The sequence below is a fragment of the Tamandua tetradactyla genome, chromosome 16, assembly GCF_023851605.1.
Source record: "Tamandua tetradactyla isolate mTamTet1 chromosome 16, mTamTet1.pri, whole genome shotgun sequence".
NCBI classification, from domain to species: Eukaryota; Metazoa; Chordata; class Mammalia; order Pilosa; family Myrmecophagidae; genus Tamandua; species Tamandua tetradactyla.
In genome coordinates this window covers 5,432,807-5,546,009 of record NC_135342.1, presented here as the reverse complement: position 1 = coordinate 5,546,009, position 113,203 = coordinate 5,432,807, and the positions used below count along the sequence as shown (strand labels likewise).

Here is a 113,203-nt window from a genome sequence, read left to right as displayed (position 1 = left end):
GTTGAAAGCTCAGAGGCTGGGAATAAACCCCATGAGCTATCAGGCTGCTATGGCCTAGCGCTGAAGGAATCAGGCTGGGAAATTGGAGATAAGTGGAACTTGGGAACGAAAGGAAAAAAGCAACACATGTAACCTTAAAGGAAGCCTCGTCATTCCAAGCTGGGTAACCAGTATCATTAGGACCTATATCTTGCACGGCCCCTGGTTTTGGAAGAAGTTTTAAGTAACTAGAGGCTTCAGGGATTGGGGATAGGGTATGGCCTTCACCTGTAAAACCCCTGCTCAGACATCGAGCAGAGATATGAAGGAAGCTGGGCTGGACAGGACTAAGGTATATCAGAAGAATGGGTAAAGGATGATATCATCCATATTTTAAAACTTCAACTTCTTTGTGAGATCAAAGGGAGAGATGTTTATTTGGTGCAAAGTTTATATTTTGGGTGGTGCATTTCCTAATTTAACTTGTATGGTCAGTTCAATTGAACACCGTAAGTACAGGGAATCTTGACTAGAGCATGAGATTTTGTTGGTTTGTCCCGGTTAGTGTGATGCCCTGATAAATTCCAGAGTGATTTGAACAGTGAATAAAGAAGTACTTGCAGGGTCCCCTTAGGGGAATGGGGAGAAAGGAGGAAATATTCAACTTCCCCATTGGGAGAATTTCTGATATTCTCGCAAGCAGTGGGGACAATCAAATCCATAGGCTGAGCCCTCGATCTTGGGGTTCGCCCCTATGAAACTTATTCCTGCAAAGGATAGGAAAGGCCTACTTATAACTAGGCCTAAGAGTCACCCCCAGAGAACCTTTTTTGTTGCTCAGATGTGGGCTCTCTCTCTCTTTAAGCAAATGCAGCAAGTGAACTCACTGTCCTGTACGTTGGACATAACTCCCAGGCAGGGGTGTAAATCTCTCTGACAACATGGGACAGGAATCCTAGGATGAGCCGGGACCTGGCATCAAGGGATTGAGAAAACCTTCTTGACCAAAAGGAGGAAGAGAGAAATGAGACAAAACAAAGTGTCAGTGGCTGAGAGATTTCAAAAAGTCGAGAGGTTATCCTGGAGGTTATTCTTACACATTATATAGATATCTCTTTTTAGTTCATGGTGTATTATAAGCTTTCAGTGACTGGAAGGAAGTACCTGCAACTGTAGAGCTGTGTTCCAGTAGCGTTGTTTCTTGAAGATGATTGTATAATGATGCAGCTTTTATAATGTGACTGTGTGATTGTAAAAACCTTGCATCTAATGCTCCTTTTATCTAGGATATGGACAGATGAGTGAAAAATATGGATAAAAAATAAATAGTTGGTGGAACAAAGATTAAAATAAATTAGATAGATGGAAATACTGGTCAATGAGAGGGAGGGGTAAGGGGTATGGCATATATGAGTTTTTCTTTCTTTTTTCTGGAGTGATACAAATGCTCTAAAAAATGATCATGGTGTAAATACACAACTATGTGATGATATTGTGAGCCACTGATTGTACATCATGTATGGAATGTTTGTATGTTAAGAACATTTGTATGTTAAGTTTTATCAATAAAAATAAAAATAAAAATAAAAATGAAAACCTGCTGAGAACACAGACATCTAACTGGAAGCACAGACGGGGTCTAGAGGAGGGTTGGATAGTTCTTATTGGGGAGAGGGCTACCTGTGCATTGTATGATGTTGACCAGAATCCCTGGCCCCTCCCCACTGACTACTTGGACTATTCCCCCTCATTGTGACAACTAAAAGTGTCTCAGACATTGTCAAATGACACCGAGTGGCATAATCATCCCTGTTGAGAACAAACAGTCTAAGGAAGATAAGGGATGAGACTAAGTCCTGTTACTTCTCTTTTTCTTCTTCTCTCGGGGTCACTGCCACCCACCTTGTCTATGCCTCATGTCTTTGGTCTTGGTCAGTCTGATGACCCTTCCAATATCTCAATATCTCAAACCCTCTCCAAGCCATGTTTTCCAATATCTCTATCAGCAGTAGAGCTATTTATCTCATCTACAACTCTTAAATTATTTTGTGTATCACCAATAATTCCAAACTTGAGTTGGAAAGAGGTTATTAGTGACGGGGTACAACCAAAATCCAAATCGTTATAATTACTTGCCAAACAAAAGTGCCTTCCCAACCTCCCAGCCAAAGCAGTGTATACCCTCTGCTTGAACACCTCAAGGGGTGCGTGCTCATGAGCTGTGAAATGGCCATGGCTGTTTGAATGTTCTTCTCCTCCTTCCCAGGTGTCTCACCTGTCTCCAGAGAGGACATTGTGACATCCTTCACATGGATCTAGAAAAAGAGTCACAGATGTGGGGAAGTTCCTGGGCACAGAAACTTCCTGCCTCACCCCTGGGCTCCATGAGCCCAGCATGGGGTAGGGAGAAAACTTCTCCTTTACCAGATGCCTGTGGTTTCCTCATCAGCCTTGGTATCTCGGTTGCTTTTTTCTGATGTTTTTGTCTGTAATTCCGTAGCAAACACATTTTTCTGCTGAACATACCTCCCCTTCACCAGAGAACAGCTCCCTCCCCTTAGGAGCTGCTCATTCCCCCTTTAAATTCAAGTCACCTTGGATGCAGCTGGGTTTTGCTTGCATGGTCCCGAGCCAGGGTTGCCAGTGAATGATGCAGAGGTTGCATCAAATGGGGGCAATCAGTCCTTCCCCCCAATTCTTTTAAACTGAAGTTTGGAAAGAGTTTGTCCCTCTCCAGGAGTAGAATTTCTGAACTGTGAAACTCAGCTCTTGAAAGCCATGTTGTCTTCCCAATACAGGAAGCCAGGCCAGAGTCAAATAGAATGAGGCAAACGATAAGAAAGCAAACCAGTGTTGAAGAAGAAAACAAACAAGGCAGAATCTCAGCACTTCATTCTCAGAACTGAAGCCAGGTGGCATCCATGCTTCCCACAGCTTGCTATCCAGCTGTTCCAGAGCTCCACAAGGAAGCTAACTTTGCCCACCAGGGCACAACCGTAGGGAAAGCACCTATTGGGTAGAGGCAGCCATGCTACTGAACTTCCTATAATGCACAGGACAGCCTTCCCAACAGCAAATCATCAGCCCAAAATGTCAATAAAGCCAAGGTTGGGAAATTCCAAATTATTCTTTTCATTTCTCTCTATTGTCCATCCTCAGTTCATCTCATGCTTCTACTGTATCCTTTGATGTCGTCTTTAGATTTCCTCCATGGTGGAGCAGAAGCCAAGGAACCCTGAGCTGAACTGCTGATGGGATCCATCACTCTGAGTGGACCCAGGGTGCCTCCTGAGTATTTCAGTAGTGTTCAGGGAGGCAGAACCCGTACCTTGCCCCAGTGCCTTGGCTCCTAGGTGGTGGAGAGACATAAATGCCAACAAAAACAATTTGACTGAAAAAAGAAAGCCCTCCGATTTTATGGACATCTATTATTCCTGATGACCTTGGGTTCATCAGAAGTCCAGAGTCACTAGAACGTAAGCCCCTTGAGGACAGGGACTTTGTCTTGTTCACTGACACATCTCCTTGCTTACCATGGTGCCTACATATTGGCATATGTTTGAGAAATACTTGTTGATTGAGTTTGAACTTTACATAAGAGAGTCATTTACAAAGATTTTTATTTTTTATTGATATATATTATGTATTCACATACTATGTAATAATCCAAAGTGTACAACCAATGGTTCACAATATTGTTATATAGCTGTGCATTTATCATCACAATTGACTTTTTTCTTCTTTTTTGTGAAAAATAGCCTATAAACAAAAAAGCAGTAACTCTCAAAGTACACCGCAACTATTAATTGTAAACAGATAAAAAGATGTTTGAAGCTCCAAAAATAACAATTATTTCTCAACCCCCTCCCATCTGTTGCAGTGCCCTCCCAACACACCTCCATAACCATCCACATCAACCGAGGGCAAGGGGAAGAGGTAGGGAGAGCCTTAACCTGTTGTGATGTTTTAAGCTGTTTGTACCACCAGAAAAACATGTTCTTAAAGCTAATCCATTCCTGTGAGTATGGACCCATTGTAAGTGGATCTTTCAGTGAGTAGATCTTTACTTAAGTTGAGATGTGGCCCACCTCATTCAGGTGGGACTTCCCTCTTAGTGGAGTTCCTCATAAGAGGACAAAAGACAGAGAGAAGATACAGGAAGAAGCCCCAGAGAAGCTGAGCGAGAAAGACAGAGAAGCTCAGAAAGGACACACAGAAAACAGAAGCCACAGAAACAGGGACGGAGCCCTGAAGCCAGAAGCTGGAAGCAACAAAACCTCAGAGAGGAGGGAGAGACCAGCAGATGTTGGCATGTGCCTGGCCATGTGATAGAGGACCTGAAGAGCACTGATAGCTGACCCTTGGGGAGAAAGCATTGCCTGTTGATGTCTTGATTTGGACATTTTCACAGCCTTAGAACTGTGAACTTGCAAGTTAATAAGCCCCATTGTAAAAGCCAACCCATTTCTGGTATATTGCATCTCTTCAGCTTTAGCAAACCAAAACACCTAAGGAGGCTAAGGGACATTTCTGTGCTGAAACCTCAGTCTTCTGTCCTGAGGAAGTTCTGCCATCGCTGATAGAATGGCCTAGATGCATCCGTGGCATTATGGTTGGCCAGGAGCTACCTCCCTGGAATCCCAGACCAAACCTCAAAAATCTAAAATTGGCAGATATTACATCTGGCAGCCCTATTGACACATATAGATGAAACTAACCTTAACCCAATGTGTTCCCAGGCATTGATGTATGTATTCCAACTCAATTAGCTTGTGACAGTGGTTCCACAGCTAGGACAAGTCTGTTCCCCAGAAGACATTGGTGATGCCCATTGACATTTTTTCTTTCATTGTCATGACTAGAGGTTTGCTACTGACATCTAGAGGGTATAGACTAGGCATGCTGCTAGAAATCCTACAATACAGAGAATAACCATCCATAGCAAAGTACTTTCCATCTAATGTGATAATACTGCCAAGATGGCGAAACCCTAACGTATGAGATAAGGAAGACATAGGTTCATAACGTAGACAACGGCTGTTCTAGTTTGCTAGCTGCCAGAATGCAATATACCAGAAACGGAATGGCTTTTAAAAAGGGGAATTTAATAGGTTGCTAGTTTACAGTTCTAAGGCTGAGAAAATGTCCCAGTTAAAACAAGTCTATAGAAATGTCCAATCAAAGGCATCCAGGGAAAGGTACCCTGGTTCAAGAAGGCCGATGAAGTTCAGGATTTCTCTCTCAAGTGGAAGGGCACATGGCAAACGCAGAGTTTCTCTCTCATCTGGAAAGGCACAGGTGAACACAGCCAGGGTTCCTCTCTCATCTGGAAGGGCACATGGCGAACACAATGTCATCTGCTAGCTTCTTCTCCTGGCTTCCTGTTTCATGAAGCTCCCCGGGAGGCATTTTCCTTCTTCATCTCCAAAGGTCACCAGCTGGTGGACTCCGCTTCTCGTGGCTATGTCGTTCTGCTTTGCATTTTCTGAATCTCCTTCATTCTCCAAAATGGTTCCTCTTTTATAGGACTCCAGAAACTTCTCAAGACCCACCCAAATAGGTGGAGACACACTTCCAGCTAATCCAGTTTAACAACCACTCTTGATTAAATCACATCTCTAGGGAGATGATCTGATTACAGTTTCAAACCTACAGTATTGAATAGGGATTATTCTGCCTTTATGAAATGGGATTTAGATTAAAACATGCCTTTTCTAGGGGACATACATCCTTTCAAAGCAGCACAATGGCCAATAAGGCTCCTTGCCATTATGTCCTTCAGATAAGTGACTGGGCAACTTTGCCAGCATCCTCCTCATTCTTTCATGAGGCGAGAATCAGGCCTTATTATGAATTGAGTTGTACTCCCCAAAACAGACATGTTCAAGTCCTAACCCCAATGCTGTGAATGCAAACTTATTTGTAAGTAGGATCTTTGAAGATGTTAAGATGAGACCAAAATCGGATCAGGGTGGGCCCTAATCTGGCATACCTGGTGTCCTTCTAGAAGAGGACATTTGGACAGAATGATGGACAACTGATGCAGAGATGGAGAGAACAGCCGCGTGCTGGGGGCAGAGAATGAGTTATACCACGGGTTTCCGCCAGCCACCACCTGATCCCAACAGACCTCAAAGGAAGTGCAGCCCTGCCGACACCTTGGTTTTGGACCCCGAGCGTCCACCCCATGAGACGATGAATTGCTGTTGTTTAAGCCGACCAGTCTGGTACTCTATTGCAGCACCCACTGGCCGAATAATACAGGCCTCCCTCTGACCGTTATGATGGCTGAATGCTCACCAGGAAGGGAGCGTCGTGTCTCCTCAAAGGCAGCTAGACTTGTATTTATGGATTTATTTTCTCTCTACAGAGGTTAATATTCAATGTCTGCATTTCGTGGTAAAAATAAGCCCCCTATCTTTGTGCTCCACATGTCTAATCCTTCAGGGCCAACTCACATCATTAACAAGATGAGACAAGTGTGGTCAGCAGCTGAACCCAAAGCTAACCCCTGGGATCTGGAAAAGGGACAAGGGTTACGCAGTCCAGTAGGCTATAAAGAACCAAAACCTGCTCAGAGGCTGTACCTCGAAGGATGCAACAGCTCAGAGAGTGGCTATAAGGACAGAAGGAATGCAGAACCCAAGCCTTCCCCAGCCAAGCTTGTTAAATTGGGACTGGAGACCCCAGGCGAGGCCCCAGGTTCTCAGGGGCCTTTCTGGATAGGCAAGCAAGACATCAGTGTGGGGGCCACCGGGCCAAAAAAAGACATGCAGACTCCAGTAGGATCCCATTTAAATCTCTACCCCACAGTTTCCCAGTCTCTGTCGACATTCTGGGCTGGGTGACCTTTTGCTATAGGTGACCATCCTGGGCCCTGAAGGGCGTTTTGGCAGCATCCTCGGCCTCCCCCCATGAGATGCCAATAGCACCCTGTCCCCCACCCAGATGTGACAACCAAAGCTGTCTCCAGACATGGCCATACAGCTCCCCAGTGGTCAAGAACAGCTCTTCTGTGGGAGTCAGGAACAGAAGGAGCCTGGCAGGGCTGCGGAGTGAGTCCTTACTGAGCAACGGCCATGCTGTATCACACCCCCCCCAATCCACAGAGCGGCTCACAGCATCGCATCCCTGAATCTCATTTGCATGAGTTACAGGATTTGAGTCTACGGAGAACTGTTGCTTCTCAGACTTTCCGAGGCAGGACAGGATGGAAAATCTGATGAGGGGAGGAGGGGAGATGTCCAGGAGAAATTTCAGGAACCTCACTGTGTTAGTTTGTAAGTGCCAGCATGTAATATACCAGAGCTGGAAAGGCTTTTATAAAGGGGAATGTAATAAGTTGCAAGTTTACAGATCTAAGGAAGTGAAAGCATCTAAATTAAGGCACCAACAGGAGGCTACCTTCACTCCAGGAAGGTCGATGGGTCTAGAAGCCCTCTGTGAGCTGGAAAGTCACGTGGCTGGCATCTGTTGGTCCCTTGCTCCTGGGCTCCGTTGCTTTCAGCCTCTGTTCCTACAGGGGTTCCTCACTTTGCTTCTCCAGGGCTGGCTTTCATCCCTCGGCTTCTCTTGGTTCTCTCTAGGTTCTGGATTGCTTAACATCTCATGGCAATGTCTGCTGGGCTCCAAGCATCTCCAAATATCAGTGTCTCTGTGTCAACTCTGCTCTGAAGTTTCTGTCGGCTCTGAGGCTGCTGTTGTTTCTCTGGGCTCTGTCGTTTCTGTAGGTTCTCCAAAGTGGTTCCTCTTTTAAAGAATTCCAGAAAGCTAGTCAAGACCTACCTGGAATAGGTGGAGTCACATCTCCATCTGATCAAGAGTCACACCCACAGTTGGGGAGTGTCACATCTCTGTGAGGGTAATTTAATCCAAAGATGCCAACCTACAGTCTTGAGTCAGGATTAAAAGAAACTGCTGCTCTCACAAGATTGGATTAGGATTAAAACATGGTTTTTCTTTAGGATACATAATACTTTCAAACTGGCACACTCATCATCGTTATCTAATAATTACAGTTGTATCGTATTTACTATATGCCAAGCCCTGGTTGCATTCAGCAGCCATTAAATGCCTGACTGCACCAAGCACTTTATAAATATTAGCTCACTTAATCTTCATCTCCATGTGTGAAGCAGATGCTGTCATTGTGTAGGGATATTAAAAGTGAAAACCTGACACAGTAGACCTCTTATCAGGCTCACACAGCCAGGGCCCTAAGTGCTTTATGCAATTAACTAATTTAATTCTCACATCCACCCTAGGATGTCGGCACTGTTTGTATTCTTGTAGAATTATTATTATTCCTATGTTACAGGCTATAAACGGTAGGGCAAAAATTTGGAGCAGGCAAGCTGGCTCCACACATCTGAACTCTTAACCGTTATACTAAATTGTCTCTTGGAGGATACCAAGATGGGGGGGGGTGTTTGGGGGGAAAAGGAGTGGATTTTATGTGATATAAATTATATCCCAATAAGGACGTTAGGAAAAAAAGATGAGAAACTGGAGGGGCATCTGGAAAGGAGAAGGAATTGAGGAGAATGAGACAACAAACATTGTAAAGAAAGGGTGAGAAAAGAGAATCCCCACTGACAGCATGGAGGAAAAATAATTCCAAGAATAAATGTCTTGATGGATTTGTAAGTTGTTTGCTGTGGGGATGTGATGTAAGCTGACTCCTGAATCTGCTCTTCATCCACCTTTTGGTGGAAGGGGACTTTTTGTGAGAACTCAAGGAGCCGTGCTCAAGCTTGGATGGTGGGTCCATAGCAGGAAGGACACTGGACATGTACAGGGAAAAAGCAAGGAGCCATAGTCAAGTTTTTGTAAAGCATCGTTTTCTGGATAGTGAGCTTGTAGTCCATTTTTTACCGTTTGCTTATTTTATTTATTTTCTAAATCTGCTGACATTTATATGTTAATTCCCTGATTTGAAATGTTTTAAAAACTTAAGCTTTTACCTCTCCCCTACGTGGGACGTGACATCCAGGGGTGAAAGTCTCCCTGGTGGCGTGGGAGAGGACTCCCAGGGATGAATCCAGACCTGGCACCATGGGATCAACAATTCCATCCTGACCAAAAGGGGGAAAGAAATATAATGAATAATGAATTAGTGACAGAAAGAGTTCAAATAGAGTCGAAAGGCTACTCTGGAGGTTGCTCTTACGTAAGCTTCAGGTAGACCTTGCTACCTATCATAACCTGCCAACCCCCAACAAGGACCATTCCAGCCAATCCTAAAGAACACCTAGGGCAATATATGAGATTCCACAAGGGTTCTATGTGCTAGAGTAACTTTCCAGAAACCTACAACCTCCAGATGGGTCCCTAGTCCAGATAAGTCCTGAAACCTAGAGGGCCCAGCCTCTCCAGAACATCAGATAGTTCCATCTCCCTACCCCTATTTGACAGACCCTTCCAACATTAAAATGTTAGAATGGCCATAGCCCAAACACTTCTAAAGAGAGGGATAGAAAGATCAAAGGTGATGGTGGAGTTATAGAGAAAAGATAGGATTTAACAAATGAACATGATTGCTGAATCATTAAATTGATATCTCTTTTAGTCTCCAGTATCTTAGAGCAGCTAGAAGAAGAAAAACCTAAAATTGTGGAATTATAACCCATGCCAAACTCTGAAATATGTTCTACAACTAATTGTGGTGCTGTGCTTTGAAATTTATTGCTTTTTTGTATATATTTCATTTTTCACAATAAAGGGAAAAAAGTCGATTGTGATAATAAAAAAATTATGCCTCTAGCCTCCTATATTTTGGAGCTGCTAGAAGGAAAAATGTGAGAGGATCATATGATAGCCCATGACAAACTCTGGGACCTGTCCTGTAGCTACTTGTTGAACAATGCTTTGAAAACTACTGCTTTTTTCCTTGTTTTGTATATATGTTATAAAAAAAAATTCTTTTAAATTAAGCTTTTAGAAATTTTCATTGAGGTGCTGTGAAGTGAGAAAAACTAATTTAAAAAAAGTGAACTCTTCTAAAATTTATAGTTGGAACTGACAAGAATTTAAGGGCCTAATAAGGACTTGCACATAACCATGCAGCTGGAACACACACACATTTTCTCCGAAACCTCACTGAAAGACAGTAAAACGGAGACGCCAGTAAACATGGTGGTATAGAACTCCAAAACTCCATCCCTCTGCAAAATCAACTTTTTGCCAATAAGCTGGCAGAATCTGTAAGAATCAACTTTTTTAAATCCCTGGATTCTAATTTAAAAAGTACAAAACCCAACGCAATTCTTAATGAGGACAAAAGGTGTTGAATTTTGATCAGAAAGATCTGCGGCTTTTTAAAATCCTAATTTTATTTAACGTTAATTTTTTTCTTAAGCTTTTTATTTTGAAATACTTTCAAACTCACAGACAGTTGCAGAAATAATACAAAACCCATACAGCAAAGTACAACATACCTGTTCCCCCCTCAACCAGACAGAGTCACCAATTTTTAACATTTTGCCATATTTGCCACATCATTCTCTGTATCAATCCATTTATCCACTGATCCCTTCATCTATCTGTCTTTCTATCCACCTATTTTCTATTTTCTAAACATTTTAGGAGTGGGTTATATACACCATGCTCGTTGAACACAAAATGCTTCCATATACATTTCCTAAGAACAAGGATATTCACTTACGTAATCACTTTAAGTACAGTTATCAAGTTTAAGAACTTTAATTTTGATATAAAGCTTACAGTCCATATTCTAATTTCTTCACATGTCCCAATGATGTCCTTTTGAGTCTTTTCTCCTCCATTATTAAATAGTGCAGGACCATGTATTGCATTTAGTTGCTATGTCTCTTTAGTTTCTCTCTTTTTTTAATTATGGAAACATTCATACAATATAAACTTTCCCGTCAACCACTCCCAAACATTCCTGTGATGGTTAATATCACGTATCAACTTGGCTAGGTATTTGGCCAAGCCATCATTGGCTTCATTGTTCCTGTGAGGGTATTTCATAGATGGATTTACATCAATAGTTAATTGTATCTATGGCTGAGTGCATCTACAATTAACAAAGGAGATTTCCCTTAGCAATGAGGGAAATCCTCTCATTCAATCAGATGGAGATCTTAAAACCAGAACTGAGGATTTCAGAAGTCAGAGAAATAAAAATAAAAATAAAAAAAGACTTTTCTGCTCTATTTCATCTAGCCAGCTTCTCCTGGAAATTCAACTTCACCTTCATGGGGTTTCGAGTTTGCAGCCTGTTCTATGGAAGTCAGTCTTGTCAATCTCCACGGTCACGTGAGCCAATTCCTATAATAAATCTCTTAATTGGTTCTGTTTCTCTGAAGGACATTGACTAATACACAACACCATTCAGTGGGATTAATCACACTTACACTGTTGTGATACCCTCACCACCAGCCATTACCAGAACTTTCTCTTCACTCCAAACAGAAACTTACAACCAGGATACATTAACTTTCTGTTCTCTCTCCCCCTTTGCCCCTGGTAACCTGTACTCTACTTTCAGTCTCTATGAGCGTTCATATTACAGTTATTTTATACAGGTGAAATGATGCCATATCTGTCTCTTGGTGTCTGACTTAATTCTCTCAACATAATGTAGTCAAGGTTAAGTCATTAGTGGCATGTATCAAGACTTCTTTCCTTGTATGGCTGGGTAATATCCCACTGTGTCTACATGCCACGTTTTGTCTATGCATCTGGCTGCTACTGGACTTTTGGCTATTGTGAATACTGCTGCTGTGAACACTGGTGTGCACAAAAATCTGTCCAAGTCTCTCTTCATTCATGCTTTGGTGGGAGGGGGCTCTTACCATTGAAAACCAAATCTCCTCTCTTCCTTTAAATAATGAAATCCTCCCCCCATCTTCAGAAAGTTACCAGCCAGAGATCATACCTCCCCCAGACATTTTTTTGCAGCTAACTTTGGCCATCTGGCTAAGTTCTGATCAGTGGGATGACAACAGTAGAGATGTGTTCAAACTCTGAGTCTTGTTCTTAAAAATGACTGTGTGAAAAAAGAAAAGACTGTGTGTATCCTTCTCTCTACCTCTCTCTCTCTCCCTCCCTTCTCTACTGGCTCAGAACCACAAATAGAAGCTATATGTTGATGAAAGCAAAGCTATCCCACCAGGCCTAGACTGTTCAGCTACGTATTGTCATTTGAAAGAAAAATAGATTTACGTCATCTTTAGGGGGGCCATTGTTCGGCCTTCCACGGAGGATAGAAGGGTGGTACCTTCTTATGTGAACTTCACAGGGAGAGCTGGCGGTCAGGCTGTGGACGTCTCCGAAGGCCTCCTCGGTGCCAGCCCTGGAGATGGAAAGATAACCTGGTCCCTTGGGAGGAGCTTGGGGTCTAGTCTCGAGACAGAGAATCACCAGTGCTTCACTCCCACATCCACCGGCGGCAGGAAGATTGCCCTGGACACGCGCCGTCGGGATCTCACACTGTGCTTCTCACTCGGTGCTGAGGACACACCCAGAGAGCCCCTTTCAGAGCCCACCCGCCCCCCTCCCCCCGCCCGGCCCACCTTTTCAGCAAGTCAATGCACCCGGGTGGCTAATTTAACTCCAAAATTAAGTTCTGCTTAAACTAGCATTTGGGTACCATAATCTCACCTACTAAGAGAACTGGGTGTTGAAATAACACCGTTTTATACAGTTTACTGCATTTTAAATGTCCCAATCTTTGTAGAGGGCCTGGTTTAGACACGTCTCTGAGACAAAAGAACAAGTCAATATCTCTCATCCTTTGTCAAATTACACGTGTGTCTGGTGTGTGGGTTACTAAATCAGTATAGTGAGCTGTGATCAGCAGGTTTAATGAAATTAGTAGAAAAGATTAGTCACATCTGTATAGTAGAAATAAATATTGTTCCATGAAACTTGTGTTTAAGTTTATATGTATAAATGAATGAGTGTACAGGGTTGCGGTGCAAATTTTATTTCTTATGCTATGTCCTCATCCACAAAAGGAAAAACATAAACAATTTCAAGCCATTGATTTAAGATTTCTCAAGCTCTTAACATGTGTTAGGAATTGGTTTTCCCATTTCACCCTCTCTAGAACCCAGCATGACAGGTATTTTTAATTCCTCCTTTTAGAGATTAAAATTCAGAGCATCTATATATTGCTCAAGATCACTAGGCTACTTAGTGCCAGAGTTGGAGCTGTCCCCAAAGTAAAATTGTTTAAAGAAATGGAAGCCATCCTTTTCTCCATGAAGTGGGAAGAGGGGAGGGGCGGTTGGAAAACTTCACAGAAATAGAGGAGGGTGTGTGCTACATCCAAAATAGGACATCCTCAAGAAAGAAAGGAACAGGAGCTCTGAGCGGCAAGAGCTGTTCAGGGTTGGAATCCGTGTGTCTGAGGATGAGAGAGGCATCGAGGTTAGCCAAATTGAAAATAGAATATGAATTAATAAATTCAAGAGAAACTGCAGCTCAGCCAAGCCTTGGGGAGGAAGAGAAGCAAAATAAGAAGAGCGAGCAGGCCCCAGTGTGGGATGGTTCACATTCTTGTGACCACAACTGCACATCCAAGGACACAGCGGGAAGCAAGCAGGCCAAGTGGAGGCGACACTGTACTGTACACACGCCGTTCTCTGTTGTCCTGGCAACGGACCCCGCTTCATGAGAACGATGGTTCAAGGAGCACAGGTGCATGCAAACGGAGATCTAATTAGGGACAGGGTTGTACTTGGCCGGATCTCGGTCTAACTTAGGGGAAGGCAGGAGGAGTTCCTTGGCCATCTGGAGTGAAGGAAGAGACCTAAAGGTGAGCGGGGACAGAGCCCTTCACTCCAGGGCCTGTGAGGCCAGTGGAAGTCGCTGTTAAATTACAGAAGCTAGCATTTATTGAGCACTCACCACGGGCCAGTCACTGTTTTAAAGGCATAATGTGTTTTATCTATTCAATCTGAACAACAGTCCCATGAAGTATGTCTATCAATACGTATCAACACACCCATTTCACAGGGAGGGCGACTGAGGCTTTCCTAACACCCCATAGTGAATGAGTGGTAGCGGTGGGATTCGAGCTCGGGTCTTCAGCCACTGGTAGCACCTGGGACTCCACTGGGAGGCGCTGGAGAAATGCACCCGAAGGAAGCTCCAGTGCCCAGTGCCCAGGCGGGAAGCGGAGAGCCAGGTGCTCAGTCTCTGGGGCTCCGGGAATGGTGCAGTCCAACCCCAGGGACCCCAGTTTCATCTCTGTCGCTCTCCGGAAGTCTTCCCAGGCTGCGAAAGGCTCCATCCAGCACCCTGGGGCTCAGGGCCAGACACTGGTGCCCGCAGTGCGGCCCGGCCCAGCCAGTCGAAAGCAAGCAGTGTGCCCAGGGCCAGGAGGACCAGGCCTGCCAGCCCCAGGCGGACCAGGTTCCCCAGGGTGTAGTCCCGGGACCCCGAGCCTGGGGGTGGGCGGGGAGAAGGGTCGTCAGCGCCCAGACCCCAAAGACTCGCCCAGGTCCCCAGCCTCTAACCCCTGGGGAGGAGATGGATACTCCCCAAATTGCAGTGTTGAGTGGGGGCCTCAATGCCTGGGACTGAGAGAGCCAGACCCAGGGTCTGGGGCAGGAGGGGCTGGGGGCCCGGACCCCCGGGTCTGAGTGGGGAGGGGCTGGGGGACCCCCGGGTCTGAGTGGGGAGGGGCTGGGGGCGGGACGGGGGCCCTCACCGTCCAGGCTGATGACCAGAGACTCGCTGCGCGGCGACAGCACGTAGGGGGCGGAGGGCGTGTGGTAGTAGCAGCTGTAGGTGCCCGGGGCGCGGGTGCCGAGCAGCGGGAAGTCCACCCAGGGCCGCTGGGCGTGGCGGTACTGCAGCGGCGTGGCCAGGCCCTCGCGGTACAGCGCGAAGCTCATGCCCGGCAGGCGGCCGGCGCAGCGCAGGTTCACCGTGGCCTCGGGCGCCACCACCGGCCCGGGCAGCGCCACCAGCGACGGCCGCGGCAGCTCGTCTGCGCGGGGGAGGGGGACCCGGGGCCGGGGTCAGGCGCCGCAGCCCGCCCGCCCTCTCCCTCGCCGGGGTCAACCCCGCCCCCCCCCCCCCCCCCCCCCCCCCCGTGTCCTTCTGATGAATTTTCTTGTGCTTCCCTCTTCCCCTCAAGGTTTCTCAGCCTCAGCACTGGTGACATCTTGGGCTGGGTCACTCTTTGCTGCCGGCTGCCCACTGCACCGTGGGGAGTTTGGCAGCGGCCCTGGCCTCCACCTCCCTCAGTTGTGACGATGAAAAACTGTCTCCAGATATTGCTAAATGTCCCCTGGGGTAAAATCCCCGGTCGCTGAGAGCCCCTGTTTACATATGTCTGTGTCGCTGCGTCTCTCTCTCTGTCTCTCTCTCTGTCTCTCTCTCTGTCTCTCTCGCTGTCTCTCTGTCTCTGTCTCTCTGTCTCTCTCTCTGTCTCTCTGTCTCTCTGTCTCTCTGTCTCTCTCTGTCTCTCTCTCTCTCTCTCTCTCTCGGATTCTCTCTCTCCATGGAGCCCTTTTGCTCTGTTATTGTATGCGCCTGCCTCTCCCTATCCTTTTCTTCTCTCCATGTGTTTGTCTCTGTGCCTCTAGCTCTCTGTGTGGGTGTGTCCCTGGGTGTGTGTATACCTCTCTGCCTCTTGTCTCTTCCTGTATCTCTCAGTTCCAACTCTGCAGGTCTCCTCTGAGTCAATCCTCTTTCCCCTGTCTCTATGCCTCTCTTTCTTTTGCTTTGTCCCTGTAATATCCCTGACCTTCTGCTCCCCTCCCATCCCTGTTCCCTCTTCCCTGCCCCCTGCCCCTAACTCACCTGTCACCAGCAGCTGCAGGCTGTCACTAGGCTGGGACCACACATCCAGCCCCCAGCTTTGCCTCTGGTAGCAGCACCGGTAGCTGCCCCCCTGGGCTGGGGTCACCTCTTCCAGGAAGAACTCTGCCACATCCCGGAGAAGCACAGGACCGGACACCCCAGCCTTGAAGAGTACAAACCTCCAGGCGGGTTGGGGGGCCCAGCACTTCAAGGTTACATTGACCCCAGGACTCAGGACTGTTCCTGGCTGAGCCTGCAGCCACGGCTTGTGGTGTGAGGCTGGGTGGATGGGGGGCGTGGAATAGATGGAGCTGCCCTGGGTGTTTGGGTCTCCTGGGAGCCAGGGGTATGGAGGGGAAGTCCGGGAGGGAGGAAAGTCACCTTAAGCAATCACCACCCCTTTTCAGCCTCAGTTCCCCCTCTGTCAAATGGGGGAGGGGCTGGACTATCGTCAGGACTGCTCAAAAGGGGCTGCCAATTGGGAGCACGATACAATCCTAAACCCAGTTAGAAACTCCTGAGCTTTCCTGCACAGTTTATCAGTATTGTGTCAAGGGGTTGGGCCCCAGAGAGCTGTCATTTTAAAGAGCTCCCCAGAATATCTGCAACATATTTAACACATTTCAAGAGCTGCCAAATTTTGCTTTCTTATTTGGAAAAACACCAGTGTTGGATCCCTACCTCACACCATTCCTTAAAGCAATCTCCAAATGAATTAAAGACTCATTTTTAAAAAAATACATAAAAGTATTATATGAAAATACAGAAAAATATTTCTATCTTGGGGTACGGGAGGCCCTCTTAAAATACAAAATGAAAAAATATATACAGGATAAGACTAGCTAATTTGACCACTTCAAGATTCTGGAGTTTTATACACTAAAAGACAAATAAATGAAGCTAAAGAAAAATGACCGCACTGGCAAAAATAATTTACTCTTAAATCACATGGGCAAAGGATTAGAAAAGACTCCCAGAACCAACCTAACAGAAAGTTGGGCAGAGGGTATAAATATGCAGTTCCAGTTCAATGATCAAAAAACATTTGGGAGACAAAAGTTGCTCAATCTTAGTAGTACTCATTAAAATAAAACAACGGTAAGGTATTTTTGCCTATCATGTTGTCAAAAGTCAAAACTATGGTTAATACTCATTTGGGGTGAAGATGTAGTGAGACAGATGCTAAAGAGCACTTGGAAGGAGTCTTTTGAGAAGGAAACTTGTCAGTTTCCATCAAGACACACAAAGGGCATGTGTGTTCAAGAAATTCTACCCCTCCACCTGTGGCAGATTGAAATGGGCCCTGACATAAGGCATATTCTTAAATTCTTAATCTTAAGCCTTCCTGTGCCTGTGGGCCCAGCTGTAAAGAGGACTCTCTGAAGATAAGTTAAGGTGTTTTAATACATAAAGTATTAGAAGATACTACATACATACACAAAAGTATTAGAAGATAAGGTGTGGGCTCATTGGTGAATAGGATCCTCTAAGATCTTATCTTGCGTGGCCCACCTGAATCAGGGTTGCCTTAGTCTGTATTATGGCAGCCTTTGAAGAGAAATCAGAGAAACACAGGAGGAACACAAGGACATGAGAACATGAGAACACTGACTTTGGAGAGGAAGCATGCTCTTAGTGGCCCCTTGAGTTTCGACTTGAAACCTCCCAAACTGTGAGACAATAAATTCCCTTTGTTTTAACCAACCCACAGGGTGATATTAGCACAGCTGCTCTACCAAACTAAGATAACCCCCTAGAGAAATGTACAATCTGTGCACAAGAGAGCTCACAGTTTCACAGAGTGCTCGCAATAGTATTGATTGGGAGATTGTAAAATTGGAAACAACTTCAACGTATGTCAAGAGGGCATGGGACAAATAACCCAGATCCAGCCATACCATGTTGAATACTGGGTTTTAGTATTTGGGTTTAGGTGGCGCTAGCTGTAGTGACATGGAAATATCTATAAGAGAGCTTGTAGAGTGAAAAAAGCAAGCTGCAGAACAGTGTGTGTCATGGAATTTTTGCTTTGGCAAAAAAAAAGGGACATACAGAAGTACATATATACGTACAAATGCCTTCAAATTTTATGCGAGGAGTCAGAAGATTATTTAAGGAAGATGGAGAAGGGGGAAAAGGCTGTTACTTTTCTCTTTATGTCCTTTGGTAAAACTGAATTTTTAAAACCATGAAATACATTAACTTCATCATTAAAAGTGGAGTTAAGATAAATTGATAGGTAAGGTGGTAAAGTTTACCCGGGTGACCTTTATTTAAAGTTGGGGTGTGATGGGAAGAGGTTTTAGAGAAAGGAGAGGTTCCACTCATCCAAATTTCAGAAAACCAGGAAAGAAACCCAGAGCTATCTCAGGGCAGGGACCCTACTTTTATGGGAAGAGGGTTCCAAATAGGGAGAGGTTGGGGAATCTTTATTTCTTGATTCCTGCCCTATGCCAGGTTCTGAGTCAGGGGCTTTATAAAAGAGGTAGAGAGGAGGCAGGGGCGGAGGAGAGGAAAGAGGAAGGAAATCTGGGGTGGGGGTGGGCACAAAAATAATGAGGAAATGAAATGAGGTGTCAGTAGCCTAAAGAAGGCCAGATGGGGGTGTTACTTACCAGGTGGAGTCACGTTTGTGTGATGACACAGAGGCCCTGCAGAAGGGGGGGGGGGGGCTGGTCTTTTGACAGCTCTAGGCTGGTCCCAGCCACACCCCATTGGGAACACAGGAATCTGAGTCCCCAGTCCCTCTTTCCTCTGCGAAACAAGTGTCCACTACCCCTAGACCCTTCTTTCCTCTTAAAGAGGAATCCAGATGGTCATTCTCCACCCATGTAAGAGCCAGCCCCCTCTTGCCCTTGGGTCCCAACTTTTCCAGGAGACCAGTAGTCTGAGTTCATAATTTCCCTTCACTGGGGTTCAGGTATCTGGGCCTCAGCTCCCTCCTCTCTCAGGACACAGAGCTCTGCCCTCAGCCTTTTCTCACACCAACATCTGGGAGCCTATAGTCTCTCTCCACGCCTCCCTCAGGACCCAAGAGTTTCCTTCTCTCTCTCGGACCCCGAGATCCAAGCTCTCTTCCCATCTCCTCTCTGCCCCTCACTCAAGACCAGAAGTTCAGACCCTGCGCTCCTCCTCCCTCAGCTCCAGGAGTGCCCATCCCTAGCCTCAACCCTGCGTCTGATTCCCTCCTTTCCGAGGGACCCAGGAATTTGAGATGGCTGGGTCCCCCTGATTTAGAACCCCCGGCGTCTGGATCCCGTTCTGGTCCCGCTTTCTGGCCTGCAAGTCCAGGCCCCCAGCCGGCGCTGCCTGCCCCCTGCGCCTGCCCTCGGGGGTACTCCAGCAGTCCAGAGCTTTGCCCCCTCCATCAGGGCGTCTGGGTGCCCTGAGCCTGTCCCCCTGCCCCCAGCCTAGCCAGGAACCCGGGGTGGGGGGGTGGGGGCGGCTCACAAAGGCTCAGCAGCAGGAGGAGCAGCACCAGGGCCATGGTGGGCAGATCTGCTCTGGAGCTGGCCCCGGGGCTCGGCGGTGCCCTTTCCCTTTCTGAGACTACCAGAGTCCTGTTTAGGGAAGCTGGCAGGGAGGTGGGAGCCTCCGGGTGACTGTGTCACGGCCCCATGCTGCTGTGGAAAAAGTTGGCAGACGGAGCAGTCATAACCAGCTGTATTTATTAATTAAAAAAAAATTTTTTTTAATTCAACACTTTTTCCGTGGCAGACCCTGTGCTGCTGTGATGCTGCGCAGGAGAGACTAAGCCCCCATCACTGCCCTCAAGCAGTTCTCCGGATGATGGGAACACAGGCCCGGAAGGTGGGCTAAAGAGAGAGAAAGAAAGCGTAGTTAAGCCCTAAAGGAGGTAGAGCAGGTCACCATCTGGGTGACAGCTAGCGCTACCCAGACACGCTGATTTTGAGCTGGGGCCCACGAGAGAAGTACGCCAGTCATTTGTCCCCTCCGGGCCTCCGTTTCTCCACCTGTGACATGGATTGCATAACTGAAAGATGACTGCTGAGTGCCGCCTTAAGTGGGTCGCAGCAGATGGACTGAATGTTACTCTTCTGAACAGAAGACTTTAGTGTGACAGAAAATAAAGCCAAAAGGTCCGACCTCCTAGCAAGCGGCAGCAGGTTGGAAAACGGCGGCCCTCCACCTGTTGGGACGCCCGTTCTGCGCACGCGCGGACACGGCAGCGCCACCGGGCGCAGGGACCACAACTCCCGGAGTGCACCGCGTCGTCGCCTCCGCCTGGACCATATCTACGCCGGTGCGCCTGCGCGAATAGCAGGGCTGCTTCAGCGCAAGGACCACAACTCCCAGAGTGCTCCGCGCCCCTCACCCCTCCCTCCCGGCCCCGCCTGGACCAGCTGTTCTGCACCAGTGCGCATGTGCAGACTCAGGGAGGCCCGCCTCGAGGCACGGACCACAACTCCCAGAGTGCTCCGCGTCTCCGCCGCTGCTGCCAAGACTAAGATGGCCGCGAGTAAGTGGTGGGCAAGCTCGCGGATCTCGGGTAGTTCCGGGAGCTTTGGACAGTGCTTGGGGGAGGGCACGGCAGAGCACTATTAGAGGCTGCGGGGTCCTTACCAGAGGGGATGCACGGGTCACGAGGGGGACCCTGGGTGGGGGTGGCACGGGAGGGCTGGAGGTCACCCGGGACAGCCCCTGTAGGGGTGACCGTCCTCGTCCACCCTTGCAGGAGTCGCCGCCTTTCTCAAGAATGCCTGGGCCAAGGAGCCGGTGCTAGTTGTGTCCTTCACCATCGGGGGCCTCGGTGCGTGAGTGTCCCACGCGCGAACGTGCATCACCTACCAACATCGTTACATCTTGTACCCCAAGGCCCCGTTACCGATTCCATACCCAACATTACAGTTCTGCCTCCAGGGGCTGCAGTTCTCCCGAGAATAGTGCATGATTCTACACCCCATTCCAGTTCCTACCCATGAGGTCCCACAAAGGGGAGGTTCTCGACTCTGTTCTGCATTAAAAATACGTGGGCGCTAAAAAAAAAATTCTGAATCCTCCCTTCATGTCTCCCCAGAACACACGCGTTCTGAATTGAGTTTGCCGCGGTGGAGGTAGGGCTGGGGAATCTGTAGTCTCTGGAAATTACCCAGTGATTTTAATGTGCTGCACTGATTGAGAACCTCCGCTCTAGAACAGGACTGCTCAGCTTGGATGTGCATTGGAATTACTTGGGGGTCTTGTTAAAAATGCAAGCAAGTTCTGAGTCAGTAGGTCTTGGATAAGGCTTGGGAATCTGCATTTGTAACAAATTCTCTGGTATTGCCAATACTGCTGGCTGACAGGTCACAAACTGGGTAAAGTTCTAGAACTGGACTGTCCAGCATAGCAGCCACAAGCCACACTTGAGCATGGAGCACTGGAAACAGGGCTAATACAGTTATGCACCAGATGTGAACTACACACTGGATTGGCAAAGAGAATGTAAAAAAAATCTGAATAATTTTTTATATTGATCTAGGTTAAATTTATTTTTTAGGTTAACTTCACCTGTAACTTTTTTCTTTATTTTTAATGGGTCTACTAGCAAATGTAAATGACCCGTGTGGCTCACATCATGTTTCTGTTGGGCAGCCCTGGCCTAGAACATACCTGCTGTATACCCTACCCCACCCCCAGGACTCCCGGCTCCCCCACTCCCGTTCCTCAGTTTGTAGCAGCTTATGATTTCTGTGGAACCTTACTAAGTTAGATCCCCTCTCATGCTGCCTCACAACCACCCCTATACTCAGAACCACTCATTCCATGACTACCCCCCTTTCCTCCTTCCTTCCTTCTCTCTAGGTTTGATGAAGCTTTGAGTGCTTGGTTCCTGCCCACCCCTAAGAGTTGTAAACCTCTCTACTTAAGTTTCCCAGGGTGCCAAGGGCCCCACAGCAGAGCATCCTTCTAGGGGTGCTGGGCCTCTCTGCTCCCTTCCCCTCCTGTACTTGACCCCCACCCCCACCATCTTTGCCAATATTTGGCTCTGCTGCCTTCCCCCATTTACTCTCCAGGGCGCTCACCCCTGTGTTTTTCCACAGCTTTAATTGTACCCGTACTCAGTCCCTACACTAAGTATGCCAGTATGATCAACCAGGCCACACCCTACAACTACCCAGGTGAGTGGGAGCCAGAGGAGAGATGTTTGGGACAAACCTAGCCTTCTACACTTGGGGAGGGGCAATTAGGGCCAGTCTCTCCTTAGCAGGGAGCAGATTCTACAGTGCCTTTTTTTTTTACATGGGCAGGCACCGGGAATTGAACCTGGGTCCTCGGGCATGGCAAGCAAGCATTCTTACCTGCTGAGCCACCGTGGCCCTCTACAGTGTCTTTTTTTTTTTTTTAATTGAAATAGTATTCAAATACCATAAGATTTATCCACTATTTTTGCTGTCTTTTCACATTTCTTTCCCTCTGATTTCCCATCTCTTTGCTTTCTGGATTTTTGTCTTTAGGGGTCTCCCACCATCTTCTCAGGTCTGTCATCTGATTTCCCATTCTTGGAGATATCCCCTGCTCTGAATCTTTTTTGATTTCTGTTCCAGTCTTGTTTCTCATGTCTCTGGCTTTAGGTCTCACCTTGTTTCTCTCTGCTTCCCTGATTCTGTTGCCTCCCACCCCTCTTCTGTGTCTTCTTTCCTTGGGGCCCCACTTCCTTCTGAATATAAAATGACAGCCTAGTCTTTCTTTCTGGGCCCCTGGAGTTCTGCTGGTCTCAGAGACCCACCCATCTTCCTGTCCTCCAGTGCCCCTTCGAGATGATGGCAACATGCCTGACGTGCCCAGCCATCCCCAGGACCCCCAGGGCCCAAGCTTGGAGTGGCTGAAGAATCTGTAAGCACCTCTGTCAACAGGGAGGAGATGCTCCCACTGAGGCCCCCAATAAAATGTGAAAACCAGCCCCAGGCTTTGGAGTGTGTGTGATTAGAGGTGAGAGTGGCAGACACTGGCCAAGAACACTGTGGGGCTTAGTTTATTGGGAGGGGTTCAGTCAAAGGGGGGACTGGCTAGGGTGGGGTATGGCAGCAGTTTGTCTGGCCCCCGAGAAACCCAACTTGAATCCAGGGCCTCGTCTGTTTCAAAACCAAAGTCTTCCTCGACCTTAATCTGGGAAGATGAGGAACAGGCGTGAGTGGGCCTGGGCACCCAGAGAAAACCCACCAGCTCATCGTTCTTGCTCTCCCAGACCAGACAGTGTTTCCTCTGTGCACCCCAGAGACAATCCTAAAATTTCTCAGGTCCAAATGTTCCTTCACTTCTCCCCTCACCCCTTCTCTTCTGCCTCTCCACCTTCTTCACTCCCAAGCTTTTCCAGTTATTTTTCCTTCCCCCCCACCCTTCCCCAAGTCATCCTCCTCCACCACCATTGCTTCCTTTTCTACCTGCCCCTGCCTGACTTCCTCCACCTCCTCTGCCCTACCTGACCTCCTCTGACCCTTCCTGCTTCCCCTACTTTCTCTAATTCTCCACAGTCCTCAGCCTGGATGCACTACAAGGCTGTGCCCCTCAGCACAGCAGCGAACTCCAGGAGCTCTTGAGTGCACCCCAGCCCCAGGGCCCCACCCCTCTCCTACTTGCACTGGGGCCAGTTCTGGAGTCAGGGCAGCCCCCGCTCGGCGTCCATCCCGAGGTGCTCTCCGCCTCTTCCGTCCACTGGGCCCCTCGCCAGGAACTGGGCTGCTGGGTTCCGGGGGTACGGGGGTCCTTCTGGGTGGGGTCAGCCCCTCCTTCTCAGGAGGCTCATTCTCAGCATTGCCCGGGGTGGGGGCATCTGTTCCCTGGCTGCCCTCGTCCTGCAAGGAGGGGAGGCTGAGGGTAGACGTCCTGGGTGCCCAACTCCTCCGCCCCCAGGAGCCCAGGCCCTCACCTCCAGGACGATGGTGAGCTGGCTGGTCCGGTAGTCATCCCCGTAAGAGTCCAGCACTCTCATGAGGAACCTGCATCAGAGAGAAGCTGCCAATGGAATCACTTTCTCTTGGAGTGGCCAAGAAAAAGGGGCAGGCAACACAACCCAGCTCTGACTCCCTCTGAAGCCGATGTTATCCCCAGCCTGGATGGTTCAGAGTGGCAGAGTCCAACAGGCCCGGTGCTGAGCACTCAACGCATAGGTGGGATCCTGGCGAGAGCATCTACCTTGCTGAGCTTCAGTTTCCTGCTGCCAGTGGGAGATGACAGTCTGCATGGCTGTGCTGCTAGGACAGTGATGGTGACGCCGATCTCTAGAAAGTACTTACTATGGTATCTGGCACTGAGTAAACATTCCAGTGTACGAGTTACTATTTTTATTAATAACTGAAAGGTGAGAGAGAGCTGGGGTCACAACGTTACGGCTGGTGACTTCACCTAATTGAGGCTGCTTTCTCTTTCCCTGCTCAAGTTTCTTTCCTTTTTAAGCTCTAACTGATTGAATGTTTCCCACGTGTCAGGGTCTGGGTGGAGCATTTCACATCCATGATCTCTCACTTGACAAATATTTACTAAGCGCCCCCTGGATATCTGGCATTGTTCCAAGTGCTGGAGATACATCAGGGAACAAAACAAAGATTGCTGGGCTTAGGGAACTCAGGTTCTTGCACAGAAGACTGGCTGCAAACCATAAAACATGATCAGAGAGTAAAAAAGGAGTATGAATTTCTCCTGGACAGCAGATGGTTGGTGAGGCCCAACTGCCTAGGTGAGGGGGTGACGCAAGGAACGGCAGGTGCAGAGGCTCTGAGGTGGGGTGGGCTTGGAGTGTCCCAGGTATGGCAAGGAGGGCAGTGTAAGGGCCCTATGATGTGGGGTCTTGGCTGTAACTGTAAGGACAGCATGTTGTACAAAGACGTTGGTTTTTCCTCGAGTCAAGGGGGAGCCGCCACAGGGCTCTGAGCAGAGGGTGACGTGGTCTGTCCTACATATAAAAGGACCATTCTGGCCACCTCCAAGTTCCTGAGGCAGCAGGTCTGGCAAGCACAGGGCGGAACTCCATGTGGCGTTCAGGAAGATTTGCCCTGGTCCATCTGTATTCGGTTATTATGGAGGTTTGACATGTACAGATACTTTCACACGTTTGGTGTTTTAACTATAAAGGCCACTCATCTTATTCATAAATTCTTGATCCTACTGTAAAATAAAATATCTGAGAATGGTACAAATAAAATTAAAAGGTTCACTTAGACTGTGGGAGAGATGCCTTGGGGGGGGCGATGGAGGGACAGGGAGAGCAGGTAGGAGAGCAGTAGGAGAGCGTGGTGGTGGTCCAGGTAAGAGGTGAGGCACCTCAGCCTAGGCCAGCAGCACTGGAGGTATGAGGATGGGAGGGATTCTGGGTATCTTGGGGGTAAAGGTGACAGTTCCAATGGACTGGATTTGGGCTGGAAAGAAGAAGTTGGAAGAAGTGCTGACCTGGAGAAGCCTGAGGGAGGGGCGGGTTTGGTTCGAAGATCGGGATTCATGGCATTTCAGATGCAATTAGATAGTGAGGAGTGACTGTTCAGTGGGCAGCTGAGAAGGACCATGGAGTTTAAAAGGCAGGTCTGAACTGTAGATGCAGCCTCTAGGTGGCCTTGAAGACGTCATCCAGTAGGACTTCCTGCAAGGATGGAACTTTTCCAGATTTGTGCTGTCCAGTGTGCTAGGTGCTAGCCACCTGTGGTCACTGAGCACTTGAAATGCGAGTGCAAGACCGAGGAACTGAACTTTCAATTTCATTTAATTAGTGAAAAATGCCACCACTGGCTACTGAGCACTTGAAATGCAGCTAGTACATTTAGGATTAAGGAACTGAATTGTTAATTTAATTTAAATAAATCACCACCTGCAGCTAGCAGCCACTGCAGGTAGAGACAGAGAAGGTGGTCCTACAGGCCGAGAAACTTGGAAATGAGGACAAGCAGCAAAACTGGCCAAGAAGGAAAGGCCAGTGAGGCAGGGGAATCCCAGGCGGGTCAGTGATCTGCTTCCATGAAGGGGGTGCTTCCATGAAGGGTTATCCCCTGGGTCAAAGGTGCTAAGCCAGGTAAGCAGAGGGCAGAACTGATGGCGGATGCAGTGTTGTGGCCCTCTGCCATCAGGCCCGTTCTCCCACTTCAGTGAGGACCCCAAATGCTGAGCCCAGCACCCCCCTCCGCCCCCAGGCACAGTGCTGCAAGGTTCTGGGGAGCCTCTGTGTTGAGCTCTGCATGTGTCTGCTCCCCTTTTATCCCTCAGCAACCTCATGATACTGGCCTTATCCTCAGCTGACAGGAAACCGAGGCTCAGAGAGGAGATGTCACTTGCTCAGATCATGCAGCAAGAGTGCTGAGACCAAGCCTGTGACTCTCATGCTTGTGTGCCCTCCCTTCCATTCAGAGGGAGCAATACCCGTCCACCCCATCCAAGTGGTCGGCTGCTTCCTCAAGGCCCACTGCCCCTTGTCCGTGTCGGCCCTCCGCCCGCATTTCCATCCTCCGCTCCTCCTGGCGTATGGGGCCAGGTGACAGAGAAGATGGTGGTGGTGGAGTTTTAGTAGCAGAGGCTCTGGGTCCAGAGACGTTAGAAGGGGTTACCTCCGCTCCTGCTGAAGTCTCCGAGTTATCCTCTGTACTTGATGGAGTCTGTTCAAGACCCGCTCGTTAACCTGCAGGAAGATGGAGAAAAATACCAGTTAACTGGATTCTATTCATCCTCCCATTCATTCATTCAACAGATATTTAATTGAGCACCTTCTATGTACCAGGCTCTGGAGATACCAAAGACCACCCATGGCTTATAGGGCCCTGCCTGATCTGCTCCTTCCCTACCACCTTGTCGTCCCTCCTGATCCTGTCCTCTCGTCCACTCCACTTACACTGACCTTAAGCACACTCCGGCCTCGAGGGCTTTCCATGGGCTCCTCTCTCTGCTTGGACCACTCTTCCCCCAGCTGTCTATTAGCCCACTTGTCCAATCCCTCAAGCTTTAGCTCACATGTTACCTGCTCTGGGAGCCTATCCATAATCCCTGTTAAATTGCAACATCCCTTCCCCTGGTCCCTTATCAGAAGTCACCCCCTCCCCCATCTATCTTCTCAGTTTTATTTTTCCTTACACCACTTCACATCTTCTTACATACTATATATTTCCTTATTTGTCTGTCTCCCCCAGTCAGTATATAAGCTTCAAGAGGACAAGGACTTTTGCCTATATCCCCAAAGCCCTGACCAGAGCTAAGTACACAGTAGATGCTCAATGAGTATTTGTTGAGCAGCAAATGACTTCACATACTAAGTGGCTAAAGGACACCAAACAGGTTGTTATGTTAGAGGTCGGGGCACAAGGTGGCTACTGTGACTTGGGCTGTCAGGGAAGACATGTGGGCCAAGAGCTGAATGATGACAAGGAGGCAAACAAGAGAATTCTAGGCTGAGGGAGGAGCCAACAGCTTTTTGAGGACCCTAGGTCTAGGCTTGGAGGTGGAGAAGGGATGAGGAAGCTGAATGGGGAGTCCAACATCATGGCAAAAAGCAGCCTGTGCTGCACCTGGGTCAGAAAGACCTGGGCTTCGAACCCCAGCTCTGCCAATAACCAGCTGTGTGAGCTTGGGCAAGTTACTCACCTGCTCTGAGCCTCATGTTTCTGTGTTTATAAAATGGGAATAACAACAGAACCTACTTCTGTGGAGGAGGGTTCAGAGTACAGACTCAGGGCACCTGCCTTCAAATCCCCCTCCACTTGCCTTAAACTTAGTCCTTCTGGGCCCCAGTATCCAATTCTTAAGCTCAAAAGACCCAGGGAGTGAGAGCAGTGGGGTTGAGAGAGTTCAGAAAACCCCATACAGAGCAGTCAGGGCCAGCCTGGCACAAAAAAGGTGGTTGCTTTTTAGACACCACGTTTACACTGAGAAATGCCAATGCCAGGGGTGAGAGCTTGCTGGCAGTGGCAGGAAGGCAGTCACCTTAGGAGTCTTGGAAGAACCAGCGGAGAAGAGGATAGAGGAAATGGGCAGTGGGAAGAAGAACCAGCGTTGGGTTGAGGCAGCTCAGCCCAGGAGGAATGGAGTGGAGGCGAAGTCCTGAAAGCCTGGAAGGAGGTTCTGGGCAGTGACGGGGGGTGGAAGAGGCAGCTTGAAGCACCCTGTTGTCCTGTGTCCTGAGCCTCAGCCTGCCCTTCTTGGACCATCATACCAGCCTCGCTCCTGGCCTCTCAGCGCTCAAGATCTCCCCTTCCAGTCTTTCCTCCACAGCAGCCCAAAGCAGCCCTTTTCTTTGAACTTTTATTGGAGCACTACATATATAGAAAATGTGCACAAACCCTAAGTGTACAGCTCAGATTTTCACGAAGTGAGCATGCTGGAGTAACCAGTACCCAGATCAAGAAACTGGTGATTGATCACCAGCAGCTCAGAAGCCTCTCACCAGCCACTACCCAGAAAGATGTCTGCATCCTAATCCCTGGAGCGTGTGAAAATGTTCCCTTACATGAAAAAGGAACTTTGAAGATGCAATTAAGTTAAGGATCTTGAGCTGGGGAGAATCTATTGGACTATCTGGATGGGCCCAGTGTAATCACAGGGTCCTTTTCAGGGAAAAAGGGAGGCAGGACAGGCAGTGTCAGAGTCACGTGATGTGAGACTTGACTGGCCATTCCCGACTTGGAACAGAGAGGAAGGGGCCATGACCCAAGGAATGCGGGCGACCTCTAGAAGCTGGAAAATGCCAGGATGCTGATTTTCCTCTGGAGCCTCCAGAGGGAATACATTCCTGCTGACACTTGATTTTAGCCCAGAAATTTCCACTCTGCATTTCCAGAACTGTAAGATAATATATGTACGATTTTAAGAATAAGTTTGTGGTAATTTGCTACAGCAGCCACAGGATGGCAATACCACTGTAGATTGACTTTGCCTGCTTTTGTACTTCAAATCAGTTAAATCACCCAGTACATCTTCTTTGGTATCAACCCCCTCACTCAACCGTATGTTTGTGAGTTTCCTCCATGTAGTTGTGGGTTACTCCTCATTCCTACACATTAATCCTTCGTGTGGAAGAGCATAACTGGTGGGCGTTGGGAAATTTCTGGTTTGGAGCTTTTATAAATAGTGCCACGATGAACACCCTGGTGACAGTCACCAGGTACGCACACAGATGCTTCTGCGGGGCGGGGGGGGACTGCTAGTCCCACGGCACGCTCAGTTCAGCTTCCACTCAGCTTCCAGGGGGGCTGCCACTGCTTGGGCACTGCCACTGCTCCCAAAGCCCTCAGCCCAGCATTCCCAGCCCTTTACCACCTGGCCTTCTTCAGCATCTCCATCCTCTTCCACCAAGCCAGTCCCAAGCATACCCAGCACTACCCAGTGTCCTGAAAGCACTTTTCCTCTTGACCATCTGACAGACTCCTACATCCTCAGGCTCTGTTCAAATGCCACTTCCTTTTTACTTCTTGAATCTTTCCTCCCCTCTCCATCCCATCAACTCCTACCCCAGCTCAGGCCCCATCCTGTCCTGTTGGGACCCCCCAGTCTCCTGGCCTCCAGCCTCTTCTCTTCCAAAAGTCCCCAACAGCAACTTCAGAGATCTTTCCAACACCCAGACTTGACCTTGTCCCTCCCCTCACTTTAAAACAAAACAAAACAAAACGAATTTCTTGGTACGGTGTTCCTGGCCTTTCAGAGTCTGGGCTCTGCCTGTCTCTCCATCCTCATTCTCACTCAGAAGGCTAACGGAGTGCTTCACACAAGACCATACAAGTGTGCGGCAGGGGAGGAAAAGGGTACAAGGAAGACTCAGGGGGCAGAATGGACAGGATGTAAGGAATGATTAGATGCCAGGGGTTTGGGAGATTTGAAGAGCTGAGACTGTGTCCTGTGATCAGTGAAGAGCTTGAGAGGCACTCCAGAGACACCAAAGGGATGATGTGGTTGGTCAGGGAAGCTCCAGGAGACAGTGCTCCCGGTGCCTCGTTGAAGCCTGACATCATGGGTGTGGAATGAAAAGATAAACGAAAGGTTCATTCAGCCAGACAAGAAAAGCTGGGCATGTGGATAGGTGGAGCTGGGAGGCCAGAGGGTCCCCAAACGGGGAATCCACACTCACCTACCTGCTCGATCTCCCGGCAGCGCCGACCCAGAGCCTGGTACTTCCTGCGATTTAGTTCCCGCTGGCGCCGCCGCCGGCCCCGGGCTGCCTCTTCCTCTTCATCCCTTTCCCGGAGCCCCGAGCCGCCCAAACCACCGGACACAAATTCTACTTCTGTCTCTAGCTCGCTCTCCAGGATGTGGCCGCCGAACAGCGGGGGCAGCGCCAACTCGGAGCCTGGAGGCGCAGAGAACTCTTCAAAGCCCACGGCTGCCATAGTCCTGTAGGGCCAAGAGGGTTCAAGGACCAGAACTCTGGGACCTCAGCCCCTTCCCCTTCCAGGGGTCCCGGCCCCCAGCTCCTCCTCCCCCAGACACGGGGGTCCAGGCCCCCAGCTCCTCCTCCTTCAGACCAGGAGTCCAGGCCCCAGCCCCTCCTTCCCTAGACTCACAATAAGTTGGATTTCCGACCTCCTCCTCCCAGGATCCAGAAATCCAGACCTCTAGACCCTTCCTGCCCAAGGACCCCGGAGGGTTCAAGCCCCAACCCCTTCCACGAAACCAGTATCCCAGCACTCCAATCTCCTCCCCTCTCAGATCTAGCATCTAGACCCCTAGCTTTCTCCCCCAGGACGCTCGCGCATAGACCCCACCCAGTCCCTAATATGCCTCTACAAGGGTTCTGAAGGGCAGCAGTTGCCATGAACTACAATCCCCGTCGGCCTCAGGCTAAAAGCGCAGATGGGAGCACATGACGCAGCCGCAATGTCTCTCGGGATTCGCAGATTTCACGAAGATTCAGCTACTTACCCTTCTCTCTGCTCCAGCTCCATGTCTCGCGCTCCGGGCGCCCCAGGCTTCAAAACTTCCCTCCTTTCAAGCCCCTAGATTAAGGCTCGACTACCTGTCCATCGCTTCAGAGCCAAGAAATCCGCGACTTAAGCCCGATGCCTTCTAGGAGCTGAAGTTTCCTCTTTGCGGCTCCCTCCACTCCTCAGCGCGCCTCCACCCGGAGTCTCGGCTTCAAGGCCTTGCTTTCCTGTCTAGCGTCCCCGCCAAGCTGAGCTGCCTTCGTCTTTCACTCCTGTCTCGACGCCCGGTCGTCCGGCCTCAGCTATCCTCCGCTTGCCAGGCCTGGTCCAGGGCGGGCCGTGTGAGGACTCAGCTCACTCTCGGTTTTCCTGCTCCAGCCCTTCTGCTCCCAGCAGCGGGTGCTAATAAAGTTGTTGTTCCAAGAGCGCCTGGGACGTCGCGGGACGCTGACCAATCAGTGCGCAGCTTTGCTGCCAGGCTCGACGCGCGTAAGAGACGTCATCAGTGAGCGTCGGCCACTCTTGGCCAGCTACTTTCTTGGGAACCATCGTGCGGAGAGGGAAACGGTGAGTATACCGGCGAGAGGGGCGAGCGGAGGCCGCGTTCCTGGGTGTGGGCGAGAGAGGCGGGCGTTTGTACAGAGGTCGGCCCTCCTACCTGAAGGCCTTAAGGTGTGCTTCTACAATGGTAAACCTTGGGGATGGGGCAGGAGGAAAAAGTGTTCCTTGTCCTCCTGGAGCCTTGGTCAGTGCCTGGGGAGGCAGGTGCATCAGGTAAGCACTGAAATAATCACACACGTGTGAAGGGAGTGCGGGACGTGTTTCGCCAAGCAACATAATCTAGCCTGGGGTGGGGTGCGAAGTCAGGAAAGTGGGATGTGAGATGAGACCCGAAGGCCGAAGCGGTGTTAGACCAGTAAAGAGTGAGGGGAAGAGCTATTTTAGGTAGAGGGGACCGCTTGTGCGAAGACTCGAAGGTGGGAAGAAGTTGGTAAGCTAAAGACTTGTGAGCAAGGATAGTGTGGGTAAGGGCGGGGGCGTGGTGGGAGGTGTGGCTGGAGGACCTGAGGAGAAAATTGGGTATCCGGAGGTCTGAAACCGACAGCTGGCCTGTAATAACTTGTTTGGTTTGGTCTGTACTGTTTGTTTTTTCTAATTCCATTTAAATAATTAAATACTTTCAAATGAGGAGAGTTCACATAAAAATCTTAATTTCCTGTTCCTGAAAAATGTTTGAAAATCTGTCAGCATGCAGCCCACGTTCCCATTGGGAAGGACTGTCTGAAATTGAGGAGTGGGGCACCTTGACGGTGGGCATAAGTTCTCTGGTTCTGCTGTCTCCGCTCCTCACTGTCCCCCAGTCCCTGGCCTGTTTCTCTTGTTTGTGTTCCTGGCTGTCCTCTGTGGCACTGGAGTTTGCAACCTCTTTTAAAATACTTTAGATGATGGTGGTCTGGAAGGGGGGGATATGAGGAAACGTATTTGTTTTATGGAAAGAGGAAAGGAACAGGAAAAGGAAGAGGGGGAGCAGTAAATGGATTTTGAATAGCAGTGTTTCCCGACCTTTTCTGCTTCATGGAACATGCAGAAAATACTATTATTTGTATAGCACATGGGTTAGATTGATGAGACTGCTTATTTCAAGAGGTGATTGGCATGGAGGCTGTGGACATATTGCGCTGCCCTGATGGCTGAGTTCAGAATCGTAGGATATCCCTAACCCATTTGAGCACAACAGTTGGGGGCCCTGTTACAGAAAAAGTGAGTGTGTGAGGAGAGTGTCTTACCCAGGGGAGGATTTTTTTTTAACTTTTTATTTTGAAATAATTTCAAATTTATAGGACACTTACAGAAATAATACAAACCCTATACAGACCCTATCCCAACATACCTTTATCTCCCCAGGTACCCAGATTCACCAATTTTAACATTTTGCCACATTCGCTGTATCATTCTATCTGTCAATCCATTGATTTAGCTATCTATTTGTCTATCAATGAATTTTTTCAACACTCCAGTATGCATTGTATATATCATGCTCCTTGAATACTTATGCTGTCATGCACATTTCTTCAGAACAAGAATATTCAGTTAGGTAATGCACTTTAAGTGCAGTTATCACATTCAAGAACTTTAATATTGATATAAAGCTTACAGTCTATATTTCAGTTTCTTCCTATGTCTCCAAAATGCCTTTTTAGGCCTTTTCTCATCCATTATTAGATCCTGTCCAGGATCATGTATTGCATTTAATTGTCATTGCCTCTTTAACTGCTCTTTTTTTTTTTTAATTGTGCAAACACATATTCAACATAAACATTCCCATCTCAACCACTCCCGTACAGTTCAGTGGGCTTTCTCATATTTACATTGTTGTGGTACCTTCACACACACTTTCCATTACTAAAGCTTTCCCACCCCCCAACAGAACCCCTATACTCATTATGCATTAACAATATGCATTAACAATCCCCCCTGCTCCCCTGCCCCTGTAACCTATGTTCTAATTTCTATCTCTATGAACTTGCATATTCTCCCATATGTTTTTTTTTTTTTTTTGTAGTTACCTTGGGGCTTAAATTTAACATACTAACTCCATAATGCCCTGGTTTGCTTGGAAACGAACTTGCCTTCAGTGGTATACACAAACTGTGTTCCTACAGCCTCTGTCCCCTCACCTATATGTAGTTCTTGTACAAATTTCACATTCATACATCATGAATTCAAAACCACTGATTTGTCATTACATTTTATTCATTTGCCTTTTAGAGCCTGTAAGAATTTTTTTTAAAAAGTAGAGTTTCACGCCAAAAATACAGTAGTACTGGCATTGATATTTGCCCATGTCCTTATCTTCACCCGAGATCCTTATTTCTTCATGCAGCTTTGATCTATTGTCTAGTACCCTTTCCTTTCCACATACAGAACCCTCTCTTAGCATGTCCTGTGGGGCCAGTTTAGTGGTGATAGGACTCCCTTGGCTTTTGTTTATCTGGGAATATTTTAATCTCTCCCGTATTTTTGAAAGACAGTTTTGCCAGGTATAAAATTCCTGACTGACATGTTTTTGCTTTTAGAAGTTTAAACGTGTCATTCCAATGCTGCCTTGTGTCAATGGTTTCTAATGAGAAATCAGCGCTTAATCTTGAGGCTCCCATATACGTGACACATTTCTTCTCTCTTACAGCTTTTAAAATTCTGTCTTTATCTTTGGCGTTTGCAGTTTGATTATATTATGTTACAATGTGGCTCTTTTGGGGGTTTATCCTGCGTGGAGTTTGTTGAACATCTGGGATGTGTATATCATATCTTTGGAATTTAGGAAGTTTTCTACTATTTGAATATTCTCTCTGTGCTTTCTTTCATGTCTTTCTGTGACTCTTACAATGGGCATATTGGTGTGTTAGATGGTGTTCCACAGGTTCCTCGGGTTCTCTTCATTTTCCTTAATTCTTTCATCTTTCTGCTTCTCAGACTAGATGATTTTAGTTGTCTTATCTTCAAGTTCACTGATTCTTTCTTCTGCCAGCTCCCATCTGTTGTGGAATTCTTTTAGGGGAATTTTAAATTTCTGTTACTGTGATCTTCAGTTCTGTTTGGTTCCTTGTGTAATTTCCATCTCTCTATTGATACTCTCTTTGTGGTCATCTGTCATTTTCCTGATTAATTCCTTTAGTTCTTTGTCCATGTTTTCCTTTAGATCTTTGAGCATCTTTAGGACCACTTTATCTTTGTTGGGAATGTCTCTGGTTTCGTTCTCCACACTGATGGCCTCTAATGCTTCAATTTTCTCCTTTGCCTGGGCCATCACTTCCTATTTCTTTGAATGTTTTGTAATCTTTTGTTGAAACATGGTTGTTTTGACATTTTAATATGTTATCACTGGAGTTTAGATTCTGGAGTATCTGTTCCTTAAGCGTGCATCCAACTAGTGTTGTGACAGAGCTTTCCTTGAATGCCAGGAGCTAAAAAAAAAAGAAGGAAGAATAAAGAAAATATCTTTCCTAGTCTTTGAAGATCAATCTCATCTCCTTCAGAGCTTATCCATCCAGTAAGTTTAAGAAAAGCTTCAGGTCAAAGCATAGGGGCTGCCAGGGCATGTGAGCCTTGTCTTGGGCGTGCATGTGTGGCCCTAGGAATTCCCGTCTTGGGAAATTGGGGGTTCTGATTGCCCTCTCTTCCCTAGGAAGCAGTTTCCTTGTGGTCACAGGTACTGCACTGTATGCCTTATAGCCAACAGTCACTGCCCCAGGAAGCCGCTTGACTGCTCTCCTACAGTGATCTGTAGTAGAGCTCTGTAGGCTGCCTTCTATTCACAGGGCAGCTTCTGGGACAGCAAGTCCCACAGGCCACCGCCAGACAGATTGGGTCAGACACACATGCTCCTGGTATGTGCACGAGGGCTGCTTTGCTCCAGCCAGAACCTGGACTAGGGATCCGCACTGGGAGTACAGGCCAGACTCTATTCATGCTGGGCCGGGGAGGGGTGGGAAGGGGTCAGTCAGTTCACCACAAGACTCGACTGCTTTTAATTTGCCTTTTTCTTGATTCATCCCTCGCCCTGTTACTGCAGTCCTTTAACTTTTCTGGAGCTTTGAGAAAGCTGTTTCTGCAGGTTATTGGTGGTTGTTCAAAGCTTTTGTATGGGGACAGAGCCTTGAAGCATCTCTCTGTACCATCTTGATTGGGGTGGAAATTGGTTTCATCTCTGTAAGTGTTCACCTGGCGATGGTGTATTAGTTTGTAAGCTGCTGGGATGTGATATACCAGAAATGGAACAGCTTTAAAAAGGGAATTTAACAAGTTACAAGTTTACAGTTCTACGCCTATGAAAATGTCCAAACTAAGGCATCCAGGGAAACAGATCTTAATTCAAGAAAGGCTGATGGGTCAGGAACACCTCTGTCAGCTGGGAAGTCATGTGGCTGCAATCTGCTGGTCCCTTGCTCCTGGGCTCCATTGCTTTCAGCCTCTATTCCTGTGGGGATTCCTCACTTTGCTTCCCTAGGGCTGGCTTCCATCTCCAGGTTCTGGCTTGCTTAACATCTCATGGCTCCAAGCATCTCTGAACATCCATGTCTCTTTTCTCCAAGTGTCAGCATCTGTATCAGCTCTGCTTTGAAGTTTGTCAGCTCTGTTGTTTCTGACTCTCCAAAATGTTTCCTACAGTAACCTAATCAAGACCCACCTGTAATGGGTGGGGCCACATCACCATTCTAATCCAAAAGATACACAATTGGGAGTGTCACATCTTCATAGAGATTATCTAATCAAAAGTTTCCAACATATGTTATTGAATCAGAATTAAAAGAAACAACTGCCTCCACAGAAATGAATCAGAATTAAAACATGGCTTTTCTGGGGTACATGATACTTTCAAACTGGCACAGATGGTGTGAGGGTTCGGATGAATTTTAGATGGTGAGGTTGAATGTGAGTGGGCAGGTGGCAGTTATGACTGGAGAGCATGTGGGTTCTAGATGAGTTCATTGATTCTAGATTTCTTCACAACATTTATTGAGTGCCTGTTTGTGCCATGCACATATAACAGCTGGAGATGCTTCAGTGACCAAAACAAAAATACCTGCCCTTGTGGAGCCCACATGCTGGTGAGGTGGATAGAGAAGGAACATGGCCTGTTCCTCCTGGTAGTGGGGAGGGTCTTGGTTAGGCCCAGTTCTAGGGAACTCTGCTCTCCTTCCCCTCAGGCCTCAGGATGTCTCTGGCAGATGAGCTCTTGGCTGATCTCGAGGAGGCAGCTGAAGAGGAAGAAGGAGGAAGCTATGGAGAGGAAGAAGAGGAGCCAGCAATCGAGGATGTGCAGGAGGAAACACAGCTGGATCTTTCTGGGGATTCGGTCAAGAGCATCGCCAAGCTATGGGACAGCAAGATGGTGAGAGTCCCTGAGCCACGCAGACGGGCCACAAGCAAGCTCCTGGAAAGGGGGCGGTGTGTGCAGTGGCTCTTCTTGTGGGAGGGTCCTGGGTTCTGACCCCACTCTCCTTCCCAACAGTTTGCAGAAATTATGATGAAGATCGAGGAGTACATCAGCAAGCAAGCCAAAGCTTCAGAAGGTACCCCACCCACCCTACCTGGCTGTTCTGCTCGGCGCTTTTGCTGCTCTGGAAGTTAGTTCTCTCTTCCTCTCGGCCTTCTTCAAAGCCCTCATCTTCTCTTCCGTTGCAGCCCAGTGGCCTCCCCCTCTACACTGTAAGGCTGCCATTCTTTATGGCCTCCCTCTGTGCTGGGCACTTGCTGACACTTTCCAGGATTTACTGCAGGTTCCCCAGTTTCAGCAACTCACGTGGCCAGTTTCAGGGTTTTCGCCAAGTCTGTAAGCCATTGGTCCTATTTTTATTTAACATTGTTTTAAATCACCCAGCTTTTTTTGTCATTAATTTATTTGAGAAGAAAACATCACTACTGTGAATGGAAAACTTGTATCATTTGGTAAGCAGAAAGTAACTGTTAAGGTACATATATGCTTACTACAGTTTCACCTAAAACCTCCACTGGTTGTCTCTTGAATACTCACACCGACTCTAAGGGGGCCTTCCTGTTATCATCCCTGCCTTACTTGCCAAGGTGAGGCTCTGGGATAGAATTCCTGGGCAGTAGGAAGCCATGGGAAGCTGTTGGGCAAAGAAGGGATGCAGTTGGAGCAGAGTTTCAGGGAGATGCCCTCTTTTCTTCCTTTATTTGAACCTTTCCCAGGGACCCAGCTGAATTAGCCCAGGTCCCTGCTCTCCAGATGCTCGGGGTCCCCCAGAAGAGACAGGCTGGAACCCAGACCATTACTGGTGGCAATGCCTGCTGGAATGGAGGCAGCTCAAGGCCCTCGGGAACCAGAGGAAGGACTGACTGTCCTTGCCTTAGGGGTCAGGGGAGCATTGATCCCTGGATTGGATTTTGAAGCATGACATTTGTCAGGCGAAGTGGGTGTGTGTGTGTGGGGGGGGTGCTGGGGGAGGGTGTTGGCAGGTGGAGGGGATAGTGTGCCCAAGAAAAGACTAGGTCATGAGGAGCGATGAGGGGAGGCCAAGGAAAGTACTGGGCTCTGCAGGGTTTTGATGTCAGTCTGAGGAGGTTCTCCATCCAGAGAGCCCTTGGAGAACCCCCAAAAAGGGGCATTTCCCAAGGCCTCCTGTGGGCCAGGAGCGGGCAGCAGTTCAGACCTGTGATACCCAGGGAGGCCTGGAACAGCTCAGAACCTGGAGGCAGTGGTCCTCCTGAGGGGGTGGGGGTGGTTCTTAGCTGCCCTCTGGGTGTGAAGGACGAGAGGCATCTGATCCTTATGGTCAAGAGTGTGGACCATGCAGCCCTGCAGCCTGGGTTCATGGCCCCAGCGTCTACTCACACTGTGACATCACGCAACCTCTCTCTGTTTCTATCTCTGCAAAATTGGTCTGCGTTGATGCCTCCCTCCCTGGGGAGCTGTGGGTAAAGTAAGTTAATAAACACAGGTCACTTAGAACAATGTCTGATGTATGGTGAGCCCTGTCATCACCATTGTTATTATTCAGATTTGAGCAATACTTTCCAGAAACTGACGTGAGGAAGGGTGTTCCAAGAAGAGGGAAGAGCGCGTTGGAAGGCCAGAGGAGAGCAAGAGCCCTGTGTGTTCAGGGCGCTGTAATCAGCCCTTACCACTGGAGGGTTGTGTGAGGGAGTGTGGCGAGAGATGGGGGTGGCCAGGTGAGAGGTGGTGAGGTGACAGATACGCAGATGTGATCAAGCAATTCAATGGGCTAGACACTGTTGTGGGCACTGGGGAGGCAGCCACGGAAAGCAGAGTCCCTGAGGGGTTTCATTCTTTTGGGAGCTCTTGCATGTCAGACTGGGGAGCTGGGTTTTAGCCTTAGGGCAGTGGAGAGCCATGGAGCCATGGGGTCAAAACTATCCTGGCCTGGAGGACAGATGAGAGAGAGAGCAGAGGTGGGAATATCGGTCGATGGCACATTAAGGATATGTGAACCTGTCCCCTGGTTACCTATTGTACCTTCCCTCCTGCTGCCTCAGCCTCTCCCGATCCTGTCCGGCTGTGAGACCTGGTTGGGGTGGCTGTTGAGACAGACTGTCTCACCCAGGCTGTTTCTCATCCTTGCAGTGATGGGCCCAGTGGAGGCGGCTCCTGAATACCGGGTCATTGTGGATGCCAACAACCTGACTGTGGAGATTGAGAATGAGCTGAGTGAGTACAGGGAGGGCGAGCAGCCACAGGCCTGTCCTCAGGGGAGGGAGAGGCAGGAACCTGGGCATCTCCTGCACGGGTCTTTCCCAGGCTCCATCTCTTGGACAGACTGTCCCTAACCCCCTCATATTAGCTAGGATACCGGGTCACCTGATGTTACACAGTGGCTCAGATAGGAAGACAGTTTCCTTTCCTCTCATGTTGAAGTCTGTGAGCAGACCAGTTCCCAGGTTCCACCTATCTTGCCCTGCCATCTGTTTCCTGGCACAAGATGACTGCACACCTCTTGCCATCACCTCCACAGCCCTATCAGCCAGGCAGGGCTGGGTGCATTAGGAGGAGGGTGTGAATTGGAAGCTTCATGGGTCATTGCAGCTCACATTTTAGTTTAGAGCTAACTCATGGCCACTTTGAACCTTAAGGGCAGCCAGGAAATGCAGCCATTATCATGGGTCCGGGCACTTAAGTGGGAAGGGGAAATGGATAGTGGGGACAGCCAGCAGAGGCTGCCCCCATTGCCTCCAACACCTCCCCTCTTGGCCCACCTTAGACATCATCCATAAGTTCATCCGGGACAAATACTCTAAGCGATTCCCCGAACTGGAGTCCCTGGTCCCCAACGCACTGGATTACATCCGCACAGTCAAGGTGAGCAGAGGGGCAGGGGCCGGAGAAGAGCAGAGGCTTCTCGGTCCCCAGTCTGAAGGAGAAGGTTGCCCTCGCTCAGCCTTGATCACGAAGGTTCCAATTGGGAAGGGGCTAGGAACAAGAAGTGAGCAAATGAACTAGTGCAAGCGATACCAGTGGCCACAGCCTGGCGTCCTTGCCCTCCCGAGATTGGAAGGGGCTGGAAAGCTGTGAGTGGTGGGTCTTTGTGTGAGGGGCACATCCCTGGAGGACTTTCTCACACTCTTCCATCCCCCTCCACTCTCCTCCTCCCTGAGCCCCCTGAGAAGGAGCAGGTGCCCTCCTTGGCAAAGCTGCAGGGGATGGAGGCGAGAGCAACCCTGACTACCCAGGAGGGTGGTTCTCCAGCTGTGGTCACAGCAGCTGGTATTTGGCCTTTAAGGTGCTGGGTCTTATGGGAGGGCCAAGGGAGGATTAGAGCAGAGAGGGGCAGGCATGGGTGAAGGCAGGACGGCTGCTGGGAGGCCACTGCACATGTCCAGGAGGGGACCAGGGCTGTGGCCATGGAAACAGTGCTGTCAGACCTAGATTGCAGGTCCTGAGAAGACCCTTCTTGGTTCCTTCTGGATCAGCTGGTGCTCTGAGCCCTGAAAATCTTGGAGCTGAAAGGGGAAGCATCTTTTGTCCCAGCCCAAACATTCCCTGTATCCCCAAGGAGAGACCTGAGTGGGTGCTGGAGCAGGAGAGGTTCTAAGGCCTTCCATGTCTCCACGCCCCTCCCTTCTCGCCCCCAGGAGCTGGGCAACAGTCTGGACAAGTGCAAGAACAACGAGAACCTGCAGCAGATCCTGACCAATGCCACCATCATGGTTGTCAGCGTCACTGCCTCCACCACCCAGGGGTAGGTCCTGTCTCAGACCACCGGGCAGAAGAAGATCTTGGGGTCCCAGGGGTGCGGGTCTCCATCTCAGAGGACAGTTCAGTTCATTTCCTACACTGCAAGTCCATGCTGGGCTCTAAGGAGCCTGGAGCGTTGAGAGGTAAGGCAGAGGGCAACCTGCAGTTAGAAGCGTTTGCATCTCTGGGACACCCCACCCATGAAACCTTCCGTGAGGCCAGTGATTTCCTGTTTGTTCACTACTGTTCCCCTTGGCCTATCCCAGAGCCTGGTGCACTGTCGGCACCCAGTGGACATTTGCTGAAGAGCGGGTGCAGAGGGGGCCCCGGGAGCCTGACTAGATCAGGGCGTGGGTGAATGAGCCAAGGGCCTGCCGGGTGCCCGGCCTGCTACACGGAAGGTTTTTGCCTTTGTGTTTCTTGTGCCTGGCCTGGTGTCCTGGCTTCCTCCCCTCCTGAGCACCCGCCCCCCATCTGATAGACCTTCCCTGACCACCCTGTGCCATCCGCTCACCAGTATTTCATGGTCCTGTGCATCCTGGACTGTTGGTCAGGGGTACAGAGGTGGATGGCATGTCGCTGGTGCACGGCCAGGGTGCGAGCCAGCCAGGGTCCGGGTCAGGGTGTGTGTTGTCTGAAGCTCACGCTGATGCCTGCATATGTCTAAGAGGAGGAAATGCTCTAAAACCTAAAAAAGTTCTGTGGGATGGCAGTGAAGACACCACATACACCATCCACTTAACAAGTGTGGCGTGCCTTTTCTGCTCTGAGAATGGGGCTGACAGAAGTAAGAGACGCAGAGGTGGCCCTTCCCCTCTCCATGCTGCTGTCCGGGGTAAGGCAGATACCCTTTAAGGCAGAAGGGCACATGAGGGAGGGGGCAGGGCGCAGGGTGTGAAGGAGTGCAGAGCAGGGGCTTTTCCCTGGAGTGGGTCAGACTACTGCCTGGTGAGGTGACACTCGGCCTCAGGCAGGGACCCTGCTTTTCGGTGACAGAACAAGAGGGTCCTTACCTTGCCCCTGCCTTGACAAATGACCTGGAGCCATTTCCAGCCCCTTCTGAGCCTTGGTGGCTAGGCCCAACTTGTAGATTTGCTGATCCCCCCACCTCTTGGCACGGACTGGGGTGTGGATAGAGTGATTGATTGAGGGGAGGGGCAGTATGGCTTTGGGATGCAGAGACCTGGGGTTTAGAGACTTGTCCTGGGACCTCTGGACTGCAGGTTTCCCCTTTGTAAAGTGGTGATAATAACAGTCAACCCTCCTGATGATTGTCCAGCACTTCTGTGTGCCAGGGACATGCCAGGCATGCTAACCTCAGTGAGACAGATGCAGTCCCCTCCTAGGGCTGCTAGTCTAGTGCAGGAAGTGGCCTGGAAATGCAGGGATCAGTGAGTAGAAACAGGTCTTGACAACTCGTTGTGGGTGCTCTGAGGGAGACAAGTCGTCAGGGTGATAGGCCCAGAGGTTCGGGCAGGCTGAGACCCGAAGGATAAGAAGGAGCTGACCACAGGCGTTGCGCAGGGACAGCATTTCAGGAAGAGGGAGCAAGTGCACAGGCCCTGAGGCTGGTGACAGCTGCCGGGAAGACAGCGAGGGTGTAGCAGAAGGCACCCAGTGCAGGGCTAGGATGAGCAGGTGCTCAGTGACCACAGACGTGGACGCTCACTGCAGCTGTCAGGCTGGGCGCATGTGAAGGACCAGGAGCGGTACTGCTTTCTGTGCCCAGCTGATGCGTGGATGACGGGATGATGCATTCATATGTTCATTCAGTGACCATTTCTTGAGAACCCCGTGTGCCAGGCTTTGTTTAGTCACTGGGATAAAGCTACACAAATCTGTTGACAGCTCTTGCCTTGTAGCCCTTATATTCTAACCGAGAGGGGGAAATGAGTAAAATACGTAGTGTGTTAGATACTAATATATGCTAGATGAAACAAAATAAAGTGGGGAAGGGATCTAGGGAGTCTTGGGTGCTGATGAGGGGTATTGTAATTTTAAATAAGATGATCCAGGCAGACCTCACAAAAAATAAAACATGCACACAGCACTTGTATCAGGCTGTTCCTGACATTCTGGGCTGGGTGATGCTTTGCTGTGGGGCCCGCCCTGCGCGTTGCAGGGGTGTTAGCAGCATCTCCAGCCTGCACCCACTAGATGCCGCGAGCACTCCCCTCTGCACTTGTGACAACCAAACTTGTGTCCAGACCTTGCCAAGTGTCCCTGGGGTCAGAGTCACCCTGGTTGAGACCCACCAACACTTACGACTCACTTAATCCCCACAATAACCAAAGGCCTTGGCCCCTGTTTTCCCTGTGACATCAGAGAGGAGCACAAGAGAACCAGGAGGTTTGGGCATATGCCTCACCTCACGCTTTCTCCAAGAAGGGCTTCTTCTGGAAGACAAACCCTCCTGCCCGCTCCTTTCCTCTCTCCTTAGAAGCAGAGTGGCAGCCAGCCAGGCCCTGTTAGAGGCACCCTGGAGACCACTGTCCCAGGCTCCAAGTGGAGGGGAAGGGCTGAGGCCAGTATACTACTTGCCGTGCGGTCTTGGGCAGGACCTTTCCTTTCTCTGTAGGAGGGGATTGGAGTCCTTCCCCCTGGAAGTGACCAGTTGCCTAGCAAGGGTGCTGACCCAGGCCGACAAGGTGGGGCTGGCCAAGGAATACGATTCCCTGCAGCCCTTGCGTGCAAGCCCCTGGGGCCGGTTGAGTTTGTGACTGTTCTGAAGCTGCACGCACGCAGACACTTGCACACGTGCACACAAGCCTAGAGGAAGGGGGTTCTTGCAGCAGTTGGACCGGATGCCCAGGAGGTGCTGGGGGTCTGTCCACCCATGCCCCCTGCCCTTTGCAGGCAGCAGCTGTCGGAGGAGGAGCTGGAGCGGCTGGAGGAGGCCTGTGACATGGCGTTAGAGCTTAATGCCTCCAAGCACCGCATCTACGAGTACGTGGAGTCCCGCATGTCCTTCATCGCACCCAACCTCTCCATCATCATCGGCGCTTCTACTGCTGCCAAGATCATGGGTGAGGCCCTGGGGCTGGGTGGTGATGGAGGGCCCGGGCATACTGACCAGCTGCATGGCCTTGGAGCGTGACTCTTTTCCTCCTGTCACTTCTCCTTGACCACACAGAGTTGAACTGGCCTGCTTTCCACAGGAACAGGCAGAGAAAGGATCAAAACTCCGACACTGTGTCAGTCCCTGTGTGCTCAGCTGGGGGCTAGGCATTCTTGATAGGAATGAGGTGGTGTGGCTGAAAGACCACATGTCCAGCTCTGCCGCAACCTGTGGGGCATCTGAGGAGCAGCGGAGGCCGTGCTTTGGGCCTCTGTTCTCTGCGAGAGGGACACTAACCCTGGCTGTGTTTGGGGTAAATGATGGATCCTCCCCTCCGCCTTATGCTCCTAGCCTGTTCGACCAAGGAGGAGTCCCTGGGGAGCACGGTAAAACTCACAGGAGCTTTGAAGCAGCCTTGGTGAAGGGGCATAGGAGGCAGGGGTTCGGGGCAGCATGGACCTGGGCATGGACCTTGCTCCCGCCCTTACCAACAGCCAGGCCTTCCCGTGCCTCGCCTTCTCCAGCAGCTATTGCACATGTATTCATATTCTATTTGTTGCTGTAATAAATTGCCACAAACTCAGCGGCTTAAGTAACAATTTATCATGTGGAATTGGAAGTCAGAAGTCTGCCAGTATGGGTGTTGATGGGGCTATGTTCCCTCTGGAGGCTCCAGGGGAGAACCGTTTCCTCACCTTTCCCAGCTCCTAGGGGCTGCCCTCCACCCTTGGCTTGTGGGCCCTTCCTGCATCTTCAAAGCCAGCACTGGCAGCTGACTCCCTCGTGCAGCACAGCACTTGGAGTTTCTCTTCCCCTCCCTAGGGCCCTGTGGTTACGTTGGGCCCACCCAGACATCCAGAACAGTCTCTCCTGCGGCAGGATCCTCACCCTCCGTCATACCGTGTAAACGAGCCTGCTCACAGGTCCTGGGGATTTGGGCGTGGCCTTATTTGGGGGCTGTTATTCTGCCTCCTACAGAGGTGCTCATGTGGAGGCTTGTTTTCAGGATCCGTTTGTTTGCTCAGACAGTTTCTTGATGCCTAAAAACCCCAGCACAGAGCCTGGCACAAGTAAGCCCTCATCAGTGGTGGACGTATTTGTCTGCAGCTCCTCTTCCCTTCCTGTTCCCCTGCTGACAAGCTCATTGGACACCCAGGGATGAGTGACCCCCTTCCCTGTCCCTGAGGGGGTTCTGTCTGGGAGAACACACAGGACATGGTCACTGCAGTGAGACAGGGGGCTTAGTGCAGCCTGGGGCCTGGCTTCTTCCCCACCGTGCACCTTCAGGCAAGGTGTGTCCCCTCACTGAGCCTCCTCTGAATGTTCCCTTCTGTGAAATGGACAAGTCAGCCCTCTCCTTGGGAGTCGTCCCCAAACATGTGCAGCTGCGTAGCCCACGGTGCACCCAGCGTCCCTCTGACCCCCTTCCCTCCTGCTGCAGGGGTGGCCGGTGGCCTGACCAACCTCTCCAAGATGCCCGCCTGCAACATCATGCTGCTTGGGGCCCAGCGCAAGACGCTGTCTGGCTTCTCCTCGACCTCGGTGCTGCCACACACTGGCTACATCTACCACAGCGACATCGTGCAGTCCCTGCCACCGGTGAGCCCCACCTTTGCCGCCTGCGCACAGCTGCCCGGGGCCCCTTGGCGGCTGGCGCGGACCAGATCCAGGGACTGGAGGATGGGCAGCCTCAGGCTTCAGATTGGGGGTGCCGAGCCAAACCGTGGGGTCAGGATTCCAGCAGCACAGCCTGCCAGCTGCGGGTCCCTGGGTGGGAGCGTTTGTGCCTCGGTCTCCTCGTCTCCAGGACCGGGCGAGCAGGGCCTGCTTTGTGGGCTGTGACCGGGGACTCCAGTGTTTCATCATTGGATTATGAGAAACACCATTATTGACTGAGGCCTCTGGCTGGGTGTTACATGCACCACCTTGGCGTTTTGAGAACGTGGACCCCCTCCTTCTAGTGGTGCTTGATGGAATTTCAGGTGATACGTAGATGGATATTATTTATTTTACCCATTACTTTTTTTTAAGGATACCTCTTAATTAATACTCTTCCATTTATAGTCATACAGTTAAGTTGTCTATTTACAGGGATTTAAGCTTTTTAAAAGTAGTGAAAAAAGAGCTGTAATAACAGTTAATTATTATGATACATTACTGTAGTAATATGCAACTTTCACCAGTCAGTGAAATGCTGATGTGGAGAAATGGAGGCATCAACGGCTGACGTTTTGGAAATGCTCTGTGGTTGCACTGAGTTTTCACTGCCCTTTGAAGGAGATACTGTTTTTCCCTGTCCTCTTCGTATCTTTCAGCCAAGGAGACCGAGACAGAGAAATGCTAGTAACTTAGCCAAGATCACCCAGGTGGTCAAGCCATCCAAATTAAGGCAGTCCGGCCCTGAGCCTGGTTCCCAGCTACTTGGTGCTCTCTCAGTCCCTCCACTTCCACTCTCACTGGGCTTCCTTCTGTCAGGTGCTATGAGTGGGGAAGGAGAAAACAGTGACATGGGAGCCGGAGCAGGCTGCGGGATCAGACAGGCCAGCATTCAAACCCTGGCTTTGTCTTTTGTGGCTATCAGACAAGCGGCCATCTGCTGAGCCTCCTGCCTCCTTGGGCTGATGGGCGGGGAGGGTAACAGCAGAACTGGCTGATGCCGAGTAGGTGTGTCCTGAGCACAGACCCTTTTGTGAACCTCACTTGTGGATGGGGAAGCCAAGACCCAGAGACTTAAGGGGGTTGCCCAAGCCATAGAATTGGGAGGAGTGAGAATGGGTTTGATCCCAGGGGCCCATGGCTTCAGGCACATCACTGCACTACCCCATCTAACCCCTACCCCGCAGCCCCTGGGCTGTATGGGTCACCCCAGCTTGCAGGAGCCTGGTGCACAGCAGGGCACATCACCCACCTCTTTCTCATCACCCACCCCTTCCCCTGACTTACGCTTCCTCGTCTGTCTGCCCCAGAATCAGTTCAGGCATAGGCCACAGAGGTCACAGGCCTGTAAGGCAGGCTGTGGGGATCGTCACTTCTGAGCGGGCAAGAGCCGTGGGCTGCAATTGGGCAGGTGCGGGTTGGAGTTCTGGCTACATCACCCACCAGCTCTGTCACCCCGGCCGTGTGCCTTGACCACATCGAGCCTCAGTGAGATGGTCAGTAGAAAGCACTCAGCCAGGGCTGGCTTCTAGAATAAGCTCAGCAAGTGCCACCTGCTGGCATCATTATTGCTACTTGTCATTGTATTTTGTCCTCACCTGTCTGGGCTCTGCTGTTTATTAGCTGCAGCGTCCCGGGCAAGTGGCTGTCCCCCCACCCTGCTTCTCTTCAGCTCTTCTGTGAGGCAGAGTAAGAGCTTGCACTCCTTGAGGCCTTTGGGAGTTAGAGATGATTTCGGGATTTGTAGCGCCTCCCTCCAAAACCCTGGTACTTGATAAGTGGCTGCTTGTAGTTAATCCTGCTGTCAGTCTGTCTGTCTGTCTGGCTCACACAGACTCTGTCTCCTTTCTCACTGCTCCAGGATCTCCGGCGGAAGGCAGCCCGGCTGGTGGCCGCCAAGTGCACGCTGGCAGCCCGTGTGGACAGCTTCCACGAGAGCACAGAGGGAAAGGTACGGGTGCAGGCCTGTGTCTGGGGGGGGGAACAGTCAGCAGGGCAAAGGCGGGGGAGCCCCATGGGAAGCGATGCCGTCTCGGAATGCTGGGTGTAGGTCTGTGCAGTCCAAGGGAACCTCTGGAACGATGACATGCTCTGCAGCTGCTGCACACTTGGAATGTGGCAGGTGCCACCAAGGAACTGCACTTTTAGCTTTTTTTAATTTTAATGGATTTAAATTTAAGTAGTCACGTGTGGCTCTTGTGCCACCAAGGAAGTGAGCTCTCATTTCATGTAATTCTGACAGCTTTAAATAGCTACACGTAGGGTGCACGGGTGGTTCAGTGGTTAGAATGCCCACCATCCATGTGCAAGACCTGGGTTCGATTCCAGACCACGCATCAAAAAAAAAAAAAAGTACATGTAAACAGCAGCCACTGTATCAGGCAGCACAGCCCAAACAGTAAGCTCTGTGAGGGCTGGGGCTGTACCTGTGGTGTAATGGGCACTCAAAAGTGTTTATGCAGTGACCGAATGGCCCTCTCTGTCTGGGCCAGTGTTAAGGGCTCAGGAAGGTGACAACAAACGGAGATGTACAGACGAGTCACAGGGGACTCCACCACCCTCCTAACGTTTATCCTCTACATCCCTATCTTCTGGAAACAAGTGCCCGGCTTCACATCAGTTCACTGCTTCCTGTAGCCTCCCATGTGCTGGGCATGAGCACCCAGAGATGAAAGTGAGTCTGGCCCTGCCCAGGGCCCTAGGAGAGTGGGGAGCAGGTGGGCAGGTGGGGACAGCCCAGGGACCAGGACCACCAGCATGAGCTACTTGCTGGGGCCAGGTTGTGGGCGCTGCCGTGTCTCCACTGCCTGGCTCCTCGCTGGGGTGCCATAAATGTTCCCAGAATGAAACCTTGAGTCCTGGGTGTTCTCCTTTCCTCCCACACCAGCCACCCCATGAGCTTCCTTCTCAGGGCCTTGTGTTGCCAGACTGGCTGCTGCCCTTGCCCCTTCCAGCCTGCTGGCTGATGTCTGATCTCCTTTAGTCTTAGCTTAAGTGTTGCATCTTTTGGGAAGCCTTCCCCGGACTGCTGCACAGAAGCCAGCTATCCCTCTGCCCCATGGTGTGCGTTTCCCTTGGCTGTTGTAACAAATCACCACAAACTTAGTGGCTCAAAACAACATATGTTTATTATCCTATAGTCCTGTAGGGCAGAATTCCTGAATGGGCTTCCTGGGCTAAAGTCAGCTGGTCAGCAGGGCTGCTTCCATCTGACATATCAGGGGAGAATCACTTTCCTGGCCTTTCCTGCTCCCAGAGGTTGCTGGGTCCCTTGGCTCATGACCGCCCCTCCGTCTTCAGAACCGCTGCAGAGCCCTCCACATCCCCTCAACCTTCTGAGGCCCCTCAGGCTGATGGGCCCACCTGATAATCCAGACTCCTCTCCCCAGCTCAGGTTATTGACTTAATCACATCTGCAGAGCCCCCTGGCATGTGAAGTACATAGGCACAGGTTCCAGAGATTGACCAGCCATCCTCGAGGGTGTTATCAGACCACCACACGGAGTCATGCCCCTCTACCAGCACTCACCATTATCTGAGTACTTGGTTAATGTCCATCTTCCTTGGAGGACTTAGTCCTTGAAAGCAGATATGTTTTCTCTCTTGTGCATTGATGTTTTCCAAGCACCTAGCCTGGCACAACTTTCAGATGCTCAGTCAGTAAGTCAGTCAGTCAGTCTGTCTGTCCCTCCCTTTCTCCCTTCCTCCATTCGTGCAGCACATGTGACATGAGTGCATGTTCTAGATGCTGGGGTATGAATATGGCAGTGAATAAACCAGACACAGGTCCTGCCTTGTGGCTTCACATTATAGCTATGGGGCAGGATGAGGAAGCCATAAATAGGTTAGGCTGGAGAGCATCTGCTGGTGAAAAGTGCTGAGGAGAAAAATAAAGTAGAAAAGGGATTGGGGAGGTGAGGAAGATTAGATGCTGCTTTAACTGGGACATCCAGGAGGGCTTCTCTGAGGAGGCAAGATTTTTATCTAAGGCCTGAGTGAAGTTAAGAAGCAGCTGGGTGGTGGTACAAGGGTAGTCCAGTGGTAGAATTCTCACCTGCCATGCGGGAGACCTGGGTTCAATTCCCGGCCCATGCACTTCCAAAAAAACAAACAAAAATTCAGCAAATGGTGCTACAATAATGGGATAGTCACATGGAAATGAATTAAATGTGACCCCTGCCATCCAGCCTACAAAAATAGAAGAAGGATCTGGCGGATACTGGGGGATGAGCGCTCTGGGCAGAAGGAATGGTAGACGGCAAGGTCCTGTGACTAGAGTAGAGCAGACCTTGGGGGGTGGTAGGGGACGGGTCCTGCTGGAATCTGGGCTGACTCGCAGAGCCTTATATTCCCTGGTGAGAACTGTGCTGGTGTGGAGGCCACGAGAGGGGACCAGCTCAGGGTCTGTTTTTAAGAAAGCCGGTAGGGTTTGCGGTGAATGAGAAACAGCCTACCCCCAAGGAGTTTGACCTGAGCAACTGCAAGGACAGGCAGGAATTCTCTTTGGCCTTGTCTCAGGTTGTCAGGTTGGCTGTGGCAAATACCACACCTGGAGAACTTAAAGAACAGGAACTTAACATCTCATGGTTCTGGAGGCTGGAGGTCTCTACGTCAAGGTCCTGTGACAGGTTGTGTTTTCTCCTGAAGTTTGTAGAGTTGCAGCAATCCTGTCTCTCCTGGTCTCTGCTCCTCTGGTTTCCACTGACCTCTGCCTTTCCACTTCGGGTCTAACTTCTTTTGCTTATAAGTCCTTCTAAGGACTTCAGTTGTATGAATTACGGCTCACCCTGACTCAGTCTGGCTTCACCTTAACTAACTGTGATGTTCTTAAAGGTCCTGTTTACAGAAGGTTCGCACCCCCAGAAATGCAGATTGAGTCTGGAAAATGCTTTTTGTCAGAGGCATGATTCAATCCCTAGTAGCCCTCTTGTGTTTATTGGCATATTAAAAACCCAGGTGTCAAGTAGATAGTCTGTCATCTTGAGAGTCATCAGGCCATGGATGGTTTCTCAAACCTCGGGGTGGGTGTGCCCAGGGTATAGTTAGAGAAGAGGCCTCGGGGGGCACAGATGGACGGACCCAGGGACAGCAGCTACAGGAGCCTCCCCTTTTGTCCCTCTCCAGGTGGGCTATGAGCTGAAGGATGAGATCGAGCGCAAGTTTGACAAGTGGCAGGAGCCACCACCCGTGAAGCAGGTGAAGCCACTGCCAGCGCCCCTGGATGGGCAAAGGAAAAAGCGAGGTGGCCGCAGGTGAGGGGCTCTGGGGGACCAGCAGGGCAGGGAGTCAGGACAGGAAGATGTTTGTGCCCCTCCAGCTGACACCCCACTCTCCCCAGGTACCGGAAGATGAAGGAGCGCCTGGGGCTGACAGAGATCCGCAAGCAGGCCAACCGCATGAGCTTCGGAGAGGTCAGACCCCTCCCCACCCGACAGCCCCGGCCCCAGCCTCCTCCCCGGCCTTCCAGCCTCCATTCTCTCCCCTTCCACCCAGCCAGCCCCTAGAGGGATCTTTTTAACACCCAGTGCTGAACTCGCTCACCTGCACCCAGCTCAGAGCCCTCCTCTGGCTCTCGGACTGGAGGGCCTCAGAGGGCATTTGAGGCCAATCAGGACCTGGCCCAACCCCCAGCCTCGCTCTCCCAGTCCCTCCCCGTGCTCCACCCCCGCCCCTCTCTTCCTTGTCCTCCAAGCATCCTACTGGCCCTAGCCCAAAGGCAGCCTTGCCAGGGAAAACAGTTTCTTTGTTTCCCAGGGCTGCTGCCACAAGTAACAGACCCATTTGCGCAAACGAGAAATTTGTTGTCCCTTCTGGAGGCCAGAAGCCCTAGGTCAGGGCGAGGGCAGATCCAGGCTTCCTTTGACGTGGCTGGCATTCTGGTGGCCACTGGCTGTGGTCTGTGGCTCTGTCTCTGCATCTGCCACATGGCCTCCTTCTCTTCCTCCTCCCCCCGTCCACATTTCCTCTGCCTGTGAGGATTCTCATCAGGCCGGAGGAAGCCCCCAATCCCGTTTGGCCTCCCCCTAACTAATAGGACCTTAAAGGACCTGTTTGTGAGTGTGTTTACACCCACAGGACTGGGGCTGGACATGAGCATGTCCTTGTGTGAGATGTGATTTGTTCATGACCCCCGGTCCTTTATGCCCTGACCCTCACCACACACGCATACGCTCTGGCCTTGTTCACCTCCTCTTCCTCGAGGAGCAGCAATACCTGGCTCCTTGCTGGGTCTTGGCACCCCAGGGCAGGGTAGGCTGCTACCTGGTTGAGTGGTGACGGAACCTGACACCAGGGCCCTTCCCCAGATTGAGGAGGACGCCTACCAGGAGGACCTGGGCTTCAGCCTGGGCCACCTGGGCAAGTCGGGCAGCGGGCGTGTCCGGCAGACACAAGTGAACGAGGCCACCAAAGCCAGGATCTCCAAGACGCTACAGGTGTGGCTCAGCCCGGGCAGGGGACAGAGGTGGGGATTGGGGGGGCAGCGAGCCAGACCACAGCCTCCCCCCCCCCTCCACAGCGCACCCTGCAGAAGCAGAGTGTAGTGTACGGCGGCAAGTCCACCATCCGGGACCGCTCCTCAGGGACCGCCTCCAGCGTGGCCTTCACTCCACTCCAGGTACCGCCTGCCCCACTGCCCACCTGACCCCCTGCCTTGCCTTGTGTCCATTCTTGTAAGGTGGGTACACCCACACTCCCGTGACTGTAGTGGAGGTTGCCGTTAGAAGCATAGTTGAAGGTGCAGCCCGAAGGCCAGCAGCACCAGATTGCAATTGCAGGCTGCTGTAGACTCAGACAGACCCAGGGCCGACTGCAGCTGACCTCGGCCACTTACTGTCTGTGTGACCATGGGCAGACACACCCCTTCCTGAGCCTCTGCCCAGGCTGCTGAGGTTCCCCCAAGGGCCTGTCCTCACGGGAGGTCATAGCCAAGCAGGCAAGGAGCATATACAGTGAAGTAGAAGGGGTGAGTGCTAAGGAGATCAGTGAAGAGCCCGGTGGGTGGCGGCTTCCACTGTAGTGTCTAGAGCAGGCCTCAGTGAAAAACAGGAATCACGGTGTTTAAAATGCTGAAACTAGCACCCAGCGCTCTTGCTGTGCTTGGTGGCAATGCTAATGCTGTTGGCTCTGAACTTCAGCAAGCACTTCCTCACCTAAAGATGGGACTGGGCCCACTGTTCTCAAACACTGGTGCTTTTAGGGCCACTTAGGGAATGCACTCTCCCCCGCAACCCACTGAATTAGAAAGAATCTCCCCAAGGTGGGGATGTGGGGTGAACTATTCTTGTGTCCCGTGTTGGCTCTGGCATCTCCCGGGTCCTTTTCGGGATGGGGGATGGGGCCATGCTGAGAGGCTATCCCATCCCCCCACTGTCATCCTGTCTTCCTCTTGCTCAGGGCCTGGAGATCGTGAACCCCCAGGCAGCAGAGAAGAAGGTGGCTGAGGCCAACCAGAAGTATTTCTCCAGCATGGCCGAGTTCCTCAAGGTCAAGGGCGAGAAGAGTGGCCTCATGTCCACCTGAGGAGCTGCCCCTGGGTGGCCGCCCATCACAGGCTCGCAGAGGCCTGGTCCTTTGCAAGGGAACGGTATCAGGGCTGGGAGGTCTGGCAATGAGGATGCGCCCCCACGAGCCCCTGCCCCTGCACCGGGACTGTCCAGGGAGGCCCCGGAGAGGCCTAGCTGCCCTCCCTGAGAGCTGTGCTCGCCGCCCATTGAGGGGCAGGGGCAAGCTTAAACATACCTGTCCTTTTTTTTTTTTTTTTTTTAACTGGTTAAGGAGATACTTGTGGTAAAACTACAATTAAACTACATTATCAGGATCTGTCCTTGGGGAGTCATCATGTGTCCAGCAACTGGAGGAATCAGAGCTGTGGGAGAGCCTGGCCTTCCAACCTAGTTAGTCATTCCCTCGCCATGGGGCACCAAGAGGAGAAAAGTCCTCTCTGCCTCTGAACCCCCTAGTGAACATCAGTCATTTTGATGCCATGCGGTATGGCCCCAGCTTCCAGCTGATGCAGGCAAACCAGGATTGGCTTGCTGGGCAGGCGGCTTCACCCATGAAGGGATGCTAATTACACCTGAGCCGTGAGGATGAACAGGGACACCCAGGGAGTGCTGAGCTCTGGGCTCACACCTGAGGACCCCTGTGCGCCAAGCCCTGACTTGGGCGCAACCAGTAGGCTTCCTGCCCTGGGAGGGTCTAATTGCTATGAAGGTTCATGCCAGTGAGCTAAGGGGACCCCCAGCTGTCTTAGGCATGGGGGCCCACCTGAGGCCCCTGTACTCGGGCTGAAGATGAGGGCTGAGTGGAAAGGCATTCCTGGGTAGGGATAGCTGGGGTGCAGCCCAAGGAGTGTGGCATGAGGTGGTGGCTATCTGCAAGGAGCAAGGAAGAGTCACCCTAGAGGCCACCATTCACGGTGCCAAGGACCCCTAGGGCCGGAGGATGGGCTGGAAGCAGTGTCGGAGGGTTTCCGTCCATTTTTCCCATCTATCTAGCTCATGCTGGGTCTCTCTCTGGCTTGTCTTAGATCTCACTCTTCATTCCTCTCCCCCGGGCCTTTCTTTTATCACCACTCAGGGCTGTCTCAGGGTCCCAGTGTCTCTCTCCTTGCTCATATCAACATATCAAAGAGTGTTGCACATCAGAGAAGTTCTTTTATATGTATATATATATGTATGTGTGTGGGAAATAAACATAACATAAAATTTGCCGTATTAACTATTTTCCAGTGTACAATTTGGGGGCATTCATTGCTGTTACTTTGTTGCATCACTACTTTCCATTAAGAGGCTCTTTTTAACAGTGAAATTACCCCAGGTCATCTAACCCTTCCGTATTTTTATCCTTGATCCTTCAGGTCAGTTGTGTTTCAAAGCTACAATTTTGCACAAACTCTGTAAAAGGGTCTGCCAGGGAAGGGGCCTTTGACCTCGGCTCTATTCAGAAACCCCCATCCCCTCAGGCCAGTGTTTCTGGCATCTACCAATTGGGGCACAGGGGTGTGAATCTCAGAAAAGAGACCCAGCCACCTGGAGTACTCAGTACTCCAGAACAGAGGTTCTCGGATGATGATGTGTCTGAGAGTTACCTGTAAGCCTTGCTAAAGCACGGAGTGCTAAGCCCAGATTCTGTAGTCTAGGGAGAACCCAGGAGTGCCAGTCTAAAAAGTTCCCAGGTGATGTATGTGTTGCTGATGCAGGACCACCCTTACAGCACCAACCACTGCTCTAGAAAATTCTCTAAGTCAGTGGTTTTAAAAAAGTGGTATCACTTATAACAGGATTAGAAATAGCTAATTTGCAGAAATAGAAAGGTCAGAGGTTACCAGGGGAAGGAGGAGTGCTTGTTCATAAAAATAAATAAAACTTGTCAAAAGAGAGCTATTTAGTTACAGATATAGTGACCACAAATCGAATGGGATTTCACATACCAGAAACTAGGGATAATGTGTTAGGCAATTTGTGGAAACATTGTCTCTAATTCTCAAAAATGATTTATATAAATAATGCAAGGTAGAGCTCTTTAAGAACTGATATTAAAAGAAAAAGTCTTGAGAGTTTGTAATTCTCAGGAAAAGAAAATAGGGCTGACTGACTCCCACCTGGAGAAATTGTGATGTAAGTGGCTTACACCCAGGTGATTCTAATGTGAGTAGCCAAGTCTGAGAAGCGGGGCTTTCTGTTCCAAATATGTGCCGTGACCCCACAGCGTCACCTGGGAACTTACTAGAAATGAGGTTAATTTGCATTTTAGCAAATTTTCAGGTGATTCCTATGCACATTCAAGTCTGAGAGGCCCAGCTCCCTCAAGGGACCACATTTTTGAGTAGTGAGGCTCTGAATCAATGACTCTTGTGAAAATACAGATTCCTAGGCTCTTCTGTCCTAAGACTGTGGGCCTAAGAATATGCATTTTGTGAGTTTACCTCCCTGACGCAAGTGCTGCAGGCCTCCCTTGAGGAAACTGCTCTGGATTGTGCTCCAATAAAGGTTTGCTTCTCTCTTGTATCTGTCTTTTCCTCCACTCGACGGGAGGGGTGCAGATCTCTCTTGGCTTCTGGACTGTGTGATACCGAGCCTATTATGCCCTCAACAACAAATCATTCTTTGCATGAATGCATTCATTCATTCATTCAACAAACGGTCTGTGCTTTCTGCAGCGCTTTCAAATACTTCCACGGCGTCCTCACAACGCCAGGAAATGCAGGTGCAGAGGAGAGCTACTATCCGAAGGCCGCGTGGCAGCCAGAGGCAGGACCGATCCCACGGACTCGCGATTCCCAACCAGCCCTGCTCGGCTCGGGGCCAGTGACCTAGGGGCGCCGTCTCCTTCTTCTTTCCTTCCTTTACTCAGCAAACCCTGACGTGCCAAGGACTGGCACTCGGAGAAGGACGATAGGCTGGGAGACAGGACCCGGTCCACGCGGCCAGGAAACCAGAAATGCGGGAGGATGTGGCGGAGTGGACACCTGCCAGCTGCAGCTCTTTCACACGCTTCAGAAGTAGGTACCGCCCTCTCACCATGCTATTGGCTGAACTCGGAAGAGTGAGAACTAAAGGGGCGGCCCTCTCGCCTAGCTCCGCCCTCTAGACCTAGCGGCCGTTTTGATTGGCAGATGGCTTCAGCTTGCTCTCGCTTTGAAGGCACCTGTCTGTCTCCCATTAGGTACGCGGCCTTTAACGCCCACTCTCCATGCCTTCCTCCGCTTTCCCCACCCACTATCTGAACCCACCAATGGTCCAAGGGCAGAATATTCTCCTGTATCCAATTAAAAACGACTCTAACTTGACGCGCGACTTCCCACCCTCGAGCAGCCTAGCTCCTCCCCCTGACCAATTGGTTTCACAGAAGGGGGCAGATGCATCCAATCAGCACAACATAGGCCTCTTGATTGACGTGCGGGTCCTCGCGCTGGCGTGTTGTGCCCTGAAGCGGGAGGAGGAGGCGGAGCGGAGGTAAAACCTGAACCAATCCTAGGAGCCTGCGCGGGAGGCCAATCGAACGCCGCGCCTTGGAGGGATTGTCCAATCCTCAAGAGGGGGCCGGCCGCATCTCTGCCAAGAGCCAATAGGTCGCGTCCAATCAGCGAGAGCGACGTGCGGCAAGATCAATGACAGGCCTATATTCGGGGCTCGGGGGCGGGTCGGCGCCAGAGACGAGAAGAGAGGAGGGGAGGCCTCCTCCGCCGCCGCCATCTTGAACCGGGCCCGGTCAGCTTCCGCGGAGCCATCGGCAGACGCCGCGGCCTCCCTTGAGCCCCGAGCCCGTCGTCAGGCAACCCCGGGCCCACTCTCCCCACCCCACCTCCGCTTCGCGCCGCTATCGCGATAGCGCCCGGGCCCGGGGCGCGAGAAAAGGGCGGCGGGCGCTCGCCTCCCCCGCCTGTCGCGATACGCTCCTCCGCGGCGGCGCCAGCTCCTGTGGTGAGAGCGTCAGGCTCGACTGGGCCCGACCCCTTCCCCTCCTCTCCCCCGGCGCCGTCAGCCGTCGTCCCGCGGCCTCCCGCCCCTGCGATGCCGCCGCTGTCGCGACACGGCCCCTCCCAGCCCCAGCAGCGCGGGCTCCCGGTCGGAGGCGGCCGCCGGGGCTTGGGCACCGCCGTCCCGCAGTGCGCGGCCCCCGGCGCCCTCCCGCGACCCGACACTGCTTGGGGGGCGCTGCCGCCGACCCGCGTGGCGTCCGCGTCGGGCCCCGGTCGGGGTGCGAGGGTGTGATCCTCCGAGTGCGGCCCGCCCCCTCCCAGCTGTCCCCGGCTCCAGGCCGCCGGGCTGGTGGCGCCCCCGGGCTCGGGTGCCTGCCCCCCTCGGCTGCAGTTCCCCCGCTGGGGTCACCGTCGGTCCCGCAGTGTGGGGCTGCCCGCCCTCCAGGACAAGGACTCCTGTTGGGGCGAGGGCCCCCCGCCCCCCTCCGCACCCCACCCACCTTGGATGTCATCTCTTCTCTGTGGAGTATAAGCTCCCCTGGATCTGAGCCTTGGCGTCTGTGGGGGACCCTCTTTGGAGATCTGGGAGAGCAGCCTCTTGGATCGAAGATACCAGCTTCATTTAGTTGGAGTCCCATCAGGAGTTACCTCCACCAGGACCAAAAGTTTCTATCCTTAGTTTGTAGCTCTTCCCTAAAGTCCTGAGGATCCAAAGCTTCTGCATCCTGCAGCACGGCACCTTGCTTTTGTGAGAGTATGACTTTGTGCCGGGATTCAGGACTGTCCTCAGTGCCATCCTCTCCAGCCGTCGGCTCCTACCCCTTTTGGTCTTGGTATCTGCCCCTGGCTTTGTGGATATGAACTCCCCTGGATTCACCCTATCTGCCTGTCTCCGTGGGGGCTTCCTCGTGATGTCATCTCCCCTTGGGCATTGGTGTCGGGGCTGTTTAGCACCCCTGGGCTGCAGGTACCTGGCCCTGTCTTGGTGAGAGGACCCAAGCTCCTGCTTTCTCCTGTTGTTAATGATCTCCTGTATGGGCAGTGCATGCACTCCCTCTTTTAAGTGGTACCTGCCTCTGGGTTCAGGGGCTGTCATCTCACCCAGGACTGATGCTCCTGCTGGTTTGGTACTGTGTCTTGACACATGTAAGTTGTTGCCTTCTCTGAGTCTGAGAGTCTTACTCCCATTCACGTCAGTCCCTCCTTTGAGTGTCATGTCTCCAGGGGCCGGGAGTCCCACATTGCCCTCGGTATTGTGTCAGGTCCCGCACTGTGGATGTGTAAGTCCAGCGCCAAGGAACCCTCTTGCTAGCAGAACCAGGCTCACACCTGTTCGACCCCACCCTGCTCGTGTCTTGTAACAGGGTATAAGGCTTCCTAGACCTGAGGTCCCTCTACTGCCAGGTGTGGGTTTTTCCGTTCCCCAGGAATAAGGAAACTTTCTTGGTGTTGCCTTCCCCAGGGATAAGCTTCCTGCCTTTACTGGTATTGGTATCAGCCCCTCCTGGATTTGAAGTGTCTCTCTAAGTGTCCCTGCTGTGGGAGTAAGGACCCTTCTCAGGCTCCTGCCCTCCTCTTTGTCCACTGTGTGGGTCTAAGTCTTCTGTCCACTCCTGAGGTGAAAGTTTCTAGTTTCTTGCTGTAGGCATGTAGGGTGCCTGAGACTCTTGGGAGAGACCCCACCCAAGTAGCCACCTTTCCTGGGACTAAACTCCTTTGGTATAACCTTCCCATTCCCCACCCTTGGCGTTGGGTCTTTGGTGGGAAGATAGATAGGTACCTCTGCCTTGGAACCGAACATACCCACCTCCGGAGTCAGAGCGTCTGTGGCAGCATCAGCAGCGTGCAGGGTTAAGGAGTGCCTTCTGACCTCACTTCCCAGTGGGCCAGCGCGCTGCTCCGTGTGCAGCTCCTTGCTATGGAGACACAGGCTTTTCTGGATCAAAGGTTCCTTACCCTTTGACATGAGGCCATCCCCAGGGCTGGGGACTGCTTGGTCTAGTCCCCCCGGGACCTGGCGTTCTGCCCTCCTGCTCTCCTGCCTATCAGGCCCGTCAGCTCCGCTGAGGTGAAATCTGAGGGGCCTTTTATTATTGGGGCTGTTGGTTCCTGTGGGTCTGTTGCCCGCTTCATGCCCCCCAGCAGAGGCTCATTTTTTGTGGGATGTGCCTTTCTCCTGACAGAAGACTCCTCTTGGACCAGTGCTCTTGGATTCCTCAGTGTCTGGTTTCCCCTGGAGGATCTCGGGAAATTCTTCCCCAGAGGTGGCTCCCAGCCCTTCCAGCCGAGGGCTCTCTGTCTCCCCTATCTCTGGTCCTCTGGTTTTTCTCTTTGGGGAAGGGTGCTGTCTCCATTCAGGCTAAGACCCCCTGGCCACCTTACATCCAGGGGGAAGTGAGTGTGCTGGGCCTGCGGAATTGCCCTTCTCTGAGAAGGAGCGTTCCCCCATCCACCCACCCACCCACCCACCCTGGTGACCCCTTTTGGAATTACTTTCCCAGCACGTAAGCTTTTTTCAGCTTCAGTGTCAAACTCTTCTGACTAAAATATCACCTTCCTGGGCCTGGCTTTTGTTCCTATGGTCCCTTGTTTCTGATTCCTTCAGGATTTTCTTCCTGCCCCTGCAGTGTGGTCCCTTCTCTCGGGAAGTGACTGCCCCCTAGACTAGGTTTCCTGACCCCTTCAATGTGGGGACTTGGAGAGGAAGGACAGCACTTCTCCAAAGTGATGTGTCCCTTGTTTAGGGCTGTTGATCAGGGCATGGTGGATTCCTGGGCTTGAGGGAACAGTATAAGCTCTCGTTTCATGTTCCTGTTTTGCAGTAAGAGGCTTTTCTGTGGTAGGAGTGTTGGAGCTACACTCAACTCGTGGTTAAGATTCCCGCACACCTCAGTGTTGCTGTCCAAGACCCCTGGGTCAATGGTCCTTGCCCTCCTCAGTGTGACTGTCTCCTGGGCCCGCTTAGGTGGCTGCATTGCCTTGCCAGAACTGGGAGTGTGCTCGTCCCTGTTGCTGGGCCCCATATGTGGCCTGACTGCTGAACTTGGGCCCTTGATGGTACTCCCTTCAGTCAAAGGGACCACCCTGTCCAGAATGGGGACATCTGCCCTGCGGTTCAGATACCTTGCCCATCCTTTATGGGCCTCTTGTTCAAAAGCCTGTGTCTGGTATCCTGTAGCTACTAGCCACATGTGATTTAAATTTTAACTAATTAAAAGTTTAGTTCCTCGGTTGTGCTTGCCGCAGTTCAACAGTGACCACGTGTGGCTCGAGGCTGCTGTGTTGACCAGTGCAGATCTAGAAAAGTTCCATCCTTGCTAAAAGTTCTGTTGGGCAGGACTGTGTGAGATGGTGCCTTCCCTGGGGGAAGGAGCTCTCTTGGCATACCTTCCTTCTGGGTTGATGCTCTTAGCCTTTGGTGTAGGGGTATGCCTTTGCAGGTGAGACCTCCCCTGGCATCCCCTGCCCTGTGCCTGTAGACTAGGAGATCCCCTGCCCTGAGGAGCCTGTGCTTTCCAGTGTAGGCCCCTCTCTGGCAGGTAGACTTGGCTGGTGTTTAGAAGGCCTCCTGTATGACCCTTAGACTTCTTAGGCCAAAGCTCCTTAACTCCCCTTTTGATGTCAGCCCCCTCTGGGTTACATGTAACTTCTGTTGGGGTAGAGCATCCCCTCCCTCAGTACTGGGCACTCTTCTGTGGTGGTTTATATTTCCCTGAGTTTGAATTGCCAGTCCACTTAATATGCAGTCCTTTGTGTGTGTAGATCAGCTCCCATGTGACCAAGGTGCCCTTTCACCCTCTTACCTTTGCAAGTTATCTTCTGGCCCTCTTTTGGATGCTGTCTTCTGCCCCCAGGTCTCTAGCTCTTGCTGTCAGCCTCCTTGCATTAGAACTTTTGTCTCCTTCTGCTCTGGAATAAACTTCTTAAGAGTTCGAAGACCCTCTTCTACTGGGGATCCTGCCCTCTCTGTTTGGGTGGGTTCAGCTCTTCTTAGTTTTAGGCATCTCCTTTTCCTCCTGTCTCCTTCTGTCTTCCTCTCTCCTCCTCAGCTCATATATAGTGTCAGGCCCTTCTGTGTAGTTTAAATCCTTTTTTTTTTCTCACGACTCATTTGAGGGAATAACTTTTCCCAGTGCTGAGATTCGAATTGCCTTTATCCCCGACCCCCTGTGTAGGAAGTGTGATTTCCAAATTTAAGGCCTTCCTCTCTAGCAGTCAGCTGTGTGCTGCCTGACTTTCTCTTGCTCTAAAAAATCCTTTTGAGTGTTGTCTTGGGGGAAAGTTGCTCCATGCTTGAGGAAGTTTCTATTTCCTGAGTCAGAGGTACACAAAAGGTGTATGTCTTTCCCTGTTTTAGTCAACTCCCAGAGTCCTGTGGGCTACTCTCTGTAGTGGGTAGTCATAGGAGTAGAAGGAAAATTGGGCCTGGTCTCTGTCCTCAGCTAGTAAATGCTTCCTCCCTTTACCTACCCACTCACCCAACTATCCCCCACCAAGTCCCTGTCACTGGGATTTGTTTGGCCAGGGAATAAACGTTTGTCCCAATCTCTCCTAACAGCGTCTGTCTCCGAGAGAGTATGAAGAGAGTGCGTCTGTAGGGCAGGGAAGATGGCGGACAAGCGCAAACTCCAGGGTACTGACCTGCCCATTGCACGCTAATCCACTCACACCCTTTCCTCCCAACTCCTCTCTTGGTGCCTGCTGCCTTAGCCGAATTCTAACAGCCTTCTTTTCTCCCTGGCCAGGTGAGATTGATCGCTGCCTCAAGAAGGTGTCCGAGGGCGTGGAGCAGTTTGAAGATATTTGGCAGAAGGTACAGAGACTGGGACTATAAAAATCTGGGTCTCCAGAGAGGAAAAAGCAGAAAAAGATTCAGGATCTCTGGGTGTCAACCAGAAAGAGGGGGCTGCATAGCCAGGTGCTGGGGACCTAAGAGAAGCTGCTCTAAGGTAGATGGGACAGGAGACGGTCTCTGAGTCCCTGGCCCATAGAGAAGAGAGACAAGCTCTACTACTGGAGGGGGTATGAGGGCAGCTGTTCTCACACTGACCCCTGAATTCTCTCCATCCTCAGCTCCACAATGCAGCCAACGCAAACCAGAAAGAAAAATATGAGGCTGACCTAAAGAAGGAGATTAAAAAGCTACAAGTGAGGGGGCTCGGGGTCTGGATTTCTGTGTCCTGGGGTGGGGGGAACTGAGGGAGTGGCCCACTGGGCTCCTTGGAGAGGTGGGACCCAGGGCCTCTGACCTGGATCCTGAGATGGTCTCACTTGCTGGCATTTCCCATCTTTAGCGGCTGAGGGACCAGATCAAGACATGGGTAGCATCCAATGAGATCAAGGACAAGAGGCAGCTTGTAGACAACCGCAAGCTCATTGAGACGGTAGGAGCCCAGAGCTTGGGTCCCCCAGAAGTGGAGGGTGGCCCATTTCTGGGGTCCTCCTAGGGCGGAGGTGGAGTAGCCAGGCTCCAGAGGTCCCCAAGAAGAGGGACTTCCACACCTGAGCAAAGGGGAGACCCCAGTGTTTAGAGACTGCGGTATGGGGTCACAAGGCTCGGGTATGAGTGTTTCCTAGCCCTTTGCTCCTTCTCACCTTTGCAAGCCCCCAACCAACTGTTCTCTCCACAGCAAATGGAACGGTTCAAAGTTGTGGAACGAGAGACCAAAACCAAAGCTTACAGCAAGGAGGGCCTGGGCCTGGCCCAGAAGGTGGACCCTGCCCAGAAGGAGAAGGAAGAGGTTGGCCAGTGGCTCACGGTGAGTTGGGACAGAGAAGAGAAGGTGAATTCTGGGGGCCCTGTACCCCGTGCACAGGAGGAGACTCTGGACTGACTGCCTTCCTTTCTTCCTCCCTCCCCTGCAGAACACTATCGACACCCTGAACATGCAGGTGGACCAGTTTGAAAGTGAAGTGGAGTCGCTGTCAGTGCAGACACGCAAGAAGAAGGGCGACAAGGATGTGAGTGGGGGAGCCGGTGTCCATAAGATGGAAGATGGGCTGGAAACCTGGAGAAGTCTCCTCCTGTGGGAGGAGAGGTTACATTCTTGAGATGGGATTTGGGATTCAGGAGGCAGAACGGGCAGGCCTGAGCAGCTGCCTGGGGTGGGGGCAAGGAGGAGGTGAGACCAATTCCAGGGGTCCAGCCTGGGTGTCTGAATAAGCAGTGAGATCTTCAAGAAGAGCAGCCATTTAGGAGGAAAGACAATGAGTTTGACTTGGGTCACAGAGTAAGTGTGAGAGGACATCCAGGGCAGGAGAATCAGGAGCTGGGCTGTGGCTTCACGTCCTTAAAGGGCCCGGCTTCTTAGTAGAGGATGAAAGCTAGAGGACAGGCAAGAAACCAGTTAATTGGGCCCCAGAGAAAGAGTGGTCTGGGACAAAGCTAGATGCTAGGGTCATGATTGCAAAATTCTGGGATTGTAGAGTGTGGGTTCAAAGGGATGCAAATTACGTCTCCTTTGTTGGAACCGGAAGTGTAGGGGACCGAGATTGGGTGAGTTGTCCAGGGTTGGGTTGAGGGTGAGGAGTATGGGGATCATGGGCTTGAAGGGAAGATGAGATTCTTGAAGAGAGAAAGGATTCAGAATTGGGGTTCAGGTGTCATATTCTAAGGGAAATTGGGGTATGGGCCCTGGGAGGAGTCAGGTACCTCAAGAGCCATCCTGCCTTATGGTTGGGATGGGAATTGCAGTGATGATGAAGGTTGTCATGAGTGATTGTAAACAGCAAGGTCCCTACGGACGGGGAGGATGATGGTTGGGAGCTGGGTACTGTCAAGTGACGTGCAGATAGGCCACGTTTCGAGGTAACACAGGGATATCTGGGTCTTTTAGGTTTCCAGGGGCCTGAGGTAGGCTCTGGGTTTCCTGTGCCAGAAGCCCCTGAAGGGCCAGAGGGTGGCAGGCTAAAAGGGTGGGAGGGAGCCTCTGGGTTCCCTCTAGGGTCAGGGGCCAAGGCTAGGTTCTCTGGGGCAGGCAGGGCTGGGGCAGGCGCCCTGCAGCGCCTGAGCCTGGCCCTGGGTTCGCCAGCAGAAGCAGGACCGGATCGAGGGCTTGAAGCGGCACATCGAGAAGCACCGGTACCATGTGCGCATGCTGGAGACCATCCTGCGCATGTTGGACAACGACTCCATCCTCGTGGACGCCATCCGCAAGATCAAGGACGATGTAGAGTACTATGTCGACTCCTCCCAGGACCCCGACTTTGAGGAGAACGAGTTCCTTTATGATGACCTGGACCTCGAGGACATTCGTGAGACCCTGGGGTTGACCCACAGGAAGCAGGAGTTCTAGGGCCAGGAGTGGCCATCTGAGCCAGCTGAGCAGCCTCTCCCCTTCCCCCACAGCACAGGCGCTGGTCGCCACCTCCCCACCCAGCCACAGCCACATGGAGGACGAGATCTTCAACCAGTCAAGCAGCACGCCCACCTCAACCACCTCCAGCTCCCCCATCCCACCCAGCCCAGCCAACTGTACCACGGTAAGGCTCCTGTGTTCTGGAGGGTCCGGAGTCCAGGGAGCTGGAAGTCAGAATCACGTTTGTTTAGAAAACTTTGTTTCTAGGGGGACCAGAAATGCAGAAGGCTGAAATGGTGTCCTGGGGATAGGAGTGGGAGGCAGAGGGGTTAATGAGGTAACGCGGCACCTCTCTTGATGCTTAAAGGCACTGAGGTGCTGAGGGCTGCAGAGAGCTGATGGGGACCTGGAATCCCACTCAGGTTTAGGGCTGTGGCTTGGGACCTGGGAGGAGTCAGAGCGCAGGATACTTGGGGGCAGGGATCTAAGAGTTGGGTCCCTTAAGGGAAGTGGGTTCCTGGACCCTTTTGAGGCTGGGTGGGTGGATGGCTGCTCTGCGGAGGTAAGACCCTGGAGCTTGGATTTAGGTGGGTTCCCCATGGAGATTAGGGTAATGAGGTTATGGAAACAGCTCTGAGACTGGAAGATCAGTCCTCGCTCCATCGCCCTGGGAAGTTCAGGGGTGACATCTGTACATGTAGATGATGTAGAGATCACACAGGTTTCTGACTCTGCATCATCCACCTCAGGAAAATTCCGAAGATGATAAGAAGAGGGGACGATCGACAGATAGTGAAGTCAGCCAGGTGGGTCAGCGTCTGGGATCGATGGGCATTGTGGTTAATCACTTGTTCCCTGAAGGCTTACTGAGTGCCGGGCAGTAGTGCTGGGCATCCGGGCACAGAGAGAGGGGTGAGGAGCCCATCTGCCCTGGAGGGCCTTGTGGGATTACTAGCTGTAGGTGGGGATGGGTAAACAGAGTGGTGGGTGTATGACTGAGGGGCCACTCAAGGCACCAGCCTCACTGGCTGGGGGTCAGGACATGTGCTCAGAAGTGGCATTCGCCCCGGGCTTTAGGGGGATATTTAAGTCTGCCCAGCAGGGCAAGGCAATGGCACATAGGAGGGCAAGGAATGTAGTAGACAGCTTGGCAGTATGGAGAAATGTGAAGGGACAGTGGTCAGGCCAAGGATCTTGGACTTTGTGGACCTGCTCTGAAAGGATCAGATGAGTCTGAGAAATTAGAGTTTAAAAAGTCCAGTGCGGACTTTTTCTTTGAGACTCCTCAGGACCTTTGCTGTGTTATGTCTATCACCAGTTCCCAAGAGGCAAAGACAGTATACATTCTTACCATTTCTTTTTTCTACTAATGAACCCTATTCCTCTGTTAGCATCTCCCAGGATAGGAGCACATGTTAGGAAATGCTGCTGCCCTGGAATAGTGAACTGAGAAAGCCACATCATCAAGCAGGAGTGTAATGGGCTGGAATCCCCTCTGTGGGCAGATGTGAGGGATGGGCCTGGTAGGAGACCCTGGAGGCGGGGCGTGACTGGAGATCCAGGCAAGAGGGCAGGGTATCCATCCTTGGCCAGAGGCTATGAGGGTGGAGAGGCTGGTGTGGACCAACCCCGGGGACTGCTGTCTGCCCAGCAGGGACCCCCAGAGGGGAGTCATTTGGGAGTCCTGTTTGGCAAGAGGTGAGAGAGAGGTACTGGCAGGTTCTTCGAGAGAAGTCTAGAAGGAAGTGGGGTACGGCACCAGGGAGTTCCTGGAATGGTGATGAAATGGAGTAAATTGATTGTGAAGTATTGGTAACTTGGGGCCTCATGAGTTGGTTTTGTGACCCTTTATGTGGTGTTAATGTCTGTTTCTCATACTTTTCCTTCTAAGGCATTTAGATTGTTCCAGCTGATCTCATGTTGAGGATCTTAAGGTCTTTGTTGGACATTCGGCTTGTGCCTACTAATTTCATGTTGATAGACATTTAGATATTTCCAGCTAATTGCTTATGATTGGACAGGTAGTTTTCTCTTATTGATAGCCGAGGTTATGTGTCAGATCCCTGTGGCACACCATGGGGAGATGGCCAGAAGGACTTGGACATCGGGTGGGGTTAGAAATAAACTTGAGTGTTTCAAGCATGAAGGTGGTGATCAAGGCTGTGAGGGTGAGGTGAGGGGGCAGCGAGCTGGAGAGGAGGCTAGTGTGAGGAGGATGGAGGGGGTGGGGTGTTGGGGAGAGCCCAGTGTGGGAGACCTGCCAGCCCACCTGGGCCCTGATCGTCTTCTCTCCCATTCACAGTCTCCAGCCAAAAATGGTTCCAAGCCTGCTCACAGCAACCAGCATCCTCAGTCCCCAGCTGTGCCACCCAGCTACTCCTCCGGGCCCCCACCTGCTGCCTCTGCCCTGAGTACCACCCCTGGCAACAATGGGGCCTCTGCCCCAGCAGCACCCCCAAGTGCTCTGGGTCCCAAGGCCAGTCCGGCTCCCAGCCACAACTCAGGCACCCCTGCCCCCTATGCCCAGGCTGTAGCCCCACCAGCCTCCAGTGGGCCCAGCACAGCACAGCCCCGGCCGCCCAGTGTCCAACCCAGTGGAGGTGGAGGAGGAGGCAGTGGAGGAGGAGGAGGCAGCGGCAGCAGCAGTAGCGGCGGAGGCGGAGGCGTTGGCAAACAGAATGGTGCCACCAGTGAGTGGGGAGCCTGGGCATGGTGGGGAGATGAGGGGCTTGGACTGTGTCTGGGGCGGGGGGAGCTGGGACAGCATCTGACAGCCCCTTTTCATGCTCCCAGGTTATAGCTCCGTAGTGGCGGACAGCCCAGCAGAAGTGGCTCTGAGCAGCAGTGGGGGCAACACCGCCAATAGCCAGGCTCTGGCCCCTCCACCTGGCCCCCACAACCCACCACCCAGTGCCTCGTGAGTCTCTCCCTGGACAGGGTTGGGGGGAGCTGGCCCTCTGGCACAGAGCCGCTTGTGTCTGCTCCCTCCCTCCTACGGTTTGCTCATCTCAGTTACTGGCCAGGCCCTTTGCTGGTGGGGCTGTGTGAAGAGTGCTTTCTCCCACCTTGGCTGGACCTGTCTGCCCCTCAGGAGCCCCAGCACACCCTCCCTAGATGCCCATTGCAGTGCACCTCTGATACCCCCTTTTTCAAAGGAGCTCCTTTTTTTCCCTTCCTTTTTCCCACCCACCTTCTGTTGAGTTGCCCCAAGGGCCCATGTGACTCCTCTGGAGTGGTCAGTGTTCTTCTTTTCAAAGCAGAATATCCCAAAGTCCTCCTTCCTCTTCCCAGGCCCCCCTTCAAATCTTTTGTCAGCCTATTCCACTGGATCTCCCTGTTTCCCAGAGGAGTGCCCCAAGAGAGACCTTACTCTTCTGCCCTCCTGGTCCTCCTGGCCCAAGGCTTTAGCTGGGCCGCCCCAGGGGAAGCATCTGACTCCCATCCCATCTGTCCAAGGTATCTTGCTTTTGTGGTGGAGCATTCACTTCCCACACCCTCCGTCCTGGGCCCTTCTGGAAGGCCTACCTGTTTCCCAGTGAATATTCCAAAGAGGCATCCTCCCTTTTATTCTGTCTTCTGTTGGAGCATCCTAAGACTCCTTGTTCTCCACCTCCATAGTACTCCTTTACTGATGAGAAATGATCCAGGAATCAGGTTCTGCTTTTGCCCCGTTGGGATATTACAAGATTGGCTTCCATCTTCACTTCCAACCTCGACCGTCTCCTCTCGGCTCCCCTCCTTCTGCCCCTAGCCTTTCCCTCAGAGCCCATCTTCACTTGGATTCTCCTTTGTTTGACTCCTACCTCTAATAAGCCTCCCTATCCATTCCCACCCTCAGGAACCCTCTTCTAAGACCCCCGCCCTTTTCTCTCCTCTCTACCAGGAAGGAACCCAGTGCAGCAGCCCCAACAGGGGCTGGGGGCGTGGCCCCAGGCTCAGGGAACACCGCTGGGGGGCCCAGCCTCCTGGTGCCACTAGCTGTGAATCCTCCCAGCTCCCCGACGCCCAGCTTCAGTGAGGCCAAGGCAGCTGGCACCCTGCTCAATGGACCTCCGCAGTTCAGCACCACCCCGGAGATCAAGGTGAACCTCCAGACACACAGGGGGTACAGAGCCTGCCCTCTCCTCTCCCTCTGTGTCCGGGCCCTGCCATCTTCCCACCAGGTGTCTCCTATCCCCTTTTCTCAAAGTCTCTGAGACTAGTGCTACCATCTCCACCCCCTCTGCTCTCTGGATCTGTCCCCTTGCACTTGCTCTTTCTCTGGGTCTTTCAGCACCCTCATCTTGATCTTGGGACCCTCATTCTCTGTCTTACTCCACCCCACCCTCACGTTGGGTTTCTTTCCTTTTCCTGGTTGCACTCGCTTGCTTTCTCCAGGTTCCTATCTTCCTCTCTCTTCCCTCTCCCAACTCCAGGTCTCAATACCCATTTTTCCTCACAAGACACACTGAGTTCTCTACTTTGCCTGACCCATTATCTAGCCTGCTGCTCTCCTTTTCCCACTCAGAAGCCATTTCGGTGGAGGTCTGCTCTGGGCTGCCCTTTGAGTGAATAAGTACAGCCTAGTCCCTGCTCTTAGGTAGCTTGCCTCCGGGCGTGGGAAACAAGTCGTGACTGTGCAGGGTGTTGTGCTGGTCAGGGACCTGCAGAGGGTGCTGTGAACTGACGAGGGGCATCTAACCTAACCTGAGGGAGGCTTCTTGGAGGAAGCGGTGTTTCATCTGAAATCTGGGCCAGGGCATGAGGGGCCACAGGTGCAGGAAAGGCTAGTGGAGGAAGGAAGGATTCTCCCATCCCTGGATTCTGGTAGGGAACTGAGGTCTCACTTGGTGGCTAGAAGGCTTGGCAGGAGTTCCACAGAGAAAGGATGAGTCCAGGCTGGCTGCAGGGCAAGCTGATGATGGTGGGGTTCAGCTGCAGAGGGCAGCAGGGTGCACATTCCCGAGGGCTGGAATTGCAGCATCAGGAGCTAGGAGCTGATGCCTAAGCCAGTGTGTTCAGCCTTGGGTCCCTGGGGAGGCAGAGTAGGTGTAGGTCCGAGTCCTGGTATTGCCCCTTCTGGTTCTGTGATTTGGAGAGCATTCTGTAACCTTTCTGCTCCTTAGTCTCCTCATCTGAAAAGCGGGAATGATGTCTATTATACCTCCACAAAGGATTCATAGGAAATTAAATAATCCTCCTAAAGCTCTTAGAGTGGCTTCTGGCTCAGAGTGAGCACTCCAGTTTTAGAAGTTTTATGGATAGGAAACTCATGGGTGTGTGAATTTTTCTGGGGAAGTAAAAAGGATCAAATAAGCTTTGAGATTCTCACAAGTGGCCCAGGAGTTTATAAAAAATGAAATCAAATTACTGGGGAGGGTCATGGTGGGTCATAGAAAGATTTAGGGTTGAAAAAGAACAAATAGTGTGGGAAAGATCCCTATGTGGCTGGTGCGGGGGGAGGGGCGGGTGACAGAGGGAAGGGATGGGCCTGAGAGGGACTCTGGAAATGAGACACGTGGGCCTTGGTGACAGGGTTTGGGGAGTGGGGCAGAGGGAGGAGGTGACAGCAACTGCCCTGGGCCAAGATAAATGCAGAACCACCCTGAACTGGAGATCGGGTGAGGCTGCTTGGATTGCAAGGAAGAGGAAACTAGTCTAACCCCCTCACCTAGGGGGAAGGAGATTGTGGGCTTTGGGTGCTGGAGGTCCAACCTGCTTGTTTGACCAGTGAGGACACTAAGTTCCATAGAGAGGCCAGACCCTGCCCCTGTCACCTCAAGTCCCTCAGAGGCAGAGAAGTTAAAATCCAGACAACCCCCTGCCTCCCTAAAAACGTCATATGGTGCAATTGGCAGCTGAGTGGTGCTCTTCCTGGCATGCCAGTGTTCTTGGAGAAGAGTGTATCATTGCTGTGTTGTATGACAAAAATACATGCTCTGCACTTTGATTTCTTTTCTCTGTAGTGTGTCATGAACTTCTATTTTCAAAATAGCTGCACAGTGTCCCAAAACTCACCAGGCCTCTTCTACTAATAGATGCTTCCTTCGAGTCCAGTGTTTCCCACTATCACAGTGCTGCAGTGAACAGTTTTTTTACATGTCATGATTGGCCCTAAGATCGGGGTCTGGGATATGGGTATTCACATACCCTCCCAGCACAGCAGTCAGGAGGGCCCGGGACCTCTGGTGGGGGCTGTGCTTGTACTCCCACTCCAGAGCCTTAGGCTGGCACCTCTCCCTGCCCTAGGCTCCTGAGCCTTTGAGCTCCTTGAAATCCATGGCAGAGCGGGCGGCCATCAGCTCCGGCATTGAGGGCCCTGCGCCAGCACTGCACCTGACCGAGCGAGGTGAGGGACCCAGGATGATGGGAGAAGGAGGGGGAGGAAACAGAGAGGAGGGGCCCGGTGCCAGCCTCACCACTGAGGGCTCCCCTCCCCATAGACATCCTCCTGAGCAGTACGTCCGCGCCACCGGCCTCGGCCCAGCCACCCCTGCAGCTGTCAGAGGTGAACATCCCGCTGTCCCTGGGCGTGTGTCCACTGGGGCCCGTGCCCCTCACCAAGGAGCAGCTCTACCAGCAGGCCATGGAAGAGGCCGCCTGGCACCACATGCCCCACCCCTCTGACTCCGAGCGTATCCGGTGAGGGGCCAGAGGGAGGTCCTGGGGGCTGGGACTCCTGAGACTGAGGGAGGCAGTTACAGCTAGGGATAGTGTACCTGGGTTCTGAGACTAGGTAAAGATTGCTGGGTCCATAGACAGAAAGAATGTGGACTGAGCCCATGGGGTCTGAGCACTGGATTTGAGGTTCTCCAAAGGAGTTAGGGACTGAGGTGTTAAATGTTGGGGTGACTAGGTGCCCAAGAAACTCCCTTCAATCAGTGAGAGAGGTGGGGCGCTGGGAGCAAAAGTCCAGGGGGCGCTTCAGGCTGGAGTCAAACGAATGGGTGAGTTTCGATTGCCCTCTCACTCAGAGCTGGTGCTGGCAGCTGGCACCAACCCCTTCTGTTGCCCCACAGGCAGTACCTCCCCCGGAACCCCTGCCCGACACTCCCCTACCACCACCAGATGCCACCCCCACACTCGGACACCGTGGAGTTCTACCAGCGCCTGTCAACCGAGACGCTGTTCTTCATCTTCTACTATCTGGAGGTACAGCAGGGCCCCCGGGACAGCCTCGGGCCCCCCGGCTTCACCACCACCGCCGCCGTCCCCCCTCGGGCTGGAGGGGTGAGGTGGGTGCCCCACTGCGGCTATTGGGACCGCACCCCTCTCCTTGTCCCCAGTCCTGGGCCCCCCAAACCCAATTTGTCCCTGCCCCACTTGGTGGCCCAGAGGTGTTAGTGCTGCTGTGAGGGGCCTCCACAGACAGAGCTAGGCCTGCCCCCTGCAGCAAACAGGAGCTCCAGACCCACTTCCAGGTGCTCCCCACCTTGACTCGTGTCAGGTGACTCTGGTCTAGGCTGCTCTTCCGTTTGGCTCAGTGGCTTATTCTCAGGCCTTGCTGGAGCTAACCAGACACTTCTTTATCTCTTAATGACCCCAGGGAGTTAGGTATAATCACCTTCACTCCAGTTTGGGACATTTTCTAAATTACCTCCTCTCAGTACTCATCACACGTTAGTTTCTCTTAAAAGCTTCTCTGAAAGCAGTTTCTACCTCCTGTCTTCATTTTTCTTCTGGTCAGCATTGGTATGTTCTGTGCCCCCTGCCCCATCTCCAGCTAGATTGCCCAGCCCAACCTAAGTCTGTTGGGGGGGCCCGGCTCAGCCCTAATGCCCCACCCCTGGTCCCCTTCAGGGTCGGGGCTGTGACCCCTGCCCCCATCCTTCCCTCCCAGGGCACAAAGGCCCAGTACCTGGCAGCCAAGGCTCTAAAGAAACAGTCGTGGCGATTCCACACCAAGTACATGATGTGGTTCCAGCGGCACGAGGAGCCCAAGACCATCACGGACGAGTTTGAACAGGTGAGGGCCCTTGTGACGTCCCCCTGGAGTAGCTGGCTCAGAGTCCGGGCTTCATGCTGCAAGGGCACCACCCTGTGCGAGTCATTCAGTTCCTTCTCTTGGCCCTCTCCCTTCACCACCACCCCAGTGGACTCATTCCTCAGACTCACCAAGCTCCTTCCTCTTGGGCCACTTGCCCTTCTTAGAACACGCTTCATCCTCCTTCACTTGACACCTCCTCATCACCCTTTGCGTTTTAGCCTATGTCACTACCTCCAAGAAGCCTTCCCAGAGCCACTCAGCCTGGTACCCCCACTGTGCTCCTCTCCTTTGTAACATGCCCCACTTGGGTGTGTCAAATTTTCTTGTTGGCACATTTCCCCAGGCAAGACTGGGCTCGTCTGGGCGGGGGCAGGTTTGGCTTCCCTCCTCCATCTCCCAGCACCTGAGGAGTAGGGGCTTCTCGGATAGTGAATGGGGAGTTATGTTCTCAAATGATCATCTCATGCACTAATAATTACTCACTTTGAACCTCACACTTCTCTCAAAATATTCTGGAGCCACACCTGGGTTAAATCCAGGTCTAGTTGGGTGACTTTGGGCAAGTCCCTCTAACCTACCTCTGTCTCAGTTTCCTCATCTGCACCTGTGGGGGTAAGAGGATAATCCGCCCTGTGATTGTTCTGAGGATTAACTGAGTCGCCTGTGAAGATGAAATGGTGCCTGATGTGTACAGTGTCATGGATGTATTATATGCTCCCAGTTACTTTTAGTTGGTGTGACCCACAATGTTTTATTTTCACTGAGTACTTCCCTGATGCCCCGTCGTGGAGATGAGCGTGAACTGAGACAGGCAGCTCCCAGCCTGCCTTCTCATGAGTGTTTCAGATGGCCATTCTTTTGGGACCCAGCCCGTGTCCATTTGTGGCCTCTCTGTTTTGCATAAACTGTAGACTTCCTGTCCCATCTAGTTTGGCCCAAGATGATGCTCCAAGTTAGTATATTTCAGCATACCCAATCATTTGGAAACCCCCATTGGAAACCCCCATTCCACCACCATCACCGGTAAAACGTCTGTCCCCAAAGAGTGCTTGGATTTAGACTCTGAGCTGAGCCTCTTCCCTTCTCCAGGACTGGGATAATGATATCCTAAGACTTCAAGGTTTGGGGAAGGTTTTCAGTGTGAGGATGGGCACATGATACGTGGTCGGAAACCGCAGCCGTGGAGAAGAGCCATAGGACGCTTGTCTGTCCTACTCCTCTGGGTGGGTGTGGGCGTCTTCCCTGAAGGAGTGCTGGCGGTGCCCTGGGAGGCAGCTGGCCCAGCGCCTGGCATGTCCACAGCCTAAGGACTGACTGTCCCCCTTGTCTGTCGGTGCGGCCCAGATACCTGACCACCTCCTCTTCTACTCACTGACCGCCTTCTCCCCTGGCCAGGGCACCTACATCTACTTTGACTATGAGAAGTGGGGGCAGCGGAAGAAGGAAGGCTTCACCTTTGAGTACCGCTACCTGGAGGACCGGGACCTCCAGTGACATCGGCCCCCTCCCCCATCCCTCCCCCAGCATGCTGATTCCCCTGCCCAGGTGAGGGCCCTATCCTGGAAGATTGGGGGGAGGCTCCAGGCCATGGGGCATCCCTCTCCCCCAGGAAGCAGGGAGGGGCCACGAGGCTTTCTTTCCTCTCAGCCCCACCCTGGGGGCCCGGGGGTGAGGGCTGTCCCCCCCTCCCCTCCCCAGTGAGGGACATTTTTTTGGTAAACCTATTTTCATTTTGGAAAATATTTATGAATAAATAGTTTTGTATGACGGCTGGCAGCAGCAGCCTCTCCTGTGCCCCCTCAGGAACAGGGAGATGTCAGGGATTGACCCCAGCCAGAGTCAGTGAGAAAGGTGGGGGTCCTGTTGGCGGGGGCGCCGAGCCAGCTGAGGGTGGAACTGGGAGTTGTACCGCCGCCGCCGTTCATCTGTCTCTTCCTCTTCTGGTTGGTCCTCTTGGAGCAGCCCACCTCGGACCCGGGCCAGCAGGGCCTCTGCCCGAGCCCTCTCTGCTGCTTCCCGCCGAAGACGCTCAGCTCGAAGCTTGTCCAGGGATGGGGGTCTAGGGAAAGAAGAGTCAGAGAGCTGGGTGTACATACTGCGGGAGGCCCTTCCCCTCTGCCATGGCAAACCCCCTTGCTTGCATCTGGCATGTTCATGGTCTCCGCTCTCAAAGCCTGCTGGACAAAGGCACCCCAATTCTAGGCTCAGGAACCTGACCTCAAGCCACAAGCAAGTCCTAGGCCTTGTATTCTCTAGTCTCTCATCTGATGCCCCCCCCCCCCCCGCCTCAATCAAGCAAGCCCAGTGCTAACTGCAGCACTGCCCCAGCTCTGAGTCTGTTTCCCCTTCTCCAGAGAGGAGACTAGCCCGTGCACTCACTCCACATGCTGGGTCTGGCATCCTGGGAATACAGACATGGGTTTACTCTAACCCAGTGGCTCTCAAACTTTGGTCTCAGGATCTCTTTACACTTAAAAATTAAAAAGTTTTATGTGGGTCGTATGAACAGTTAGTGGATTAGAAATGAAAACAGAAGCATGTATCCCATTAGCCCTGGGAGCCTCTGGAAACCTCCATGGTACACTTGATAATGAGTGAAAAAAGGTAAACAGTGTTGTGAAATAGGCCTGACCTCATAGAACCACTGAAAGGGTCCCTAGACTATACTTTGAGAACCACTGCTCTATGCAGCCAGCTCCTGACTGCTATGTGACCCCAAGACAGTCCCTGCTGGGGCATGGGGCTTTAATTCTACTCTAGGGCTGGGTCGTCTTACTCTTCAGGCCGCTGTTTCTCAGATCCTTCCTTTTCCTTCCTGCTATGACCTCCATCACTACCGCTATGCCTTCTCTTCTTCCCCAAATGCTTCTCCATCTCCCGGAGGGGGTCCAAGCGGCTCTTGATCTTTTCTTCTGGTCCTGGGCCAGATGGAGGGCCCCCTCGCGCTGGGGGGAGCTGGTACCAAGGGGGTTGAGTCTGGGCTTCGGCTGCACTCTGGCCCAGATATGTCAGGATGCCCAGAGCTTTCTCTTGCCTCTCCTGGGGGAGCCAGAAAATAGGGGAAAAGATGAGGCATTGCCTTTGCACAGTGCCTAAGGATGTCAAGTATTTCCCTCAGGGAGACCTAGATATCACAGTGGGAGGCAGAAAAATGTACTGAGGGCGTGTTGTGAGCCAGCTGTGCTAGGTGCTGGGACAGAACAGAACAAATCAGGCCAAGCTCCTGTCCTGCTGGGACAGTGGCAGGTGATGGCAGATGCAGTTAACAAAAGCATGGGAAGGGGATGGAGAGAAAAACGGTGGAACTACTTGATGGTTGCAAGGCAAGGCATCTTTGGGCAAATGATGAAAAGAAAGAAAAGTGAAGGAGACTTGTGAGCTAGGGGGAGGAGTAACTGAGGCAAAGGGAGCAGAAAGCAACACCAAGTGAAGGACAAGATGATTTACAATTTCAAGAGGTTTCTGGTTGCTGGCTGTGTGCAGAATATGCTGTAGAGGCAACAGAGCCCTGCCAAGCTTGTGTGATTCCAAGATGAGGGACAAAAAAGGGGCACAGGGGGAGGATATGAGAAGTAGCTGGATTCCAGGTGTCCCAATATCTTGGAGACAGAGCCAGCAGGACTTGCTGCTGGATCTGTAAAGCAGGGTTGAGTCAGGGAGTAGGGTAGGGTGACAGTTCCCTCCTGTGTAGGCTGCCATGGGCATGGTAGCACATTCCATGCAGTGTCTCTGGCCCCAAGCACTAAATGCCAGCAGCCCCCTTCACCAATGGAAAGCCAGGGCAGTGGGGGGAAGCCACAAATTTGTAGATGTGCAGAGAGTGGTGCTGCCTCTTAAAAACCCTGAGGGCTTATGAAATAGAAAAAAAGGAGATTTGAGAATAAGGGAAGCAGACCCTTCAAACTCTCAACCTGGGAATTTATGGGAACACTTACAGAAAGGACCAGGTGTTCGAAAATGAGTTAGCACCATTGCCCCTTACATTTCCCAAATCTCTGTAGGCCCTAGACAAGGTGGAGACCTGGGTTCTGTACTGGCAGTCCCAGGGTTGGGATGGCTCCAGCTCTACCTCCAAATCCTGTGGGGGCCAGATGAGTGCTGTTTAGGTACTGGTGTCAATTCTCTGGACAGATTAGCTCATTTAATCCCCACTGTATCTTAGTACTTCTTAATCACACCCAAGGGCCAAAGCCCCCTTGCTGCCCCCAACATCTGATGAAATGCTTGAGGCCAGCTTACTTTCTCCTGTCGCTTTTCTTCCTCATATTCTTTATTGCCTCTGGTCGCCCCTTTCCCTTCCTCCAGCAGTTCCCGAAATAGGTCCACAGGTCCAGAATTTGGGGCTCCCGCCTCTGCTGCTTCAAGCTCAGGTGGCGCATTCTGATGCCTGGCTTTCTTCCGCAGAAATTCTGTGCGAGCCTGGAGACAAGAAAGTTATAGGCAGGACATTCAAAACCTAGAGGTGACTGAAGGAACTGACATTCAGAACCTAGAAGTGACTGAAGGAATTGTTTGATGTGGACCACAAAAAATCAAGTTCTTAGTGTTAAGGTTTATAAGAAAACACGGCACTGGGAGCCCAGGAGAGGCATCTCTCCCAACACAGGGTGATGGGGGTGAGAGGTGGGGAGTGATGTGGCAATGTCTGGGTTTCCTAAACTGTCTTTTAATTAGTAAATCGTGGGCTAAGGATGGTGGGGAGGAGATTCCTGGCCTAAACTGGGTTTCCCAATCTCAAGTGACAATAAAAACAGCTATCCAGATAGCCAAACTTTTTATTAGGACAGGTAATGTGGATTCTAGGCATAACTCCAAATCACAACTTCCGGTCGAACTTGTAATTTCCACTGACGTGAATAATAAAATGAGCCCAAACTAACAACTTCGACCTAACCACCTCCCAGCCAGTATTGAGGATCAGACTGGCTAAAGAACTGAAAGTCAGATGTAAACCAAAAATTAAGGCACTATAAAGAAGGTCTCTAGTATGCATGCATGGTTGCGGGGCGGCGAAACCTAGCTTGTCCCACTCGGCCAGGCGATTTCTAGCGATTTCGCAAGTCAAGCGCTCTGCACGGCGTGAGCATACGCTACATGCTCAATAAACAGGGACATTGTACAGGCAAACTACAAGCTAATCCGAATTACCTTGCACCACGAGCAAGGGTCCACTAATTTATTCAATGGATATTTTATTAAGTTCTTACTCTGTGCTAAGCACTGGTCTGGTCACTAGAAACGGTGGGGTCCACCAACATGAGGGGTGAGGTCGAGGCAGGTTTCGCGGAGGTTTGCGGAGAAACGCCTCCGTAGAGTCAGGCCCCGTCCCTTAGCTACATCATACCCAGAGCGCCTGTGCCCTGCGCTCACTTCCGGCTCCTGTCGGAGGCGCCTGCGCGTCACGCTCACTTCCGGTCAGTGCTCTTAGACCCCAGGTGCCCCTCCCGGCCAGGCTCGGAGCTTACCTCTTGCTGAGCTAGCAGCACTTTCCGCTCACGTTCTTTCTCCTCCTCCCGGGCCCGAGCCTCGTCACGCCGTACGCGGGCGACATTGTCTTTGTTGCGGACGTGCCAACTCTTCTTGGGCAAGATATTCATGGCGCCGTGGCCGTCCACAGACTGTTAGGCCCGCCTTGTTAGCGCTTCCGATTGGCGAGAGGGTACTCCCTCCCTGCTGTCCCTGGCTCGGCCACAGATTGGCCCTGGGCTAAATGACACGCCTCCTCCCGGTCTGGGGCGAGAGGTTATTGGCTGAGGCGCCCACCTCCCATTCCCTGGAGTCCCGGACGTTCATCTCTTGTCAGGGTTCTAAGTCAATCAAGAGTGGCCTCGCCCCCGACGCCGCAGGCTGCGGCCGCCGATTGGCTGGCAGGCCCGTCAAGTCCTTTGGCGGAGGCGCTTTCCACACCCACCCGCAGGCGCCCACATTTGATTGGCCGAGGGCCCTCCCCGGTTTCAGGAAAGGTTTCAGAGCGGGCTCAGCAGCCTCCGACAGTGTTTATTGACGCGAGAAAGAGGTTAGCTAGCGAGTCCGGGACTTGGCGGCGGGGTCTCAGGGCCCTGGAAATCTCGGAATGCCAGGGCTGGAAAGATGTGGAATCTCCTCCAATGCTGCCGCTTTATAGTGACGGGATCGGGGTTTGCAGTGTGACGGCGGGTCTGGGCGGGCCTGGGGCCTGGAGGTGGGACTTCATTCCGAGCCGGGCTGGGTAGGAAAAAGAGCCTCGCTGCCCCCGCTCAGCGCCACAGCACGCTGTGCCAGGAAAACCTTGTTCTGCGCTTCCTGGGGTAAAGAGAGGGGGACATAAGCCAGGCCTTTCCCCCGCGTCCCTTTCCATATTCCCCAGAGGCCTCGACCAGGTGCCGGGCCTGGCTCACCGTCTCTATTTGGCGCTTGAGCTCGGAGATGAGGTGTCCATAGGAGTCAGCCATGGCCACGGTAAACGCCATAAGGATGCTGGAGGAGACACACCCCAAACGCTCTTCGAAAAGCTTCAGCATCCGGTTCCTCAGAAAGCCCAGGGGTCTACGCCCGCAGACTGCAGGAATCCGGTCCCCCAGTCCCTCCTCCGTCGGACCCAGGAGTCCGGGTCCCCTCACCTGGAGAGCAGCAGAAGAGGCACTGCAAAAGCCTGGGTCCCCAGGAAGAAGAGGAACTCGCGGGCGGTCTGAGGGAGGCTTTCAATAGACGTAGGGATCTGCGCCCAGATGGACGTCTGTTCCCGGAACGGGCCACAAGCCTTGGAGGGTGGGATCCTGAAGAGAGAGGCAGGCTGGCTCCAGGAGGGCCGGGGTCAGGGCCCTGTACAAGGGTGGGTGGAGGGAGGGAGAGGCGCGCGCCCTCACACTTACAGGAAGATGCTGTAAAGCACCGGGATAGCGGAGAGGGCCAGACCCAGGAGGAGGACCAGCGGGAAAAAGAAATTCACCGTGGAAGCCCGGAAGGTGCGGGAGGCCGGGGAGCAGGTGGAGTAGAGGATGAACTGGTGAGGGAAGGTGGGGGTGGAGGAGATATCGGACACAAGGAGCTGACGACTCAGCAGACCAGCCCCCCACCGCCCCCTCCTTAGCCGGGACCCAAAAGTGCGGGTCCCCAGTCCTGTCCCTGCGTCAGTGCCAGCATCCTCCCTCCGCAGGACCCAGGAGTCACGTCCCTCAGTCCCTTCCTCTCCCAGGACCCAGCGGTCCAGGCCCCCAGTAACTCCCGCCTGAGAGCCTGAGTCCCCCGGACCCTGCACCTTCTTCAGATGGAAAAGCAGCAGGAACTTGACCGTGTTGAGCATGGGCAGCAGAGGGCAGAAGAAACTCCCTACCCAGACCACGGTCTGTGCGTAGACCAGCCCCAGAACCTCGTCGGGCACCTGGAACTCCTGGGTTGCCGCCAGACGACCCAGAGCCCCCGGACAGAGGCCGCAAATCAGCCTGAGAGAGGGGCGGGGCCGAGTCAGGCGCGTGCGGGCCCGCGACTTTCCTGCCAGTCAAAGGTGCGGACCCGTCTCCACCGCCCCGCCCACCAGTCCTGAGGGAGCGTACAGGAGGGAGGCGGAGCTTCAGGGCTCGGGTCGAAGGAGGCGGCCCGCTGGAGGGGCGGGGTCAGACTGGCGTGGAAGCGCGGAGGGGCGGGGCCTGCGGGTGAAGGGGGCGGGGCGTGGTCACTAGAGGGGGCGTGGCTCTTGCCTTCGAGGAAACTGAAAGAGCAGCGTGACTGCCAAGCTGGTCAGCAGATCAAAGAGCAGGAGCTTGTACATCTCCTGACCGACCCTAGTCTCCCAGCACTGACAAGAAAGACAACGGGTTAGGATTTCAGGACCCAGGCACCCGGCGGCCCACGCATCCGGCCCTCCACGTTGCTAGCCTGAAACCCCACGCTACTTTCCCTGCGGGTCCTGAATTCTCTCCAGCATCCATACCCTTGCCCTTAGGAGGAGAGTAATCCAGCACTCCCCGCCTCCAGCCCTCCCTCCCTAACTAACCAGGGGGTCTGGACCCACGCAGCTCTTTCTTCCTCCAGGGACCCAGATCCATCCTGCCCCAGTGTCCGGGAGTCCCAGGCCTTGTCCTCACCGGAAGTTCCTTGTAATTGTAGCCACAAGCTTTGCACTCCACGGCCTCGGCGTCGCCCTTGCAAGTGATCTTCATCCAGAGAGATATGAGCAAGACCAGCAGGGAGGCGAGGCGGAGAAACACGGTCCTGGCAGCGGGAAGAAGGAAGGGAATTAGCACTGGCCGAGAGCATGTTTGGAACGCGCTCACGATTCTCCCCAATTCACGGATGAAGAAATAGGCTCAGTGACAGAGAGTCGGGATTTGAATCTAGAGCGCCCTAGATCCCACGTCGTTAGAATTTCTGTGTTTTATCCCCCAGAACCAGCATCCCTCACACCTGCCCTTGGGTCACCCCCAATCCATAAGGCTGGAACCTGAGCAGGATGAAAACGATCTGGCGGCTCCGAGTGTAGCCCTCCAGAGGGGCAATGAATTTAAACACGAGCGGCAGCACGAAGTTGACCACGGAGATGAAGATAGAAGGAAGGTAATTTGCCCCGAGCTTTAGCAGGGGCATCTGCTGGACCCAGGGCTGCTCCTGGGACGGAAGACAACACAAGAAAATAGGATCTAGGGTCCTGGAGGAGCCTGACCAAGACGCCTGGCCTCAGCCTCTTCTTCCTTCAGGACCCCGAAATCCGAGGCCCAAATTTGTCCCTGCCCCAACTCCTCCTCTCTTAATACCCCAGGAACCCTAGATTTCGAACTTCTCCACCCTTGGAAATGTCTCCTTTCCAAGGCCTTCCGCACCTGCAGCTCCACCGTATACCCGGTAGCCCAGAACACGCCGTAGAAGGCCGCTCCTAGGAGCGCGATCACCAGTAGGTTGAGTAGCAGCCGCACCGACCACAGCCAGGCTTGCTGGCCCAGCGTCCGCACTGCAGCTCGGCGCCGCACCACGGCCTCCTCCAACTCCACCTGCGCCCAGGAGAGAGGTGCACTTCGGCTCCATCTCCCCAGGCCCGGCCGGAGGTCGGGACTCCCGCCTCGACTTGGGCTCAGGCAGCCCGGCCCTCCAAGGACCCGCCCACGGTCCTGGTTCCATCTTTTCCTGGCCCAGCACCGAGGCCCCGCTCCGCAGCCCAAGCCCCGCCCCACGGCCCCGCCCAGTACCCCAAGCCACACCTCTCCGCGCCCCAGCCCAGCATTCCAAGTCCCGGCCCCGCCCACCCGTGGACCCAAGGCGCATTGGCTCCCCCTCCCCGTCGGCCGCGGACTTTGCCCTGCGCCTGGGCACCTCCCAGCCGTCGGGTCCCCGAGGCCCGCCCCTCTGGAGCGAGCTCCGCCAGCCTCTCCTCGCAGGCCCTGCCGCTGCCCCTGTCCGGGTCCAGGCGGCCCGAGCGCACCTGCAGCTCGTAAAGGATGAGGCGCTGGCGCAGCCGCACGTGCTCGTCCCCGCGGAGGCCGAAATCCCAGGCCGAGAACACGCGGTGGCTGTAGCTGGTCAGAGCCCCCGACTCGGCCAACAGTGTCTGCTTCATCCCGGACACCGAGCTGAGGAGGGAGGGGCCCCGGAGGCGGGTGTGGGGGGACAGCCGTGCGGCCACCCCTCTTAGGGGAAATGAGGCCTAAGACCCTCGTGCGGCGAGCTGCCACCTGATGAGAAGGAGTCAGAGGGGTGGAGAGCACAGCCAAAGGCCACTGAGAGTCAGAGGACAGGCACCCCGGAGAGAGACCCCAGAGGGCACGGAGACTCAGTGAGAAGGGAGGGAAGATCAGAGCGAGGGGAAGACCCAGGGACAGGAGAACGCGGCCCAGAGCGGAGGTGGGAGTTGGAGAAGATCCAGGGAGAGGGGGATGGAGGCCCAGAGAAGGGGGAACAGAGAAGGGGTGGGGCACAGAGACCCAAGGAGAGGGGGACAGAGACCCTGGCACATAGTAGGTACTCAGTAAATATCTGTTGACTGGCCCCTCTCTGTTCCCCTACAGCACTTGCTCCCACCAGAACGCAGTTAGCCGGCTTGCTTGCTTAACATCTTCCCAACAGACTTCAGGAATCTAGGATTTCCAGCCTCTAGCACGTGTTAAACATCTGCCAGTGAACTCCAACTCAGGGAGAGAAAGGGACCACAGAACAAAACTCAGGACTCTTGAGAAGGGGGGCTGCCACCACCAGCCTCGGACCCAGGGGCCCTGAGCGTGGGGGGCGGGCTGTATCACTCACTGACCGACGCAGGATGAGCAGGAGGCAGAGAAGGCCGATGGCGAAGACGGAGCACACGTAGGTGAGGGCCAGGGTCTCGCGGGAGGGGTAGAAGCCGTAGAAGAGAGGGGACCACTCCAGGTAACCCTGGAGAGGGAAAGTGGCTCAGGGGTCCCTGTGAGGCTGGCAGGGGTGGGGCTCAGGGACTGGACGGCCACAGTCTGGGGGTCGGGTGCCTTCCAGGGTGCCGGACCGCCCAGCTGGGCAGGGACCCCACCCCCATCCCCCTGGGGACCCAGGCGCGCACCTCCCCCGAGAGCAGGTTGAAGAGCTGGGTGGAGAAGGCGACCAGGCCCTGGGGGCGGGGGCTGTAGGCGCTGCAGGGCAAGGAGGTTCCGGGGCCGGGGGGCCCCGGGGGGGGCCCTTCCAGCCAGGTGGGCAGCAGCACCATACAGGCTTTGAGTGCTGCCGCCAGCACGTTGAGAAGCAGCAGGAAGCGCAGCAGCGAGAAGTAGGACTCGGTGCCGGCGCCAAACTGGCCTGTAAGGGGGCGACAGAGAGGGGCCTCAGCGTGCTCCCCGGCCGCCACCTGCCGCGCCTGCCCCCCACCCCAACCCCAGCGTACCCCCGATCCTCTTGAGCGTCCACGCCCAGGGCTTCAGGCCACGGAGGCCTGCTCGCAGCTTCTCCTTGGACCTCCGAAGCAGCCGGACCCAGTGGGCCACCGTGGACCCCGAGTCTGGGGCATCTTGGTCCTTAGTGTGGCTCTGCCTGGAAGGGAAACGGTCAGAGACGGTCAGTGAAGGGCCAGCAGTCCCCAACCTGGAGCAGCAAGCGGGGGCAGAAACAGCCGAACAGCTGGCATATTCGTAACTAGAACACTATACAGTAACAGAAGGAGTTAATATGCAAGAGAATAAAGAGTTCCTTGGAAACTGAAACATAGAGCTCCTGCATGACCCGTCAGTTCCACCCCTAGGTAAATACCCTAAAAGAACTGAAAGCTGGGACCCAAACACATGCACACCGATGTTCAGAGCACCCTTATTTACAGTAGCCCAAAGGTGGAAGCAACCAAGTGTTCCTCAGCAGATGAATGGATCAACAAAATGTAGCATATCCACCAATGGATTATGATTCAGTTGTGAAAACGAATGGAGTTCTGATACATGTTGAATGAAGGAGGCCAGACACCAAAAGGCAAAATATTGTATGATTCCATTCATGTGGAATATCTAGAATAAGCAAATTCCTAGAGACAGAAGGCAGGGCAGAGGCGGGAGTGGAGGATGGGCAGTTCTCCCTTAATGGGCATAGAGTTTCTGTTTGGGGTGACAGGAAAGTTTTGATAATGGGTGGGGTGTCAGTAGCACAGCAGTGCAAATGCAATGAAAGCCACTGCACTGTACACGTTCAAGTGTCTAAAAGGGAAATTGTGTGATATTTCTTTTACCACAATGAAAGGAAAAAAGAACACCATTGGAGAAAGCTATCTGTGCATTCCTTGAGTTTCTAATATAATTTAAAAAAATAATAAATATGGCACAATTCCATTGCCATAAAGTTCATGAGCAAGTACAATTAAAGCCTGTTGTTTAGGGATACACTCACAGGTGGTAAAGCTGTAACGAAAGCAAGGTAGTGAGAATTCCAAAAGTGAGGGAAAGGATTACCTGGTGGGGAGGTAAGGGGGGGTACTGGGGAGGGGCACCTGGGGTGCTGTTGCCCTACATGGACCTTACCTGTACACCCACTTTAAATCTGCATATCCACGTTTCATGCACTTTTCTGTAGGCATATATCACAATAAAGCACAGAAAGGACAAAAGAAACAAAAAGGAAGGGAAGGCAGAAAGAGGGAAAGAGAGGGAGGGTTGGCTTTTTGAACTTGTTTGGCTTAATGCTTAACGTCCTTTGCCTCGTGAAATGTCTAGTTATTTTTGAACAATCCCAGCATGTTCATTTTTCACTGGGCCCTGCAAATTAGGTAGGAGAGAGGAGAGAGAGGGAAAAAAAGCAAAGAGAGGATGAAGAAGGGTGGCAGAGATAAAGACATAAAGCAGAGAGAAATAACAGATTTCGGACACGAAAAGAGAGAAACGGTGACCCTGGGAGAAAGGAAGTCTCAGGGCTACAGAAAGGGACTCACTTGGAATCAGAAGTAGACAAAGACAGGGAAAAAAGAATCTAAGAGAGGCAGCACCGAGAGACAGTCAGAGGGAGAAGCAGAGACAGACTAGAGTGAGGATCCCGATGCCCCTGGGCACTGGGAGTCCAGGGCAGGGCTGGGACCCTCACCTGTGTGCCCGTTTGGCCTGCATGGGCCACGGCAGCTCCCGCAAAGGCTGCGCTTCCTGCAGCTGGTTTTGGGCAGCTTCTGTGACGTCCTGGTTGCTACTTCCTCCTTCCCCCTCCTCCTCCAGTGGTCCCCAAGGCAGCACCCCAGGGCCTCGGTAGCGAAGGGTAGCTGCGCTGGGGAGCTCGTTCAGCACAGAGGACAGGGATGGGCCTGAGGGGGTGGAGGGAGGGGTGTGCAGAGGGCTGGGTAGACCAGGAGTCAGTCCCTGGGCCTTCATCCTCAGGCCAGCAGTCTGGGGGCCTACCGCACCCTCTCCAGTCCAAGCCCCTTCCTTTCCCAAGACCTAAGAGTCTAGAATAGAACCCCAGCCTTCTACTTGCCCTGCATACAGCAGCCTAGAACCCCCCCCAGCCCTTCCCACCCCAAGGCTGAAGCAACCCCAACTTCCTTTTCTTTCTCATTCAGGACCCCACCCCCCAGCTCTCTTGTGACTCTGCTCTCCAGAATCCACCTTCCCAGGACCCAGGCATCCAGGCCACCCCTCTCCACTTCCCAGGACGTCCACCCAGCCCGAGGGTCCCTCCCCTGAGGTTCAATGTGACATCCCCTGGTTATCCCACCTCCTCTGGCCTTCCGGGGTGCCAGCTGCCCCCCAGAGGGGCCCCAGGCTTCGGAATCCCAGTCGGGACTTTCCTCCATGGTCCTGGTTTCCACTGTTTCCGTCTCCAGTGACACCTGGGCGGGGACTGCCCCAGGTGAAGGAGGGGCCTGCGGCTGGCCTCTTCCTGGCCAGCAGGTGGCCCGGAGAGGACACAGGACCCACAGACACGGACGCCAGTCTCCTGGGCAACACTTTATTGCAAAGGACTGAAACACCAACCCTGCCTCAGGCCAAGGGATGACAAGAGGATGATGGGGGCTTAGGGTCTTGGGGCGGCTCGGACAAAAGCTACATCAGCTGCCCAAGTCCAGTTCATCACATCCTGGATCTCCTTTGTGGCATGGAAGGTTAAGTTCCCTTTCACTTCTGAAATACTGATCAGATGAGATAAAATAGAGCAAGAGACCGGAGACAGCTCCTTACTCCATGCTGCACCTGCTGAAGATGGCAGGGAGCTCTGCAAACTGCTGGGCCAAAGGCTTCCCCTCTGGGCCTTCTCTTGATTTTACAGGTGAAACTGATCTTGAAGGCCCCAGTGTTGAGCCCAGTTGCAGGGAGAGCTCTGGGGCAGTGGTGCCCCCCATCCCTCCAGGATCCCAGCTCAGGTAAGGGCTTTCTGGGGAAGCAGACAGCAGCCCCACCTAGAGAATTCCCAGGCGGAAGTGGGCATGTGCCGCAGCCTACTCCTCCCTGCGCTGCTCTGGGGTGAGGCTGGGGGCCTGAGGGGCCGCCTTCGGCCGGCCAGGGCCGCCCCCACCCAGAGCCAGCCCCAGGCCCAGAGCCACCAGCACGACGACGTGGACACAGAAGTAGACGGAGGCCCAGTAGCGCAGCGTGGCCTCGAGCGAGAGCAGCACGAAGCCCATGCACATGTAGTCGTAGGCCCGCATCTTCAGGAACCAGTGCACCCAGTCCCAGGCCTTCTGGCCCTCCGGGCCCAGCCTCCACCGCAGGGCTGACTCCAGCCGCGCCTCGGCCGCCAGGCATGGCGGGATGGTCAGGAAGCTCAGGTAGTAGCCAGGCTGGAGGCCGTGCCAATAGGCGCTCAGCAGCATGGTCCAGGCGCTCCTGCGGGACCCCACTGGTCAGGAGCCAGGGCCGGGACCCCTCAGACCCGGGGGTGCAGGCCCCTGCCCCTCCCCCCTCAGACCCCGGGGGTGCAGGCCCCTGCCCCTCCCCCTCGGACCCAGGGGCCCCCCTTCCCTGGTTCCTGATGCTGAGGAGAGTACAGGCTTCTGCCTCCTTCAGGGACCCAGGAGCCCCCGGCCCCCCCCCCCAGCACCATCATCCCGACGTAGGCCTTCTACGTTAAGGATCTAAAGTTTGGTGTCCCAAGGCCCATCCTTTCAGAACCAAGTCCAGCTCCCCTGCCCGGTGGTGCTCGATGTGTGGGCCTGGTCCGGCGTCAGCACTGCCCAGGACCCTGTTAGCTGTGGAAATCCCCGGGCCCCAGGACAGCCCTGCTGCCTCAGACGCTCTGGGTGGGGCCCGGGAGAAAACGAGCTGTAACAAGTCCTCCAGGCGACCCTGGAGCAGGCTGAAGTCAGAACAGCAGCCACCAGCAGCCCCTGGCTGTGGCCCCTTCTTGTTTAGGGCCCAGGGATCAGGCAACTCCCTGCGAGGGCCTGCTGCACAGCCCAGGCAGCCCTCCTTCTGGAAGCTGGGATTTAGGAACCCTATCCCCTATCCTCCCCCAGGGCCCAGCAATCCTGGCTCCCGACTTGCTCCTCCTTCAGCGACTTGGGCACCTCCACGCCTTTCTCTCCAGGGACCCAGTTCACCCACTCCCAGTACCTGGGCCCCTGTCTCTTCCTCCCTTAAGGACCCAGCAGCATAGACTCGGAATCCCGAGCCTGGGACCCCCCTGCCTCATGGATCCAAAAGTCCAATTCCCCAGTGCCTGAAGACTGCAATCAGGCTGAGCCCCTCTCCCGCCTGAGACATAATAGCCACGTGCTCCACCTCACGCCCACCACAGGTCCAGCAGCTTCCCGCTGAGCCTGGGTGAGCCCCATCCTGCCCGAGGGCTTCACCTTTTCCCTGGGGCACAGGACGGTGCTGGAGATGAGACAACATAACCACAGACAAACGTGGCGCCTGATCCTTGGGGTGTATAGAACTTTCCCCTCTCTTTTTTTTTAGACCATTTCCTGGAAAACCCTACTGTTTGGGACCCGTTTCTCTGCTCCTCTGATATATACGCCAACCTCTGGAAGAGCTAAGCATGGTGGCCAGCAGTACCACCCAGGGATGTTTTAAGTGCTTGGAAGAATCTCTGCAACATAAACATCCAGGATAACAGAACCCCTGGCTCCCTTTCCTGGGAGCTGAGGCCAGCTGCTTGGCTTCGAGCTGTAGCCACCTGCTTGTCACAGGGGTAGTCGAGCAAACAGCACCTCTAGTTACGTCAGGACAGGTCTTCACATGTGAGAGCGCAAATGCAACAGCTTGTATCTGCTGGGCTGCTTGGTGGAGAATGGGTGCAATCTCTTTCTGCCTCGGCAGTCTTACCGGCCAAGCGTACTACTCTCTGGGTTAATACTTAATCAACAACAAAAGGGCTTTCTTTCACTGTGCACCACTGAGATAGTGGACCTGGCAAGGAGCCTAACCCCTGAGCCTCAGTTTCCTTGTCCTTAAAATGGGGGTAAGAGTTCCTAGATGCCAAGGCTGTAAAGGTAACAGCGTCTGGCACAAAGTCTCTGCTCAATAAATACCTGGTGAGGGAAAAGAACTGACAGCTGAGGAAAGTGAGGGGCCACCGAGCCCCTCTGTGGCTCCCCAGGAACGGTGAGGGCCAAGACTCAGGGAAGCCCGGCCCCTGACTTCACAGGCTCCGGACTCTCAGTATACAGACACAGGTTGTGTCTGTTGAATGAGGCTGGCTTTACAGATGGGGAAAGCGAGGCCTGGGACAGCACACCTGCGGGGAGGTTGGGCGGGGCTCACCTGAGCACGTAGCTGTGGAAGGGTGCACTCTTGTAGACGTACTGGGCCAGCCACCACTGCACCGTCATGTTCCAGTAGCGCATGCCTTCCCGCACCCGCATGCAGAAGTCCGTGCCATAGCAGTCGATGTTGCGGATGGTCTCGTAGTCATACTCCAGGGAAGCCGCCTTCTCGGGACTGGGGGTGGAGGGTGAGGGTGGGGAGACATGCAGCTCAGCTGAGCCCTCCCGGTGCCAGCTCCTGTCCCAGCCCCGGCTGCTCGGGGGTCTGGCCCCAGCTCTGCAGCTGTCGGACCTCCAGGGCAGCTGTGAGGGTGGCCCAGTTCACCACAGGTCCCCTCCTCTTGGTATTGGGCCTGCAATGGCCACAAGGAGCCTCAAAGGGTCCTTAGCAACCTAATGCTGTGCTGGTCTCAGATGCTAACAAAAGGCCCCTCCTTAGCAACCAAGCTAAGCACATTCAGGGAACCTCCAAGGTACCAGTCCTTTCTAAGCTGCTGGTAGCTAGGGAAGTATCATCCCCAACGCAGGGTGTTTCACAGCTGCTAAGGAGATGCTCTGTGCCCACATGACACCTCTGCGGTCTCCGTTGCTAGGGAAAGGGCATTACTTAGCAACGAGGCCCAGCACGTTTAGAAAAACTTCAGGGAAGGGCCTTTCCTGGTACTGATCCTGGTGGTGGGCTGAGAATGTCATCACCGCCGACACCCCAACCAGTGGGGAATATCCTTGGTCCACCTGAACCCTGGAGGTGTCTGATGAGCCACCCATTAGGGGGGTTAGAAAAGCCTTCTATTCCTGCCACATTTTCTGGGGGCCGACCTCTCCGGTGCCTGGAAATCAGCCCACTGTGACCATGCCAGGGGCAGTGAGTTTGCGGCAGGGGGCACTTCCCCAGCTGCAGAATGGCAACTGATGACAGCGAGGGGACGGCATGACCCCTGCCCCACCCGAGCCAACGGCAGAAGAAGGCTGGCAGTTGCTGCTCAGAGCACGGGGCAGGCCATTCCTGGTGGCTGAGCGGCCTCCCAGCAGCCAGGGCGGGTAGGGGCCTGTGGTAGGAAGGTGATATGTGGCTGCAGGGATGAGGTCCCTCCACCAGGGACACCCCTCCTCTGAAACAGGGCACCTGAGAGTCACTGGGTGGATGGGGTGCCATTACCGTAGCAACGGAGAGCAAGCCTGGTGGCAGGAGGGGCAGCCTGAGCTACCCCAGGGGTCTGCCTACTGGGGTGCCGCTTCCTTGGCCACAGAGGGGCAGCACCTGGCTGCTAAGACAACTTCCTCTTCCCAGGACAGGGAGCTGGCACTCCCAGAGGCACCAGCGGCAGGGGCAATGGCGGTGGTCAGCGGCCTGGGCGCCGGGGCGCTCAGCTGAGCACGGCGGCACCCCCGCCCCCAGCTCCCCGGGCGCCTCACTAAGGGCCTGGTGGGTCTTGGGGCGCCTCCCTCCCGCTGCCTGACCTGCTGGGGGGTGGGCATTGGAGGGTGGGGCCGCCCCCGGCCTGGGCTTTGGCGGCCACGGGGTAGGCCCCGAAGCCAGCGGCTATGCAGCCGCACTCGGCGGCAATCCAGGCCACGTAGAAGCGCATGCGGAAGGCGAAGAAGACGGGGACCATGTAGAAGAGGCGGGCGGGCAGCGGGCGGGCGTAGAAGGCGTCCTCGCGCACGGCCTCCAGCGGGAAGAGGTGTGAGGACAGCAGGAAGAGCAGGCCAAAGAGCGGGGCCGGCCAGGCGCGGCGCAGCAGGGGCCGCAGGCTGGGCACGGCTCCCGGGAAGGGCTGCTCCAGCCAGTCCAGGTAGGTGCGGTAGCGGAAGAACGGGCCTGTGCGGGGCAGGTGGGAGGTGGTCAGAGGCTGTGGCCCATGAGGGACGGGCAGCGGCATGGGGGATGGGGGGTCTGGGGCGGGCAGGAGAGACCAGCAGAGACCTACAGAGAGGGGGACAGTCCAGAGGGCAGGGGCTGAGACTTGGAGGGGAGCAAAAGGGACTCAGGGAAAGAGAGAGGGACAGAGAATTAGAGGGACAAAGACACCGAGGATGATGGAGCTGGAGACCCTGGAACAGACAGGGAGACACATACAAGAACCCAGGGAGCCGCAGGTGATCTGAAGACCCCGGTAAAGCAGCTGTCCATCTGAGCATGAGGGGCAGTGGGAAGAGCAGGGGGTGGCAGGACCGGTCCCCCGAGGCCTTGCAGGCCGAGGGTGACTTGGAGCTTTATCCTAAGTGCAAGCAGACACCACCACCATGACGAAGTGACCCCTCTGGCTGCTGAGTGGCCGGGGACAGCAGAGAGGCCACCATGGCAAAGGGGAGGTGCTTCTTGGGTTAGACGTGACAGTGACCTGCTCGAGGGAGGGGCAGTGGGGACAATGGAAGGTGTCTGTGTGTTCACAAAAGGCCACATGTCTAGAGTTCCGCTTACAAGAAATGTCCTGAACAGGTAGGCCACAGAGAGAGAAAGGGGTTCAGTGGTTGCCAAGGGCTGGGAAGAGGGGGAGTGAGAGGATTGGGGGGTGATGGCAAAGGGGTGGGATTTCTTTTTGGGTTGATGAAAACGTAAAATCAATTGTGGGCATGGATGCACCAGAGGCCTTTGACCTCAACACTTCAAGGGTAGATTCTATGGGACGTGAACACAAATGAGAAATATTTCCTTAGCATATATTGGTGTCCTAAGTTTGAATATTTGTTCTCTGGGCAGCAGAGACACCAAGTTTATCTATGGTCTCTCCCTGTGAGCTATGTAAGGAAATAAGCAATGTACCCTTTAGAAGGAAAACAGTCCCTGGCAGGTGGGACTCCGCACAAAAGCTCACCCTTGAAGCAGCACACGCCAGAATGGAGACAACGGGGCAGGTGGGAGACACGGAAAGAAGCCAACCCCGGGTGGCGTGGAGAGAGGAGGTGGCACAGAGGGGTCAGACCGTCTCACCTGTCATGATTCCCACGTAGCAGTAGCTGTAGCTCAGCGTCTCCATCAAGGAAGGGACGTCGGGCAGCAGCCCCATGGTGGGCCCTGTGCTGAAGCCCAGGGCCAGCTCCTTCCTCTGCGCCATGTGCAGGTCCTGGACTTCACTGGCCAGGCTCACCAGCTGGGAGGGAGGGGCGCGGGCAGGAGCCAGGTCAGCCCCGTCCCTTCCTCACACTCGTCTCCCTGGGTCACTTAGCAGCCTCCAGGAGCCCCAGCATCTAGGGTGCTGGAAGCGAGCACTGGGGGCACAGGCTGTCCTGCCCAGGCAGCTGGGAAGGTTCTGTGCCCTCCAGAGGCAGCTCTGGGCATTTCAACCCCCATATCAGGGCTTCTCAATGCCTCGGGCTAGTGGGCATTTCTCCCCAGCTCAGACCCGGCTCCTCCTCTCTCCTTCCTCTATACTTGCGCAGACCCCTGGCGTGAGCCACCACCCACACGTGGACCCCTCCCCAAGCTGCCATTTCTACCTGGGTGTCTATGGCTTGGGGAGCAGGATCTTTCTCGGTTCCTCACCTCAGGAGATGCTGCCATCATCCAACCAACTGCTCAGGCCAGAAGGCTTTCCTGTTCCCCGGACCCAGCCTGTGGGCTTGGCGTGCCCACCTCTTCCCACACCCACCCCAGGCTACGCATCTTCAGTCTGTCCTCACCCCTTCGTCTGTTCTCTCTCCCTGTGCACTGGCCCCAAGGCCAGCCCTGCATCTCCAGGTCTCCCTGGCCTCCAGCTTCCTGCTGGGTGGGCTTGATGGGGCTCCATTTGGGGCTGGGGAGAGCAGGGTTTTCATTCCCTCATGGGATCACGCTAGGCTGGCGGCTGGGCTGGCCCTGACCCTAAAAGGCTTCAGGGTGGCTCTCCTGCCGCTTTCTGCCTCCAGGCCCTACCAACTAACCTGCCCAGCCTCAGTGGGGAGAACCCTCCCATCTTGCCAGGTTATGCTTCAGTCTCTGCGTCCAGAGAACTTTTTAGACCTGGAAATCTTCTGGCAACAAACAAGCAAAAACCTCGAGGGGGCGCACATCTGGCCCCCCCACAGGAAGGTGACACGTGGCTGCCTTTTTCCCCTTGTTCTCTCAAGAAAGCACATCCGCCTGCCTCCTTACACAAATGCTGGCCCCCAAATCCTGAGAGGCTCCTCCTCCAGCTTCTCTCTGGCCTGCCAACTCCCACCTATCCACAAGCTCCCAGTTGAGACACCTGTTTGACTGCTCTTCAAGACTGCCGTGCTCTCTGATGTGTCCCGAGCCTTGCACATAGTACCTGCAAGGAACTCAGGGCTTCACAGTCTCCGCAGGTGGTTCTAACATGCACTAAGGGCCAGGCCTGGGCCTGCTGGTTCTGTGCCCTGATGCAAGGGCCTTCTCACAGAGCCAGCCTCTCTCCTTTGCAAAGTGTCTTGCTGCAAAGGTTCAAGGAGAACGAGCGGGTAAAGCATCTCGCCCAGCCGTGGGCACCAAATGGCACCCGATATCAGATCACTTGTGACAGCTCATCACCCCTTGAACAGCAAGAGGTGAAGTCTAACTCCCAAGGGCCTATGAGAGCTAAAACCACCCCAGGGGAGTGCTGGGGAATGCCTCTCCTGAAACCCCCACCAGTTGCAGGAGGGAGCTGTGGGGGTATAACCAGCTCACAGGGGAAGGTGGGAGGGAAGTGGGGGGCCCCATGTCTGACCTTCAGTGTCAGCAGCAGCTGGACGGCATTGGTGAAGGGCGTGGGGGTAGGTAGGCCCAGCAGGCCCAGCGCTCGGAAGAACAGGAGATAGGAGAAGGTCCAAGCGAGGGCCAGGGCGTGGCAGGAGCTGGGGCAGAGGCAGGAGACCAGCTGTGCTGGGGAGAAGGACCTCAGTCTCCACCTCCCCCAGATTCTAGCTATGAGGCCTCCTCCCTGCTCAGACACAGAAAACAGGGGAGGAAAGGAGAAAGAAGCAGTGGAGGGCAGAGAGAGACCAGAGGGAGAGAGGGATGGTGACGGAATGGAGAGGGGCACACGGAGATGCACCACAAGAGAGAAAGGAAAATGAGAAGGTGATAAGAGAGGCTTCAGGGTGAAGACCCCTCAATTCTTCATTTTTTCTTTACCTCCATGATGCAAAGCCCAAGATGAGAGAGAAAAAAACAGAAAATATTAACACAAATGGTGTATCTGAGGCAGGGACAGCAAACAAGAAACATCCTCTCCCCATCCCCCAAAGATGTGACTATAGAGGACTGGGAGAAAAACACTGATAAGACGCAGAAAAAGGCAAAAGAGGAAGAAAAGCAGATGAGACACGACCAGAGAGATAATCAAGAGGAATGGAGAGCTGAGGCAACAACTGAGAAAGGCCCGATAAGGAACCAGGTCGCTGTCTCCCTCCCCTCCCCTTCCCCATGCTCTCACCAGGGCTGGGCTTGAATGAGGGCCCAGGTCCCCAGGATGGTGACCAGAGAATGCAAGGTGTGGGGGCCACAGGTGAACAAGGTCAGCCCCAGGCCCACCGCTGCGGCCCCCCATCGTTTCAGCCCAGGTCCTGTGGGGAGAAGAGTGAGCAGAAACCTGGAACCTTCTAGGGGTCCCTGGCCAGGGGTCCCCTCTTTGTTTTCCACTGGGGGGAGGGAACCCGACTCACCAGCTTTCTTAAAGAGGAAGCCAATGGGGATGGAGATAAGAAGAACCACTAGATAGGTCCATTCTTCCGGCGACATGGTCTGGGGGAAGGGCACGCAGTGAAAACCCAGGAATCCAGCCTCCTAATCCCCAATTTTTCCAGAATTCTGGGGTCAGGGCTTCGGCTCCTCTCTCCGAAAACTCCAAACCTCCAGCGCTTGGATCCTTCGAGGATCCGGGAATCCAGCTCCCAGACGCCTTCTTTTGCGACCCCAGAAATCAAAGCCCCCCCTCTTTCCGCGGGGATCCCCCCTCCCTCCGCTCCTTCGAGAACCCAGAAACCCCTTTCCCTTGGAGCATTCAAGAATCCAGACCTCCCAGGTGTCTTCCCTTTCAAGGTTCCAGGAATCCAGGCTCCCCCTTTTCTCATTCAAGCCCAGCCCTCCCTTCTTTGTGAACCCAAGCATCCAGACCCCAGCCCTTCTTCGAGAGGACCCAGAATACCTGGGCCAACTCCTCTTCTGCGCCTCCGACCCCTCTCCTGCCCAGAGCCCACCGAGCAGGCGCCAGCCACGGGCGGTCAGGCCACCCGATGCTCCGCAGCGCCGCCGCCCCCGTCCACCCCGCCCCGCTCACCTGGGCCCCGGGCCCCGCTGGGACCCCGCACCACCTGGGTCCCGGCCCACACGGAAACCATCCCATCTGGGCACCCGGCCCTCCCGCCCACCTGACTCCGCCCCACCTGGCCCCCCCGCCCCACCTGGCGCCCGCCGCCCGCGACTCGGCCACGCCTCCCGCCAGCACGCCCCGCACTGCTCCCTCGGCTAGGGGCAGGCTCGCGACCACCGTGGCAGCCCGCGCAAGCAGGGAAGGAGCCGGGTCCACCGCTGGAGCGCGAGTCCACCCAGGCAGCCCGACTGCCGGAGCACTGCAGAGGGAACGCGGGGGCCGGGGCAACAGGCACGTCAAGGGCGGGGCCTCCGGCCGGAAAAAGGACGGAAACCGACCGAAACTGGGACGGAGGCGGGGCTTCAAGCTTCGGCTCACTTCGGGCAGAGTCGGGAGCTTCCGCTCACGGCTTGGGCGCGGGGCCACAAGCTTCGGCTCATTTCGGAGATAGTCGGGTATAGGCCCGGGTATAGAGATAGGAGGAGCTACCAGCTTCAAGCCTCTCTTTGGAGAGGGGGACGGGGCCGCAGACTCTGGCGACGCGAACAGGCGGGGATCCGGACACTCCGAAGGGGTGGGACGAACAGCATCCCGCCCCCAGGTGGGCGTGGCCAGGGTAATAAGCCGCGCGATCCTAACTTGCAGGACCGACGCGGAGACGTGACGCCGTGGGCGGAGGGAGGCCGCCTCGGAGGGGCGGGGTAGGACGTTTCGCCTGGAGGAAGGCGGGGCTCCGGGCTTCCCGCTTCGTGAGGTGGCGGGATGACGAAATCGGCGCGGGGGGTCGGCATGGGGGCGGGTGGGTGGAGAAAGCGGCGCGTGGCGCGCTACGTAGGGGGTGGCTCCGCCTGGACTGCGAGCTGGTGTCTCTGAGGTGGTGCTCTCGAGGGACGGTGTGGACATTCTGCGGGGGAGAAGGGACTGGCCCCTGAGAAGTGGGGTGAGCCCGCTCTAGTGTAGAACGGACGACGAGGCCTGAGGGGCGGGGCCGCCGGTGTGGCGTTCGGTCGCGGGGCGGGACCTGCCGAATTGGGAGACGTTAGCTATCGGAGGGGGCGGGGCTTCAGGCTTTGGGATTGACTGTAGCAGAGGACGCTTGCGTTCGGAAAAGGGCGGGGCTTCGGGATTGACACAGGCGAGAACGCCCGAACTCCTTGCGTTCGGACGGGGGCGGGGATTTGTATTCGGCCCAATCGAGAATGCCCGAGCGCCCAAACCTCTTGCGATCGAGAGCGAAAGGGTCTGTGGATTCGGCCGAGCCGAGGATGGCCGAACGCCGAACCACAGTGGTTCGGAAAGGGGAGGGACCAAGTTCCGAGGATTCCGAGGAGGGTGTGGCCTCGGGTTTCGCAGTGTCTATGCTGCGAGAACGCCGACATGGAGACGCTTCGGAAGCTTCCCGAGTGGGCGGGGCACTGGCTTTGGGAGGCCGACGGTTAACGGGGACGCCCGAAGGGAGACGCCCGCTTTGCGAAAGGCGTAAAATGGATATTTCGAGGGGGCGTGGCCGGGTCTTTGCGGAGGTGAGGCTAGCTGAGGTGCAGCAGCGCCGGCGAGGGCTCGGATGCTGACCGTGGGCTTCGAAGGCCCTTGCTTCGTGCGTCCGGAATCCTGAAGCGGCCCGAAGGCACGAGCCGAGCCCGATTGCTTGGGAAGGGGTGGGGCCTCGGGCGGCCGGAGGCCTGGCGGGATCGCCGAAGCCGGTGCCGGGCATGCGAAGAGGGTGGCGCGGCTTGGCCGTCGGCCCTCCATTGGTTGCGGGCGGTGCTCCGCCCAGGGGCGGGGCCTGGTGGGATTCGGAGGAGGTGGGTGCACCCGGGCGGCGGGCGGCCAGGACCCTGACACCTGCGGCCGTGACGGTTTCCCCCTGGCTCCCGCAGGAGGATGCTGGTGGTGGAGGTGGCGAATGGCCGCTCCCTGGTGTGGGGAGCCGAAGCAGTGCAGGCGCTGCGGGAGCGCCTGGGAGTGGGGGGCCGCACGGTGGGCGCCCTGCCCCGCGGCCCCCGCCAGAACTCGCGCCTGGGCCTCCCCCTGCTGCTGATGCCTGAGGAGGCGCGGCTCCTGGCCGAGATCGGCGCCGTGACCCTGGTCAGCGCCCCGCGCCCGGACCCCCGTCACCACGGCCTGGTAAGGGGCTGGGGGCGCCAAATTCCGGGTTCCCGAGGCGGGAGCGGAGGGAAGGGTGCGCGGTCTTGCAGAATATCGTGGGCAAAGGGGCTGCAGCCCCGACTCCGGGTCCCCCAGGCGGGAGGGGTGGATGTGCCGTCTTGGAAAATATCGTGGGCGAAGGGGCTGCAGCCCCGGCTCCGAGTCTCCCAGGCGGGATGGCGCCGGAAGCCCCGGGTTCTAGACACTGTGCGGGAAAGGGCCAGAAATTCAGGAGTCCTGGCTCCTTCAGAAATCAGGGAATGGAATGCCTGAATCCTGGGGTTCCAGTTAAGTTCACTCCTTAGGCTCTGGCATCATTCAAGCGCCAGCAAGAGCAGGGTTTCCAGGAGCAAAGCGCCTTGGCAGCGGAGGCCAGAGAGACTCGTCGACAGGAGCTTCTAGAGAAGATTGCCGAGGGCCAGGCTGCAAAGAAGCAGAAGCTTGAACAGGATTCAGGGGCTAGCGGGAGCCAGGAGGCTGGAGGGAGCCAAGCTGCCGCAGAGAATGCAGCCAGTACTAGCCGGGCTTCTGGAGAGAAAGAGGAAGCAGGTGAGGGGTGGGTTGGCGTCTAGGACCAGGGGAAGGAGGGGCTAGAGATCTTTTGGAAATGTTAATTGGGGGGTTTAGGGCCTGGGTCTCTACAGGAATGGAAAAACCTTGTTCCTTGGATTCACCAAATTGTCTTCTTTGTGCCTTCACCAGGTCCCTCCTCTCCCCAACCAGGGCCTTCCAATGGGGTAACCCCCTTGCCCAGGTCCGCTCTCCTTGTCCAGCTGGCCACTGCCAGGCCTCGCCCGGTCAAGGCTAGGCCTCTGGATTGGCGAGTCCAGTCCAAAGACTGGCCACATGCTGGCCGTCCAGCCCATGAGCTACGCTACAGCATCTACAGGGATCTCTGGGAGCGAGGCTTCTTCTTGAGTGCTGCTGGGAAGTTTGGGGGAGACTTCCTGGTCTATCCTGGTGAGTTTTGATTGGGACCCCTAGGTGCCACCCCTTGCCTCACTATCTCACCTTCCACGTTTATTCTACATTTCTCCTTTTGATCTCACTTCCTCTTTGTCCATGAAACCCCTGGAACATTTGTGGGCTCAGATTTGATTGAAGGGAAGTTTAGTAACTGTACTCAAACATTTGATTTGATCCAGAAGTTTCATTTAGAAATACTTACACATGTATAAAAAAATTCAGGAATGTTTACTGCAGCTTTCTTTATAATACTGAAAAATTGGAAGAGAACCAGTTTCTCAGACTGAAAGATTAAGTAGCTGACTTAGAAACTGAGGACACGATCCACAATCCCATTTTCCACAGATAACCATGGTTTAATCGTTTAGCTACTGTTTTTGGTAACTTGCATGTAAAAAAGATGGATTTTGGTTTGTAAAATGAATGTTCAGTTGATCCAACATGTACATGCAAACCCTAGTTCTTCTTTAAGCTCTAAGTTCAACTTAAAAATCTTAATTTTAGCAAATTTTTGGGGTGGAGGGGCGTTAGTTCATGTTTGACCCCATTTGCAAAAGAAGTTAAGTACTTTTAAGTATTATAAGTTGCATTTAAAAATGTAATATATTTTCCTTTTTAAGTTCAACAGTTTTCTGACTTGCCCAGTAGCATTAGTAAGATATAAATGGGTGTTTTAAATTCTCTTAGATGTGCCAACACTATTTATAAACTTATTATAACTTCAGGTTAAAGTAACCCGTTAAATCTATCAGCTGCTTATCACACATTTTAAACAGAACTGCAAGGCTGACCTATTAGTTCTAATAGGGCAATAATTCTAAACCAGTAAATGTTGAATATACCAGATACATGTAGGTTCCTTGTCCCCAAGGTAGTAGTAGTTAATATTTAAGGTCTGATTCTCTTCAGTATTTCTAAGTAATTCTAAATTTTCCTGAGGTTAAAAGATGCTAAGCCTCCAAGAAAACGATTTTGGGTTTAACATCTCAAGTATTTGACACTTTCTTCTCAGCTGGCTGAGGTACCCTAACGACTGGGAATGCACTTGGCTTCTGGCTGGATTCTTGCTGGAAACCTGACTGCCAGGCTGGACCTTGTTTTAAAGTTGCTGTGACTATCCTCTCAGATGGGATATCTCGCAGATTTGGCCTCTTAAATTTCTATTACTCACAAGTTAAACTTCTGTGTCATTCCCCACACAGGTGTCTACTTTACCTGCTCAAACTGTCTAATCTGGGGCAAACTACAAGTCCAATCTACCACCTGGTTTTGTAAATAACATTTTATTGGAAAATGGCCTTACCATTGGGTTATGTGTAGTCTCTGGCTGCTATTGTGCTTCAGTGGCAGGATTGAGTTTTTACCACATGGCCCCTGTTACAATTGTCACAGGAAAAGTTTGTTGACCCCATCATATTTTTATGTAAGAGTCACTTCTCATAGATGTTTACATGATACCCTTTTGAGCTCTTCATGGCTTTGTCTGATTTTGTGGTCATAGCTTGTAATGATAACAATAGCATATGCGGGTCTTCAGTACCTCATTTGAAATTTCCTGAAATTGGAAAAGTTCTAAAGCCAGAAGTGTTTTCAGTAATTTGGTGCCAGCGCTCATTTGGTGGCAAAACCTGACCTGAACTGACATGCGGTTAACTATGGTCATTGTCCCACCTGGAGTGATACAAATATCTTTAAAAATATTGATGTATGTAAGGGCAGGGTTCTGACCTAGAATGATCTGTGCGCCATGTTACCAAAAACTATGGAATCTGAAAACGCTTGGCCCACCTGTGAAGAGAAGTCTGCCACCACTTACTTGATGGGATTCTCTTAATTTTTTTTGTTCCCTCTTCTTTTTCCCTCTTCTTTTATATTCCTTCACTAGAGCCACAACTTATTACAGCTTCTTAAATGGTATTTCTTTTTTTTTAAATTTTTTATTAATTAAAAAAAAATTACAAGAAAGAAACACAAACATTTCCAACACATACACTCAGCAATTCACAATATCATCACATAGTTGTATATTCATTATCATGATCATTAAATGGTATTTCTTAAGTCTCTTATGGCTTTGACTTATTTCATGGTCCTGCTTCTTGGGTCATGACAATGACATGTCTAGTAATTTTTGTGTTTTTTTAAAAATAAGATTATACTATTCATGTTTGACAACTTGCCTCCTCCACCACTGTTCCTATCTCGTATCATTGATGTTTTACAAGTTGATAATTTTTTGTATAATGCTTAGTCTTATGAAGTACTATGGATATAACCAGCCTGTAGTTTGGGTGTTCCCATTTTTTAACAATTACGAAGTGACCATAATGTGAGCATTTTGTTAGATTTATTTTTGTGCCAATAGTAAGAAAAAAATTCTGGTAAGTAAAACTGCTGGTTCCAAGGATATCTGTTTTAAATCTTTGGTAGTGGTTGCTGAAACATTCTCTGGTCTCCTAACGATGGATGCATCAGTGCCTTCCAGTCCTCTGTCACCACAGCCTGCCACAGTAAAAATCTTTTCTCTACCCTTTGGTTTAGCCTGCCTATCTCTATCTCTATCCCAGGAGACCCGCTGCGTTTCCATGCCCACTACATTGCTCAGTGCTGGGCTGCTGGGGACCCCATCCCACTCCAGGACCTGGTTTCTGCTGGCCGACTCGGAACCAGCGTCAGAAAGACCCTGCTCCTCTGTTCTCCACAGCCTGATGGTAAGGTGGTCTACACCTCCCTGCAGTGGGCCAGCCTGCAGTGAACTCCAGAGCCAGGGAGGATGTGGCTGTGTCTGCGGCAAGAGTCTTTCTAGGCGTTCCCACACTCATCTCTGCGTGGGAGGCTCGGACACCCTCCTTCCCCTCTCCACGGTTAGTTTTCGATTCCAGGTTTAAACACTACGTCCTTCTTATGTCCCCCGCTGTTTCAAAGCACTTGTTTGCTTTGTTTTTGTAGTTCTCTGTTTCCAGCTGTTTCTTAAACTGCGAGCTTTTTGAGAGTGAGGACTGGGTTTGATTCTCTCTGTTTTCCACAGGGCCTAGCTCCAGGGAGGAATCAATAAACTCGTTGAATAAATGTCGTTTATGATTTTAATCTTTACCATAACCCAGGGAATTGTGAGTGTTTCGTCTCACAATTACACAGATGCTTATACAGATGAAAGGCCTGGAGGAGGAGAGATGACTTGCCGTGGTCATGGAGCTAGTAGGTGACCCAGCTGAGGTGCAAAACCAGGCTGTCTGACTCCTGAGTCTCAACACCTTCCTCTGCACAAAACTTCCTATTTGTAAAGCTTTAATGAAGCATTTCAGATGTATCCAAAGGTATAAATAAAGTGTAGCATAAGGGTGCACGGGTGGTTCAGTGGTAGAATGCTTGCCTGCCATGTGGGAAACCTGGGTTCAATTCCTGGACCATGCACCCCCAACTCCCACCCCCCCCCCCCCAAAAAAAAAACACATATGAAGGAAAGAAGGGAGTGAGTGCTGTAATTTTAGAGCGGGAGTTTGGAGTGGGAGAGAAGAGCTACGGGAGAGCCCCTTGGGCCTCTGGGGTGCTGGCAGTATTCTTGGCTAGTGTGGTATTTGTTCAGGTGTGTGTCCGGTAATTATTAGTTTTTAAATGAAAATGAGCTTTATTACATCAAGTAATAAATGCATGCAAAGATGCTAACAGTTTTAGTCATTTTTTTTCTGACATTTTGATCAACTTACAAGAAACACCTGAAATTTACAGCGTCTCAGCATGAAAATTTTCGGGAGTCCTTGTTAGGGGTAATAGATGCTCTTTGTAGGTTGTTTCTTCTTCTGTATTTATAATTTGCGCACTTTTGAATTTACTTCAGAGCACTAAGAGTGATGCAAATGCTAAAGCAAAAACGAAGTTATATTAAGCAGAATCTACACTGGACTTCCAAATTGGGACTGGTAACTAAGTAAAGCGTCCTGTCAGTATTTACTAAAAATAGAATGCTGAGTTGAATGAGCTTATGAAAAGGAATAAAGAACAATTTATGTTAACATAAATGTACTCAAAAGAGAAGATGAAAATGAGATACTGGTATTTTGGAACCACACTACAGTTTGATGATAGGTAACTTATCCATTTTTTTAAATCAGTGCTTAAGGAAAAAAAAAAGAAAACCCAGCTTCTTCCTATTTAAAACACAAATCTTTTTATTTTATAAGTCAAATTTTTAAATATTTTTATTATAAACAACAAACATACAAACATTCTTGACATCCAGTAAGTCAATTTTATACATTTCCTTTCATTTTGTTACTGAAATGAAAATGTTTTTATTGTAAGTTATAACATATATAGAGAGCAAAGAAAGAAAAAAAGCAATAGTTTTCAAAGCGCACTTCAACAAGGAGTTACAGAACAGAACCCAGAGTTAGTCATGGGCTACCATTCCACCATCTTAGATTTTGTCTTCTAGCTGCTCCAAAACACTTGAGGCTGGAAGTATAAATACAGTGATTTAGCAACCATACTTGTTTGTTAAATTCCATTTTTTCTCTATTACACCTCTTCCTTCTCCTTTAATCCTTCTCCCAATCTGTAGGGATCTTTGGGTAATGCCCATTCTAACTTTTTCATTTGAGAAGTGCACACTAAAAGATAGACAGATGATAATTTTGGAGAGGCTGGTCCCCCTGAGTTTCAGGATTTATCTGATCTAGGGACCCTCTGGGAATCATGTTCCAGGAAGGCAGACCTAGTGCACGAAACCTTTATAAAGTCTCAGTTCAAGTCCTAGCTTTTCTCAAGAGTCAACAGGAGTGATATTGATTTGGATTTAGCACACCATGGCGATTAGCACTATCAGAGATTAAATTTTATTTTATTTGCAGAACCCACAGATAACAACAATCTTATCTGATGATAGAATCCTGACATGTAAAACACAAATCTTAATCAACTGCAAAATCTCTTCTCAGGCTTAAAGTCTAGCTTCAGATTCTGCAGAACCATGGGAACGAAATGGGGAGAAGTAAAAACGAACTGTTCACAATTTCATCTGAACAGGGACAATGAGCTCTATAACGTCATTTTGCAAAAATATGGAAAGCCTCCAAAGGTAACAGGGCAGCCTAGGGTATGGCATCCCGTTTGGTTTCAGCCTGAGGGATGCCTCGTTGCCTTTGCGTTGTACTCCTGCTCCCCACATGGGTGGATATGATCTTTGGCCAGCAGCCCAGCTTACTAGCTTTGGGGTACATGGCTGTTCCCAGTTTTCTGGGGGTAGCCCTGGGATGGCGGCCCATAGTCACTCAGCAGCTGGCAGCACCGTGAGGACGTTGTCCTGTTGGTGGAAGGAGAGCGCATGCTTCCAGCTGCACTGAGGGAGGTGGCGGGCGTGTGTACAATTAAGTTCAGTTTGTAAGATAGTCAGGGGCTATAGCAACAAGCCTGCATCCCTGTCCCTCTGCCCATATTCCCATCCCTGCACCTGTGTCCGCATCCCTGCATCCTGTCCCTGTGCCTGCGTCCCCGTCCCCGCACTTACATCCCCATCCTTGCACCCATGTCCCCGCCCTGCATCCACCTCCTCATCCCTGCATCTCCAGCTCTGTGCCCGTGTCCCCATCCCTGCACCTGCGTCCCTGTCCCTGTCCCTGCACCCATGTCCCTATCCCTGGGACCCTGTCCCTGTAGCCATGTCTCCATCCCTGCATCCCCATTCCTGCACCCATGTCTCTGTCCATTCCTGTCCAGTCCCTGTGTCTGTGTTCCTGTACCCATGACCCTGTGCCTTTCCCTGCTCTCACATATCTGTCCCTGTGCCTACTTCTTCGTCCGTGTGGTTTGTTATTGGTGACTCAGGCCACACTGTCAGATATGGCCCTTGGTAATTATTTGTGATTCTGTATATATTTTAGACCCTTTTTTTATATGTGTCTATTTAATAAATATTACAAAAGGTAAAACACATGTACATATATACCCACTTCCTGTTTAAGAAATAGCCAGAACGTTACCTATACCAACTTCCACCATTTATGTGCATATCCAAACGATATGTGGTTTTGTCTTGTCAGCAGTGGTTTTGTTAATGTAATACACTCAGGGTAAAAATTTTGGAGCTAAAAATCTCTACTTTTGGTCCCTCAGTTTTTCACCTCCTGTGTTACATTTAGATAGGAATGGAATCTGTTAGGTTGATATTACTACGTTTGTCAGACAGTCCTGTGGGAAGAAATCTAAAATAGGACTTTTAATTATTTGTTACTAGCAATTAATGTATGTTATTTATGGAGACATGGAGTTAGAATATGGTTCTGAACCTTTTAGATACACGACACTTTTTTTTTTAATAACAAATATTTTTAAATGGTCCCTTTACGTTAAGTGGGATTTCTAAGCAACATAACATCCCTCTCAGATACTGGAGGACATAATGAAGTGAATTGGATCCTTTTATCTGTGTACATAGAATTGCTTTCAATGCAGTAGAAAGAAGTGCAAGTGATACAAGTATATTGTATTGACAACTCAAATTTCACCATTGTTCACCATTGGTGAGATAATTTTTGAAAAGGCTAGATAATTGTTGATAAGGTGAAGTAAACAAAATCCATTATCCCACAATGTTATTTATGGATTGAATTGTGTCCTCCCCAAAAGGCATGTTCCCTAGACCTGTGAATGTGACCTTATTTGGAAATAGATCTTTGAAAATGCTGTTAGTTAAAATGAGGCCAAATTGGATTAAATTGGGTTCTCATCCAGTACAACTAGTGACTTTATAAGGAGAGAGGAAACACAGACACAGGGGAGAAGGCCATGTGACAACTGAGGCAGAGTGAAACCCTGGGATTGCTGGCAAACCATCAGAGGCTAGGGAGAGAGAAGGGAGGATTCTCTGCTATGAGTTTCAGACATATGGCTTCCAGAATTATGAGAATAAGTTTCTGTTTCAAGGTATCTAGTTTGAGGTAATTTGTTATGGCAGCCCTAGGAAATTAATGCTCTTACTAAGCACACAAGTTGCATTCCTGGAAAATCCAATGATATTAAATCAGTGCAAAATCTATTTTATACAGTTACCTTTCAAAGGAGATATGTCCTGAATAGTCTGGTGGTCTGTTAAAAGTCATATGGGACCCAGAACACATCTTCACATGGGAGACTATCCTGTGCCCACTGAATTCTATAGTGCACCCGAAGCATTGGGACAAGCACAGTGGCTCCCTCAGATTTCCAAAATGTCCCCTCGTGCATGATGCTGTTCTTACTTGAGAACCAAATTAAACTCAGGTTGGGGTTAATCCTGATGATATTTTCTTGAGAACAGGTGAATAAATTCAGTTTCCCATAGGCATCTAACACAGTCTCCTATAACTGAAAGTAAGCAAGCATGACTGTCCCAAACATGTGGACAACATGTTTGTAAGAAATCTTACATTTCCAGATCAAGCCTTAGGAGTTGACTGTAGGCTATTACCAAAAGGGTCCTTGCCAGTAAAATGAACTGGATAGAATCTCAATTTCCTGATGACAATGCAGAGCAAGTGTAATTTTTTAAAAAAATCTTAAAAAAAAATAACAAAGAAACACAAACATTCTTTTTTTTTTTAATTTATTAAAAAAATTTAACAAACGAAATATTAACAGATAATCAGTAATTCACAATATAGTCACTTACTTGCATATTCATCATTCCTTAGAACATTTGCATCCATTCAGAAAAGAAATAAAAAGACAAAAGAAAAAGAAATAAAAAGAAAACAGAAAAAAAAAAGATTATACCTACTATACCCCTTACCCCTCACTTTCACTGATCACTAGCATTTCAAACTAAATTTATTTTAACATTTTCCCCCCATTATTTATTTATTTATTTATTTAAATTTATTTATTAAAAAATTAAGAAACCAAATAAAACATCAGCATATATAATCAGCAATTCACAATATCATCACTTAGTTGCATATTCATCATTTCTTAGGACATTTGCATTAATTCAGAAAAAGAAAAGGACAATAGAAAAAGAAATAAAACGAACACAGGAAAGAAAAAAAAAGATTGTACCTACCATACCCCTTACCCCTTGCTTTCATTGATCACTAGCATTTCAAACTAAATTTATTTTAGCATTTGTTCCCCCTATTATTTATTTTTATTCCATATATTCTACTCATTTGTTGACAAGGTAGATAAAAGGAGCATCAGACACAAGGTTTTCACAATCACACAGTCACATTGTGAAAGCTATGTCATTATTCAATCATCCTCAAGAAATATGGCTACTGGAACACAGCTCTGTATTTCCCTCCAGCCTCTCCATTACATATTGAATAACAAGGTGATATCTACTCAATGAGTAAGAGTAACCTCCAGGATAACCTCTGGACTCTGTTTGGAATCTCTCAGCCATTGCCACTTTGTCTCATTTCACACAAGGTTTTCTCAATGCCTTGATGCTGAGTCTCAGCTCATTCTAGGGTTTTTCTCAATCCCTTGATGCTGAGTCTCAGCTCAGTCTAGGATTTCTGTCCCACGTTGCCAGGAAGGTCCACACCCCTGGGAATCATGTCCCATGTAGACAGGTGGAGGGTGGAGAGATTGCTTGTTGTGTTGGCTGGAGGGAGAGGCCACATCTGAGCAACAAAAGAGGCTCTCTTGGGGGTGACTCTTAGGCCTAAATTTTAAGTAGACTTGACCAATCCTTTGTGGGGTTAAGTTTCATTTGAACAAACCCCAAGACTCGGGGCTCAGCCTATAGCTCTGGTTGTCCACACTGCTTGTGAGAATATCAAGAATTCAACTTGGGGAAGTTGAATTTCTCCCTGTTCTCACCATTCCCCAAAGGGGGCTTTGCAAATACTTTTCCACTCACTGATTGAATCACTCTGGGATTCATCAGGGCATCACCTGGACAAACCAAAAAAATCTCATGTCCTGCCTGAGATTCCAAATACTTATGGTGTTCAATCAAACTATCTACATAAGTTATATTAGGAAATGCACTAGTCAAAATATAAATTTTGTACCAAATAAACATTTTTTGCTTTAGTCTCACACATAAAGTGAGATTTTAAAATATTAATTACCATCTATTTTCAGCACCCTGCAGTAATGACATTCCTTTGTTCTTCCTTATTCAAAAACATTTTAAAATTTTGTACATTTAGTCACTATTATTATACACTCTATACATTCCTAGATTATACCATCTCAATCTTTAACCTCTATCTTTCTTTCTGATTTCATTTATGCCCCAGCCCTCCTCCCTCTATCATTCTCACATGCAGCTTCATTCAGTGTTTTAATATAATTGTATTACAGTTAGGTAGTATTGAACTGTCCATTTCTGAGTTTTTGTATTCAGTCCTGTTGCACAGTCTGTATCCCTTCAGCTCCAATTACCCGATATCTTACCCTATTTCTATCTCCTGATGGTCTCTGTTACCAACGAAATATTCCAAGTTTATTCACTAATGTCAGTTCATATCAGTGAGACCATACAGTATTTGTCCTTTTGTTTCTGGCTAATCATACTCAGCATAATGTTCTCAAGGTCCATCCATGTTGTTACATACTTCATAACTTTATTCTGTCTTAAAGCTGCTTAATATTCCATCGTATGTATATACCACAGTTTGTTTAGCCACTCGTCTGTTGATGGACGTTTTGGCTGTTTCCATCTCCTTGCAATTGTAAATAATGCTGCTATAAACATTGGTGTGCAAATGTCCGTTTGTGTCTTTGCCCTTATATCCTTTGAGTACATACCTAGCAATGGTATTGCCGGGTCATATGGCAATTCTACATTCAGCTTTTTGAGGAACCACCAAACTGCCTTCCACAGTGGTTGCACCATTTGACATTCCCACCAACAGTGAATAACTGTGTCTCTTTCTCCACATCCTCTCCAGCGCTTGTCATTTTCTGTTTTGTTGATAATGGCCATTCTGGTGGGTGTGAGATGGTATCTCATTGTGGTTTTGATTTGCATTTCTCTAATGGCCAGGGAAGTTGAGCATCTCTTCATGTGCCTTTTGGCCATTTGTAGTTCCTCTTCTGAGAAGTGTCTGTTCAAGTCTTTTTCCCATTTTGTAATTGGATTGGCTGTCTTTTTGTTGTTGAGTTGAACACTCTCTTTATAAATTCTGGATACTAGACCTTTATCTGATATGTCATTTCCAAATATTGTCTCCCATAGTGTAGGCTGTCATTTTACTTTCTTGATGAAGTTCTTTGATGCACAAAAGTGTTTTTTTGAGGAGTTCCCATTTCTTCCTTTCTTTCTTCAGTGCTTTTGCTTTGGGTGTAAGGTCTATAAAACCGCTTCCAAGTATAAGATTTATAAGATATTTCCCTACATTTTCCTCTGTTTTATGGTCTTAGACCTAATGTTTAGATCTTTGATCCATTTTGAGTTAACTTTTGTATAGGGTGTGAGATATGGGTCCTCTTTCATTCTTTTGCATATGGATATCCAGTTCTCTAGGCACCATTTATTGAAGAGACTGTTCTGTCCGAAGTGAGTTGGCTTGACTGCCTTATCAAAGATCAATTGTCCATAGATGAGAGAGTCTATATCTCAACACTCTATTCTATTCCATTGGTCAGTATATCTATCTTTCTGTCAGTACCATGCTGTTTTGACCACTGTAGCTTCATAATATGCCTTAAAGTCAGGCAGCATAACACAGACATTCTTTACTTATGATCATTCTGTTCTACATAATCAGTAATTCAGATTATCATCACATAATTGCATATTCATCATCATGATAATTTCTTAGAACATTTGCATTAATTCAGAAAAAGAAATAAAAAGACAATAGAAAAAAATTCATACATACTGAGACTTCCAGGTCAAGATGGCAGCTTAACAACGTGCGCATTTTAGTTCGTCCTCCATAATAACTACTAAGTAACCAGAAACAGTACAGAACAGCTCCTGGGGCCACGTCAGTGACCAGATACACAGCATACCCCAGTCTGGACCAGCTGGACCGGTTGTGAGCACCCCTCAGAACCATGAGTTCCCAAAGCTGCAGTGGCCAGTGCCGCTCCCCTACAGGCCACTTCCCAGAGGGGAAAGGAAAGGACTTTACCAGCAGCAGGGACTGGGTACAATCAAACGCCAATTGTGGAACTAATTAACAGATTCTGACTACTAAAAATAGGCCCCCAGCTTAAGTGAACCTGATCAAAGCGGCAGTTGCTCATTTTTGCCCCAGTGCCAAGGGGGCAGGACTGACAGAAAAAAGGAAAAAAAAAAGAGAAGGAAACAGGTTTTTGAGGCTGTGTATCTACAAAGGCTTGACTGCCACAGGATACAGCAGCAGGACTTTTCAGGCTACAGCTGCCCCAGGCATAGGCAGAGTGAGCTCTTTTGGGGGCTTATCTGGAGCCTGTGCCTTCCCCAGGGGAGGGATGGAGTCCCTCCATCAAGGAATTCAGACACCAGGTCTTGGTAATTTGAAGCCATTAAAACCAGCCTACAACATCTCCTCTGTCTCCACCACGCCCCCAGCAGGGAGAGTCTGCCAAAGTTAAAGATACAGCATCATCTTATGCTGGTGGGACCTGCAGTCAGACAAGCACCACATACTGGGCAGGATAAGAAAAACAGAGTCCAGAGACTTCACAGGAAAGTCTTTCAACCTGCTGGGTTTCACCCTCAGGGAAAACCGACACAGGCAACTCTTTCCTCCTGATAGGAGGCCAGTTTGGTCTGGGAAAATCTGGCTGGGGTCAATAAAATCTAAGTAGACACTCCTAAGTGTTGGGGCGGGGGGAAAGGCACCACACAAGCAGGGCAAGAAACAAGAAAACAAGAACTGAAAAATTCTCCTCTGTTAAACAAAACTTAAGCTAAAGGTCCAGATAAAGCTGACCGTAATGTCAAAGAACAGATAGACAGCAAATTCATCCAGCAAGAAAACCCTAGATAAAAGAAGTGAAAGCAACCTCCAGAATAAACTAATTAAGGTAATTAAAAGCCTAGAGGCCAGCAAAAAAATAACAAATCACACTAGGAAAATTGAAGATATGGCCCAGTCAGAGGAACAAACCAGCAATTCAAATGACATACAGGAGCTGAAATAATTAATTCAGAATGTACGAACAGACATGGAAAACCTCATCAAAAACCAAATCAATGAATTGAGGGAAGATATAAAGAAGGCAAGGAAAGAACAAAAAGAAGAAACGGAAAGTCTAAAAAAACAAATCACAGAACTTATGGGGATGAAAGACACAGTAGAAGAGATGAAAAAAACGAAACCTACAATGGTAGATTTCAAGAGACAGAACATAGGATTTCTGAACTGGAGCACAGAACATCTGAAATCCGACAAGAAACAGAAACTATAGGAAAAAAAATGGAAAAATATGAGCAGGGACTCAGGGAATTGAAAGACAATATGAAGCACACGAATATATGTGTTGTGGGTATCCCAGAAGGAGAAGAGAAGGGAAAAGGAGGAGAAAAACTAATGGAGGAAATTATCACTGAAAAATTTCCCAACTCATATGAAAGACTTAAAATTACAGATCCAAGAATGCAGCGTACCCCAAAGAGAATAGATCCAAATAGACATACTCCAAGACATTTAATAATCAGAATGTCAGAGGGGAAAGAGAAAGAGAGGATCTTGAAAGCAGCAAGAGAAAAGCAATCCGTCACATACAAGGGAAGCCCAATAAGACTATGTGCAGATCTCTCAGCAGAAACCATGGAGGCAAGAAGACAGTGGGATAATATATTTAAATTATTAAAAGAGAAAAACTGCCAACCAAGAATTCTATATCCAGCAAAATTGTCCTTCAAAAATGAGGGAGAAATTAAAACATTTTCAGACAAAAAAATCACTGAGAGAATTTATGACCAAGAGACCAGTTCTGCAAGAAATACTAAAGGGAACACTAGAGACAGATACGAAGACAGAAGAGAGAGGTGTGGAGAAGAGTATAGAAAGGAAGACTATGAGTAAAGGTAAAAAGAAGGAAAATTAGATATGACATATAAAATCCAGAAGGCAAAATAGTAGAAAAAAGTACTACCCATGTAGTAGTAACACCGAATGTTAATGGATTAAACTCTCCAATCAAAAGACATAGTCTGGCAGAATGGATTAAAAAACAGGACCCATCTATATGCTGTCTCTACTCAAAGGACACGAGGCCAAGGACACAAATGGACATTTACACATCAATGTTTATAGCAGCATTATTAACAATTACCAAGAGATGGAAACAGCCAAAATGTCCATCACCAGACAGTTGGCTAAACAAACTGTGACATTTACATAAGATGGAATATTATGCAGCTGTAAGACAGAATAAAGTTATGAAGTATGTAACAACATGAATGGACCTTAAGGACATTATGCTGAGTGTGATTAGCCAGAAATAAAAGGGCAAATACTGTATGGTCTCACTGATATGAACTGACATTAGTGAATAAACTTGGAATATTTCCTTGGTAACAGAGACCATCAGGAGATAGAAATAGGGTAAGATAATTGGGTAATTGGAGCTGAAGGGATACAGATTGTGCAGCAGGACTGAATATAAAAACTCAGAAATGGACAGCACAATATTACCTAACTGTAATGCAATTATGTTAAAACACTGAATGAAGCTGCATATGAGAATGATAGAGGGAGGAGGGCTGGGGCATAAATGAAACCACAAAGAAAGATGATAAAGATTGAGATGGTGTAATCTAGGAATGCCTAGAGTGTATAATGATAGTGACTAAATGTACAAACTTAAAAGATGTTTTTGCATGAGGAAGAACAAAAGAATGTCATTACTTCAGTGTGCTGAAAATAGATGGTACTTAATATTTAAAAATTTCAACTAATGTGTGAGACTAAAGCAAAAAATGTTTATTTGGTACAAATCTATACTTTGACTAGTGCATCTCCTAATATAACTTATGTAGATAGTTGATTGAATACCTTAAGTACATGGAACTTTGTATAGGACGTGAGATTTTTTTGGTTTGTCCAGGTGATGCCCTGATGAATCCCAGAGTGATTTGATCAGTGAGTGGAAAAGTATTTGCAAAGTCTCCTTCAGAGAATGGTGAGAACGGGGGAAAACTCAACTTCCCCAAGTTGAATTCTTGATATTCTCACAAGCACTGTAGACAACCAAAGCTATAGGCTGAGCCCCCAGTCTTGGGGTTTGTTCATATGAAACTTAACCCCACAGGGGATAGGTCAAGCCTACTTAAAATTAAGCCTAAGAGTCACCCCCAAGAGAACCTCTTTTGTTGCTCAGATGTGGCCTCTCTCTCCAGCCAACATAGCAAGCAGACTCACCACCCTCCCCCTGTCTACGTGGGACATGACTACCAGGGGTGTGTATCTTCCTGGCAGCATGGGACAGAAATCCCAGAATGAGCTGAGATTCAGCATCAAGGGATTGAGAAAAACTCTAGAATGAACTGAGACCCAGCATCAAGGGATTGAGAAAACCTTCTCGACCAAAAGGGGGAAGAGTAAAATGAGACAAAGTGTCAATGGCTGAGAGATTCCAAGCAGAGTCGAGAGGTTATCCTGGAGGTTATTCTTATGCATTAAGTGGATATCACTTTGTTATCCAAGATGTAATGGAGAGGCTGGAGGGAACTGCCTGAAAATGTAGAGCTGTGTTCCAGTAGCCATGTTTCTTGAAGATGACTGTATAATGATATAGCTTTCACAATGTGGCTGTGTGATTGTGAAAACCTTGTGTCTGATGCTCCTTTTATCTACCTTGTCAACAGACGAGAGGAACTTATGGAATAAAAATAAATAATAGGGGGAACAAATGTTAAAATAGATTTAGTTTGAAATGCTAGTGATCAATGAAAGGGATTAGTAAGGGGTATGGCCTGTAAAATTTTTTTTTTTCTGTTTGTTATATTTTTCTGTTGTCTATTTATTTCTTTTTCTGAATTGATGCTGATGTTCTGGGAAATGATCATGATGATGAATATGCAACTATGTGATGATATTGTGAATTGCTGAGTGTATGTGTTGGGAATGTTTGTGTTTCCTGTAATTTTTTTTAATTAATAAAAAATTAAAGAAAAATTAATAAATACTATACCCCTTACCCCTCCCTTTCACTGATCACTAGCATTTCAGTCTAAATTTATTTTAACATTTGTTCCCCCTATTATTTATTTTTATTCCATATGTTTTACTTGTCTGTCAATAAGGTAGATAGAAGGAGCATCAGACAAAAGGTTTTCACAATCACACAATCACATTGTGAAAGCTATATCATTATACAATCATCTTCAAGGAACATGGCTACTGGAACACAGCTCTACATTTTCAGGCAGTTTCCTCCAGCCTCTCCATTATATCTTGACTAACAAGGTGATATCTACTCAATGTGTAAGAATAACCTCCAGGATAACCTCTCAACTCTGTTTTGAATCTCAGCCATTGCCACTTTGTCTCATTTTACTCTTCCCCCTTTTGGTCGAGGTTTTTGACCCTTCATGTCCCACGTAGACAGGAGGAGGGCAGTGAGTTTGCTTGTTGTATTGGGTGAGAGAGAGAGAGAGGCCACATCTGAACACAAAAGAGGATCTCTTGGGGGTGACTCTTAGGCCTAATTTTAAGTAGGCTTGACCTATCTTTTGTGGGGTTAAGTTTCATATGAACAAACCCCAAGATTGGGGGCTCAGCCTATTCCTTTTGTTGTCCACACTGCTTGTGAGAATATCAAGAATTCAACTTGGGGAAGTTGAATTTTCCCCCTTTCTCACCATTCCCCAAAGGGGACTTTGCAAATACTTTTTTATTCACTGTTCATATCACTCTGGGATTTATTTTGGCATCACTCTGGACAAACCAGCAAAATCTCATGCCCTACTCAAGGTTCCATGTACTTATGGAGTTCAGTTAAGCTGTCCCCATAAGTTATATTAGGAACTGCACTAGTCAAAATATAAATTTTGTACCAAATAAACATTTTTTGCTTTAGTGTCCCACATCTGTGCTTGCACCACATATCTTGCTTAAATGATTATAATAATTTATAATCATTTTATAACTTTCTGTCCCATCTTGCTTCCACCCTTGCTCCTCTAT

General features: G+C 51.5%; 9 protein-coding genes and 1 long non-coding RNA gene across 19 annotated transcripts; 5 read left to right on the top strand and 5 right to left on the bottom strand.

The window, feature by feature from the left end:
• Positions 1-14,193: 14,193 nt before the first annotated feature.
• Positions 14,194-19,333, bottom strand: OSCAR (osteoclast associated Ig-like receptor). The gene is made up of 5 exons (XM_077130434.1): positions 19,213-19,333; positions 18,378-18,413; positions 15,763-16,041; positions 14,663-14,944; positions 14,194-14,396 (listed from the first exon to the last, which is right to left on the bottom strand). The coding sequence occupies exons 1-5, from the start codon at positions 19,247-19,249 to the stop codon at positions 14,194-14,196; spliced, it is 837 nt and encodes a 278-aa protein (XP_076986549.1). The 5' UTR covers positions 19,250-19,333.
• A 792-nt stretch (positions 19,334-20,125) lies between these two features.
• Positions 20,126-22,664, top strand: NDUFA3 (NADH:ubiquinone oxidoreductase subunit A3). The gene is made up of 4 exons (XM_077130827.1): positions 20,126-20,242; positions 20,459-20,533; positions 21,807-21,884; positions 22,512-22,664. Exons 1-4 carry the CDS (start codon positions 20,146-20,148, stop codon positions 22,601-22,603), a joined length of 342 nt encoding a protein of 113 aa, XP_076986942.1. The 5' UTR covers positions 20,126-20,145; the 3' UTR covers positions 22,604-22,664.
• A 56-nt stretch (positions 22,665-22,720) lies between these two features.
• Positions 22,721-31,012, bottom strand: TFPT (TCF3 fusion partner). 2 transcript variants are annotated; one of them, XM_077130826.1, is made up of 6 exons: positions 30,586-31,012; positions 29,799-30,057; positions 26,292-26,362; positions 23,633-23,702; positions 23,340-23,558; positions 22,721-22,872 (listed from the first exon to the last, which is right to left on the bottom strand). In XM_077130826.1, exons 1-6 carry the CDS (start codon positions 30,606-30,608, stop codon positions 22,753-22,755), a joined length of 762 nt encoding a protein of 253 aa, XP_076986941.1. In that variant the 5' UTR covers positions 30,609-31,012; the 3' UTR covers positions 22,721-22,752. The 2 variants fall into 2 exon arrangements, with proteins under 2 accessions (XP_076986941.1, XP_076986940.1); XM_077130825.1 differs by lacking the exon at positions 30,586-31,012 and adding an exon at positions 30,228-30,551.
• Positions 30,548-53,951, top strand: PRPF31 (pre-mRNA processing factor 31). The gene is made up of 14 exons (XM_077130824.1): positions 30,548-31,154; positions 36,296-36,480; positions 36,601-36,661; positions 38,695-38,778; positions 39,329-39,426; positions 40,200-40,306; positions 43,159-43,328; positions 44,802-44,959; positions 46,878-46,967; positions 50,141-50,268; positions 50,355-50,427; positions 51,322-51,450; positions 51,534-51,632; positions 52,412-53,951. Exons 2-14 carry the CDS (start codon positions 36,304-36,306, stop codon positions 52,535-52,537), a joined length of 1,500 nt encoding a protein of 499 aa, XP_076986939.1. The 5' UTR covers positions 30,548-31,154; positions 36,296-36,303; the 3' UTR covers positions 52,538-53,951.
• A 2,208-nt stretch (positions 53,952-56,159) lies between these two features.
• Positions 56,160-73,472, top strand: CNOT3 (CCR4-NOT transcription complex subunit 3). Of its 4 annotated transcripts, none has more exons than XM_077130810.1 (18): positions 56,160-56,442; positions 61,000-61,074; positions 61,187-61,254; positions 61,515-61,589; positions 61,736-61,825; positions 62,072-62,200; positions 62,307-62,402; positions 63,473-63,695; positions 63,790-63,923; positions 64,489-64,545; positions 66,042-66,429; positions 66,533-66,656; positions 67,623-67,821; positions 69,968-70,067; positions 70,162-70,360; positions 70,738-70,870; positions 71,559-71,684; positions 73,101-73,472. In XM_077130810.1, exons 2-18 carry the CDS (start codon positions 61,050-61,052, stop codon positions 73,197-73,199), a joined length of 2,265 nt encoding a protein of 754 aa, XP_076986925.1. In that variant the 5' UTR covers positions 56,160-56,442; positions 61,000-61,049; the 3' UTR covers positions 73,200-73,472. The 4 variants fall into 4 exon arrangements, with proteins under 4 accessions (XP_076986925.1, XP_076986928.1, XP_076986927.1 ...); XM_077130813.1 differs by having other exon boundaries at positions 56,161-56,442; positions 63,476-63,695; XM_077130812.1 differs by lacking the exon at positions 56,160-56,442 and adding an exon at positions 56,888-57,408.
• On the bottom strand, positions 73,430-77,575 carry LENG1 (leukocyte receptor cluster member 1). Its single transcript, XM_077130823.1, has 4 exons — positions 77,171-77,575; positions 75,945-76,124; positions 74,482-74,744; positions 73,430-73,764 (listed from the first exon to the last, which is right to left on the bottom strand). The coding sequence occupies exons 1-4, from the start codon at positions 77,300-77,302 to the stop codon at positions 73,545-73,547; spliced, it is 795 nt and encodes a 264-aa protein (XP_076986938.1). The 5' UTR covers positions 77,303-77,575; the 3' UTR covers positions 73,430-73,544.
• LOC143658659 (uncharacterized) lies at positions 74,005-80,788 on the top strand. Its single transcript, XR_013163271.1, has 3 exons — positions 74,005-79,188; positions 79,791-80,237; positions 80,490-80,788. It is a non-coding gene; the product is annotated as an uncharacterized LOC143658659 (long non-coding RNA).
• On the bottom strand, positions 77,688-84,910 carry TMC4 (transmembrane channel like 4). Of its 2 annotated transcripts, none has more exons than XM_077130814.1 (15): positions 84,813-84,910; positions 84,192-84,402; positions 82,519-82,664; positions 82,201-82,433; positions 81,919-82,040; positions 81,097-81,244; positions 80,501-80,668; positions 80,125-80,288; positions 79,769-79,895; positions 79,382-79,479; positions 78,943-79,126; positions 78,557-78,687; positions 78,305-78,460; positions 78,083-78,161; positions 77,688-77,987 (listed from the first exon to the last, which is right to left on the bottom strand). In XM_077130814.1, exons 1-15 carry the CDS (start codon positions 84,889-84,891, stop codon positions 77,895-77,897), a joined length of 2,139 nt encoding a protein of 712 aa, XP_076986929.1. In that variant the 5' UTR covers positions 84,892-84,910; the 3' UTR covers positions 77,688-77,894. The 2 variants fall into 2 exon arrangements, with proteins under 2 accessions (XP_076986929.1, XP_076986930.1); XM_077130815.1 differs by having other exon boundaries at positions 79,066-79,126.
• Positions 84,911-85,029: 119 nt separating this feature from the next.
• Positions 85,030-94,304, bottom strand: MBOAT7 (membrane bound acylglycerophosphatidylinositol O-acyltransferase MBOAT7). Of its 2 annotated transcripts, none has more exons than XM_077130817.1 (8): positions 94,126-94,304; positions 93,388-93,466; positions 93,159-93,288; positions 92,451-92,577; positions 90,740-90,899; positions 89,266-89,626; positions 87,803-87,979; positions 85,030-85,921 (listed from the first exon to the last, which is right to left on the bottom strand). In XM_077130817.1, exons 2-8 carry the CDS (start codon positions 93,461-93,463, stop codon positions 85,534-85,536), a joined length of 1,419 nt encoding a protein of 472 aa, XP_076986932.1. In that variant the 5' UTR covers positions 93,464-93,466; positions 94,126-94,304; the 3' UTR covers positions 85,030-85,533. The 2 variants fall into 2 exon arrangements, with proteins under 2 accessions (XP_076986932.1, XP_076986931.1); XM_077130816.1 differs by lacking the exon at positions 94,126-94,304 and adding an exon at positions 94,002-94,081.
• A 105-nt stretch (positions 94,305-94,409) lies between these two features.
• TSEN34 (tRNA splicing endonuclease subunit 34) lies at positions 94,410-100,217 on the top strand. Of its 4 annotated transcripts, none has more exons than XM_077130822.1 (5): positions 94,410-94,635; positions 95,915-96,161; positions 96,488-96,731; positions 96,885-97,142; positions 99,716-100,217. In XM_077130822.1, exons 2-5 carry the CDS (start codon positions 95,919-95,921, stop codon positions 99,901-99,903), a joined length of 933 nt encoding a protein of 310 aa, XP_076986937.1. In that variant the 5' UTR covers positions 94,410-94,635; positions 95,915-95,918; the 3' UTR covers positions 99,904-100,217. The 4 variants fall into 4 exon arrangements, with proteins under 4 accessions (XP_076986937.1, XP_076986934.1, XP_076986933.1 ...); XM_077130819.1 differs by having other exon boundaries at positions 94,410-94,650; XM_077130818.1 differs by lacking the exon at positions 94,410-94,635 and adding an exon at positions 94,834-94,974.
• The last annotated feature ends 12,986 nt before the right edge of the window (positions 100,218-113,203 follow it).

Excerpts from the sequence above, each read along its gene's own strand:
- CNOT3 (XM_077130810.1), top strand. The coding sequence starts at position 61,050 with ATGGCGGACAAGCGCAAACTCCAGG. Across the intron at positions 70,871-71,558 it reads TCATCTTCTACTATCTGGAG|GGCACAAAGGCCCAGTACCT; the intron begins GTACAGCAGGGC and ends CTTCCCTCCCAG. Across the intron at positions 71,685-73,100 it reads TCACGGACGAGTTTGAACAG|GGCACCTACATCTACTTTGA; the intron begins GTGAGGGCCCTT and ends TCCCCTGGCCAG.
- TFPT (XM_077130825.1), bottom strand. The coding sequence starts at position 30,478 with ATGGCAACTGCTGCCCTTCAGAACCCTTGTAGAGGCATATTAGGGACT. Across the intron at positions 30,058-30,227 it reads GGTCGGAAATCCAACTTATT|GACTATGGCAGCCGTGGGCT; the intron begins GTGAGTCTAGGG and ends TTGGCCCTACAG. Across the intron at positions 23,703-26,291 it reads AGACTTCAGCAGGAGCGGAG|GTTCCTCATGAGAGTGCTGG; the intron begins GTAACCCCTTCT and ends TCTCTGATGCAG.
- OSCAR (XM_077130434.1), bottom strand. The coding sequence starts at position 19,249 with ATGGCCCTGGTGCTGCTCCTCCTGCTGCTGAGCCTTT. Across the intron at positions 16,042-18,377 it reads CACAAACGTGACTCCACCTG|CCTCACACCACAAGCCGTGG; the intron begins GTAAGTAACACC and ends CCATCCACCCAG. Across the intron at positions 14,945-15,762 it reads CCTGCAGCTGCTGGTGACAG|ACGAGCTGCCGCGGCCGTCG; the intron begins GTGAGTTAGGGG and ends TCCCCCGCGCAG.
- NDUFA3 (XM_077130827.1), top strand. The coding sequence starts at position 20,146 with ATGTGCAGACTCAGGGAGGCCCGCCTCGAGGCACGGACCACAACTCCC. Across the intron at positions 20,243-20,458 it reads CAAGACTAAGATGGCCGCGA|GAGTCGCCGCCTTTCTCAAG; the intron begins GTAAGTGGTGGG and ends CCACCCTTGCAG. Across the intron at positions 21,885-22,511 it reads CACACCCTACAACTACCCAG|TGCCCCTTCGAGATGATGGC; the intron begins GTGAGTGGGAGC and ends CCTGTCCTCCAG.
- TSEN34 (XM_077130822.1), top strand. The coding sequence starts at position 95,919 with ATGCTGGTGGTGGAGGTGGCGAATGGCCGCTCCCTGGTGTGGGGAGCC. Across the intron at positions 96,162-96,487 it reads ACCCCCGTCACCACGGCCTG|GCTCTGGCATCATTCAAGCG; the intron begins GTAAGGGGCTGG and ends TTCACTCCTTAG. Across the intron at positions 97,143-99,715 it reads AGACTTCCTGGTCTATCCTG|GAGACCCGCTGCGTTTCCAT; the intron begins GTGAGTTTTGAT and ends TCTCTATCCCAG.
- MBOAT7 (XM_077130816.1), bottom strand. The coding sequence starts at position 94,067 with ATGGGATGGTTTCCGTGTGGGCCGGGACCCAGGTGGTGCGGGGTCCCA. Across the intron at positions 93,289-93,387 it reads CTTCCTCTTTAAGAAAGCTG|GACCTGGGCTGAAACGATGG; the intron begins GTGAGTCGGGTT and ends TTCTCCCCACAG. Across the intron at positions 89,627-90,739 it reads CTACGTGGGAATCATGACAG|GCCCGTTCTTCCGCTACCGC; the intron begins GTGAGACGGTCT and ends TGCCCCGCACAG.
- LENG1 (XM_077130823.1), bottom strand. The coding sequence starts at position 77,302 with ATGAATATCTTGCCCAAGAAGAGTTGGCACGTCCGCAACAAAGACAAT. Across the intron at positions 76,125-77,170 it reads TGCTGCTAGCTCAGCAAGAG|GCTCGCACAGAATTTCTGCG; the intron begins GTAAGCTCCGAG and ends TCTTGTCTCCAG. Across the intron at positions 74,745-75,944 it reads AAGAAAAGCGACAGGAGAAA|GAGAGGCAAGAGAAAGCTCT; the intron begins GTAAGCTGGCCT and ends TGGCTCCCCCAG.
- PRPF31 (XM_077130824.1), top strand. The coding sequence starts at position 36,304 with ATGTCTCTGGCAGATGAGCTCTTGGCTGATCTCGAGGAGGCAGCTGAA. Across the intron at positions 43,329-44,801 it reads TACTGCTGCCAAGATCATGG|GGGTGGCCGGTGGCCTGACC; the intron begins GTGAGGCCCTGG and ends CTCCTGCTGCAG. Across the intron at positions 46,968-50,140 it reads ACGAGAGCACAGAGGGAAAG|GTGGGCTATGAGCTGAAGGA; the intron begins GTACGGGTGCAG and ends GTCCCTCTCCAG.
- TMC4 (XM_077130814.1), bottom strand. The coding sequence starts at position 84,891 with ATGGAGGAAAGTCCCGACTGGGATTCCGAAGCCTGGGGCCCCTCTGGG. Across the intron at positions 80,289-80,500 it reads GGTATACGGTGGAGCTGCAG|GAGCAGCCCTGGGTCCAGCA; the intron begins GTGCGGAAGGCC and ends CTTCCGTCCCAG. Across the intron at positions 78,688-78,942 it reads TGCTTTTCCATCTGAAGAAG|TTCATCCTCTACTCCACCTG; the intron begins GTGCAGGGTCCG and ends TTCCCTCACCAG.